This window comes from Notamacropus eugenii, chromosome 2 (genome assembly GCF_028372415.1).
Source record: "Notamacropus eugenii isolate mMacEug1 chromosome 2, mMacEug1.pri_v2, whole genome shotgun sequence".
Lineage (NCBI taxonomy): Eukaryota > Metazoa > Chordata > Mammalia > Diprotodontia > Macropodidae > Notamacropus > Notamacropus eugenii.
Genome location: NC_092873.1, coordinates 85,762,990 through 85,892,571, shown reverse-complemented (window position 1 = coordinate 85,892,571; position 129,582 = coordinate 85,762,990). Strand labels below are relative to the sequence as shown.

At 43.6% G+C, this 129,582-nt stretch overlaps 4 protein-coding genes and 1 long non-coding RNA gene across 19 annotated transcripts; 3 read left to right on the top strand and 2 right to left on the bottom strand.

Annotated features, from left to right (window-relative positions):
* The first annotated feature begins 7,962 nt into the window (after positions 1-7,962).
* Positions 7,963-22,975, top strand: FKBPL (FKBP prolyl isomerase like). 3 transcript variants are annotated; one of them, XM_072637590.1, is made up of 3 exons: positions 7,963-8,034; positions 21,287-21,417; positions 21,816-22,975. In XM_072637590.1, the coding sequence occupies exon 3, from the start codon at positions 21,883-21,885 to the stop codon at positions 22,945-22,947; it is 1,065 nt and encodes a 354-aa protein (XP_072493691.1). In that variant the 5' UTR covers positions 7,963-8,034; positions 21,287-21,417; positions 21,816-21,882; the 3' UTR covers positions 22,948-22,975. The 3 variants fall into 3 exon arrangements, with proteins under 3 accessions (XP_072493691.1, XP_072493687.1, XP_072493690.1); XM_072637586.1 differs by lacking the exon at positions 7,963-8,034 and having other exon boundaries at positions 21,384-21,485; XM_072637589.1 differs by lacking the exons at positions 7,963-8,034; positions 21,287-21,417 and adding an exon at positions 21,474-21,560.
* A 2,606-nt stretch (positions 22,976-25,581) lies between these two features.
* ATF6B (activating transcription factor 6 beta) lies at positions 25,582-35,515 on the top strand. 9 transcript variants are annotated; one of them, XM_072637583.1, is made up of 18 exons: positions 25,582-26,006; positions 26,191-26,270; positions 26,490-26,568; positions 27,254-27,345; positions 27,499-27,634; positions 29,288-29,373; positions 29,545-29,680; positions 29,762-29,893; positions 30,025-30,176; positions 30,983-31,168; positions 31,255-31,346; positions 32,361-32,537; positions 33,024-33,131; positions 33,456-33,543; positions 33,850-33,920; positions 34,016-34,127; positions 34,392-34,476; positions 34,863-35,515. In XM_072637583.1, the coding sequence occupies exons 3-18, from the start codon at positions 26,511-26,513 to the stop codon at positions 35,090-35,092; spliced, it is 1,941 nt and encodes a 646-aa protein (XP_072493684.1). In that variant the 5' UTR covers positions 25,582-26,006; positions 26,191-26,270; positions 26,490-26,510; the 3' UTR covers positions 35,093-35,515. The 9 variants fall into 9 exon arrangements, with proteins under 9 accessions (XP_072493684.1, XP_072493682.1, XP_072493681.1 ...); XM_072637581.1 differs by having other exon boundaries at positions 27,499-27,637; XM_072637580.1 differs by having other exon boundaries at positions 25,588-25,737; positions 30,046-30,176.
* Positions 35,516-40,933: 5,418 nt separating this feature from the next.
* Positions 40,934-110,231, top strand: TNXB (tenascin XB). 4 transcript variants are annotated; one of them, XM_072637568.1, is made up of 48 exons: positions 40,934-41,124; positions 46,398-46,802; positions 46,972-48,777; positions 50,109-50,224; positions 52,072-52,228; positions 52,449-52,712; positions 53,913-54,707; positions 56,051-56,140; positions 57,898-58,185; positions 58,649-58,933; positions 62,155-62,460; positions 63,204-63,479; positions 66,939-67,247; positions 68,658-68,984; positions 70,658-70,990; positions 71,615-71,938; positions 73,558-73,881; positions 75,393-75,710; positions 78,048-78,374; positions 79,018-79,344; positions 79,860-80,186; positions 80,689-81,000; positions 81,513-81,824; positions 82,310-82,636; positions 83,101-83,427; positions 86,383-86,709; positions 87,218-87,544; positions 88,020-88,331; positions 88,875-89,201; positions 89,685-90,011; positions 90,476-90,802; positions 91,267-91,593; positions 93,510-93,833; positions 94,244-94,531; positions 95,337-95,615; positions 103,756-104,076; positions 104,349-104,678; positions 105,149-105,271; positions 105,450-105,593; positions 105,966-106,085; positions 106,229-106,372; positions 106,535-106,665; positions 106,814-106,946; positions 107,139-107,290; positions 107,422-107,518; positions 107,949-108,110; positions 108,236-108,399; positions 108,712-110,231. In XM_072637568.1, exons 2-48 carry the CDS (start codon positions 46,406-46,408, stop codon positions 108,811-108,813), a joined length of 14,262 nt encoding a protein of 4,753 aa, XP_072493669.1. In that variant the 5' UTR covers positions 40,934-41,124; positions 46,398-46,405; the 3' UTR covers positions 108,814-110,231. The 4 variants fall into 4 exon arrangements, with proteins under 4 accessions (XP_072493669.1, XP_072493672.1, XP_072493670.1 ...); XM_072637571.1 differs by lacking the exon at positions 79,860-80,186; XM_072637569.1 differs by lacking the exon at positions 87,218-87,544.
* On the bottom strand, positions 110,221-114,405 carry CYP21A2 (cytochrome P450 family 21 subfamily A member 2). 2 transcript variants are annotated; one of them, XM_072637575.1, is made up of 10 exons: positions 114,180-114,405; positions 113,981-114,070; positions 113,605-113,756; positions 113,328-113,423; positions 113,053-113,154; positions 112,791-112,877; positions 111,360-111,563; positions 111,009-111,187; positions 110,807-110,910; positions 110,221-110,531 (listed from the first exon to the last, which is right to left on the bottom strand). In XM_072637575.1, exons 1-10 carry the CDS (start codon positions 114,376-114,378, stop codon positions 110,257-110,259), a joined length of 1,488 nt encoding a protein of 495 aa, XP_072493676.1. In that variant the 5' UTR covers positions 114,379-114,405; the 3' UTR covers positions 110,221-110,256. The 2 variants fall into 2 exon arrangements, with proteins under 2 accessions (XP_072493676.1, XP_072493677.1); XM_072637576.1 differs by having other exon boundaries at positions 111,360-111,554; positions 114,180-114,402.
* Positions 114,406-116,372: 1,967 nt separating this feature from the next.
* LOC140522308 (uncharacterized) lies at positions 116,373-126,989 on the bottom strand. The gene is made up of 3 exons (XR_011973275.1): positions 126,916-126,989; positions 118,532-118,594; positions 116,373-116,426 (listed from the first exon to the last, which is right to left on the bottom strand). It is a non-coding gene; the product is annotated as an uncharacterized lncRNA (long non-coding RNA).
* Positions 126,990-129,582: the final 2,593 nt, after the last annotated feature.

The following is a 129,582-nucleotide window of genomic DNA, read 5'->3' as shown; positions in this document are numbered from 1 at the left end:
TCTTTTTAGTTTGTTCCATTGATCTGTCTCTCTATCCTTTAATCAATACCAGGTAGTTTTAGTGACTGCTGCTTTATAATATAACTTGAAATCTGGAAGTGTTGCTCTTCCTTTGTCCCTGCTTCTTTTATTATTTCCTTTGATATTCTAAATCTTTTGTTATTCCAGATGAATTTATCATTTTATCAAGTTTTGTAAAATATCCTCTTGATGATTTGATTGGTATAGCATTAAAAGTATAAATCAATTTTTGTAGTGTCATTTTTTATCATGTTGGCTTGGCCTACCCATGAGTACTGTACATTCTTCCAACTATTTAAGTTGTTTTGTTTTTTTAAGAAAGATTTTGTGTTGTGGTAGGTCAATTCTCAGATGTTTTATGCATTTCGTACTTATTTGAAATGAGATTTTGCTTTCTATTATTGCTTCTTCTATTTTGTTATTATTATGTGGAAGGATTTTGAGGATTTATTTTGTAATCTGAAATGTAGCTGAAACCAATTTTCTCAATTAGAATTTTTGCTGATTCTCTAAGATTTTCTAAGAAACCATTATATCATTAGCAAACAGGAATAATTTTCTCTTTTCTTTATCTAACTTTATACATTTGAATTTCTTTCTCTTATCTTATTGCTGTTGCTAGCTACCAAAACTATATCAAATAGTAGGAGAGTTGGCATCCTTGCTTCACTCCCATATTTATTGGAAAATGTTGCATAACTTGCTTTTGGTTTTAGATTCTTTTTATGGTATTAAAAAAAGATCCCTCTATATCTATACTTTGTAGGGTTTTTAGCATAAAAGAATGCTGCACTCTGTCAAAGGCTTTTCCTGAATCTATTGAGATAATTATGTGGTTTTGGATGTTTTAGTTCTTAATATGACTAAGTATGCTTATTGTTTTCTTCATGTTGAACCATGTTTATATCTCCAGCACAAATCCCACTTGCTCATAATGAATGATTTCTTGGATCAATTACTGTAATCTCTTTGGTAGAATTTTGTCTAAAATTATTGAGTAAATGTTTATTAATGATATTGGCCTATAGTTTTTTTTCCCCTGTGTTTTATGTTTTTTTTGGTTTAGGTATTATGACCATATTTGTTTCATAAAAGAATTCTATTGTGAAGCTTTCTTTCTCCATTTGAGAATAATTTGTGAAGTGTGGTTTCTTTAAAAGTTGAACAGAATTCTCCTGTGAATCCATCAGGACCAGGAGTTGTTTGTTTTTGTTTTTGTTTCTTTGGTAGTTCCTTTACAGTTAGATCTAATTCTTTTTCTGAGATTGAATCATTTAAGATCTATATGTGGTCTTCTGATGTTTGAGTACTTTATATTTTTTAAGGTATTCCTCTATTTCTTTTGTGTTTTCAGTTTTGTTAGCATATAAGTGTGCATGAAATGTTCTGATTATTCTTTTTAATTTCTTCTGTTTGTGCTATGATTTTACTTTGTTCATTTGCTACCTTCTTTGATTTTCTGCTTTCTTCTTTTTAATCATATTAGTTCAGGATTTATCAATTTTATTAGTCTTTTTCAAGGAGCATATAGGTAGTACAAGAGATAGAGTCCATGGGGCTTGGAGTCAGGAAAACGCATCTTCTTGAGTTCAAATCTTGCCTCAGATACTTTATTAGTTGTGTGACTTTGGACAAAGTCTGCCTCAGTTTTCTCATCTGTAAAATGAGCTGGGAAAGAAAATGGTAAACTGCTCCACTGTCTTTGCCAGGAAAACCTCAAATGGATGGGGTCACAAAGAATTGGACGTGACTGAACAAAAAATCTTTTCAAAGAGTCAACTTTTAGTTTAATTTATCATTGCTATGGGGTTTTTTGTTTCAAACTTATCTATTTCCCCTCTAATTTCTGGCATCTCCTCCTTTGTGCTTATTTTAAGTTTATTTTTGAGTTTCTAATTTTTAAAAATGTATATTCAGTTAACTAATTCTCTCTTTTTCTATATTGTTAATGTATGTTTGTAAGGATGTGATTTTCTGCTTGAGGTCTGTTTTAGCTGTTTACCAGAAATTTTGATATGTAGCTTCATCATAACCATTTTCTTTTACATAGTTACTATTTCTATGATTTATCCTTTGACATATTCACTTTTCATTGTTAATTCACCTTTTGTTTATTGTCCATCAACCAAGTATTATTCTTATTGTATTATGGTCTATAAAGGATGTATTAACTATTTCTGACTTTTTACATTTGTTTGCTCTATCTCTGTGCCTTTAAAACGTGATCAGTTTTTGTAAAAGTTCCATTTGGTGCTGAGAAATACACAAATTTGTTTGCTGTCCCATTTAGAAGGTATCCCATTTAGAAGCCATTTAAATCTAGTTTCTCCAGCAATTTGTTCAGTTCCATAGTTTTCCTTTTGTTTATATGTTAGATTTATCCAAAACTGAGAGAAAGGAATATTGAAGTTTCCTGTCACTGTTATTCTTCTTGTAGCTCAGATAATATTTCCTTTATGAATTTGGAAACTAAGGCATTTGGAGCATATATATTTATTACTGATATTGGTATTTTATCTACAATTCCTTTCAGCATAATGTAGTTTCCATGTTTATCTCTAAAGAGCATGATTATAACTCCTGCTTTTTTGGATTAATCTGATGTATAGTAAATGTTTTCCCCAACTTCTCAGTTTTATTTTGTGTATGTCTTCGTTTTTCAAATGTATTTCTTACAAGCAACAGATTGTGGGGTTTTGTTTTCTTATGTAATCTGTCACTCTTTTTCATTTTATTGGATTGTTTAGTCCATTAACATTTAAAGTTATGATAGCTTGGTTTATATTTACTTCCATTTGTCTAAATTTTTCCGTGTTTTGACTGTTTCCCCCTCTTCTTTCATAAACATAGTACTATATTCCTTCAGTAACTTTACCTTAATCTTTTTCTTTAAGGTGGCCCTGTTCCCATTGGCTCTTTTCCCTTCACCTCTGATTCCTTCCTCTCATTTGCTATTCTTTTCCCTGTGGGATTTTGATTATTAATTCCTTTTTCTTTCCTGCTTTTATGTGGTTATATAATCCCCTCTTTTTTCCTCTCAGATAGTCAGATTCCCCTCCTTTTCTCCCTTTCAACTCGTTCTCTTCATTAATTTCTTTTTTCTCCCCCTTTCCAAAAAGGCTTTCTTTCACTGTCTTCATTATCCATCCTCTTTTTGTCTACTCTAGACTTTCATTCTCTGATTCATAACTCTTATAATTGTCTGATTTCTCTCTTTTTTCTGCATTCCTCATGTAGTCAAAGCTTCTAATATTCTAATTCTAGGCTTTCTCCTCTAGGTAGATTTTGCCCTCACCTTACAGAGCAAACTCTACCCAAGGTTTCCCCTTCTCCATTATACATCACACCCAGGATAATGCCAATTATTGCAGGTGTCAGAAAGGACACTGCTCCATGGTAGGGCTCCTCCTTCACCACATTTCTAATTATACGGCCTACCACTGATCTATATTATCAGACTTATAATCATATATCTTATATTATTATCCCTGGGTGTCTTGTTTTTCCTTTGCCCCAAAATTGCTCTTCCCTAGATCAGTGTTCTCCCTTTACAGACCATCTCCCTTTGCCTACAGAACCATTCATGAATATAATCTCCTCCCACCACCAAAGTTAAGGCCTCCTTTTTCCCCCACCCCAATTCTTTTCAATCTTTCCCTACCTCTCTTCCTCCATTCCCCAAGTCTCTTCTCTTTCTGAGACTGGAGAAATCATCTTCCCCTCATTGCTAGTCCTTGATTGACCTAAGCACATCACATGATCCTTTCTATCTCCCTACTTCCCTTCCCCTCTTTTTATGTACTCTCCCAGGTTATAATGTAATCCCACACAAAAAAACAAAACAATTCACTTGTAGACAGAGTATCACCAGGTTTGTCCTCTGCCTGCCTCTTCACTGTCACCTCTACCACATTTCCACCTTCACCCCTTGTCCCTTTTGTATACATTTAGAAAGAAGTCTTCTAGCGGTTTCTCTGCTGTCTCTGTTGCCATTGCTGTCCTTGGCTGTTCCATGTATTTAGTTCTCTTGCATTTCTGTTGATTAGGGTATTTAAGAAGCAAATTATCTCTTCAGTTCTAGTTTTCTTTCTAAAAATGTTTCAAATGCCTCTTTATTATTGAACATCCATCTTTTTTTTAATATAAGGTTAAGTTCAGATTTGCAGGGTAGATCACGCTGAGCTGCATCCTGAGTTCCACTGCTCTTTGGAACATAATATTCCATTCCCTCCCATGTTTTTTAGTGGGTATAGAATAGCCTTCTATTATCTTAATGTCCTTTTCTTTGTATTTGAAGATCTTTCTCCTGGTTGTTTGCAAAACTTGTTGTTTCTAAGTTGAATTGTTATATGTAACCACTATGTTTCTTGGAATTTGCAGTCTTAGGATTTTTTCTGGAGGTGATCTATAAATTCTTTCAATTAGTATTTCACTTTCTATGTTCAGAAGTTCTGGGGAATTCTCTTCTATTTCCTTCTTTATGGGTTAAGATTTTTTGGCCTGTCATCTTTTGGGAGACCTGTGATCCTTAGGTTGTCTCTATGCATCCTCTCTTCGAGATCAGTATGTTTTGCTTGCATAATGAGCATTTTTTTATGTTAATATTTTTTGCTTCTTTTCTTCTAGATTAATCCTCACTTCTGTGCATTTGTATTCCTAGTCTGTTTTTCTCTCTTTTGTTTCTTTGGTGAGCCTTGCCATTGCAGATTCCAGTTTTTCTATGCCGCCCATTTTATTTTTTTGATGAGCAGGACATAGATTCTGCTCTTATAATTCTTGTATTTCTTTTGAACCACTCAGAAACAGTGCGTTGTGGTTTGATTAGTCACCAGATTAATAAACATATATTAAGCACCTACTATGCACCAGGCAGGGTCAGTAAGGTGGCAAAGTGGATAGAGCACTGGGCCTGGAGTCAGGAAAACTCGTCTTCCTGAGTTCAAAATTTGGCCTCAGACACTTACTAACTGTGTGACCCTGGACAAGTCATTTGACCCTGTTTGCCTCACTTTCTTCATCTGTAAATAGAGCTGGAGAAGGAAATCACAAACCCCTCCAGCATTTCTTCCAAGAAATTTTTTTTTTCCCAAACGGGGTCATGAAGAATCAGACACAACTGAACAACAGCACGAGCCACCCACTAGGCTAAGATCTGGGAATATAAAAAGAGGCAAAAGATAGCTCCTGCTCCCAAGGAACTTAGAGTTTAATGAGGGAAACTACATGTAAATGCCCAATGCCCCAGTTTGTACAACTCTGTGAGAAGTACCTTGAGGAAAGCTAAAACTTAACAAGGGGCAAGTGTTGGTGGTGAAGTTCTCTGATGCCCAGTGAAAGAGGGGGAAAAACTAGATTAAAAAGACATTCAGAAAATGATGAATTTTAGTTTTGACCCTAATTTGTTGTGTAGCCTTAAGTCAAGTCAATTCCCTTCTCTAGATTTCAGTTTAGTTATCTATAAAAAGACTAGGCCAAAATAGGTGATATCATGGCCCTTTCCAGCCCCTTCTGATGTGCACTGACTCAACTATAATTATTTCCCAGGTTCTGGGACCACAGGGCCAGCAATTGCATCCATTGTGTCCAGGAGGCTCAGCTATACCAGGGCAAGAGCCCCTGATGTTCACTAGGCTGGAAGAGAGAGCAAGATCGAAGACAAAAAGAACGGAGAGATGGGGGGTGGAGGGAACAGAAGAAGTAAGTCTCCATGGCTTCCACTGTCTTCCTTTCATAGAGTCCACCCCCAACTTCCAACAGTTAGAGAAATTTGCATTCAGTAACCTCAACCTATTGAAACAATCCAGTTTATTATACAAGCATATCAGCAGAGTGGAAAAAATGGGTTAGCCCAGTCTCAGTGAAGCACTTTCTTCTCTGAAGGAAATTATCCAATTCCATTTATTTCTCACTGGCCTTCTCTGCAACCTCCCCTCCCCTCTTTCCTAAATACATCTTAAGGGCTCCTCCTTTCCTCCACCAAACACTGAGATGGTCTAATCCTATTTCTCAGCAAATGAACCCCCCAGTCAATAAATGGAACACTCCACCTTCCTCTGTTCCATTTTCTCAGGCAGACTGTGGGAAACAAATTCCAGAACTGAAAGCCACAGAAAACACCAAATGCACATAGAAAGAGGGAACAAAATTCCCAAGACACCCACAGAGATCTGTTCCTTCTGTTTAGGTTCAGTGTAAGATATGACACAGGATAAAATATATGAGAAGCTCCTGGAACAAGTGTAATCTCTGTTGATAGGGGAAATGGGAAGTGATCTGGAGCTGGTAGAAGAAGTTTAGAATGGGAAAGCAAGATAAGCTGTTGACTACTTCTAGCTTAAGGTTGATGTTGCATGCTTTCTAGGTGTACTCACACTAAGAAACAAAGCTCAAAAACCACCCCTCAAGCAACACTCATCAGGCTGCTCAGAGGTGGGTCAGGTCCTAAGTGAAGATATAGTAGACCCCCAAATCTGGAAGGACCCTAGAAGTCTGGACCACCTAGGCAGAAGGAAAGGGTGCAACTAGGAATGAAGGCAAAGGCAGGGCTTTCCTTCCATGCCCACAAAGTGAGATACACAATGAGGGACAAACCCTATTCCTTCTCCTAGTCAGGGAGTCAGATATCTTATCTACTTACCCAACTCTTCAAGCATAACATCAACACCCAATTCTATGACCTTGGGGAGGTAGTTGCATTAAACCACACATGAAATCGGACTAATTCTTCCCCCATCATTTTGCCCATTCTTTTGGATATACTCATGACTCCCTGTTGTCTAGCGGTCTGTCCCTCCAACCTCACCTTATGTTGGGTTGGCATCACATATGCAGAGTAGATCTTCTGTCCTGGGAGCCTCCATTCAGTTTCTGAGGGGAATTAGTGGAATAGGTCCTCTAAAATTTGAAGTAAAAAAGGAACAAAAGGACATGGGAATGGAAGGAGGAAAAAGAGTTCAGATCCCAGTCTCACTGGGAAACAGAGCATTGTAAACTCTTCTGTTAACTCTGCTTTTTCCCTCTTGTGTCCCAAAACCTTAAGGAGAAGGAGTTGGAGGAAAAGGAAAAATGAAAGGGGGAAGCCTAACCTTCCTGTAAGACTCAATCCTCTGCTAGGTTAGCATGTATTCTTTCTGACCCTCTCCCTTTTTCAGTCCATCAGTTTTTTACTCTGCCTTCCTCCTTCCTCTCTGTCTCTGCTCTAAGAAGCCCTAGGGACTTTCAGGTAGGTTCTGTGTCTCTTTTCTCTGACTTCTCTCTGAATTCTTGGTAATAGTCAGAGGGAAAAAAAGCCTCTAATCATGGGACCCAAAGGATAGGGGACTAAAAAGTAAAGTGGGAAGAGTAAAGATTAATTTAATTTAAAAAGATTTGTTGAGCATCTACAGTGTTCAGAGCCCTAAATTAAACATTTGGAGGATGAAATTGGTACAATCTCTATCTTCAGGGAGCTTCAAGCACACAAAATGAAAACAGCTACAAAGTGACAGATTAAGTACAAAATAGCACAGAGTCATGAGAGCTGAGGGAACACAGACTAAGGTAGAGATCCGATACAGTTAGGATTGAGAGGCAATGAGGTAAAAGCCAAAGAATTCTGGACTTGCAGTCCAGCTCTCAGCTCCCGTACTTGATTGCTGTATGACCATAGTCACTTAACCTTTATGAGCAAGTTTCTTCTTGGTAAAATGATAATACTTGTGCCACCTACCTTATAGAGTTACTGCACCTTTAAGGTTTGGGGTGTTTTGAAGGTTGTTTTTTTGTTCAGACCTATGATTGACATAGGGAGTTCTGGGTGGTAGCACTACACACATGTTCATCACCAGTGAAGATCTGCCTCAACTTCTTTTAGAATTGCCTGGGGGCACTGAATGCTAACTTGTTCAGATCACAGAGCCAACAGGTGGCAGTGATGAGGGCTGGAAGGGGGTGTGAGACTCCCACAAAGACCAGGGTACCAGGGGTGGGTAGTCTGGAGAGGAATTCATGGACTCAAGCATTGTTGAGGTCAAGGTAAAGATTTATTATGCTTTTCAGTGGGCAAAAGTTCTTAGGGAACCTGCAACCTTAGAGGGGTACAGGGAAAGTTTATATAGGATATTCTATAGTGAAACATGTGCCAAATATGCTAACTATGTGTTTTGGGGTGGGATTAGGGAGTGGTTAAAGAGTGGTCAGTTCTTAAAAGAACATGCCTTTTTGGTATCTACTACAAAGGTATTTTACCCAAAATTCATCAGGAAATAGCCCAAGGGGAGGTGTGGTTTTAGGTCTGAAACAGCACTAAGTCAACTAGCAGTCAGGGCCGATTCAGAAATATCAGGTTGCTCTCTTCAGTGTCTTGTTAAACAAGAAGAATGTAAGGGAGTATACATATATCTAAGCCTAGGATACATATGATTGATCAGAGAGTAATAAATGTCATTACGACCCAGTGCACATCCAGTTCAGCTTGTTCAGACTAACAAGTTATATAAGTGCAGCTGACTGCCATATCAGGAAAGGAGATAACAGTTGTTGCTGGGGCAGGCTGTGTCCTTGAGCTGGGGAGAAACTGCCTGGGATAGTATTTTGAGGCTAGGGAGAAATGTGATTTTTAAAGAGAAATGTGATTTTAGAATTGGGGCCCAAGCACATGCACCCAAGCACCCCATCAGTAGTGTAGGACTAGAGTCTCTAAGTTTTCCTGGCTCTAAGGCCAGCTCTTCATCTCCTATCTCCTACTGCCCCTAAATTTACTGCTAAGTAAATGTAAGTTGTTCCTGTACCTGGGGTGGGGGTGGGATTCCCTCACAAAGGGGTTTCCTAGAAAGCCAACTCAGGTTAGGGGAACTTGGTGAGGTAGTCCCTAGAAAACTATAGCTCACAAATACTGATGTGCTTATTAAGCCAACCAGAACAAAAGGAAGCTCAAAATAAAAAAAAAATTTAAACATCTTAGTAAAATGTAGGACATAGAAGACATAAAAGGTCCTTTATAGACAATAAACATTTAATAAAGTCTACAATATAAAAAAAAAAGAGACATAAGAGCTTGTAATCTAATGGGGGAAGCCAAAACAGGTACCCAACAAAGGGGCATGGTATAGAGAAGTCAGGGAGAAAAGTTCAAAGTAGGGCAGCCAGGTTAGAAACGAGATTTCTGAGCTGAGGTCTCTCCTTAAATGGAGGTTTGAAGTTCATGGCTCCACCCTTCAGGATCAAAGAAGCAGAAGAAGCTAATGATGAGAGATAGCATCAAGGCTGATGAGATTTCATAGGAGGATGATATTATAGCAACACACACACACACAGACACACACAGACACACACACAGACACAGACACACACACAGACACACACAGACACACACACAGACACACACACAGACACACACACAGACACACACACACAGACACACACACACAGTACACTTTCCAACAGGTTACTACACCATCCTCAGAGGAAGAAACATGAGTAGAACGCACACATTTAGCTAGAACAAATCACACCACTGATGTTATAGTCTGTAATGTCCTTGGGTACTGTTATTGGGCAAACTGCTTTCTCCATTGACTTGGGATTTTCTGCTGCTCTTTTTTTTGTGGTGCTATTTTCCTCTGACTGTCTTCACTGTTTCCCTCTGCTAGAGGTAGCTAGGTGGTGTCGTGGATAGAGTACCAACTCTGGAATTATGGAAAACCTGAGTTCAACTGTGACCTCAGCCACTTACTAGCAGTAGTCATTCAACCTCTACCTCAGTTTCCTCCACTGTACAATAGACTTAATAATAGCACCTACCTCCTCAAGTTATTATTATTGCAAAGAGGTAATATTTGTAATGTCCGGAAATAATAGGTGATTAATAAATGTTTGTTTCCTTTTTCTGAAGTTCAACTAGTCTTAGGAGGCTATGTCTGTGGGTTCTCTGCTGCCATCTGGTGGACTACAAGTGACTAGGCAGCCTCTTGTACTGAGCCTTTTCGTTTTTAACTTCTTTGCAAGGGATTTCATTGATTCAGGTCACTCCAATTAAGTGAAGCAGGAGACTTGTGGTATTTACTGGCACAATCTACTGGCAGGGTAATACTGAACTTTGTCAGAATACAAAGAAGTTTGTGGGCATGTTAATTAGGTACTAATTTGCATTTTACCTTAACCGCTTAGCCACTGCTGCACCCAGTTGTTCATCACATTAGACCTAGGACATCTGGACCTTTAGAACTGAGGGATAAAAGGAACTCATTTAGAGGACTCTTAAGTGGTGAGAAAGATCAATTAATTCCCCCAAACCTTAATTTACTGTTTCAGCTAAAATTTGATTTCTTCTTCATCTGGAGAAGATTTGCTTACTCCTTAACTTTATGACTACAAGGGCCACCTAAGAACGCTGGTCAGCAAGAGAAGCCTTGAGTCATTCTTTTTCTTCTGACATTGGAGTTCCTCAGTCTATCCTTTTATCTAAAATATGATCTCAAATTCCATTTAACTCCTTTCATATCCCTGGGTTGCTCACCAGAGACTTCTCTAGATAATCCTAGAAATTCTGCTGCAATGGAACTGAATAAAGCTGGGGTGGTAAAAATCCTTTCAATTCCTTCCCCCTTCCTCCCATAATGTCCCATAATGCCTCTAGTTGCTTTTTCATTCAACTCAGAACAAGACTGAAGAGGGTCAAATGAAGCTTAGGAAGCTAGTAATTTTTGCCCTACTTATTACCAGCTATCCAAATTCCCTACACCATCATTAAGAAAAGTTTACTGAAGGAGATAAGTTTTGAGTCAGAATGATCTCTCATTTCTACAATTTTTTTTAATGTCACTAATATATACACAAGAGCATTCTTAATGTCGGCATGAAAAGGGAACAGAAAGCTTTCCTTTTTAAAAAATAATATTTTATTTCTCCCCAGTAAAATTTTAACATTTTCTTTTTAAAGTTTTGAGTTCAAAATTCTATCGCTCTCTCTCCTCCCCTCCGATCTTGCTGAGGCAGTAAGCAATCAGATATAGGTTATGCGTGTGCAATCATGTAAAACTGTCAAATAGACTTTCACAAACAAGTTTTTATAATGACCTTATCTTTCTAGTTACATCATTGACTGAGAGGTGTAGAGAATGCCAGATCTCATCATACTTACTTTTTATTGATTATAAAAAAGCATTTTATTTGGTAATTTATTTGATAAAACAAAATCATTTGGTAAAATAAAATGCTGCCTTAAAGAGCTCACATGTTTCAAAATCATACAAGATTTCTTTAAATATATAACAACAGATAACTTTGACCTTCTGCTTATTTAATATCAAGCAAGGCATAAAACAGGGAGACATTTACCCCCCAGGGATGTCCATTTATCACTATCTTGGCAGATATTCATCATAGAGAGTAAAAATGATAAGGTTCTCTGATTTGCAGACAGCACTGTGCTGACAGCATCAAGCCTTGAACCACTATAGAGTTTCCTCAATGAGATTCATAATCACTCCAAAAAGTAGTCCATTATTAGACACTGCAAAGAGTTGGGCAAAAATTAAACAGTAGAAAAAGATCAGGCTAGAATGCCTTTGGGTCCAATATATTTCTATCACATATTTAGACATCACACCTTTGCAAATGAAAAAGCATTAAGTACTTACTATGTGCCAGGCATTTTGTATCAGAGATAATGATGTGAAGTTTTTTCTCCCAAATAGGTTTTTTTCCTTCCAATTTTAGTTACACTAAATTTGTTAATGCAAAATCATTTTTTAATTTCATATAATTATAATTGTCTATTCTATATTTGATCTCTCCTATCCTTTGTTTAGTTATACATTCTCTCCCGAAATCATAGATCTGAAAGGTATCTCTTTTCATTCTTCTCTAGCAGGGTTATGTGCATGTTTTTTAATGCGTTCATTTGATTAAGGTCACTTATCCACTTAGAGCTCATTTTGGTTTATGGAATATCTAAATGAAATTTCTGCCAAAGTGTTTTTAAGTTTTGCCAGCAGTTCTTATCAGATAGGGAGTTCTTTCCCCTGTGGTTTATGTTCTTCGGTTTACTGAACACTGGGTTACTCTCTTGGCTTCTGGGTCTTGCCTATCTAGTCTGTTCCTCTTTAAAAATTTTTCTGTTTCTTAAATAGCACGAAAGAATTTGGAGATCTCTGATGTATGACATAAATAACTTAAGGTCTCATATTGTTAAGATTCCCTTTATTCTTTTTTTTGTTATTTCCATTGAGATTCATAACAATTCCTTCAAATAAATTTTGTAATGAATTTTTTCAAGTTCTATAAAGTAACCCCTTGGTAGGGTGATTGGCATGGCATTAAAACTGTAAATTTCCTTTAAGCCATAGCATCATTCATAGTTTACTTGGTCAGACATATTATGTATATCTTTGCCTAAAAAAGAATTAATCTTTTCATACCCTTTAAAATCAGCAATACCACTAATCAGCATATACTCCCAAAGAGATCAAAGAAAGAGGGAAAAGAGCCATGGGTACAAAAAAAAAAATTATTGAAGCACTTTCAATTGCAACAAAAAACTGAAAAGAATAGGTCACCAATTAGGTAGTGGCTAAACAAATTATGGTATATAAATGTAACCGAATATTATTGTGCAGGGGGAAAATGACCAAAAAAAAAGGACAGATTCAGAAAAACCTGGGCCAGCTCATATAAACTATTCTGGAGTAAAGGAAATAGAACCATAGAAAATTTTTATGTAATGACCACAACATCATAAAGGAAGATAACTTTGAAAGACTTAATAACTCTGATCAATGTGCAGTTCCCATCGTCACATTCATTTTTTTCAGAGCAAGGAAACACTGTCTCCTCCGGGTTCTAAGGATGTACCTGAAAGGTTAAGGATATCTTTCTCTAATTTGAGCCCCCACTGGTGTACTTTCAACAAATCTATAAATTGACAATCATTTTAGTCAACTAGCCTCAAGTAGCTTTTAGAAAAATAATAAAATAAGAACTGTTGTTCTAATACACCACACCTCCTGACAAAAGTCTGTCACATATTGTCCCATAAGCATGTATAGAGTCCAGGGGAAAGTGGGGTCAAGGTTAAGAGAGTATATGGGGTAAAGGGGTAACTTACACTTCCAGATTACTGGAAGTACTTTTCTCTCATTTGTGGGGATACTCAAACAATTCCCCTTAGGTCTACTGTAATTTCTTTACCAGGATCTTTGTGGAGCTGTGAATCCATATCTAGACTGTCTTTGGCTTTTAATGTAAAAAAATTAGCCATCAGCTAATCTGGATATGCCACTAGGAAACATATGGAAAGATGAAAAAGTATAGACATATATATATGTAGATATATTGTGCATAATATATATATATATACATACATGTATACATATATTTGTAAAATAATTTCAGGGGGCAGAGTAAGGAAACACTAACAAATGAGGGAGATCGGGAAAGGCCTTTTATAAGGTGCTGGTTTTTCAAAAGACATTTGAAAGCAGCTAGATGAGGCAGAGGTAAAAAGAAAGAGACTCCTGACCCTCGGAAACAAAAATAGGAAACCGGCAACCTACCTATCTCTAAAAAATCTCGTGTTGGATTCTATTAATAATATACAGAAAGGAAGATGATTTATTTCATCTTATTTTATTTATTTATTTCCTGCTACTTTCCTGTTATAAAGGTTAAGTTTTCTTTGATACCTTCCTATTATTCAGTCATTTTTTAGTCATATCTGATTCTTTCTGACCCCATTTGGGATTTTTTTGGTAAAGATACTGGAGTGACCATTTCCTTCTCCAGCTCATTTTACAGATGAGAAAACTGAGGCAAACAACTGAGGGTTGAGTGACTTGCCCAGGGTCACATAGCTAGGAAGTGTTTGAGGTTAGATTTGAACTTAAGAAGAGGAATCTTTCTCATTCTAGAGCCAACACTCTAACTACTGCACCCACCTAAGTGCCATAACTACATGAAAACATCTCTATTGAACCAATCAATCAAAAGCTTTAGACTGAGTATGAAAAGTCCTTGACAAATCCAGAAGTCCTTAAATGTCATTGGATGAAGTGGATTTTCATAGGAAACATATTTGAATGGATTAAGGGTACTTGGTCAGACCTTTGTGGGATTTGCATAAAACTAACAAGCTAATTTGGAATTGGGCAGTTGAGCCTCTGGCAGCTTAGTGGTAGAAACTGATCCAGTCAAGATCCTTCAGAGGAGAGTCACTTGGAGGGGAAGAAAATATTTTTCTCATTGAATTCTGAGATTTTCTCAGTAAACCTCCATGTTGCTGCAAATAGAAATAATTTCACCTCCTCTTTGCCTACATTCACTCCCTAGATTTCATTTTTTTTTAATTGCTATAGCTAGCATTTCTACCACTGTATCAAATAAAAGTGGAAGCAATACCTTTGGGAAATGGAGGGAGGCTTTCAGTGACCCCAAGCTTCTCCCTAAAACAAAGACCCATATTGTGAGCAATAATATTTTTTTCATTGTATGGCTGTGAGTCATGGAATGCCACCATAGTCATGGGTGTTTTTGCATCAGTAAAGATTATGGAAGCTCCCAGAGAGGGAGACAGAATGAGTGACATAATGGAAAGCTGTATGACACTTCTGGTATGCAGAAAGCCATGCCAAAGAACGACAGAAAAGGGCATGATCGTTAGTCACTAGCCTCCAGGATGGGCTGCTTTCTTCTCTACTTCTTCTGCTGTTCACATTCAGGGCCAATTTAACCCTATGGGCAAACAGCAGCTGATTTTGAGAGTCAGAATTCTCAATTGCGATGCAACTCAAATCAACTAGCATTTATTGAGCTCCTACTGTGTACCAGGCACTGTGCTAAGCACTGGGGATACAAAGAAAGGTCAAAAAAAAAAAATAGCCAGCCTCTGTTTTCAAGGAGTTCAGAGTCTAATGTGGGGGACAAAATGCAAACAAGTAAGTGCCAATTTGATACAAACAGGATAAATTGGAGATAATCAAAAGGTTCATTAAGGAAGATTAGGAAAGGCTTCTTGTAGAAGGTGGGATTTTAACTGGGATTTGAAAGATGCCAGGAAAGCCAGGAGACACAGGGCATGGGGAAAAGCGAGCCAAAATGCATGGAGTCAGGAAATGGAGCATCTTGCACAAGAAACTGCAATGTTAATGGCACTGGATCTCAGAGTATATGGTGAGAGGCAAAAGAACGAAGTCTGGAAAGGTAGGAAGGGACCAGGTTATTGATGAGTTTTAAAGTCAAAATGTAACCCTGGGCAAGTCATTTAATCCTGTTTACCTCAATTTCCTCCTTTGGAGCCACTGGAATTGATTAGAGAGGTGACATGATCAGACTTACACTTTAGGAAGATCAATATGGGAAGGATAGACAGGAGAGAGACTTGAGGCAGGTAAACCAAAGAGTAGGCTATTTGAGTAGTTCAGTTAAATACTAAATAGTAACTATTTCTCTTTTGACCAGGAACCCTCCCAGTGTGATTTTTTTTTTAAAGGGGCCATCCTTTGAATAGCTACTTACAGAGGCCTATTCATTGAATGGGCATTATCTCACACAAAGTGAGAACCTGAAAAAGGGCAGGGCCTCCCACTGCATCCTGGGCCATCTCGAGTTGTCTTGATGATCGTCCTGATGGCTCTAGAGGAGAAAGTGAGGCTGGTGACCTTGCACAATTCTCCCTCACTCAAATAACTGCAAGTCACGTCATCATCTCCCTGATATAATGGTCCTTTCCAAGGACAAAGGACAAACACAACAATAATATGAAGTGATGAGAGCCTAAACTAGAGTGACAGCAAAATCAGAGGAAAGAAGGGGGTGTATATGATAAAAATTACAAAGGGATAAATAAAAGACCTTGACAACAGGCCTTTTCTCTCCAGGTGAGAGAAAATGAGGAATCAAGGATGTCATCTAGATTGTGAGCTTGGGTAACCAGAAAGGATGGTGGTACTCTTGACAGGAAAGATAGGAAGAGGGGAGAATTTGGAGGTGAGGGGGGAGATAATGCATTCAGTTTTAGACATGTTGACTTTAATTTGCCCAGGGTTACACATCTAATAAGTGTCTGAGTCTGGATTTGAACTCAGGACTCTAGTCCCATCACTCTCCCCACAGCACCACAGCACTGGGCTTCCATTTAACTACAATAGTAATTGTTTCTCTTTTACCCAGAAACCCTGAGGGTCTTCCTCTCCCAGTTTGATTTTTTTTTTTTTACTAAAGGAGTTATCCTTTGAGTAACTACTTAAAGAAGCCTATTCATTTAATGGATGTATGTTACTCAAAGTGAGAATGTGATAAGACCTTAGCCTGAAAGGGCCAGGGTGTCACATTGCATCCTGGGACATCTTCAGGTCATCCTGATGAATATCTGGCCACTGGACCCAGATGGCTCAGGAGGAGAAAATGAGACTGGTGACCTTGCACAGCCCTCCCTCACTCAAATCAAAGTCAACTGCAAGTCATATCATTTGGATGTCATGGTCCTCAAGAACAAAGGACAAGCACAACAACAACAACAACCACAACCTGTTGAGTTTAAGATGTCTATGGGACATCCAGCTCAAGATGTCAATAGGCAGTTGGAGATAGTAGATTACTGGTCTAAGAATCATCTGAATATAAATGATAATTGAATCAATGGAAGCTGATAGGATCACCAAGTGAATAGTATAGAGGGAAAAAAGAAGAGGGTCCAGGACAGACCTTTAGGGGACTGCCATGGTTAATGATGTGACCTTGATAAAGACCCAGTGAAAGAGACAAAGAAGGAGCAATCAGATAGGTAGGAGAAACAGGCCAGAACCCTCTTCCTGAAATAACAAGGGACCTTGAGGGAGAGACAGGGGACAATACATTCCAGGCGAGTCAAACCATCACTGAAGATAACTATGTGGTACCTGGAGTCAGAAAGAACAGATTTCAAACCTTGCCTCAAACCCGTATGACCCTAGACAAATCACTTAACCTCCATATGCCTCAGTTTCCTCGACTGTAAAATGGGGATCATAATAGCACTTACCTCACAGAGTTGTGATTGGGATCAAATAAGATAGTGTTTTCCAAACACCAGACCTGATTCCAGTCCGATCCCTACAGCTATCATTGAGGAAAGAAATAATTGTAGAGAAGGGATTCACCTTCCTCACCACCACCAGCACCAACTGTTGACCAGCAGCCACCAACAGGCAGATAAATACAGGAGTCTTAGAAATGGTAGCCTCCCCACCCCACCCCTAGACCACTGTTCATGCTTTTAGCCCAGCCATCCATCCATCATTATCATTTCATCAACTGTGAAAAATCTCCACCAACTCCCATCTCCAACTCCCAAACAACTGCCATCCATAGAACTGGCAAGTCAAGCTAGTAAAGTTGAAAGGTATGCTGAGAGAGAAGAACTAGGAGGCAGTATATGTCAAGCAAGTCAAACCACTACTACTACTTTGACCACCTCCTCCCCTCAGGCTCTGATGGAAACAGCTCAGGACCATTAACCACAAGATCCCTGAGAGTAGCAATACTCTCAATACCCTCAGCCATCATTCTGGGAAACAAACCCTGTGCAGATGCAGCCTGTCCACTACTCCTGCAAGGGCTGCAGCCACAGCTACTGAAGACCCAGGGAAGAAAGTTCTTCTCACTAAAGTCCTTGGCATTCTCAAATAGTTCAATATCAGAAGCGGAAATGATTTTATTAATGGAATGGACTTTAAAGAAGAAGCATTATCATCTACTTTACCTCTGAAACCTAAGGAATGGGGGACCTTACCATCTGACTTGCAACTGAAACTTTCCATATTCCATATGTTCCTCAAGAGCAGAGTTAGTCTTGGTTTTCTATTTGTATCTCCAGAGTTTAACAATGCACACAGTAAATACTTAATAAGTGCTTTATACATTTATTCAATGTCACAAGAACCTAGAGAGAAGAGAGGATCTAGAAGAGAGTGATCTACAGCGTCAAAGGCTACAGAAAGATAAAGAAGGATGAGGACTGAGAAAAGTCCATTAGATTTGACAATTAGAGATCATTCGTAACTTTGGAGAGAGTAGTTTCAGTTGAGCGATGAGGATGGAAGTCAGACTGCAGAGAGCTTAGAAGAGCCTTCCCAAGGAGGTTAGCCACAAAAGGGAGGAGAGATATTGGATGGTGGAGATGGATGGAAGAATGAGGCAGGAAAATGAATGCAATGAAAATGAAGGAAGAAAAAAGGAGGTGAGAGCTCCTGCTTTCAGATTGAAATCTAGGGAAATATGTGGGGAGGTGACTCATGTTGAGGCAGAGAGAAGGACTGGGGCATGAGGAGGAGAGAGGACCTTGAGTCTAGAAAATCTCAAATTATTGAAACCCTGTTGGTTTAAGAGCAAAGAAAATGGCAAAGATTAGTTTGCTCTCTCTACCTTCCTCTGGTACACTCTATAAGCAGAAACCAAGATCTCTCTCTGTCTCTGTCTCTGTCTCTCTGTCTCTCTGTCTCTCTCTCTCTCTCTCTCTCTCTCACACACACACACACACACACACACACACACACACACACACACACACTCTTTCCATGATTTATGGATGTGAGTGATTTGGGAATTTCCTTCAGCTAGCTCCCAAGAACTGGGAGGGCAAATAGGAATAGCTGGGTAGGATAGTAAGGAGATAGCTGGAGGCAAACAGCAACATATATGGAGACTCCATGTAGGAGTGTTTAACCTTCCCTTCTGACTATGTTCAATATTACATGGCCATAATATGTTGAAAATTCAAATTCTGAGTGTACGAGGGGTTATGACTATAAAAGAAAAAGTCCAGATACAGGGCAGGGGCAACTGTTTAGACAACTAGGTGCAGTAGTGTATAACGTACTAGACTTAGAGTTAGGAAGAGCTGAGTTCAAATCTAGCCTCAGACTCTTACTAGCTGTGTGACCCTGCTGGTCACTTAACCTCTCTGTGCCTCAATTTCCTTATCTATAAAATGGAGATAATATTTCACATAATTGTTGTGGGGATCAAATAAGATCACCCATAAAATATTTTGCAAACTTTAAAATGTATTTGCAGTTAATATAGTGCTGTTAATTTAAAGTATATCTGCACTTAATAAGCTGCTGATTTCATACTTTTTTTTAAAGTTTTGAGCAGTATTCCATATTATTCCCTTGCTAGGTTCTGAACCGACAGTATGGGTTTAAACTGTTCAGAACTACCTTAAAGAGTATGATAGATGCTTAATCAGTCGAGAAGTGGCCCAAGCATTTGCAGACTGAGAACACTAGTGGTCAGAGGGAATATTACAACCTACTAATTTGTCAGAGAGGAGCAAAGTGACTTCTAGCCTGGAAGTCTGAGAGTGCTGCCTGGTGGACAACTCAACCAATTAAGGAAAGAACCTGTGGTGATTTGGATAGCTGCCACTACTGTAGTATCCCAAATGTCACATGCACCTCATGTCATAATCTCAGAAGAAACGAAGCTGAGAAATACCTAGAAAGTAAAGGAAATGACTCATAGTGAACGTAATCAAAACCCATTGAGGAATTACACAGAAGCAGCCACGTAAAGGATGTTGCCTCAAAAATGTATGCTTAGAAAAATGTCAGCCCTCTTTCACTGTCATCAACCCAATGTCAAGAGATCTAGAGGAAAGTTGATAGCATGCTGGGTGGGCCTCCTGTTGCAGATATATGGGAGGACATTGACAAGGGTCACCCAGGCTAAGCAGGCATGGACTGGTTGTGATCAACATTGTTGGTGAGAATACAAATATCGATATGATCATAGACCACCAAAGTAATGATATTGTGAAAGGCATTCAGAAATAAGTTGGCAAGGGGGAGTATGTTATATTGCAAAGTAGAAAAATACTGGGTTTGGAGTCTGTCAACAAGTATTTATTATGCACCTACTATGTGCCAGGCACTGTGCTATGGGATTTAAAAAGGATACTTTTGATTATATCAAATTAAAAAGGCTTTACACAAATAAAACCAATACAGCCAAGATTAAAAGGGAAGTAGGAAACTGGGGAAAATTTTTATAGAAAATCTTTCTGATAAAAGCTTCATTTATCAAATATATAAAGAATTGAGCCAAATTTATAAGAATACAAGTCATTCCCTAATTGAAAAATCGTCAGAGAATATGAAGAGGAAGTTTTCAAAAGAAGAAATCAAAGCTACCTATAGTCATATGAAAAATCTAAATCACTAAATCACTATTGACCAGAGAAATGCAAATTAAAATAACTCTGAGGTACTACCTCACATCTATCAGATTAGTTAATAGGAAAGGAAAATGACAAATGTTGGAGGGGATATGGAAAAATAGGGACACTTCCTGGAGGTGAGAACTGATACAATCATTCTGGAGAGCAATTTGGAACTATGCCCAAAGGCAATAAAACTGTGCATACCCTTTGACCCAAATACAAGGGATGTATAAATGACAGGATTTGGCAACTGATTGGATATGGAGAGCGAGAAACAATAGTTGAGGATGACTTCTAGATTTTGAAACTAGATGACTGGGAGAATGGTGGTGCCCGGAACAGTAAAAGGAAAATTTGAAAAGAAGGGTCTGGGGAAAAAATAATGAGTCCAGTTTGAACATATAGTTTACAGGTTCAAAATATTCAATAGACAGCTGGAGATGTAAGATTGGAGATCAGAAGTGGACAAACAGGTTTTAGAATTATTAGCACAGAGGTGATAATTAAATTCTGGTTCTACAAGTACTATTTTATCAATGCAGACAAATCCCTTATCCTCTCTGGGCCTCAGTTTCCTCGTGTAAAATGGAGCTGTTCTAGGAGGTCTATAATCAATCAGTCAATCAATCGACATTTATTTAAACATTTGCTGTGTACCAGGGACTCTCTGTTCTAAAAGCCTGTGATAGCATGACTAGAGAATCTCTAGGTTCCCATTTGGCTCTAAACCCAATGATCAATGATTGGGGTTGGTAGGTCCCCACCAGGGTGAGGATTAGGCCTTATTGATCAGGAGGCTGTTCCTCCTTCAGTGTAGACACTGGGCCTACATGGGAAAAAATTAGGGGTCTGTCAGTCATTTAACTGGCATAAGTACTAGGCAGAGTGTGAGGGCCACCTGGGGATAATGGGGCCGAACTCTAGCGAGGCTGTTGTGCACGGCTGCGAGGCTCAGGACTGGGACACGGGGAACCCAAAGAACCCATGGTCTCAGTTAAGTAAAGGGTCGTTTCTGCCCCCATCCAGCTGTACAGCTATACAGACCACCTTCTAACTTTCGGGATTGACCTCCTGGCTCCTCCCCCTCCCTAGGCTTCCGTTCCAGTGCGATCGATCGCGGGGAGCTAAGTTGCTCCTGGTTGCCAAGGAAATGACGTAAGCGCACGATGATGTAACTACGGGAAGATTTACTGGTCTTGGATTGGTTACCAGGAGGCCACTAGGTGAGCAACCACGGGAGGGGGGGGAAAGGAACTGGCGATGTCAACAGTCCTCTACATCCCTCCTAAAGGTGTGATCGAAGGGAAAGTCCTTGATAGAGACTCTGGTTGGGTGGGGACGCCTAACTTTCCCAACTCTCTCCCAGGTTGTATCACCTTGGCTTTTCCTGCGACTTTTGACCCTTCCGGCACGCCGTTTCGCCGGTGGGCTACTGTCATTGTAGAGAATTCTGGGACTTGTAGTTCCAAGCTGTCCGAGGCAGGACCGGGAGCCTGGTTATTTCAGAGGAGCAGGAGCTAGTACAAGCAGGAGAGTTTGAGGAAAAGATGCCCATAGCCCAGAAGGAGGCATAAGAGCCCATTCTGAATTCATTCATGACTCTTTCTGGTTCTCTTTGTAGGTGCAGAGCGGAGACGGAGCTCCTAAGGAGTACTCTTCAGTCTCTCAATCTGGAATCCTTACCCAAGATGGAGAGGATGAGCCAGGGCTCGGTGAAGTTGTCCTCGGGCAATCTAATAGGAGAGAAGGACATCCCTCAACAGCAGGAAGTTCAGCAGGGGCTTGACAACCCCAGAGAAGACAGGCCCATGGGGCTGAATCCTGGAGCCCTGCCTGGTGAAGCCCTTTCTTCCGCAGTAGACTCAGACCCACAAATTCCTCAAACAGAGGATCCAGGGTTTGATAGAGTTCCTGCTGGAATGAGAGGAGACCCTTTGGAGCCTTACCGATCCACCAGTGAGACTGCTGAGCCACTCCAGTCTCCCATCCTCTGGCACTGCCCTGATGGCAGCTTTGTCAAGAGGATCATGGTCCAGGGCCAGGGCTTGGACAAACCTAAGGGGGGCTCCCAATGCCAGGTTCTAGTGTCTGGGCTTCCCCCTGGAGTGGGTCTGCCTGAAGGCTGGACAGAACTAACTGTGGGATCAGGGTCATGGAGAGACAGTCCCTGGGGAGAGGTATTGGAGAAATGCCTGGAAACCATGTGTTCAGGTGAACAGGCAGAGCTCTTACTCCCCGGTGGAGCTGAGCCCCCTGCCTTGATCACCCTGGCCTCCTTCACCCTGGGCAAGGACTCTTGGGAGTTAACAGTCAGGGAGAAAGAGGAGCTAGCTTCAGAGGAGCGGGCTAGGGGCACAGAACTGTTCAGAGCTGGGAACCCTGAGGCAGCTGCTAGGTGCTATGGCCGAGCTCTTCGGCTGCTGCTGACTCTTCCCCCACCTGGCCCTCCAGACCGAACCATTCTTCATGCCAATCTAGCTGCTTGCCAGCTGCAACTAGGGCAGCCCACCTTGGCAGCTCAGAGCTGTGATCGAGTACTAGAACGGGACCCAAGACATGTGAAAGCACTATACAGAAGGGGAGTGGCCCGGGCTGCCTTTGGAGAACTGGATGGAGCTGCTGCTGACCTACGGAGGGTGCTGGAGGTGGAACCAGGAAACCGGGCTGCCAGAGAGGAGTTGGGGAGGGTGGTAATCAGGGGGAGAGAACAGGATGCAGGGCTGGCTCGGGGTCTTCGAAAGATGTTTGGCTAATTAAAAATTAGAACTTAGAGAACAGAAATTATGTGATTTGTGATCTGTGCTGTTAAGGAGAAGTCTTTGGAGTACATGAATTTAGAGGAGAAAAGGCTTGCTAGGTTTCACTTCATATCCCATTCTCCTGTTTCCTGACCTGGAGAAATATTGTTTCTCCCCTTCAGTTTCCATTCCTTTTCTTCACTCTGTGTTCTGGCTTCATTTCCTCCATTCACAATCTCTAGCCTGTGATTGATCAGTTCAACAATATACTACTAATTTCTACTTGAATCATTGCCACTCCTGACTAGTTACTCCCTAGCCCTGTCTTATCACCTGTCTTATTCTACTCCCTAGTCACATATTCAATACTGAGATTGACCCTACTGCAAATTTATGTTATCTAATATGATCTCACCTGAACCCTCACTGCTCGACTGCAATCCTTTATTTTCCTTTAATTGTTCATCATACTTCTTACAGTGGCTATTCCACTATTTCTCATGTTCTCTATTCTAGACCAACACAAGTCTGACCATGCTATAGCCTTGCTTAAAATATCTTCAGTTGCTCCCTAGGCAGTCCCTAGGAGAAAGTAAAAACTCCTTAACTTAGCATTTAAATCCTTCTAGAATCTGGCTTCACTGACATTTCTGGACTTATTTTATATTACTCTACTTGAACTCTATATTTCAACACAACTGGCCTGTTAACTGGTTTGTGGACTCAACACGTCTTCTCTTGCCTGTGTCCCTTTACACAGGGTGTCCAGTTCTTATAACTCAAATGCGTTCTCTCTTTACCTCTTAGAATAACTAACTTCATGTAAGGATCATCCTAGGGACCATGTCTGACAGAAAATCTTTCCAGATTCTCTTTAATTGTTAGTCCTCTCTCCCACCTCAAATTATCTTTTAGTTCTTTATCAATGGACATGCAATAATGCTATGTTTCTTGTTTTGTTATCAATATCCACAAAGCCTTGCATATATTCAAGAGAATCTGTAATCTCATTGGTTTGGTATTCCCCTTCTCCCCCACACAGTGATGCAGATCACAACCATCCATAACTGATGAGCCACTCTTTTTCATGTCCTCCACGGTTTATCACAAGGTATCCATAAAATGTGATTTCTCTTAATGTGAAGAAGATGCCAGTAGAATATTCAAACTGTCCATCTATATTATTATCCCTTGCCCTGGCCACATGACCTGGCTACTTGTTTTTGCTTACATATTTATTTACTTGGTGACATCCTCTATTCCATTTCTTTGAAGTTCTTGACTTGCTATAAGCTCTAGCCTTTTTACACCCAACATGCATCTCTCCATTTCCCTTTGTGAAGGGTTCATTTAGAAGGTTTTAGACTATAAACTTGTCCGTGTATATAGCAGGTCCCTGAAAAGTGTTTGTAGAATTAAGTCAGATCACTACGAGCAATTCAGGAAGGGTCAAGATCAGACTGACCAGGGCGATGGAAAGCCTAAAGCCAGCAGAGGTGGGGAGAAAGCCTAGGGTTAGTAGAGGTGGGGCCATTAGTACATACAGAAGAAGCAATGTAGGGCTAAGAATACTTAGGGGGATACTGAGAGGATGAGCCATCTTCAAGTATCTGAAGAGTAGTCATGAGGAACAATTGGTTCCAGAGGGCAGAATTAAGGAGCAATAGGTGGAAGTTGTTGAGAGGTAGATTTTATTTCAACATAAGTAAATATTTTCAAAATTGGAGCTGTCCAAGTAACCACCAGCTGCTTTGAGAATTATCAGAAAATTGAGTTAGAAGGACATTGTTCAACCAAAGTGAGGGCTAGGAAAGTTAGGTCAGTTAACAAACATCTAATGTGTCAGGCATTTCAGAAAGTACGGATGCAAAGGCAAAAACTGTCCCTGTTCTCAAGAAGCTTACATCCTAGTGCAGACATGCACAACAAGCAGGGCTAATTAGAGAGAATCTCAGGGACAGTCGCTAGCGTCATGGGCACCCAGACAAGCTTCTTGCAGAAAGTGGGATTTTACCTGAGACTTAAAGGAGACTGGGTCACACTCTCCATATTACTGAAGATCTGCAAGCCAAGCTTGTGGACTCTTATTCGATTCTAATTGAAGTTATGGGTTGTATTTCTTTGCCCTTTGAGGTCCCTTCCAACTCTGAATTTTGCGAAGAAAGAAAAGAAAAGGAGGAGGAGAAATAGAGCTTTACATGCTATTTGTCAGAAGGAACCAAGAGGTCACATTAAAAAAAGGTAACTGAAGAGGAAACGGCCTCTGACTCCTGAAAATTACCATCATGAAGTCCACGCACGGCTCACCCGAAAGCACCGGTGACACCCACAGTCAAGATCTCTGACCTCTAAACCCCAAATCCCTTGCGATTTCCTCCATGTTCTCTAAGGCTACAGGGATATCAGGGGGAAGAGGACTACAGTTCCCAAGATGCCTCAGCTGAAATTCAAAATATTTGCTTCAAAGAGGTTCTTCGCCCTGAGGGATGCTACACATGCGCGATGGGCCAGTTAGTCTTTTCCTAATCATTTTTTTAATCTTGCTATTGCCCCGGAGACGCAGAAACTCCCTCCTATTGGCTCACCCAATAAGCATTGCAATATTTTATTGGTCAGATGGGCTTCCGGGGAGGAAAGGTTCATAATGGCATTATGATTGGTCTATATTGGGGAGAGGGCGGGGCCTCGAACCGGCTCCGGGTTGGGGGGGTGGGGGGAAAATGGCGGCGGAACTGCTGCTGCTCAGCGAAATCGCCGATCCGGCTCGTTTCTTTGCCGACAACCTGCTCAGCGCTGAGGACTGGGGTCCGCGGGGAAGGGGCTCGGGTGGTGGAGGAGGCTACGGCGTGCCGTTTCCATGAGGAATTTTGAGGAGGGGACCAGGGGCTAGTATGAGGAATACTATTAAGGAATCTACCATCCAGGGGAACATGGGTGGGGCGTGGTTTCTGGGCTGAACTATCTAAGAGCGGAGAAGGGGAGGTGTTTTCCCCCTGCGGGTTGTCCTCCTTGGTGGGGTGCCCGTCGTGGGAACCGTTGAGCTGTTCCACTGTACTTCTTTTCACGTGAAACGGGTGAGGAACCCCCCTCCCCCTCTCTCTGTTGGAAAGGTGCAGGGGCCTAGAGAAGGATTGTACCACTTTTACTACGGGGAGGGGTTGAGCTCTTTGGATTCTACCACGGTGGGAGTGGGGGGGGTGCTGTGGAGGATACCACTGAGGCTGGATGGGGTAATTGCTGTCATATCCACCCTTGCAGACCACACCCTCTATAACTGCCTTGATGAAGTAACTGAGGAGCAAGCTCAGCTCTTCAGATGTCTGGAGCAAGATGTCCCGGTAAATTTAAGAGCCATAAAATGTCCCTGCTGGAAGAGACCTGAGCAATCTGGTCCAGCCTCCTTATTTTACAGAGGGGAGGAGAAATAACTTGCCCCAGGTCATCACCCCTAGCCCTGCCTAACATCTCTGGGAGCTTACAGTTGCAGTCCTGGGGCAGATCTCATCTTGCTGGGGATTCTTCCTCTCTCTTACCTCTTCTTCTCATCTCTCACACAGTTTGATAGCGGCCCCCTGGACATGGGCATGGACATCACCTCCCCTGAGCCCCCATGGGATCCACTGTCCATCTTCCCAGGTGAAGAATACCTTGTGCTCCATCCTTATCTTGTTTAATTACGCTTGTACCATCACCTCCCAAACTTCTGAAGCTGCTTTCCAGCTGCTTCCAAATCTCATTTCTTCCCAAGATATCATCTTTGGGGGAGGTACCCTATCTTACTCCCAACAATTTTCCAGAAACCCTTATGTTTTCTTCTGTTTCTTCAGACACCTCTTTGTACCCCTTACCCTTAGGCTTCCAAGATCCTCCCTCTAAAGGCTCTTTCTTCTCCCCTCTACTTTTCCATTCTCCCAAAGACATTTTTAGCTCTCCTTTTATTTTTTTAACATAATTTTTATTGGTAAATGTTGACACCAACATTAGAAATGTCAGTAGGAAAATAAAATTTCAGTTTTTTTCTCTCATACAAAGATTCAATCTTATTGACTGTAGCAGTTAGTGAAATAGTCTTAATACAAAAGGGTAAGCTGATTTGAGTTACAACCGGCATACACAGTGTATGCACAAGGGTGGAAGAACCTTCTGAATGTGGACAGTTAATGGCACCAATGCTTTACATTCAACAAAACTGTTCTTTGGTGTTTCTTTTTTTTTTTAAATTAGACTTTATAACACCACAAGACCACAACTTAAACCACTAACTCTCCTTTTAGACCCTTGTATTTTACTTACCACCCTCCCACATACCCCTTACTTCCAGACCTACAGGTGAAGTCAGAACCTTCTTCCCCATGCTCCTCCTCTTCTCTCAGCTCCGAGTCATCACTTCTCTCCACAGAGCCCCTTGGCCAGGTGAGAGTTTCATTTCCTTTCTACTCTGGATGACAAATAGTCTTCTTAGTTTCATTCACACGTTATTTGTGAGCTTTTCATACATAGTATGAGAGCCTTCTTTCCCATCTCTTCTTCCTCCTGATTTACTCTCTTTCCTTCCACTTCCTGCAGGCCTCTGTGGGAGAAGAGGTACTTGGTGTGAAGATAGAATCTCCTAGCCCTCCACACTGCCTCTTGGGGAATGTTCTGAAACCTTCATTTGGAGCTATCCAGATTAGTTCGGGCCTCACCCCAGATGACCCCTCAGGTAGTCATTATTTTTTCTGCCCCCTCACTAGGCTTCCATTGTGTGATGGCAAGGAAGAAGTAGGGGATGGCAGACCACTGAAAAGGAGACCATCAGAGAAGGGAGATTAAGGTCTAGGGCTATGTCTGGGAAAACAAGACCAGAGAGATGGGATGTCCTAACCCTGTCTCCCTTCCCCAGTCCATATTCCAAACATTCAACCAGGTAATGAATCTCATCTTACTTTGCATTACTTCAGCCTTTACAGATTCCGCTTGTGTACTATTTTGCAAATGTTCTTAAGTGATCTGAATTGTCCCCTTCATGATTGATTATTCAGAACATATTCATGGAGGGCTTAATATGTGCCTTACACTGTGGAAAGTGCAAGATGTCTTTCCCTGACCCCAAAGAACTTTAAGGAAAGATCAAAATAGAGAAGTTATTAAGTGTTTGCTAAGTTCCAGGCTATAGATGCTGGGGATACAAATACAAACAAACAAGGTAGTTGCTACCCACAAGGAGCTTTTCTTCTAGAGAAGATGGAACAAGAAGGGGATCTGGAAAGTAGTGGGGAGTGTGGCATGGCATAATATTGATGTCTGAGTAAAACCCAACCTTGAGGTTAAGGGGGAGGAGGTGAAGTGACGGCCTTAGTTAGTGGCAGCAAGACTGGGGTAGGCAGGGAAGAAAATACGTTGAAGTAATATTACAGGATCTCATGATTCAGTATCAGATTCAGAGGGCAGGTGTAGTGCGGTAGGGAGTAGGAAGGAGGCCCTCTTATTGCAAGTACAGTTGCTAGGGAAAATGTCATTGGAAAAGATAGAATTTAGTCTAGATCCTGGAAAACTGAGAGAATATGGAACAGGTGGAGAATATTCTAGTTAGGGTAAGCAGTATTACTAAAGGAGCAAGGGTTTAAATGGACAGTGGAACAATGAGGCATTAGCCTGGCTTGGAATGTAAGGTTTGGGTTGTTAAGTAGCAGAAGACAGAGTTGGTTATAGCCTTAAATATGTTTATTGAGTTGAACTGAATTGTGAAGGGCCTAGATTGGCAGGATGAGATAATGTATGTGAAAGTGTTATATAGCCATAAAGTACTCTGTAAATACAGGCTGTTATTGTTATTACTCTTTCCTATAGGTAGTGGGAAACAGTGGGAAGATTTTGATCAGAGAAGAACTTGATAAAAGCAGTGTATGAGAGGAAGATTGTGGTAGTAGTGGTGGAATATTGAGTGGATTTTATTTTAAGAGTTGAGAAGGTAGGGTGGGGGGAAAGGACAAGAGGCTAAAAGCAGAAAAACCAGTTAGGTTATTACAGTATTCCAGGATTAGAGGTGATCGAGGACCTCAATTAGAATTACAGTAGTGGCAATGGAAAGGGACAACTATAAGATATTTTGAAGGTGCAATTGTCTCTCACTCACCCCGCATATCCAGTCAAGAGCTAAATCTTTATCTTTTCTATTTCCACAGTATCTTGTATGTACCCTTCCTTTTCTCTACTCACATAGCCATTATCCTAGTAGAGGCTCTCATCACGTCACACCTTGCAAGTCTCAGCCCATTCCAATCCATCGTTCACACAGCCACCAAAGTAATTTTCCTGAAGTGTAGGTCCAACCACGCCACCTATCCCCCCCAAACCTCTTTTTTCCACCTTGCAGATATACAGACCAAGACAGAGCCCATCTCACCTTCTTCCCCTCTTAGCTCAGAAGCCTCATTGCTCTCCACAGAATCCCCCAGTAAGGTAAGCTTCACTTCTTACTTTCTTCCCAACCCATTTACTACCCTCTCATCCTCTTATACCCAGATATAAGAAGTTTTTTCCCTAACCAGAATACCTCCTGATTGTTCCTCTCCTTCTCTCCTCTCCCCTACTCCTTTATCCATTTACACTTGCACTCTGCTTTCTCTGCAGCCCCTTGTAGAAGAGGAGGTGTTAGGGGTAAAGACAGAATCACCAGCCCCTCAACTCTGCCTTCTAGGGGATGTCCTGACTTCCCCATTTGGATCAGTCCAGATTAATGTGGGTCCAACCCCTGACGGTCCTTCAGGTAACGTCCATCTTACCTCCTGAGTTTTCTACTTTAAAGGGCCTGCCTTCCTGATAACTCTTCTTTTTGTCCCTTCCCCAGGAAAGGCACCACCCCACCGGAAGCCTCCACTGCAACCAAAGCCTGTTGTGGTGACAAATGTCCCACTGCCTCCCCGAAATTCACCTCCCAGTACCACAGTCTTGTTGCAGCCCCTCGGTCAACCCCCACCAGGTATGAAAGAATGGAGCCAGGGCAGAATCCAGGAAGACCACCACTTCTTGAACCCTTGAACTAGGAATGCTCAGAATAAAGTATAGGCTGCCTACCTTACTATACTCTCTATATTCCCTCTCTCCACTCAGTCCCATCTGGGCCTTCTGTAGTCCTTTTCCAGGGCCCTGTTCAAGTACAGCCACCTGTGGGAGAGGGTCCAGCTCCTCCCACACCCCGCTTGGAGAGGAAGAGCATTGTTCCAGCTCCCATGCCTGGGACTCCGTGTCCCCCAGAGGTGGATGTAAGTATTAAGGAGAAGTGAGGGTGGTAGATTAGGGAGAAAACCTATTGTAAGAAAAGGAAGTTGAAAAAGTTGGAGATGAGACATAGGATAAGGGAAGAGATAGGAGGTAAAAACAGGAGGCCAGTGGGAGAATAGGGCCAGAAAGGATGGAGTCCTGGCCTAGGGATGCAGGGACGGGAATGTAGGACATGTGCTGGGCAATGGTTCTGAGGAAGGGGAGAGACAGGGGCTGAAAGAAAGACCTATTCCAGCAGGGTTGAACTTTGTACCTTGAGGAGAGGATTCAGAAGAGAAATTTCGTATGCAACTGTAGAGCAAGAAAAGCTAGAGGTGCAATAAGAATTTTTCTTACTGGGGATTGTTGTCATTCAGTTGTTTTTAGTCATGTCCAACTCTTCATGACTCCATTTGAGGTTTTCTTGGCAAAGATACTGGAATGGTTTTGCATTTCCTTCTCCAGCATATTTTACAGATGATGAAACTGAGGCAAACAGGGTTAAGTGACTTGCCTCAGGTCACATAGGAAGTGTCTGAGGCCAGATTTGAACTGAGGAAGATGAGTCTTTCTGACTCCAAGCTAAGTACTCTCTCCACTGAGCCAGAACAAGGGGAAGTTATGGAAAATTCTTCCCTCAGAGGGGTTAGGAGAGGGAAGAGAGACTCCCCCTAGCTGCTAGGGTAAGGAAGCCAGAAAGCAAGTCAGTCAGAGGTCTTGGGAGGATCAGCTCACTGGACTTGGGAGCGGGGCTGAGGTCTGTGGGGAGGGAGCATCCCTGACTTCTTCACCTTCAACACACATCCAGGCAAAGCTGCTGAAGCGTCAGCAGCGGATGATCAAGAACCGTGAGTCAGCCTGTCAGTCTCGGCGAAAGAAGAAGGAATATCTGCAGGGGCTGGAGGCCCGGCTTCAAGTGGTCCTCGCAGACAACCAGCAGCTCCGCCGGGAGAACGCAGCTCTCCGCAGACGGCTGGAGGGGCTCCTGGCCGAGGTGAGGGCCCTGGGGCCCAGGATACCTGGCCACCAAGAGTAGCCTCATGGATGCTCACTCCACCCCCTTTATCTTCTCTCTTCTAGAACAGCGAACTAAAGTTTGGGTCTGGGAACAGGAAGGTCGTCTGTGTCATGGTCTTCCTCCTCTTCATTGCCTTCAACTTTGGGCCTGTGAGGTAAGGGCCCCATTTCCTCTTCACTTTGTGTTCCTTACACTTGAGCAAGGTGAAACAGGACTGAGGCTTCCCCTTCCCCTGCCTTGGGGCAGAGCCCATCCTGTCTTCCTTGGAGGTTTCTTTTGGCTGCCTTCTCATTCACCTTTCATGTACTCAGGAAGCTCCAGGGGTTCCCTTTTGCCTCTAAAATTTCACATAAATTCCTCAGTTTGGCATTCAAAGCCCTTCACAGTTGAGGTTCCACGGGCCTTTCTCATTCCACTATTTCCCTTTATATGCTCGGCTCCTCCCTCCTTCAAACAAATGGATTTGCCTTCTGATCGCACGTGGCATGCTCCATCTCTACCTCCATGCCTTTCTACTAGGTATGCCTCTACTCCTCCCCATGCCCAGGTCAGTTGTCCCTTCTTATCCCTGAATGGCTGTGTATATATCTTACATTGATTTATCTGTAGATAAATTTCCCCACAAAATGTAAGCTCCTTGAGGGCAGGGATTGTTTTCCTTTTTGTGTGTTTTTATTGTTGGCCTATAATATAGTACTTGACATATAAGTGTTTGATGATTGTTTTCTGAATTTAATTAAATTGGGTTTAATTAAATAAATAGGAGCATCAGGCATAGTTGTTGGTTCTTTCCTGCCCATGAGTGTTCGTCTTCTGTCCTTTACAAGTTTAATGATATAGATCATCATGACTCTCAGGTCTGCTACAGCCAGAGATGTAGAACAGGAGGGATTGAGAGCCCAGTGGGTTAGTGGATCCTTTCCCTAAATTCCAAGTCCCACATGGGACACGTAGGAGCTTGGATTCTAATCTGGGCTGTCACTTCCTAGTTTTGTGATTGTGGCCAATTAACTTCTGTGACTCTTAGTTTTGTCATGTGTCAGATATGGATAATAATATTTTCTCTCCTTACTCCACAGGCTTTCTGTAAGGAAAGCACTTGATAAATCTTCAGGTGCTATATAAATATATGTTATCATTAATATTATTGCTTTCTCATCTTCCCTAGCATCAATGAATCACCTCCACCTCCAGCCTCACCTCAGATGGGCAAGGAAGAGTCTTGGCCCCAGAGGCACCTCCTGGAGTTCTCAGAGCAAGGAGTAGTTCCTGGGGAGGACACCCAGGGGACACCACAGGGCCATAAAGACTCACAGCCCAGGCCCTCTGGCCAGTCACATTTCAAGTAAGATGAGAGCTCCTCACTGGCATGCCTGGAATACACTCCTTCCTCACCTCCACATCTTCAGTCTCTGCTTTTTTTCCCAATTCAGTTTAAGTACCATCTTCTGCATGAGACTTTTCCTGACCCCTCCTCCTTCCCATTAGTGCTTTCCTCTGAAAATTTACCTTGTATTTATTTCCTGTATTCTTATATAGTTCCATGTCACTCTTAAATGAATGTGAGCTCTTTGAAGGTACTGACTTTCATTCCCATTGTCTGGCATTGTGGCATATCTCGATCCTTAATAAGTATTTGTTGATTGAGTGAAGCCCTGTCTACTGAGCAAGGATGTACCCAAAGCTACTCCTCTCTCTTTGAGCATCAGTTTTGCCACCTTCTGCCTCTCTCCTTGTCCTAATTCTAGAAGCCTCTGATCCCCCATCTCTCTTGTTAGAGGCAGGATTGTGACAGTCTCTAACTGTGTGCCCCTGTCCTGCTCTACTTCAGGAACCTAACAACCTTTCCTAAGGGAGCCAAGGAGCTGTTGCTGAGAGACTTAGACCAGTTTTTCCTCTCCTCTGACTGCCGTCACTTCAACCGGACTGAGTCTCTCCGGTAAGGGGGAGGGGCAAAGGCCCTCTTGGGGTGTTCTCCTCATCTCTTTCTTTTCCCCCTGGCCTACACTGATGATAGGCTCCCCTCTACAGAGAGATCATGTGGCCATCCTCATCATTCCCAGACCTAAGTTCTTCATTGGCCTTTTCACAAGTTGACCCTTTGTTCAAGGCTTCTTTACTTTGTACGTGTGCATGTGTGGACTTTTTTTTGTGGTGAAGTGACAGGGAGGTGACATACTGGAGTGGGAGAACATCTCAGGGACTCTTATTCCAAGGGAGAGCCAGGGGATGGTGTTCAGTCTGTTCCCTGGCTCACTCCTAGGCTTGCAGATGAACTTAGTGGCTGGGTCCAGCGACACCAGAGTGGAAGAAAGAGAAGTCCTCAGCCCCGGAAGATCAGAGAAAAACAGGTAGGAGATGGATGTGTCAATGGAGGTTTTAGTGGGCCAAGCAGCAGTGGTTTAGAAAACCAGGTGGGGAGGGTCTAAGGATCCTGGAGGGCAGAGGGGAAGCAGGAGAAGTGGGAGTAGGGTTTGAATTATGAGGAAACTCTGGATGGTTAGGAATATCAGACTTAGTATGGAAAGGCCTAGGAATTTGAATTGGAGAGAGAGACGCTTGAGTATGGACAGGGCGGTAGCAGCTTCCAAGGGCTACCTTAGGGATGCTGCTCTCTCTCCACCCATCCCTGTATCCTTAAGTTCCTCTTTTTGCAGAAGTCTCACCATTGGAAGAAACCACCTCCAGCCTGGTCAGTCCCTCCCCGGCCCTCTGACCCCACTGAAAGGTGAGTGGGGGCTGCTTGTATCCTCTCGGATGGAATTTGAATAATGTGTTGGGATGTCCTCCTGTCATTCCCAGTCCTCTCTCCACCCTCACTAGGGACTCTGTGAGCCAGCTGCAGCTGTATCACCACCCCAGGCGTCCACAGCCCGAGTTCCTAGATGCCATCGACCGTCGGGAAGACACATTCTATGTTGTCTCCTTCCGAAGGGTGAGCCTCTCAGCCCTGCTGTAGTTGGTATTCACCAGCGGAGTGGGGAGCAAGGCCAGGGTGAGAGGGCTGAGTTCAGGCTCGTGCTCTGCATCGTCACAGTCAGGCTTCTGCTCACTCCACTGGTCTGACAGGGTCTCTGGGCAGAGGGACAGGGGAGGGAAGGACAGACAGGACAGACACCCCTTCCTTCGCTTGTTCCTTTCTCATTTGCTCTGCACGTAGTAGATAAAGTAAATGTCACGAGTGATTATCATTCTCTAGGATCACCTGCTGCTCCCAGCGATCAGCCACAACAAGACTTCTCGCCCAAAGATGTCCCTGGTGATGCCAGCCATGGCCCCCAACGGTAATTCTTCTTTCTTCTAGAGGTGGGGACAGGATAGGAATAGACTTCAAAATCAGAGTGCCTAATGGAGTATTCCTGGGGAAATGGGCAGCAGAGGTATCAGTGTTAGGCAGCCAGGAAAGCACAGAATCAGGTAATAACTGGGGTCGGAAGGAGCCTGGACCTGAGTGTTCCAGAAGCATCGCTCACCTCTTTTTTTCTCTTCGTTTCTTCCTCATGTAACCTTCATGGCTCAATACATGTGCCTTCTATTCTGTCCCATTTCTCTCTCCTCCGATGCTTGTCCTGTAGCCTGCTTTTTTCTTCTTTCTCGTTCTTGTTTGTTTCTTCCATTATTTGAATTCCGATCACTGAGAGCCTAACCTTCTCCCTTCCTCCTTCCATAGAGACCCTGTCAGGCCGGGGCAGCACAGGGGACTATGAGGTGATGATGCAGATTGAATGTGAGGTCATGGACACCAGGGTCATCCACATCAAGAGCTCCACAGTGCCCCCCTCCCTTCGAAAGCAGCCCCCCCCTCCTCCTGGCAATGCTTCGGGCAACCCCTTGCCTCCTCCAGCACCCAGCTCCTCTAGGCAAGCTCCTCACCAGCCCTTCTACCTCGGTCACCCCTAATAGCTCGAGCTTGCACTGACTTAAAGCTGAGAATGTGGTGGGGTTTGCCCTCTGTTTCTCTAATCTAGGGCTTGGCATGAATAAGGCACTTATTTGGGGGTGGGACTGTCCCCTCTACCTAGTTACCTTTTTTGTACAGAAGATTCAGCTCTTCTCAGTCCCTACTTCCTTCTTGGAGGAAGGGATAATGGGTAAGCTCCATTTTTTTGTGGGCTCCTAAACATATCCCTTATTCTGCTTTTTCTCCGGTGTTAGGGGTGGGCACGGGTGGGAGGAAACTCGTCCCCAGGTGGGACTAAGGTTTTTACATTTTGTGGGGAGGTTGGGGAAAAAAGGGAAGAGGGGATAATTGGAAGGCAATTAAAGTTTGTGTGTTCTCTTTTTTTATTATTAAATAAATGGCTCAGATGGAGTGGAGGAATAGTGCTTTGCTTTCTGAGTTTTCATTTGGGTTTTAGGGGGAAAGTGTATTCTGTGCTCCAAGGGGTGTAATCACAACCAGAGAGAAAACAGAAAGACAGCTGGATTTGGGGTGGAGTGGGTGTATCATCACAGACCTAATGTCATCACCTACCCCCTTCATTCCTCCCCCCTGCTGTGGACTATGTCTAGCTCTAACACAGGGTGTGGGGAAAGAAAGAGAGGGTGTCCTCAGAACTGACAGACTGATGGATGCACAGCCCTGGACTGTTTGTATAAACAGGATGAAATGGGGACTTCCCCATCCCTCGTGACCAGCAGTCATTAGACCCCTACACTGGGACAGGTCTTGCCTTCCTACAGTCACCAGCCTCCCACAGTCACCTTAGCTGTTCTGCCTAGACAAACATTTAAAAGAGGTCAGAGGGATCTATAGCTGGGAAGGAGGGGCCACTATAGGGTAGTGGGTGAGATTCAGAGTAGGGTGGGGTAGGCTTGTACTTCAACTCAGAGAGATTTGGAATCCTAGGAGTGGGGGGGCGGGGAGGAAGAGAGAGACCTGGATTGGATGGTACAAAATACATTGTCAGCCCTGATTTTGTGGGGAGAGGTTTGGGGTGGGGAGAAAGGGGAAGTTTGCCTGGGGGCAGTGCAGGGGTGTTGGGGGGGGGGGGGTCTCAATTGTTCCTGTGAACCACCCCTGGGACATGACCCTGCTAAATTATCCCTAGGTCAGAAAGAGCCTGTAAGCTGGGCTGGGCTGGAAGCTCATAAGACTGGACATGGGCCACCCCGGGACTGGAGCCCAGGTCTACAGGGGAGGGACAGGACCTCACGTGTCCAACCAGGCCCTGCCTCTGCGTCACCTCCCCCCCCCAAAAAAATACATGTTTGGGGTGAAAACAGATTGGGTAACCATGGCAACCTGGAACAGGGGCTCCCAGGAACTAGACCTTTTTTCCCTCAGAAAGGCCTCTCTGGCTTCTCATCCCTTTTCCCATAGTCCCCTTGCCCTTTTCCTTCCAAACACTTTTCCCCTTGTATTCCTTCTTTTTCCTTTTCCATTTCTTTTCCCTCTCTCCTTTTACTTCCCCTCTTTATTCCCTTCACTCTTCCTTTCCCTAATCCCATTCCCTTACTTCTGTCCTCTCACCTATCCATTTGTACCCATACCAGCTGATGACAGACTGGAGATGGCCTTGGAAAGGAGTGGTCAGGGTTGGGGTCTCTTAGAAAAGCTGTGGGGGAGGGAGAGGGGCACTTGGGGTGGACAAAAGTGTGGAGGGTTATGAGCATTAACCCACAATGAACATGGAACATGTTTCTTCATTTTCCTCCTGCTGTCCTCACTTCCTAGGGCAGGGCCCTACCAAGCCTCTGCCTCTCTCAGGCTGGGTGAAGAAGTAAGAGCACACCCTCACCTCCCTTCCCTCATCCTCTGATCCTTTCCCTTGTTAAGTTCCCTCACCCACATTCATGGCCTGCTCATCTCTCCTTCCAGCCCTCCTGCCTACCTTTAGTTCTTCTCACTTGAGAAGTCCACACCTTCCCTGCTTTTTCCTAATTTTCTGATTTCCTTCTTGCTCCTATCCTGCATTTTCCTCAGTTTCCTTTTCTCCTTCATTCCTTTTATGTTTCCTCTGTTCTTCCTACCAATTTTCCTTTCTCTGCTTCTCCCCTTTAACCCCCTAAATTTCTTGTTTCTCTTAGTGACTCCTGTTTCACCCTCTCTGTTTCTTTGTCCCCTATCCCCTGTTCTTTTCTGGTTCTTCTCCTTCACTTCTGTTCCGTCTCATTCCCCCAACCCACCCCTCCCCACTCCAATCCCCTGTCCCCTTCCCAGCTGTGGGGGCCAGGACTAAGGCGCCCAGTGTTTGTCTCATCGCTCTGCTATGGCTTCTGGATACACCACATCTGGATTCCGGGGCCCAGATGTGTGGTTGCCACAGCGACCCTGGCCCTCTGGTAAATATGAGCGCCCACCCTCTTCACAGCAAAGAAGAAAACAATTGTGTGACTTTCATTTGTCACGAAATTGAGATTCTCCCCCACACCCATTTCCTTAGATTAAGGAAGTCCTAAGGGTCCAAAATTCTCTCTCCCTGTCACTTTCTCCTCTTTTTTAGACTTTGACTCTGCCCCCCCACCCTTTCTTCCCTTAGTCTTTTTTTCTCTCTACTCCTTGCAGTTCCTTTAATTTATCCTACTGAATCTGTATATTAAACTGCTTTTTAAAAAGGTAAAATAAGGGTCAGATTCCTCATACCCCAGCCAGGCCCCTTTTCTGGGTGAGTCAAAAAAAGCCATTCCATTTACACTCATTTTATGTTTCTCTCATTGCTAATGAGGCTCATGTCAGTCCTTAGGTCTTTCACTTTCAATTTTGGTTCCTTATTTTTCTCTCAGTAGTCATCCTCTGGGAGATCTCACACCATTTCTCCTTCCTTTTGGAGGAATTTTTCCCTTTAATTTTTTTCCCTTTTGGCCTTTTCCCTCTTCCTTCTCCCTCTTGCACCTGTTCCTCTCTTTCCTTCCCGTCTTCTGTCCCTATGCTCTTTTCTCTCTCTAACATCTCTTCCCTTTTCTTATCTCTGCTTCTCTCTTCTGATTCTCCATACCAGTCAGTCTGACTTCCCTCTCCCTCTGTGGTTAGCAGAAACCTGGGGGAGGGAACGAATTGGTAGTAATGAAATCTCAGAGGTGGAGAACCTGGGACCAAAGCCCCCAAAGACATGCAACCCAGGGGGGATTTGAACTTGGTATTAAGGAAAGACTTCTTAACAATCACAGCTGTCCAAAAGTAGAAGGGGTGTCTCAGGAAATAGTGGGCTCTTTGCAAGAAAAGACTGCGTGACCACTTCACTGAGGTTACTGTAGAGAGATTTCTTGGGGGTCTTTTGTAAAAATGAAATTTCTTAGCTACATCCCCAACTTTGTTACTCTAGCAACCACATAGGAAGCTCCACTGAGCTTCCTACTCTGAAAGTACGCAGGTATTCAACCTCAGAGGCACTGCCTCTGTTCTCCAGCCTACCCCAAACCCTGCTATCCATTAGAAACTTAGTCATTCTTTCCCTACCTCTCAATCTTTAATTTCTCTCCCTCAATAAAATTCCTTTCTCTTCCCAGGTACTCTATCCCCCAAACTTATGATGTCCTTCCTAAATCCCTTCCTAGTCACTAGTATCTTTCATCTCATCTGTCTCAGGCATCATTTTCTTTTGATATATTCAGATCCCACTTTGACTGCCTCCTATCCCTATCCCTCCTGATTCCTGCTTCTGTCAACCAAGATTATGGTACTCCTAACCTGGTCTTTACCATGTATTGCTTCCAAACCTCAATCCACCTTCCTTGAGTTTTATTTTTTTGCTCAGAATAGTATAGGGGTGTAAAGTTGGAAGGGAAGTGCTGTCACCTTGCCCCCTGGCTCTGATAGTCGTCAGGCAGGAAAGAAGACGCTGAGGCTGGAACTGGCCAAAAGACTGACTTCGTCCTTCCTATCATAGCCAGGAAAAAATGATCCACACACATCCACACCCAGACACCAAGGCACACACACGGGGACACCCACGAGAGGGCTGGCACAAGCACATGTCCTTGAACACGGGAAGCTGGGTACAAGACTACAGCCACGTACTTGGAGGTACCCATGAATGTTCTGACCGGAACCCGTGGACAAACACGTTTGTATGTGTGGATTTGACCATATGGTCAGACACCTACACCCAGCTACACGTGTTCCAGAAACATGAACATATAAACTACACATGCATTGAGGTGTATTCATGCTATGCACAAATTGACATAAGAGTGTGTTAAGTCCTATGTGATATCTAAGAGAAAGAGAAAACAGCATTAGCACAGATACTTGTTCCCCACCACACCCCAATCTGTAATAAGAAAAGATCCCCATTGCTAATCCCTCTGGGGCTATGGAAACCTTTGAGCATCACCTAGAGCTAGCCTTGAACCACTGGTAAAATGGTGCCAAAGAAACACCACAAGGTCTGGAGAGACAGGTTCTGACCTCTGACTATGTGAGCAGCCTTCTCACATAACAGCTTTCTTAAGATCTGGGTGTTCTGCTCCCTAACCCCTGACTTTCACATCTTTCCCCACAATTCCTATGTCAGGACTTGGAGTCCAAAGACCTGAATTCAAATCCTGCATCAGACACACTACACTAGCTGTGTAACTCTGGTGAAGTCATTTAACCTGTGTCTCAGTTTCCCCACCTATAAAATGGGGATTGTAGCACCTACATCTCAAGGTTGTGAGAATGAATGAGTTAACGTCTGTAAATAATTCACAAACTTTATAGCATATGTGTGTGTGTGTGTGTGTGTATTTACACTAGCTCTTATTATTTTCCTTGGGTACCTAGACACTGTGTTCCCCAACCTCATTGCTGTCCATTTTTTCCATCCATAATTCATGCTGCCCTAATCTGCCCCCAGTTTCTGGCTCTGTCCCTAAGCCTTCGTGACCTAGTCATTCTCCCCCTACCATTTCTTAGTCGCTAGATATCCTGGCTTTTGTCCCAGGATTTGCTCAGTGCATATGCCCCAGCTACCATTTCTCTAGGGCATCTAAAATGAGGAGGGAAAGTTAACAAAGTATTATGGGTTTCAGGATAGGAGGTGGAAAGGACAAAGGGGAAAGACAGTTTGGAAAGAAATGAAAGTCAAAAATGGGAGGAGGGGGGACAGGGGAAGGAGAAGAGGGATCATGAGGTGGAAAGAGGAAAATAGAGATGTGGGAATGGAATTGTAGGTCAGGGGGAATGTGTGTGTGTGTGTGTGTCTTTAGGGGTGTAGTCAGCCAAATGGAGAAAACCTTGAACAGGTATAGAATGATAAATAAGAAGATGAAAGAGAGGGGCAGATTTGTAGTAAGAGAGGTGAGGAGAGGCTAGAGTGAAAGGGAGAGAAGGAAGTAACAAGGAAGGGAAGAACGTAAGGAAGAGAAAAGAAGGATAGAGGTCTAATGTGATGTGATGAGAAATTCCACTTGGAAGGAAAGAAATTATGGGACAATGAAGAAGATGCCAAAAAAAGAAAAGAGTTGGGGAGAGGAAGTGAGAAACTGGGCTTGAGAAAAGGGGAATAATAAGTTTTTGTTTAATTGAATTGAATGACAGTGGGGAGAGTGAGAATAAAGGATAGCATGACAATATAAGTATTGGGGGCCAGCAAAGACTGAGGAGAGGGGGAGGACTTAGGGAAGACCTCAACGCGGGGCTGAAAGATAAGGGGTTCGCCAGAGCAGAGGGGAGACAAAAGAGAAGAGGCTAGGGAGGGGCCAGCTGAAGGAGGGGATGAGGAGAAAGGGGGAGGGAAGACCTGCCCTATCTCCTCTCCCCTCCCTGACCTAATGTTGTTCATCCTCTTCTCCTCCCCCTACTTGCTGCCAGGCTCCCTCCTTCTTTCTGTCGCTGCCGAGACAGACGGACGCAGCTTAGGGAGCCTCTGCTCCAAGGGAAGAGTGACGTGTCTACAGAGGAGCCCTAAACTCCTGCTGCACTTCCCTCAGCCTCCTTCAGGACGGAGAGCAGGGCAGGTGCAAAGGCTCAAGAAAGCAGCCTTCAGTCACCCTCCCTGCTCCCCCAGGTAGGCGAGGGACATCATTGCAGAGAGGTGCAACTGGGGGAGGAGAAAGAAAAGGGAATTGGGGTGCTCCCTTGATCATTGTACCATAGTGATTTAAGAGAATCTCCTATAACAAACACTTTCAGTTGGAAGTGGAGGGAATAGGAGCAAAAATTAGCAAATAGGATACCTGGGTTCTTGTTAGAGGTTTGGACTTTTGGGAGACAGGGAAAATCTAAGGGGGTGGTACTGGGGGGAGAATGCTTGAGAACTGAGAAGGAATCAGAGAAGGGAACAGGGATCTGGATTCTGGGATGGAGGTGGGAGAATGGCAGGGAATTAAGGGATAGAACACCTGGCTCCCTGAAGCTGGTAAGGTTGGGAATAGTGATGAGTCAGAGGTTGGATCCACTGAATGGCTGGATTTCTGAACTAAATAGCAAGAGCTGTGGGATGGATAGGGTTGGTGCCTGGGTTTCAGGCAGGTAGCTGGTGGTAGCTGAGACCAGATGCCTAAGTTTGGGGAGAGATGGAAAAATTGGATCTGTGGAACTTGGGTGGGGAGTTCTGATTTCTCATGGGGAAACTGAGTTGGGGAAGATCCAGGAATTGGTCAGGGAGTGGGGGAGGGGGGGGAGCAGGCTGGATCCCCGAGTTCTTTGGGATGGGAGTGGGGACTCTGGGTAGAGGGGACGCCAAAATCTTGCTCTTGACCCAGAACTCCAAACTCATGACTCACGCTTCAGTGGGGCTGGGACCAAGTCTGAGTGAGATGCCCTCAGGGTGAAGGGGATCCTCGGTCTTCCTTTCATTCCCTTTCCAGGGTTCTCTTCAGCTCCTGTCTGTCTGAGGCTCTCCCTTCCCGCTCCGCCCCACTCCCTCACCAACCCCCCTATTTTCACCCCCCCCCCCATGGCCAGCTCCGGGTGGGGCGGGCGGGCCCCCTTATCTTGCCTGGAAAGAATTTAATGGCTAGAAAACAGCTGGAAGTGGAACTAAGAGGAACTGGGAAGCAACTCGGAAATGCTGCAGCTGCTTTGGCCAAAGTGTCCAGCACTCCCCATTCACCCCCCTTCCTCTCTTGGCCCCACCCCCTGCTTCCCGGATCCTGCAGCCTCACCCTAGCTTCCCCAGTCCTGATTTCCCCTGATTTCCCTTCCTTTCCCACTCCAAGTCCCACTTTCTTTAGCAAGTCAAGACCCTTGTATTTCCATCTTATTCTCCACTCTCAAATTCTACCTCAAATCCCCTCACTCTGCTTCCACTGAGAATCTTCCTTTTACCCTCTCTCTATTCTGGAAAAGAAGTGTTGATCCCCCCCCAACTTTCTCCTCCAATAAACCTCTTGCTCCTGTCTTTGGGACTGAGGCATTTCACTCTTTCACTCCAGACTTGATCCCTGATCTAAGCCCTGGCTATTCTGGGATGCTAGGGGTTGCATGTTCTAGTTCCCATGAGTCTCTTGCCTTATCTTCCTTCTGCTACTGGGAACTAGACATACCTAGTGGTCTCTTCCAGTCTTTAGTGGGATTGGGAAGGAGAGAGAAAGAGAGACATGGAGAGACAGATAGAGACAGACACTGGTTTTTGATGGGGTTGCACTAGGAATGGCCTTGATTTGAGGCTCTCTCCACCCCTCTTGGGAGCTGCTGTCCCTGATGAGCAAAGTGTCAGAATTGGCCATGAATTGTAAATACCGGGGAAGCTGAGTCACAGCTTGGGCAGATGGGTTTCCTTTGCTGGGCCCCTCCAACAAAGAGAAGGAGATAAAGGAAGGGGATGTCACTCCTCCTCAACATATACCCAGTATAAGAGGGATGCCCCAGAACTACTGCAGAAGAAATTTATATGAGGAAAGGTCAAAATAAATGATCCAGGAATACTCTTAATTCATGGTCTACCCAGATACTGAAAAAGGACAGAATTCCCCCAGTGATTTGGGATTATATTGGATCTCTGGTAAGCCAGAAGTAGGGAGTGAGGGGGATTGCTCCCCAACCCTCAAAGCTTTGGCAATAGGGTCCAACAAGGTCAATAGCAGAGGGCACTATTTTTAGCCCCATTTAACAATCCTGCCTTTCTTTCCAGTGGTTGACACTTTATCAAGAGCATCAGCTGTGGTAGAGAGCATATGCCAAATCCCCAAGACCTCCATGGATATGTGAAAAGACTGAGTACCAGACTAGGTTGAGGAAGAAATTCTTTTCTTGATCTTGGGGTAGTCAAGAGGTGGTCAAATTAAGGGGTTAGAAACTAAGACAAAAATGTTGATGGTATCTTGAATGACCCTGAGAGTTTCTAGGAATAAACATGTATTAGTCCCATTGTACTCTGCCCTGGTGAGTGCACATCTGGAGTAGTGTTCAGTTCAGGGAAAGATGTAGGCTAAATATTCTCAGTTCTTTCAACATATCCTCACATGACATAAACTCAATGTCTTCCAACATCCTGGTTGCTCTCCTCTGGACCTTGAGTTCGCATGATGAGGATTAGTTGAAAGAACAAGGCATGTTTAGCCTGGGAAAAAGGAGACAAGGGAGACATGATAACTGATTTCAAGTATTTGAAGTATTCAAGTATTTGACAGTCTCATTGGCTGTCATTGCCAACAACTCTATTAACTTTCCAACTCTAAAGTTCTGTGATTCTGTATGTTTGAATCTGCTTTCTACTATAGATGCCTGTCAAGAAGGGCTCTAGGAGGTCAGGGAGTGCTTTTTGCCAAAATAATTTCCTCTGTTCCTGAGCACCATATTACACTGTAGTAGCTGTTTGACCATGTTTTTCGAACTGATAAAGAAAGAGACATTTTTGAAGAGATGTTTCTCTCTTGGATACCTCTCTTTAGACAAAGGGATGAGGAGTCCTTCTCTGCCCTCTTGAGCCTGTCATCAATCTCACCAAGGGAGACTTTGTGTGCAAGCCTGTGTACCACACTCAACTTTCTCTCTTCTTTTTAAAAATTTATTTATTTTTAGCTTACAACATTCAGTTTCACAAGCTTTTGAGTTCCAAATTTTCTCCCCTTCCCTCCCCTCACTCCTCCCCAAGACTGAAAGCAATATAGGCTCTACATATATATTCACATTAAACATATTTTCACATTAGTCATGTTGCGAAGAATTATAACCAATGTAATGAACTACGAAAAAGAAGAAACAAAACAAAAGAGAGAGAGAAATAGCATGCTTTGATCTACATTCAGACTCCATAGTCTGGAGTCCATTCTCTGGATGTGGACACCATTTTCCATCATAAACTTTTCGGAATTGTCTTAGAACCTTTCATTTCTGAGAAGAGTCAATTCCATCAAAGTTAGTCAGGGTACAATGTGGCTGTAACTGTGTACAATGTTCTCCTGGTTTTGCTTCCCTCACTCAGCATCAGTTCATATAAGTCTTTCCAGGTTTTTCCAAAATCTGCCTGCTCATCATTTCTTATAGAACAATAGTATTCCATTACATTCATATACCACAACTTGTTCAGCCATTTCCCAATTGATGAACATCCCCTCAATTTCCAATTCTTGGTCATCACAAAGAGAGCTGCTAAAAATATTTTTGTACATGACTCACCTTTTCTTAAGGAACAAATGTTAGAAAGTGTAAATGGTCCTTTGCTGCTGCTTACAGGCGACCCCAGACTTTCCCTCCCTTACTGCTCTAGTCCCCTCATTGCTTCAGCTGTGTGTATCTGAGGTCACAAGGTACCCTGACCTTTTTCCCTGTATGACCTTTCTCTATCTCTCCCCAATACTTCTCTATGTCAACCTAGAAAAAGTCTGGCCCAGCACCTAGCCCTATATCTTCCTCTGTCCCCCAGTTCCTTGGTTTCTGCCTTCACTCTTTTGGTCATTATTGTCCTCTGCCCCCCCCCTTGGGGGCAGCCTGGTGGTACAGTGGTTAGAGCACCAGTGCAAGAGTTAGGAGGACCTGAGTTCAAATCTCACCTCAGACACTTGACACTCACTAGCTGTGTGACCTTGGGCAAGTCACTTAACCCCAATTGCCTCATCCTGGGTCATCTCCAGTCATCCTGATGAATATCTGGTCAGTGGATTCAGATGACTCTGGAGGAGAAGTGAGGCTGGTGACCTGCACAGCCCTCCCTCACTCAAAACAGAGTCAGGTGCAAGTCATGTCATTATTTCTCTGATGGCATGGTCTTCTTTGGCAACAAAGGACAAACACACATTATTCCCCATAAACTATTCTTGTTTTCAGTTATAGTGCTACCCAACACCTAAGCAAGCTCCCTCCCCTTCTCACATCCTTTGTTTAGTCCTAAATCTTAGCCCTAGCCTTCTTCTTCCTTGGCCCTACAGCCCCTTTCTGCCCTTTACCCTAGGTCACTAATATTGGTGCTATATTTATTCAGCTCCTTGACCCATTATGTCAATGCTCATTGATGGTCTTATCTCATTCATTTCTACCCAGTCCTCTAACCCTGTTTTGATTTTATTTTTAATCCTAGCTCTAACCCACTTTAAAGCTTAAACTCTTGCATGTAGCTTCTTATTTGTTCCTGTCCCAGGCTGTGCCCTAACCCAAAACCTGACCTTGTTCTTCACCCTCTCTCCAGTTAATAATTCTGCTTCTCTTGTCTTGCCCTGTCCTTGGTCCTAACCAAGATGCTGGGCTCAAGTATAGTCTTGGCTCTGTTTTTAGCCTTGACATTTTCCCTACCCTTACCCTAGTCATTCACCTTGTCTCTTTAAGTGTTTGTATCTGTTTATAACTTCTTCCTTGTCTTTAACCTTGGACATTGCCATTAATTTTGGCCCCAACTCTACTTTAGTACCTACTCTAAGCCATGATCCTAAGTGGTCCCCAGCCTTTTCCTTGTCCTAGCCCTAACCACATCTCTACATATTTCACTGGCTTTGCTCCTGGAAGCAAGGGAAGGGAATAATCATTAATTAAATGCCTACTATGTGCCAGGAACTTGAGTGCCAATCCTCTTCCTTCCCTTATCCCTAGCTAACTTTGTTTTGTCTCTGCCTAAACCTAGCCCTGGCCATGTCCCTAATACTGATATTAGTTTCATTTCTAATTCTGATCCTGGTTGTAACTCCAAACCAACTTTGTAAATTTGTCATTTGCCTGGCCGTTCAGTCAATATATTTAGCCTTTAAGCAGACTAAATTCTATTCATATGGCTCAGGTGTTTGGTTCATTTTTTTTTTTTTTTGGTTTGCTTCTGATGGGGAAAGGTAATAGTAATGTCCAGTCTGAGTTGGGTCTATATTGGTTCTTTTGCAAAGCCACTCTAACAACTTGCCTTCTTTCCCATAGGCCCCTGAATGATATCCACCAGAGACCCCTTGGTCCCCAGCCTTGTCCTTTTGGTGCTGCTGGGGGTAGCACAGGCTGGACCCTTCCCTCCACGTTCCAATGGGACAACCTCACGACTCCCACCCCGTCCAGGCGGGCGGACAGCAGGTCCTGGAGGTGGAGGATCATCCCCTAAGCTCTATGAACATACAGTGGAAGGAGGTGAAAAGCAGGTGGTATTCACACACAGAATCAACCTACCTTCTTCAGCCAACTGTGGCTGCCCCCCAGGTGCTGAACCCCCTGCCCCTGCCTCGGAGGTGCAGGCCTTGAGAGTGAAGGTTGAAGCCCTAGAAGAGCTGGTGAAGGGTCTTAAGGAACAATGCCATGGGGGGTGCTGCCCTGCTGCTGCCCAGGCTGGAACTGGTAAGTGACCCCAGTGGGTGTTGTGTGAGGAGAGCAGGGCAAACCAGTGAGAGGAGGGACATTTGGAGAAGAAACTGTCCAGATGGGAGAAGTCTCAGAGGGAACAACATAATCTGGAGAAGAAAGACCACATGTGATGTTTTTCTTCCATGCCTTCCCATCTTTACAGGGCAGACAGATGTGCGGAGCCTATGTAGCCGTCATGGTGTGTTTGACCTCGGCCGTTGTGCCTGTTCTTGTGAACCTGGCTGGACTGGTCCCACCTGCTCAGATCCGACAGGCGTTTCAACTTGCCCTGATGATTGCAACGACCAGGGTCGCTGTGTGGAGGGCCGTTGTGTCTGCTTTGAAGGCTACACTGGACCATCTTGCAGTTGGCCCACCTGCCCAGGAGACTGCCGGGGCCGGGGCCGGTGTGTCCAGGGTGTATGTGTGTGTAGGGCTGGCTTCACTGGTGAAGACTGTGGGACCCGGGTCTGCCCCAAGGGCTGTAGCAAAAGGGGCCAATGTAAGGATGGGAAATGCATGTGTGACTCGGGCTACAGTGGAGAGGACTGTGGGGTGAGAAGTTGCCCCCAGGACTGCAATCAAAGAGGCAGGTGTGAGGATGGAAAGTGTGTGTGTGACCCAGGGTACAGTGGAGAGGACTGTGGAGTGAAGAGTTGTCCCCGAGGTTGCAACCAGAGGGGCAGATGTGAGAATGGGCGATGTGTGTGTGACCCAGGATACAGTGGAGAGGACTGTGGAGGTCGGAGCTGCCCCTGGGACTGCGGTGATGGTGGGCGCTGTGTGAGTGGGCGCTGCGTATGCTGGCCAGGATACTCTGGTGAGGACTGTAGTAGCCGGACTTGCCCCCGTGACTGCCATGGCCGGGGTCATTGTGAGGATGGTGAATGCATTTGTGAACCTGGGTACAGCGGAGATGACTGTGGGGTACGGAGCTGTCCCCAGAACTGCAACCAACGTGGGCACTGTGAGGATGGGCGCTGTGTATGTTGGCCAGGCTACACCGGTGATGACTGTGGGAGCCGAGCCTGCCCTCGGGACTGCCGAGGCCGAGGTCGCTGTGAGAACGGGGCATGTGTCTGCAATGCTGGATTCAGTGGTGTAGACTGTGGAGTTCGGAGCTGCCCCGGGGACTGCCTGGGCCGGGGCCGTTGTGAGAATGGCCGTTGCTTGTGCTGGCCTGGCTACACGGGCAAGAACTGTGGAACCCGAACCTGCCCAGGGGACTGTCGGGGCAGGGGCAGATGCCAGGACGGGCGCTGTGTCTGTGAACCTGGCTACACAGGTGACGACTGCGGGATCCGTCGGTGCCCAGGTGACTGCCGAGGCAGAGGGCGATGTGAGGATGGCGTGTGTGTATGTGACAGGGATTATACTGGGGAAGACTGTGGGCAAAGGAGCTGCCCTGGAGACTGCCGGGGCCGGGGTCAGTGCCAGGACGGGTTCTGTGTTTGTGACACCGGCTACACCGGAGAGGACTGCGGAACAAGAAGCTGTCCCCAGGACTGCAACCACCAAGGGGTCTGCCACGATGGAGTGTGCGACTGCTGGGAGGGCTTCACAGGAGAAGCCTGCAACCTGCGGACCTGCCCAGGGAACTGCAACCTTCGGGGTCGCTGTGAAAATGGCCGCTGCGTGTGCGCCCCTGGCTACACTGGCCCCTCCTGCAGTACTCGCACCTGTCCTGGCGACTGCCGAGGCAGAGGCCGGTGCGTCCAAGGAGTCTGTGTGTGTCAAGAAGGCTACAGCGGGGAAGACTGTGGCCAGGAGGGGCCCCTGCCGGGAAGCTGCTTTGGGGGCTGTGGACCTCGGGAGCTCTGCCGAGCTGGCCAGTGTGTGTGTGTTGAGGGCTTCGAAGGTCCAGACTGCGCCACTAGGACGTGTCCCGGAGCCTGCCGGGGTCGTGGGTCGTGCCAGGAAGGGAGCTGCGTGTGCCACGAGGGCTATGCCGGAGAGGACTGTGGGGAGGGTGAGTCCAGGGGTCCCAAAGGCTAAGGGCTAAAAGAGGGGAGAGGAGGAGGAGGAGGAGGAGAAGGAGGGCAGATCTAGATCCTCAGAAGAAAGGGCAGCTAATGGGGGGACGCCAGGGTTGTGGAACCCTGCTTGAGAGGACCTGGGAAGGATTCACACCCCAAAATGCCAAAAACCTTATAAGAACCTGCGTATTGGAGGGAAGAAAGATATGAGACGGCGGGATGAAAAGAGCCCATGGAGAAAGTAGGAAGCCAGGCAATGAAAAGGGCTGAAAATCTGGAGCTGGCTGATTCTGCTCTCCTAGGAGCCTACCTTATAGAATCTATTCTCCTTTTATCCCGTGTCATCTTACTTTTCATATTATCATTATTATAACTGGCATTTATATATCACTTTAAAGTATGCAAGATGCTTTACATACATTATCTCACTGGATCCTCACAGTAACCCTGTGAGGTACCACAGGTATTATCGTCCCCATTTTAAAGATGAGAAAACTGAGGCTCAGACAGGCTGAGCAACTTGCTCAAAGCCACCTTGCTGTTAAATGCCAGGAACAAGATTCAATCCCAGGTCTTTCCTGACTTCCATGCTTAGCTAGGCAGCAAAGTGAATTAGAGAGCCCTGGATCTGGAATCGGGAAGACCTGAGTTCTACCTCATGCCTACCTCAGACAATTACCTGTGTGAACCATTGGCAAGTCATTTAACCTCTGCCTGCCTCAGTTTCATTAACCGTAAAATGGGGAAAATAATATCTCCTGCTTCCCCAGGGTTATTGTGAGGATAAAATGAGATATCTGTAAAGTGCTTTAAAACCCTAAATGTGTCACATAAATGCTAGCTATTGTTATTTTTGCTATTCTCCCTGCCCTAGTGCTTCAAAATCATGTGGAGTCACTTCAGAGAGATTAAGGAGATGGCATAGGGTCCTGGCACTGTGAAGTGCTTCAGTTTGAGTGGGTCCGTAGTTCCTAGGCAGGGACTGAGCAGCAAGGCTCTCATCCACACTCATTCACAATTAGGAGGGAGGGATCAGGACACTTGCATTCCTGGAAAAAAGTAGGAGCTGGGCTTGGGACAGCTGGAGATTGGAGAATAGGTCCCTTGGGTCCTCCTCTGAAATGAGCCACTTATTTTATCCTTGCCCTAGAAGCATGGACAGACATTTTTTTTCTCCTTAGATTCAGGGTCTAACACCATGCTCCCACTCTCCCTGCCACATACACTTCAATGCAGGTCATGGATTCCACAGGGATGAGAAGGGTTCTAAGGAGAAGGGATCTAGGGTGAATAATGGTGAATTGTCTCCTATTTTTCCAAGCAGAGATACCTCCAATTACGGGAATGAGGATGCATTTGTTGGAAGAAACAACAGTTCGGACTGAGTGGACTAGGGCTTCAGGACCTGTGGATGCCTATGAAATCCGATTCACCCCTACAGTAAGAGGAACATAAGGCCCATGGGTTTGGGAATAGATGGGAGAGGGAAGGAAGTCACATTCAGAGAAGATATGAGCTCTTTTAAAGGATTACCATTATTTGGTCCCATGCCCTTAGAACTCTGTTTCTAAGTATGGCAACCAACAGGCAAACAAATTCCATTCTTTTCCACCTAGATTTTATTTCTAGTAGTTAGAGAATCCTAGAGTTTAGACTTGGAAGGATTCTTGGTAATTATCTCACTCACAGTAAAAAAAATCCCCTCAACAGAATCCTGATGATGATTTATCATCTGGATGAATACTCCTAGTAACAGGGTGTAACCTCTTGAGGCTACTCATTCCATTGTTAGAATAGGAAGGGGAAGGACATAAACATGTGCCAGGGACTGCATTAAGCACTATTTAATTGTCACATTTGATCCTTACAACCACTCTGGGAGGTAGGTGCTATTATTATCCCCATTTTACAATTGAGGAAACTGAGGCAGAGGTTAAATGACTTGCTGGGGATGGGGGGGGTGTCACACAACTCGTATTTGAGATTCAATTTGAACTTCAGTCTTTCTGACCTCAAGTCCAATGATTTATCCTGTGTTCCACCTAACTGCCTCATTCATCTTTCATCTGAGATAAAATATTTGTCTTTTTTACATCTACCCACTGTTCATAACTGTGCCCTTACTCTGTCTTATACCTTGATTCTGTCAGCTCTGGGATAGTACTGGCTATCCCATCAAGTTTTGTATCTTTAGGATAGCAGATAAGCTGGCCATCTGTTTTTACCCAAGTCACTGACAAAAAAACTGAAGGTGACAGTCCACTAAAGATATCCTTCCAGGCTGACATTCCTTGTGTATGACTACTCTACCAGCTATGGATATTCCATATTTCAATCATCTAGCCTGTATGTTACTATCTTATTCACAGGGATATCATGGGTGACTTCAACAAGTGTTTTCCTGATGTCCAGTTGAATCATATCAATGTCATTCAGTTTCTTTTGAGTGTCTACTATATGTAAGGCACTGTACTGTATCCTGGGGGTGCAAGGGGAACCAAATGTAATTCCTACCCCTGAAGAGCTTACATCTCTAGATAAAGAAATAGGTATACAAGAAAAAATACATAACAGTATGAGTGATTCTGTAGTATATGAGAAATGGTATAGAAATTTAGAGGAGATAGACTTCTGTTTCCTTCTTTGTAAGGTGCCAGCTTTGAAACTACACCTTCCAGGGTGTGATCACTGTGGGCTAAGGCAGCACTTGAATAGGGCCTTGAAATACCATATTCTACAGTGGTGGGATTAATAGCCCCACTTTACTTAGGTTATTTTTTTAATCCTCACATCTCCCTTGAGGCAGATGTTATCTCTGCTTTGCTGAAGGGGAAATCTCAGAAAGGTTAAGCAACTTTCCCAAGGTCACACAATTAATAAGATTCTGAAATAGGATTGAAACCCAAGTCTCCCTGACTGTCAAGTTCAATGCTTTACCCATTCTGTCATGCTGCCTTCTTACCCACTACTTCTTGGGACTCTTAGGGTGGCAGATATTATTGGGGGATGTCCTTAGAATCAGGGCAGAGTGCCATGGAACAGGAAACTGAACTGATTCTTCTCCCACCAGCCACTTTCCTCTTTCTGATTTCTTTAAAAATTGAAACCAAAACCCCCAACTCTGCTTTCCAGTAAACATCATGCCCAATTTTGCCTGATCCTCATTCTACCTTCTATAGTTAAGAGGAATTGAGATTTGAGCCATTAGGAAAAGCAGGGATGACTTTGGGTAGTAGGATAAAGGTGTTCCCCACCTTGACCCTGTGCTGACCCTCTCTTTCCCACAGACAGAGGGATTAGGCCGCCCATTCTCTGCTCGGGTCCCCAGCTCGACTTTAGCCTATGACCAGAGGGGACTGTCCCCAGGCCAGGAGTACCAGGTCACCGTCCGTGCCCTACGAGGTTCTAGCTGGGGACCTCCTACCTCCCAGACCATCACCACCAGTGAGAGCTGGGGGCTTGGGGTGGGGGAGATGGAAATGAAATGGGGAGGGAACAACTGGGGAGCATGCCAGTCAAGAAGGAAGTGGGAATGGTGGCGTGGAGGGAAGGTGCAGGATGACTGAATTCTTGAAAGTTGGGGTCTGAGGGAACTTAGAGCCTCTCTGCTGCCAAATTCCTGACCCCTCCCCCCCTTCCTCCATTCTCTCATGGGACCCTCTAGTGATCGATGGCCCCCAGGATCTTCGGGTCACGGCTGTGACTCCCACTACTATGGAGCTAAGCTGGTTACGTCCCCAAGCTGAAGTGGACCGCTTTGTGGTGTCCTATGTCAGTGCTGGCAACCAGCGGGTACACCTGGATGTGGCACCTGAGGAGGATAGAACGCTGCTGACTGAGCTAATGCCTGGTGTGGAGTATGTGGTGACCGTCACTGCTGAAAGGGGCCGAGCTGTCAGCTATCCAGCCTCTGTCAGGGCCAACACAGGTACCATCTGGCCAAGTGAATGTGAAAGGGTCAAGGGAGAGAGGGAATCACAGGGTTTTCTTTATTTAGATCATAGTATCATACCTTTAGAGACCATAAGTCCAGTTAGATTTTATAGATGAGGAAACTGTGGCCCAGAGAAAGACTGACTTTCCCAAGGGTCACACAGTGAGTGTCTGAGGAAGGATTTGAACATGACTTCAAGTCCAGCACAACTAAGCCACATTGCCTTTCCACTCCCTTTTCCCTGCCTAGTCTCTTTCAGATTCCATTAAGCAATCAAACTTCATGCATTTATTAAGCACTTATGTGCCATCCCCTTTCTTGAGCACTAGAGCTACAAAGACATTTATGAAAGAGCCCCTGCTCTCAAAAAGCCATATTCTTTCCAGTCCCAGGGCTAGGAATTACGGGCTCATTTGTACAGCAAGCTAAGAGAGAGAGCAGAGGTGACAAGGGGCATGTTAATTACACTTCAAGAAAAATTGACTTCTGGTGAAGTCTCTAGGGAGACCCTGGAGCAGAAGTGAGAATGTCTGGGGAAACACCTGCTCTAGGTAGACTGGTTTAGGTTAGTCCTTTTGAGAGGTGGGGAAAGAAAGGTCCAGCAAAACCCTAGGTTTTGTAGGAGATGACTTTGAAACAGAGGTTTGAATTTGAATGGGGTAGGGGCTGGAATCAGGTCAGTCAGAACTGGAAGTCTGTGATAGGTTAGCTTTAAGAGAGGGGGTTAGGGAACAGATTGGTGGGGGAGGTAATATGGCCAGCACTGGGGACATGGTACCTCTTAACAGATCCCTGGATCTTCTTTCTTTTTCTTCCCCTTTGGCAGGTGGGAAGCCCACCTTATTGTGGCTCTCAACTTCTTCTTCCTTTGAAATCTCTTCCTAATCTGTTTTCACTCACCCCCTCTCCCTGCTCCAGACTCAAGGATCTATCCACTGACTTCTTTTCTTTCTAGGGGGTCATCAGATTTGGGGGCTTGGTAGGTGGGAATGAAAAGGGCTCTGGGGACAATAACATTTCTTTCTTTCCTTTATTATTTCAGGTGGGACACGGGCTGAGGGAGGACAGGCCTCTCAACTCTAATGACAAGAGTTGAGAAGGGAGGGACTTGAGAGATTATTGGTTGGGAGACCTGGGGGGTGGGGGCAACCCACTGATTCATTCTTTCCCCCCTCCTTTTTTGCCCCCTGGCAGCACCAGCCCACCACAATTACCAGGACACCCGTCCCCCAGCCCCGCCCCCTCGGCCCCCAGCCCCTCGATCTCCACCCCGATCCCAACCCCGACCAGGTCCCCGACCCGACCTGGACCCCCGGCCACCTCGGCCTATGGAAGAGGAAGATCCAAAGCCCAGGGAGGTGCCCTTGGGGCTGCCCCCACCACGGTTCTTGCGGAACCTCACATCAAAGCTAGGTCCTTCCTGGGCTTCCGTGCAGGATGTGGAGCGATACCTCCGGGCCTCTGGCTACCCCCTCCGTGGCAACCAGACCTACACCTCAGTGGCCCGCTCCATCTATACCTATCTGCAACGCCGGGCTATGGGTCTCCCTGCACCCCCATCATCACTGTCCCACAAGCCCCGAACCTCTGGCAACCTGGACCCAGATACCAGGAAACCGAACTCTGCCAGAATCATCCATGGCCATAACCCCGAAGGTGTGGACCAGGTGGAAGGGAAGCACTACCCCCTCCTCCCCTCATTACTTCCTGGCCCTTCCCCTCGACACCCCAAACCTGAAGTACTGGGCACCTCAGCTGATGGGGCCTTGCTGGTCTCCCTGGATGGTCTTCGTGGCCAGTTTGAGCAGGTGGTGCTGCGCTGGCAGCCCCTCTCTCCTATGGAAGGGCCCAGTGGGGAACTCGCAGTACCAGGGGCAACACGCACCGCCCGCTTGCCTGGCCTGAGACCTAGTACTACCTACCATGTGGAGGTCCATGGGGTCCAGGATGGGCAGGCCTCCAAGTCCTACGCCTTCATCACCACTACAGGTAGTGTGTGTTGTCTGCCTTGGGGACCTCCCCTTCCATTCACATATCTTGCCTTTTCAACCCAGAAATTGCTTACCCAGCAGTGCAGATCTTTCTCCTCTCACTGTAAAACGCCTACACGCCCAGGAAATGCACCGTCCCTGTCCAAGTTTGCCGGTTGCCCCTCAATTCATTCCCTTCTTCCTTCTCCTTACTCCTGCATCACACCAGGTTCAGCGATACCAGCATCTCCCTACAATAAAAATATCCTCCCCCCAAACCAGGCCCAGCCACAGGCCTGGGGTGAAAAAAAAAACAAGTTAAAGGCAATTTCATGTGCTTGAGATGGCCGCCAATTTTCATTCAAGTACTGGAGCACCCCTATCTGATTTTCAGGGTAGTGTGGGAAGCAGACTGTGAGAACAGGAAGGTTGTTGTACACATACCCAGGGAGGATAAGCCAAGGAAGGGGGAGTCTTTCAGGTCCATTTGTTGGTTGTTACTTGTCTGCAAGATTGGTCTGGACCAAAAGAGGGAAAATCAAGGCCACTGGAAGAGACTAGCCTTGATTGGGTGGCATTGAAATTACTGTTTTTTCTTCATCTGCCTATCCCAGGCTGGCTGGTCGGCCCTCCTCTCATCTTTCTCTCCAACAGACAATACCTGGGGCCTGGAGGAGGGAGCTGTGGCACCTATGAGCAGTAGGGTGGAAATCTTCTTTCCTCACAGGGCACAGATGTCACCTAGTCCTGGATGGAACATTTCCCACCACCCCCTTCTTGCTCTCCTTCTCTCCTTCATCCTCCGCTAACACCACCATCTCCTCCTTTCTTCCAGGCTTCTCACTGCAGCACTAATGGAGGCCAGGATCCCCCCTACGCACAGTTGGGAGGGGTCTGAGGGAATATGGGACCAGAAGGGCCAGATTCCACAGGGCACCTGGGAGTGGGGTGGGTAGGATGACTTCTTGGTCCTCTGGGAAGACAAGAGGGAAATGGGAGCCTTTTATGGGGGACATGAAGGATGCACAAGAGCCTCTTAGGAGAATGGGGGATACCATTTATTCTACAAGTATGTATTGAGCACCTACTATGGTGGTATTCTCACCTCTTGGGACTCTGGAGGACCTGGACATCTCTGTGGGAACAAAGAGGAGGTAGGGGAATGTGGGTTGTAATGTAAGGAAACCAGGGAGCAGGCACAAATCTCTGGATAAATAAGAGCTTTTCAGAGGAGGACAACTTAGAGGGGGCATGATGCTCAAGACAATGAAGGCCAGAGGTCTGAGGTGCAGTTTCTAGTGTTTACTCTCTTATCATCTCTTTCTCTCTCTCTCTCCCCTTTTCTTCACTAACCCTCCTCAGGCCCCTTTGGTGCCACAGATGAGCCTCCTATAGGGCTGACCCCACCGCCCACGACCCAGGGGGCTCGGGCGCCTATCCTGCAGCTCCCAGGTGAGTTGGTAGAATTTGTGGTGATAGGCACAGATGGAACAGGTGAGCTCCATGTCCTGGAGAGCCCAGCCGAATACCTTTGCCCAATCCTTGCTTCATCTGCTGGTGCCTGAATGGCCCAGGCCCCACAAGAAGCAGCTGCTTGGGAAAGTTCAGCAGGGCCAATGGCCAGTTTCACCCCTGTGGGGTCCTCCCTGAAGGAGAGTCCACTGCTCTTCTCACTTACCAAGGCATTCTAGGTACAACTTGCCCAGATAGCCAAGAAGTGGGACTGTAGCTCAGACAGTCTCAGAGGAGGGGTGGACCAGGGAGCAAGGCGACAGAAAGAAGAGGCACAATAGGGCTGGTGTCAAGAGAGAGAAATGAGAGAGTCAGAGATAGTACATAAAAAGTGAGAGCTGGATGATGATCTAAAGGACAAAAAGAAGGAAGAAGATGGTAATGGGTATATAGGAAAGAGTCCTGGTTGAGGAGTCAGAGGACCAGAGTTCAAATTCTGATTTTCTTACTTCCTTGAGTAAATGGTGGTGTTAGACTAGAAGATCTTAAAGATCCATTCGAGTTCTAAATCCTCTGACTGAGGGATTGGAGAGGCTAAAAAATAATGAGAGAGAGAAGACAGAGGGATAGGGAGAGCAGAACTGAAGGACAGAAGACAGGAAGAATTGGGCAGACTAAACAACAGAGGAGAAAATAAGCTGAAAGGCAGAGAATGGGAAAGAAAAAGATGAAGGTGAATAAACCCCATAAGGAGGGAGGGGAAAACAAGCACTGAGGAGACAGGAAAGAAAGGCTAAGTGACAAAGAGGCTGATGAGAGGAAAAAGGGGTGGAAATTTGGAGATTCATGACTCCAGGTTGCAGGCCTCATGCTTTTAAGTTCCTTCCCCTATTTCCTTTCTAATACTCTCCCCCTGATGTGATCCTGCCCCCAAGAAACTCTTGCAAGGAGTGGGAAAGGAGAGGCCCCTGTGGGGCTCAGACCCCAATGATGCCCTCCACTTTACTCCCTCCAACCTTTCCCCATATCCCCCACTACCTCTACACTAGGGCTCCCAGCATTGGGTGAGCTTCGGGCAGTGGAAGTAGCCCCAAGAGAGCTGGGCCTGCAGTGGACAGCACCATGTGGTCATTTCAATGAGTTCCTGCTGAGGGAGGAGCCCTTTCATGGGTGGGGAGGGACCCCCCAGGAGGTGATGGTGCCAGGGGACCTGAGAGTAGCCAGTCCGTCAGGGCCCACACTCCCTACACAGTCATGCTCTATGGGGTGCAGGGTAGCCTGCTCTGCCCACCCCTCTGGGCCAACCTTACCACATGTTTCTTTTGGGGGAATTGGATAGGGAAAGAATCAAAAGGGAGGGACTTTAAACCTATTACTGATGGTAATACCCAAAGGAAATACTGTAGAAAGGTGGTGAAACTAATAGAGGAAAGGGATGATGAGTAGAAATGGAGAAGGGTATTAAAACCTTCTCAAGAAAATAAACCACTAATTTCTCCCCTTATTACCCAATAGAAGGGATCACGGGATCCCCAAAAGAGAGAAAATCAATAAACAGATTCCCAGGACGATGGAAAATAAGAAACTGGGGAAAGAAAGAAGTGGAGAATATGAGGGAGGGGTCTTTGCTAGAGCACAGGGACCTCTTAGGTCAGAAGGCCCGTCCAGGTCAGGAGGGAGCTGTCCAGGAGAGATGAGAGAGGCAAGAGAGAAAAGGAAGGGAAACTCATATTACCTATTATAATTTATCCCCACAGCTAATGAGTCTAAGAAACTTTCTGTCCCACCTCGACTTGGAGAGCTTCAGGCTCTAGGTATGTCCCCAAACTTCGTCATCCTCCATTGGACTGTTCCTGAAGGCCAATTTGACTCCTTTTTGGTCCAGTATCAAGACAAGAATGGACAGCCCCAGGCGGTGCCAGTGGAAGGTCTCCAGCATGATGTCACCATCTCCTCTCTAGATCCTGGCCACAAGTACAAATTCAACCTTTATGGGCTTGTGGGTGAAAATCAACATGGCCCCCTCACTGCTGAGGCTAAGACACGTGAGTGTGAATGACTGGGCTCCTTTCTTCTGGCCGCCCCCAAACTCCAAACACCTTCCCATTCTACCTCTTTTATCTTGTTCCTCCTTCTTTCAGATAACCTTCCAGTCACTTCACATCTACTGAGCATACATCCACTGCAGTGGCATACATAGGGTTATGTGGGAGGGTTGGCTGCCATAGACCTTAAAGTTACAGGGCTCCTTCCCCATTGTCTATTCTGTTAGGGCTGAGGAAATGAGAGTTTATGGGGGAAGGGGTGGAAGGAGTGCCACAAGGATACTTTTCTATAAAGAAATGATCCCAGACAGGAAGGGGACTTGTTGCAGTAGAAGGAAGGACAAGATACTTTATTCCCTTCTTGGGAATATGTCTGGGATGTGTTTGGGAGTTGGGAAGAGACTTTTTCCTTTTTCCCTGTGACCTATACCTTATTCCTTCTTTCTTTGTCTCCTTTTCTCAGCTTCTTTCCCTCACTCAGGGACTCTGCCTCGCCTTGGGGAGTTGTGGGTAACAGACCCCACCTCTAATTCCCTTCACCTCTCTTGGACTGTCCCTGAGGGACAGTTTGATTCCTTCCTGATCCAGTACAAGGACAGGGATGGGCAGATGCAAATGGTTCCTGTGGAGGGGCCTGAGAGGTCCATCACTATCTCCCCACTGAATCCCAGCCGGAGGTACAAATTCATCTTGTATGGACTCATCGGCAAGAAGCGCCATGGTCCCCTCTCTGCTGAGGGTACTACAGGTAAGCAGAAGCAAGGATGTAACTTGAAACCCTTGTAGATCCCCAGCTCTTAAATTTTCCTTTCCAAGGAATCTCTTCAAGTTTTTGATACCTTGGCCTCACTCTCCAGATTTCAGGCTATCTATGTTTTCCATCTGTAGTGCTAGATGGTATCTCTGTCTGTTAGCTGCTCACCCTGTGAGCACAGGTCACACATAGCTGATCATAACAGGTGGGTCAGGCACTAAGTAAGTGGTATTTCCTAGACATCTTTCTATACTCAGGTAATAATTTTTTCCTCCTCAATTCTTGGAACCTCAAGCTCAATCTCACTTTTTGTCTTGCTCTGTCCCAGCCCCCAAAATGATAGACCAGGAAACTCTGCCTTCCACAACTTCAGACCCTGAGTCCCCTGGGGAACCTTACCTTGGAGAATTGAAGTGACAGATGTGACTTTAGCTTCCCTTAGCCTCTTCTGGACAACCTTCCAGGATCCCTTTAACTCCTTTGTGGTTTAATATAAAGATAGGGATGGGAAACCCCAGGTAGTGCCTTTTGGAGGAGACCAGAATGAAGTCACTATCTCTGACTTAGAGCCCAACAGGAAATATAAAATGAAGTTCTATAGGCTCCATGGCAGACCTTGTGTAGCCCTCTTTCTGTGGTTGCCATCCAAGGTAAGTAAGAGTAGGTAAGACTTCTTCTCTCTAGAGACCCCTTATCTCCTTTGAATCTGGCTCCTTTTCCCCTACTCTGTCCTTGCTCCTAGTCCAAACAAGCTCTACAGACCCCACGAGATTCTTAAGTCTTATTCTGTTTCTGTACTTTTTCTCATTTGTGCTTTCTCTGCTTGGACATCAACAAATTCTCTACCCCTTTCTGGCTTCCTCTCTTCTTCTTTCCATTATATTCAGGACTCCTTAACCAAGTCATCTCCTTCTACATTCTAGCTTTAATCTCTCATCTTTACTTCTCAGCAAAGAAAACTTCTCACTTCCCCCATATTTGTAGGAGTTGACTCCCTTCAAATCTGCCCAAGCCATTCCTCCTTAACTTTTCCCCATTATATCCTCATCTTTCTTCCATTTTCTTTTGTGTATTCCCAGTCAATCCATTGACTCCTCTGTTTCTCCTGGATTCTCTATCCACCTGCCATAATTAAAACCCCAGTTCAAGTCCTGGTTGCCTCTTCATGTCTGGTTTCTATTGCTTTCTCCCCAGTCTGCAATTCCTCCTTCCCTTTTCCATATTCCCCTCTCTTCAACTACCCCCTCACACTGTCTTGTTGGTTTGTCCAAAGGATCCAAGAAAGGTCATGCAATTGTATTTCCCTGAATGTTTTCTAAGATGGATGAGACCATCCCTTTGTCTTGACTTCTAGCCAGTTTGGGTTGAGTTTAAGGTAGTATGGATGGACTGGAGGGAGAGGAAAAGACTATCTTTAGAAAGCCTTATCAGACTCTGAACATGCTTGTTATTTTAATTTCAAAATTCTTTCCAAATTCCTCAACCTCATCCTTCCCTCAGTATATTTTGCCTACTTTAGTTGCTTATGGAGTTTTTTTGCTCCTGTCCTATATTTCCTCCCTCATCTCTCCTTGCCCTTTATCTTTCCCTTTCTCTAGAATTGCCTTTCCTCTTTTTTAAACTTTTCATAACTCCTGTCCTCCTTGTCTTCTCCCAAAACATCTCTTTTCCACTAACTTCTCTCCTCTTGTTCTGGCTCAGCTTCTCCTTGTTTGCCTCTTATAGAGTCTGGAGGATGACTTTCTCCCACATGCACTATAGCATCTCCCCTCTTCCCATAACTTCTCAGGGCAACAATTCCACAAAGGTAGAAATCCTACCATATGGATTATGTGTAAGGAACAGGGCCAGCTTTAGCAACAGATAGGTAAATATTTGAGGAGAGAGGGAAGGTCCCCTGCCTCACATAACTCCCACTCTGGAGTCTGAAATTCTACTTTTAGCAAATCATTGTTTTACATCTTTTATAATTTAATACCTGTATAGACAGTTGCATTTTAAGTCCCATAGAAAGAGTGATTTTTTTCAGGCTTTTTCTTTTGATTGGAGGGAAGTAGAGCAACTTGGGCTGTAATTCACTTATTTGACCTCACAGTTACCCTTCCTGCCATTTCTGCTACTGGATTTAGCTCCTAGGTATGTCCTGAATTCCTCAAGATATAGTGGAAACACCAGTGGATTTGGAGTCAGAAGACCTGGGTTTGGAGTTTAGTTCTTTTACTTGTATCTGTGTGACCTTGAGCAAGTCACTTGAGTTGAATAGGACCTTAGAGTCATCTAGTCCACCCCCTTCATTTTACCAAAGATACCAGTGAAGCAGAGAAAGGTGAAAAGTCCAAGATTACATAGGTAGTAAGTAAGAGGGCCTTGATTTTTCCCTTGGGTTTCAGATCATCCTAGATGAATGATCTCATTGTTCCCTTTACCCTCTCCTAGAGGTCTGTATGGCTCTGGGCCCTTGGAAGTCTTATCCTTGAGCCAGTTTTCTTTGTCTTATTTCTATTACCTGAAGTATATTCTCTAACTAATTATTAAGACTGGTCCTACTTATTGTTTTAAACTAGCCTATGGGCCTTAGTCTCACTAGCAGTCATGTGGACTGCTTCATGGTGGACACCATCTTTCCATCATTCCCCTCTGGAGTCTGTCTCAATTGCTCTCATTAATTTTTTTCAATGGTAATAAATTAACCTTTCTCCCCAATCCCACTTAGGACTAGGAGAGACTTCCAGGTATGTCTGGTTCCCAATAGCAGAAGCAAGATAAAGAAAGAGACTTGTGGGAACTAGAACATGCAACCCCTGGCATTCCAGAATAGCCAGGGCTTAGATTAGGGATCAAGTCAAGCATGAAAGAGTGAAATGCCTTGGTCCCAAAGATAGGAGCAAGAGGTTTATTGGAGGAGAAGGCTGGGGGGGATCAAGACTCCTTTTCCAGAAGAGAAATGGGGTAAAAGGAAGATTCTCAGTGGAAGGAGAGTGAGGGAGTTTGAGGTAGAATTTGAGAGTGGAGAATAAAATGGAGATGACTTGTCCTGAGCCCAATGACTGATCAAACCTTTTTCTGGCTCTATCTAGTATTCTGGTTTCTCTTGACTCAGGTGTCCTGCCCATATGATGGAGTTTATAATTTTATAATTATTTTAAAGATTTGGTTTAAAAACATCAACATAATTTCCACTAAAGGAAAAGAAATAGCTTCTATCTCTATTTCAGCTCCACAATGGGAAGAGGACACTCCACCAGCCACTGAGAGCCCCAAGCCTCGCCTGGGGGAGCTGACTGTGACAGATGTGACTCACAATTCCCTGCATCTCCTCTGGACCATCCATGAGGGGAGGTTTGACTCATTTGTGGTCCAGTACAAAGACAAGGATGGACAGACCCAAGTGGTACCTGTTGAGGTTGGCCAGAATGAAGTTACCATCTCTGACCTGCAGCCCTCCCGGAAATACAAGATGAATCTCTATGGACTTCGAGGCAAACAAAGGGTGGGCCCCATTTCTGCGATTGCTACAACAGGTAAATAGTAGCCCAGACACATTCTTACACCCCCAGTCCCATTCACCCCCATTCTTATTTCCTAATCCTCACCATCTCCCCCTCACAGCTATCTTTTTAGTTGTCTTTTTCTCTTTAGTCCTCTGTCCACCTCTGTCCCAGGGTCTGGATCAAAGCCGAGAATTCCTTGTCCTTCAGGAAAAGTAAACCGATCATTCCTAAAGTCATCTCATCCTGCCAGCCGTCTCCAGGCAGAATGGCTCCTCCTTCAGAGTAGACAGAGAGAAGCCTCCCTTTTCCCAAATCAGAAGTTCCTTCTCCCATCTAACCTAAATCCTGCCTAAAGCCAACTTGGTACATTTCCTGGTGATTGAACGCATCTGGTTCTTGCATTCCTCCTTGTGATCTTGTGAGGCTTGGAAGTATTTAAGACACCCCCTGTTTTTGCCCTTTCTTTTGGGGTCAAATAATCCATGTTCTTTTAATCTCTTTAAAGACATATCCAACCTCTATTTTTCTCTGTCTTCTGGCCTTCTTCCAGGTTCTTCTTGTCTTCCAAACTGGCCTCCACTGCTGTTTCATGTCTTCCTCTTGGCTTTCCTGTTTCTGAGAGCTGCTCTTTTCTCTCTCAAGCCAACTCACCATTCCCACCTCCCACCCCATCTTAGGAAAATTTAATTTGCTCTTCAGTAAGAGACGAGTAGTGATTTTTTTTTACCCTCCATTCAGGGTGTAACCATTCTCTCTTTCTTTCCTTGTTCCAGACCCATTATCTGTAGAGCCTCATCTGGGAGAGGTGACAGTAACAGATGTGACCCGAGACTCCCTGCGTCTCTCCTGGACTGTCACTGAGGGCAAGTTTGACTCCTTTGAGGTTCAGTACAAGGACAGGAATGGGCAGCCACAGGTGGTATCCACAGAGGGCATTCAGGATGAGGTTACTATATCTGGTTTAGAGCACTCCCGGAAGTACAAGTTCCTTCTCTTTGGCATCAAAGATGGCAAACGCCATGGGCCCATCTCTGTGGAAGCAAAGACTGGTGAGTAGGAGAAATTGGCTGTCATCTATGCTGCTTCACTACCCTTCCTCCTTCTTTCTGCATTCACTCTCTTTTCATTTCTGTGATTGCTACAATACCTGTCACCTCTTCCTTTCCTCTACTTTTTCTTCTAAGGTAATGGTTCTCAAACACTGGGGTCTCAGGATTCCTTTAGACTCTTAAAAATTATTTACATCCTCAAAATTTTTTGCTTATGTGGATTATATCTTCCAATACTTACTTCATTTTATTTAAAGTTAAATTTTTAAATATTTATTAATTCATTAAAAATAACAACAAATCCATTTCATGTTAACATAAATAGCATTTTATAGAATAGGATAGGATAGTAGTATGATGTAGTATAATTATAATATGCTATACTATTGTATAATTGTAGTATAATATTGTATAATTAGTATAGTATAGTCAATATAGTAAATTACAGTATATTATAGTAAAATAGAGTGTAGTATATAATATAATGTCGTTGTATTTATTATTCAGTCATTTTCCATCACGTCCAACTCTTTGTGACCCCATTTGGGATTCTCTTGGCAAAGCTACTGGAGTGATTTGCCATTTCCTTCTCCAGTTCATTTTACAGATAAAGAAACTGAGGCAAACAGGGTTACGTGACTCACCCAAGGTCACACAGCTAGTAACTGAGGCTGGATTTGAACTCAGGAAGATGAGTCTTCCTCACTCCTGGGCTGGCACTCTATCCACTGTGCCACCTAGCTGCCCATGACATAATGTAGTACTGTATAATTAGTGTAGTATGATATACTATTATATATAATATAGAATATACATGTATAAAATATAGGATATTATAATAGATATAGGACAATACAACATAGTATAATTAATGCAGTATAGTAAGTATATTATAGTATTGTATAATTAGCATGGAAAATATGATAAAGTATACTATAATAAATAATGTATGGTATAATATAGTATAATTACTATAGCTAATATAGTATAACATAATTAATATAGTATTGTATAATTAGCATAGTAAATATAAAATAATATAGTGTAATGTAAAATATCTGTTGTTGTCGGTCTGTCATGTCTGACTGACTCTTCATGACCTTATCTGGGATTTTCTTGGTAAAGATACCGGAGTTGTTTACAATTTCCTTCTCCAGTGGATTAAGGCACAGAGTTTAAGTGACTTGCTCAGGGTCACTAAGCTGACACTTACTTACTTAGTATCTAAGGTCTATTTAAACTCAGGTCTTCCTGATTTCAAGCCCAGCACTTTATCTACTGTGCCACCTATAATACAGTATAGCTAAGTATAGCATAGCAGAGTATTGTATCATTAGTATAGTATAGTAAATATAGTATAATATCATATAATTAATATAGTATAGTAAATCTCGTGTAGTATAGTACAGTATATAATACAGCGCTGTATAGTTAATATAGTACAGAATAAGCCAGGACAGTAGGGATCAGTATCGTGCAGAAGAGGGTTACCCTTCTCTGGCATGGGAACTGCCTCCCCCACCCCTTTCTGGAAGGTGAGCACCTTATACAGTCTCTTGGAGTAAGGGCAGCCCTGGAGGCTATAGAGGAAGACTCTGCCTCTGCTGAAGCTGGGGGTCTTTGGTAGAGCTGTCAGGATCCCCCCCGCGCTTCCCATGCCTTCCCCTTTCCTTTCTCTCTTAGCTGTCTGTCAGTCCCATCTCTAGCTACTCAGAGGCCACCGGAGCGCTCCCGCCCCCCCAACGCTTCCTCCACCCCCACACATCTCCATGCTTCCCTCCTCCTCCCTCCCACAGGGCTTTGGAAACTGGGAACCAGAAGAATTAGAGGGCTTGCTGCCCAGGCCAGCCCAGGCCAGATGTCTCCCCTTTCCTGGGGCTCCGGCCAGTCCCTCCCCTGCCCCTGGGGGCTCTCAATCGCCAGAAAAAACTCAACAACAACAATGCCGTCAGCGCCCTCGGTATCCAGGGAGGCAGCCTGCCAGCTCTTTCCCAGGCCCCAAGACTCTCCTCCTAACAGACACCTGATCAGTTTCCCTGTTTGCCACTTCCTTCCCACCACCTCCGCAAATTAATTCCCTATGCATCCTATCTCTAGGTGCAGCTGCGCCCCCAGCTGGTCTGTACTGGGGGTCTCAGGTTCTCAGGGTCCAAGTAGGCAAGGAATAGAACGGTGGCCAGCTGTAAGATCAACTCTTGTCTCCTGTACCCAGCCAGTGTCCGCTCACTGGTGTCAGGGACTCATTGTCCTGTCTTTCAGCCCTCCTCCGAACCCTCAGTATAGGAAAGGGGAGAGCCCTGGCAAAGGAAAATGGGGAGGGAGGAAAGAGACAAAGAGATCTGGGGTGGAAAAGAAGGAGCTAACCAGCCCACCCCCCCATCCCTTACTGACCTACTAAGGAACTGGGCTCTCAAAGGTGGGATTTAACATCTGGATACAAGAACCTACTGAGTGGGAGAGAAGTAAGACACCAAAGGGAAGCTGGAGAATCTTTGTCCAGCTAATAACTTTCAGAGTAGGTAACAACTTCATCTGTCTGCATGGGAGAGGGCTTTTGTGCCAACTAGGTGGCACAACGGTTAGACTACAAGGCCTGGAATCAGGAATACTTGCATTCAAATCCTGACTCAGACACTACCCGTATGACCCTGAGCAACTTACTCTGTTTGCCTTAGTTTCCTCATCTCTAAAATGGGCATAATAATATCACCTGCTTCTCAGGGTTATTATGAGGATAAGATGAGACAATTTTGTGAAGCACTATATACATGCTAGCTACTAATATTGTTACGGTTTAGAGGTAGGAGGGAGGCGGGATACGATAGCCAGCTAGTCTGTATTTCTAACACAGGACAAGAAATGAATGGGATGGAGATCGTTTGGGAAGTAATAGGGAGTTCTGCATCAGCTATCAAAAATTATTCCTGCCTAGGTGACAGGACCCATCGTGAACTACCCACTCTTCTTTTGGGCTATCCTTGAGTCTTCCCCTTTATGGTCCAGTATAAAGACAGGGATATATAGGATAGGATAGGATAGGATAGGATCTGTAGTATTAGTATAGTATAGTATTACATAGTATAATATAGTATTGTATGGTTTATATTAATGTCCAACATGGATGGTTAGTCACTATTCCCAATCTGGGACCTGGATGCAAGTACAGGGCTTTAGGCTCCTTGGAAAGAAATATTGTGACCCTTTCCTTTCTGCTGGTACCACTACTGAGTGGGAGCACGTGAGCTCTCATTTTACCTACCTGTATGATTTAGGAAAACCCGGGCTTTCCTCTTTCCCAATTGCTCTTTCTCTTAGCCCCTTGACTAGGAGACTTCCACCAAAGCCCTCAGCCCTAACCCAGGCAATGTGTTGGGCTCCCGCCCCTACATCTCCTGTTCTCTGAAGTCACCCAGCCTCCTGGAGACAACTCAACTTCCTCTCTTTCTCTCTCATTCTCAGACAGCCCTAAAGCTTCAGGCATCAAAGTTACTCCACGTCCGCTGAAGCCTCGATTAGGGGAGAAACTGACAGCAGTGGCTGTGGCCAATGCTGCCGTGCACTTATCATGGACTGTCCAGCAGGGATCCTTTGACTCCTTTGTGGTTCAATACAAAGACAAAGATGGGCAGCCTCAGATGGTGCCTGTGGAAGGAGAGCAGAATGAAGTTGTGATTTCTGGCCTGGAGCCGAATCGCAAATACAAGATGCTTCTCTATGGACTCTACTCGGGGAAGCAGCTGGGCCCCCTCTCAACTGTTGTTATGACAGGTGACCGTGAGTTGTTAAGGCTGCTAGCACTTGCTAATCCCTTTTTTCTGGCACAAGAGCCTATGAACCCTCCTGTCACTCCTTGTTAGTTCCTCAATTCAGTGCATACGGGTCTAGCTTCAACATACGAGAGGGGGAACAAAGATAAATAGGACATGGTCTCTGGCTTTTTCATGAGGCTTCTAGCAAAACAGGCAATGTCAGACATGCACGCCTATAACCAAGCATAAAATAGGATATCCGAAGTGTGAAAGAAATGAACTGAACTAGGTGTTCTGAAAATTCATGGGACAGAAAGGTCACTTCCGGTTGTGGGTTTCAAGGGATGGGGTATTGATGGATGAGGAAGCATTTGAACAGGATTTTGAAGATGAACAGAATTTCAAAGAGTAAAAACAAGGAAATGCATTTGGGACATTGAAAACAGTGTGATCAAAGACTCAGGATGTTTTCAGAGGATAACAAATGATCCTGTTTGGCATGAGTGTGGAGTGAGGAGATAACTTGGAAAAGTAGTTTTGATCAAGATTCCAGAGGGCCTTGAATGCCAGGCTAGGGAATTTGGACTTGAGTTTCTCTTCTTGCATATTGAATTCTGTGACTTCCCTGCTTCTGTCTAGAGAAGCAGTGAGGGGTTGGGTGGAGGGGAAGCCCTTGACCAAGAGTTCAGAGGAATCTCATTAGGATCATAGATTTAGAGCCAGAAGGGCCTTTACCTCATATATCTAATAAAACCCTCCCCTTTCCCTCTTCCCATTTTACTGAGGAAGAAACTGAGGCCTAGAGTTCATGCATGTAAAAAGTGATTAAGGCAAGATTTGAGTCCAGGTCCTCTGACTTCAAAGCCACCTGTTGTATTGAATCCCATTTCTACCACTTAGCTGTGTGTTCTTTGAGCCAAATCACTTATCCTGCCCTGACTTAATAAGGAAGTTGAATTAAATTATCTCTAAAATTTCCTTTTGTCCTTTAGAGATGTTCTTTCCCCTAGGATGTCAGGTAGCATTTTGTCTTATAACTCTCAGATGTACTTAACATGCAATGTTATATATCTAATCTATGTTGGTCTTATATACCTACTAGATGATAAATACCTTGAGGACTGGAACCATGTCTTATCTAAACTGTATATCTCCTTAGCTCCTAGTAGGATACTTTGAAAAATTAGGCCTTAAACAAATATTTGTTACATTGTGCTGTTGTGTTGTGCTATAGATACCTGATAAACAAATCCCTGGAATTTCTCCACTAAATAGTGAGTCCCTTATCTGTCATCAGTCTTCCAAGTGAATGAGGGGAGTTGTCATAGGGCTAGATTCAGTTTCTTTGCAAACAGTGACCAAGTTCAAAAAAGGAACAGACCCATCTTTTCTGTCTAATGCAATCCTCTCATTCCTATATCTGTCCTAGGACCACGAGGGGAAGAAACTTCAGTCCCCACATCTCCAACCACTGATATCTCACAGTTACCTGCTAAACCCCACCTGGGAGAGCTAATGGTGACAGATGCTACTTCAGATTCTTTGCATCTCTCTTGGACCATTCCAGAGGGCCAGTTTGAATCCTTTGTGATCCAGTACAAGAATGGGGATGGACAGACTAACGTCGTACATGTTGAAGGTGACCAGAACACGGCCGTCATCTCTGGCCTGGAGCCAGATCACAAATACAAAATGAATCTCTATGGTCTGCATGATGGACAACATGTGGGTCCCAGCTCCATTGTCGGTGTAACTGGTGAGTAAAAGCAAACAGATCCTGAGAGGTGATGTCTGACCCAGACTAGGTCTTCCTTTCTTTGTCACTGACCTTGTGTCTTACTTCATTTAGCCCCTTGGGATCCAGTTTCCAGTTCTCTCCCAAGAACTCCAATTGATCTTTGAGGAGTTTGGGCTTCCGCTGCACTTCCAATTCCTAAATATTAGGTTCAGCTGGAGATCCTTAGATACTGCCAGTCGATCAATAGAACGTATCAAAATACAACACAGAGTGTCCCTAAATCACATGCTGTGACTGATTCTAGAGTCCAATGCTCTAATGACGGGTTAGAAAAATTCCGTTTTAGTAGGTGTTTTTACAATAGCATTTGATCTCCAAGGGAGCCAAGGAACTCTCAAAATTCCCACAGAGAGAAACAGACTTGTGAGGCACCAGCATGTAACGATCTCTGTGTATGAGCACACAGGATGAAAGGTTCCTTATTTCTTTATCCTTTGCTCTTGAGAGAGACAATCCCTTGGCTCATTCAGGATTCATGGAACAGAGTTGCAGAGATGAAACTGAGTCTCCCATTCTGCCATGTGTCTGATGAAGGCACAGTTTTCTGATGCTTGAAGTTGTCTGGCATGATGGTGTGGGGCTGTGAACAACTGAACAAATTTGAGCCCCCCTTGATTAAGTTCAGAACTCGGACTATGAGATGACATGAAACATTGCTCAGAACTATTTAGAAAGAGGAAATATACACCTTCACCCCGACCCTGCATTTAGAATTTCCTATCTCTGTCAAATGACCCTTTTCATGTAGCAGACATGGGTAATCAAGGTTTTGTGGCTACAGAGTTTGTGAGGCACACTCAGAATGAAAGGGAAATTTGTTGAATTTTTCCATGGGGAATCCTTTATCAAGCCATTTTCCAAAACTCCTCTTAACTCTCCTCTCTTTGCTTTCTGATGCAGGCAGGGGTGGAAGTGGGAGTGGGGGGTCTAAACTATATTTAACCATAGATCATGAAAAGGTAATAAAAAAAGGTGAGGGGTGTGTGTGTGTATGTGTGTGTGTGTATGTGTGTGTTTGGGGTCCAGCTGTGGACCCCAAAGTATGAACAAGAAAATTGGGGTAGCATTGGGAAAGGGGGCAGTCTCTCTTTGGCCCACTGATGCACTAGGCTTTGAGGGAGCTGATGGTCTAGTCCTAGGGGCCTTCTCCTACTGCCATAACTGCTTTCTGCTCCTCTCCTGGCTGCTTCTACAACCCTGGTCACCCCCGTTGATCTCATTTACCTCAGATAAAGGCTTGAGCCACAGATCAGCTGGCAGTCCAAGACACTAGCTCCTACAGTATGCCACATTCACCCATGTGACAGGTGGAAGAGACATATAGTCCAATCACAGTAACTCTGGTCTCCCTGCTTCTTGAATTGTCATAGGAAGTCTCTCTCAAGGGTAAAGGAAGAGGAAATAAGGAATCAATTTCATCACATTCCAGTATCTCACAATTCTGTTTTCTCCTATGAGAACTTGGGGGTCCCTTGGCTCCCACAGAAATGAGATTCTATTGCAGAAATGCTCACTTCATCATATAGTCCTTAGAGACAGTAAAATAAATATTTTACTCTCATATGAGGAACATGAAGTTTCTAGAGATAATTCCATCCTCAAACTTGTCTTTATGTGTTTCCTTCTCTCAGCACTATATGAGGGAGTGAAGGAGGTTCCAGCTCCTACAGTACCCACCACTGAGGCCCCTGAACCCCCAGAGAAGCCCCACCTAGGTGAGCTGACAGTGACAGGGGCCACCCCAGACTCCTTGAAGCTCTCTTGGACCAACTCCCAGGGAAAGTTTGATGCCTTCTCAATCCAGTACAAGGATAGGAATGGGCGACCCCAGGCCGTGCGTGTTGAGGGCAACCAGAATGAGGTCACTGTCTCTGACCTGGAGCCTGACCACAGATACAAGATGAATCTCTATGGTTTCCATGATGGACAACGTATAGGTCCAGTGTCTGTCATTGGCGTAACAGGTGAGTTAAGGTCAATAGAATAGACTCAGAATAACATTTACTGTCTTTCCTGTTGGGCATTAACTATTTTTTCAACTCTGATTAGGTCCAAGCCCTCATTAGTTGTTGTGTCCAGTATATGCTGTGTCTATATTCCCCATGCCCACAGAAAACAAGTCAATCAATCAGTCAGTAAGCATTTATTAAGCACCTATTATGTGCTAGGCACTTTTTCCTTTGGGGCTAAACACCAAGTTCAAAGCAAGTTGGATTGTAGGTTGATCCAGCACTAGACATGAGTGCAGGCAAGGGTGCTGGGGAAGAAACGCCAGAATCTTGAATTTTTCACTGCTGAACACAATAAATGTGTAGAGGAGCTGTTTATGCCAGGAATTTTGAATGTGCCCTCCCTAGCCAGAAGGTGGCAGAGACCAACTAAGCCACACTCCTCTAAGAGTAACCTAAAGCCTTTTCAAATCATCAACCCTAACTGTTTTTAAAATCCAATGATATGCTTCCCCATTTTGGAGTTCTCAATATTTCTAACACCTATATCAGTATGCCTAAACAAAAGAGGGGGTCACCAGGGTAAGCCACCCCTTTCTCTCAAAGTCATTCTCAGTTTCTCTCTGATCTCTTTATCAGCCCCTGAGGAGGAGACCCCAACTCACACAGCCTCAACCACTGAGTCCCCTGAGCCCCCTTTTAAACCTCGCCTGGGAGAATTGACAGTGATAGATTCAACTCCAGATTCCCTGCGCCTCTCTTGGAGTGTCCCAGAGGGACAGTTTGACTTCTTCGTTATCCAGTACAAGAATGGGGATGGACAACCTAAAACGAAACGTGTCAGAGGTGACCAGAATGAGGTCACTATCTCCGGCCTGGAGCCTGATTACAAGTACAAGATGAATCTCTATGGTCTCCATAACAGGCAGCGCATAGGCCCCGTCTCTGTTATTGGCATAACAGGTGAGTAAAGAGTAAGGAGAGTGGATCCTTGGGTGTGGATCTGGACCAGGCTCTGCAGGTTAGGGCCAACCTGAGGCTTTCTCCTCAGCAGTCATTATCCCTGTGTCTCTGCTTCTCCTTCCACTAAGTTTCCTGTGTTTTGGGGCCACAGATTCATTTTCTGAGAACTGAGATTCCTTGAATCTGCTTGGATCTGAAGGGAGGATGACATCCTGACTTGAGGCAGGAAGGAAAGGCTGTTTCTCAAAGAGATTATGAGAGGGTCAATGTGGAATTGTGGATGCTTAGTGTCAAGTGTCGCCTTCTACAGTTCACACAAGTGAACTACAGCCATGTTCATTCATAATATATCAGGCATCAGACAACAACTAAAGATCCCTGGAACTTCAATAGGCATAATATGTAATTGGTTCTCCATGAATTGAATCCATAAGTCAGAAGTTCCATGTTCTAGAGGCATATATGCATCTTTAAATTTAAAAAAATTGTAAATGCAATTATTTACAATATTTATTGTAAATAAAATACCTTATTATTAAAAATTATTTTTTTCTACATTGCTGGCAATACCTCCCTACCCAATAAAGCCTTCTCCTATAAAAAAGAATTATAGTTAAGCAAAAAATACTAACATATTAACACATCTGACAGCCTATGCCTCAATCTTCACCTGTAGCCCACCACCTCCCTACTAAGAAAAAGTAAGTATCATCAGTCAGGGGTAGGTAAGTGGCACACTGGGTGGAGTGTTAGACATGGAGTCAGAAAGCTTTTTCTTATTGTTGAACTGTTTGCAGTCATGTCTGGCTCTGAATGACCCTATTTGACATTTTCTTTGTAAAGATACTGGAATGGTTTGCCATTTCCTTCTCCAGCTCATTTTACGGATGATTAGACTAAGGCAAACAGAGTTAAGTGACTTGCCCAGGGTCACACAACTAGTAAGAGTCTGAAGCTGAATTTGATCTCAGGACTCCAGACCTCTTGCCCTATCCACTGTGCTGCCTTGGACAAGTCACCAAACCTCTGCTTCCCCCAGTTTCCTCATCTGTAAAATGGGGATAATAATAATGCTTTTTTCCCAGGGTTGCTGTGAGGATAAAATGAGATAATATTTATAAAGTGCTTTACTAGCGTTAGAGCACGATATATGCTTGCTAGCTGTTATTATCAGCACTCTGGAATCAATATTGTTCATTGTTTTCATGACTGAGTTTTTATATTTTCAACATGTTTTCCTTAACATTATTGTGATCGTTATGTGTGTTGTCTCTTGGTTCTGATAACTTCATTCAATCCATGTAAATTCTTGCAGTCTTTCCAAATTTCTCTGAATTCCTTTCATCCTTTATTTCCTGTGGTGCAGTAGATTACATTCATTTATCACAGTCTGTTCAGTGTGTGTGTGTGTGTGTGTGTGTGTGTGTGTGTATGTATGTATTTGTATTCTTAAGCAGGGAGTATCTACTGGTTGTAGGATCCAAAATGTCACACTAAGTGTGTTGATGTCAATATATCCTCTTAGCATGAGAAATCCCAAGATCCCCTCTCAAGCAGAAATGATGACTGGGGGTGTTTAAGGTACATTCACATTGCTTGTATCTCTTTTTTTATGTCAGCCCCAGAAAGAGATGAGGAAATGACTCCAACTCCTACAGTCCTAAGCACTGAACCCCCTCCTAAGCCCCGCCTGGGAGAGCTGATTGTGATAGATGCCACCTCAGATTCCTTGGACCTCTCCTGGACTGTCCCTGAGGGTCAATTTGATTCCTTTGTGCTCCAATTTGAGAATAGAGATGGACAGCCCAAAGTAGTAAATATTGGAGGACAAGAGGATACAGTCATCATCTCTGGCTTGGAGCCTGATCACACGTACAAGATGAATCTTTATGGTTTTCATGATGGACACCGTGTGGGCCCAATCTCTACTACTGGTGTAACAGGTCAGCGTTGGGGTAGGGGTGCATGCAGGGTGGGGAAAGTAAAGGAGGGGGAAGGGAAAAGCACCCAGGGTCGGAATACTCAGGGTGAGAATCAGTTTCCCTCCCCCTGGTGTTTGATGCTACTTCTCTGTTCATTCTAGGACCATGGTTTTTCTCATTTATTTATTTTTGTTGAGGCATGACATTCTGAAAGTCTTCTGGTGCAAGAGATATTGCGAAAGTAGAAATGAGAGGATTTAGCAACTAATTGCTTGAGTGGAGTGAGGAAGTATTAGGAGTCAAGGATAACTCTAAGGTTGTCATTCTTAGTGGAAGGATGGTGGTAGCTTTGACAGAAATAAGGGAGTTTGGGTTTGAGGAAAACAATGAGTTTAGTTTTGGACACATAGAGCATTAACTCTTTATGAGACATCTAGTTTGAAATACCTGATAGGTAGTCAGAGATATGTAGCTACAGTTCAGAAGATTCTGTATATAGAGTTGGGAGTCAGCTGCATAGGAATGATAATTAAAGTTATGGGAGTTAATGACGTCCCCAAGTAAAAAATAATAGAAGAGGATCTAGAACACAGTCTTCTGTACGTGCATACTTGGGGCAGATGATACAGAAAATGAATCAGTTAGTAGAAATCAAGAAGGACCAGTCAGGCAAGTAGGAAACCAAAAGAAAGCAGGGTCACAAAAACCTGGATAGGAGAGTCTCTAGGGGGAGAGGATGGTCAACCATGTCAATCGCTGCAGGGAAGTTTAGAAAGATGAGGACTGAGAAAGGGCCATTGTATTCATCAAGAGATCATTTGGGGAAAGAACAGTTTCAGCTGAGTGATGAGTGAGGAAAGTAGACTACAAAGAGCTGGGGAGGGAGGGAGAGGAGAGGAAATGAAGCTTTTTCCAGGAGTTTTTGAAGCAGAGCAGAGAGTTATATATCGGATGGGATGGTAGCTCAGGGGAATGATGTAATTTATTGAGGTGTTTTTGTTCAGTGCTTTTCTTTGCTTTTTTTTTTTTTAGAATGGAGATTTGTCCACGTTTGTAGGCAGTGAGGAAGGAACTAATACGCAGAGAGAGGTGGAAAATTGGGTAGGGGAGAATGATTGTGAGGACCATGTGCTGAAGAAAATAGGAGAAAATGGGATGGAAAGCACATGACTTGGTTGAGAAGAGTCACCACTTTATCAGAAACAGGAGAATGAGGAATGATGTCAAGGGGTTTTGAGATTTAGAGAAAGGGAGAAGAGGGAGTCATTGTGAATGGTCTCGATTGTTTCATTAAAGTATGAGGCAAGGACCTGAGCTAAGAGGGGAAGGGGAGAAGGGTGGCATGGAAGGCTTGGGCAGAGCAGCCTCCAGGAGGAATGGGATAGGAAATCAAGAAGGAATTAAATGACTATCATATTGAGGTGAAGGTCTGGTTGGGATTATATAACATGCATTTGTAAAGGACAAATTTATATTAAAATTTATAGTTCCCACACTTTAGCTTCCCTTCTCTCTGTCTTTCCCTTCTGCAGCTCCACGAGATGCTGCCCCCGCAGTACCAGCCACAGAGGCTCCTGAGCCCCCAGAGAAGCCTGAACTTGGGGAGCTGACAGTGACAGAGGCCACCCCAGACTCCCTGAAGCTCTCCTGGACCATCTCCCAGGGAGAGTTTGATTACTTCACAATCCAATACAAAGACACAGATGGGAGACCCCAAATCAGGCGTGTTGAGGGAGACCAGAATGAGATCACTTTCTTTGGCCTAGAACCTGAGCATAGATATAAGATGAATCTCTATGGTTTCCATGATGGACAGCGTGTGGGCCCAGTCTCTGTCATTGGTCTAACAGGTGAGTGAATGGTATTGGATCATCTCAGAATGAGAATTTGTTTACTTCATGTTGGTGATTGACTTAATGTCTAGGTGTCTCTTGAAATTGTGATGTCCAGTATGTTTGTCAACTCTTCCCATGATCCCTGTTCCCATTTTATTTCATTCTACCTATATAACAAGCAGTATAAATTCTCTAGAGCTGAGTATCTGGATCAGATTACTGGAGAGCTGGAGGCTTCACTGCTGTGATGTTGGCTTTCCTGGATTCTCTCTGTCCCATTAAGCTGCTCATCCTGGGATGTCTAAGCTTGCTCAGTTATTCAGAACATACGTTGAGACACTGGCCAGGCATCACTCCCTACAATCCAATGTAAAAGCTTCCCTAGATTACATCCCATGACTGACTGGCATCCAAACTCACACCTGGGATGTACAGTGATTAGAGCTTTTTAAAAGGAATCAGGAAGGCCTGGGTTCAAATCTGGCATCAGTCACTTACTAGCTGCATGACCTTGGATGAATCTTTTACCCTCTGTCTGCCTTCTTCCTGACAGTACTGTTGTGAGGTTCAAATGAGATATCATTTGTATAGCACTTTGCAAACCTTAAACCATGATATAAATGCTATTTACATAGCATTTTATTTACATACCTATTATTATTGTAGAATGTGTTGGCAGTCTTCTAATCTCATCCTTACCTGAAACAGCCCTCTCCTCTATGTCATCCCTAACAAGTAATCACCTGCCTTCCCCATGAAAACTCATGTTTGGAATTTAGAATTCATTCTCTCCCAAGGCCATCCTTTCTATTTTTATACAGCTCTGGTTAAGAAGTTATTTTGCTTTTCACAATTTCCACATATTTCTCCCACTTTTGCCCTTAGGTTCCACATGCGTGAAAACCCTTCAGGCACTTATGGAAGCAATTATGTTCCTCCTACATCTTCTGTTTTTCAGGATAAATATTCCCAGCTTTTTGACCCCTATCTATCATTATATGGCTTTCCTCTCACCATTCTGGTCAAAGAACTTTGAAAATCTTCTATTTTGTCACTCACTTTGCTAAACCATGGTGCTTTAGAATTGAACACTATCCTCTAACTATGGTCTGAGAGTACAATGTTCTGCTTGCTGGACCCTACCCTTCTTCTAATGTTGTCTTAGCTATGAATTAACTTTATGGCCAATTATATCCCATTGTTAATTTATATCAAGTTTGTGGTCCACCAAAACAACCAAATCTTTTTTATATGCATTGTTCTTGTCTAACCATTCCTCCATCCTGTCTTTGTTCAATTTTTTTAAAAAATAAAAACGTATAACTTTATCTTTGTTAAATTTCATCTTGTTAGCCTGAAATCTTTGGATCATGAATGTATCATTTAATGTGTGAGCTAAGCTTCCCAGCTTTGCATTACCTACAAGTTTGATGATCATGTCAACTACTTCATCATCCAAATCACTGATGTAAATGTTGAACAGAACAAGGCCAAGGGGAAGTCTTTCAATCACTCTCCTGGAGACCTCATTCAGGTTGATCTTACTGTTCTTTGGGCCTGGTCATTCATAAAGCTCTAAATCCTCCGTTATTGAGATCCTGTCTTTCTACTTTGCCCTTGATATCATGAAAGACCTTTGTCAAATGCCTTTCTAAAATTCAGGCATGCCACACCTATGATCTAACAATCTAAAAACCTGATGAAAAATGAAACAAAGTTGGTTTAGTATAACCTCTTCTTTGCTTCCCTTTCTCAGTGTTCCTAAACTATCCCTTTAGGATGACATTCGATAAATTTTTCAGGAATCAGCCAAGTTCACTGGCCTTCTTTTCTTTGTTCCAAATTGGTACATTTGCTTACCTACAGTGCTTCAGACTTGTTGAGTTCTCTTGTAATCATTCCCATATCACTAGCAAGAACTCATCAATCACATTAACCTAGTTCTTTTGATTCAGGAGGATATCACAACCCGATGGGATGATTCATTGAGAGAAGTCAGATGTTCTCTTAACATTTTGTCACTTTTCCTGAATTTCAGTTACCTTGTAACCATTGTTGGTCTGTCCTTCTCAGCCCAGAGACCATTTTCCTTGAAAAATAAACAGAAACAAAATAGATCCAGTATTTCTACTCTCATTCTTCACTATCATTACTTTATCAGTCCCCAAAAGCAGCTATCACATGTGGATCTTCCTTTGGCCTCAAATATGCTAGGAAGGAAATCAATCAATTCCTGCTACTTTCTTCAGACACATGAGAATTACACCCTGCTCATAGGAGGGACAGAAGAAACTAGTGATGAACCCCCTTACTAAGGCTGACTTACCCTTTTTCCATGTCTCTGCTTCACAGCTCCACATGAGGAAGAGACCCCTGCTCCCACCGTGCCAGCTACTGAGCCCCCTGAGCCCCCAGAGAAGCCTGAACTTGAGGAACTGACAGTGACAGAGGCCACCCCAGACTCCCTGAAGCTCTCCTGGACCATCTCCCAGGGAGAATTTGATTACTTCACAGTCCAGTACAAAGACACAGATGGGAGACCCCAAATAGTACGTGTTCAGGGAGACCAGAATGAGGTCGTTATCTCTGAGCTGGAGCCTGACCACAGATACAAGATGAACCTCTATGGTTACCATGATGGGCAGCGTGTGGGGCCAGTCTCTATCACTGGCAAAACTGGTAAGTGAGGGACAATAGAATCATCAAGGATGAGGCTCAGAATGATGACTTCTTTGTCTCCCAATGAGTTGTCCTCCAGCCTCTATGTCCTGGTCCCTTAAAACCACCATGACCAGTTGGATTCCTCACTTAAAAGGTCAAAATCCATAGATCCTCTAGCACTCAGTGGAAAATGAAAGCAGATCATGGGAGAACCAGAACCTTCACTGGTCACACCTTTGCTCAGAGCTGTCTTCTTGTGACCACCCTCAGCTCCATCTTGACAGTTCTAGGTGTTCATGTGTCTTAGACACTGCTTTTGATCATACAGGACTCCTCAGGATCCAATGTAAAGATTTTAATTAAGGCTATTCAGTGACTTACTGTAGACCATAAAATCGAGACATGAGATAGAGAAATTCCTTTTGATTTCTGCAGAGATTAAATCCTTGAAAGAAGAACAGGGTGGAGGGTCACTATTTGTGTTTGTCTTTCATTCTTGAAGAGGACCATGACATCAAGATGATGACATGATTTGCAGTTGACTTTGATTTGAGTGAGGGAGGGCTGTGCAAGGTCACCAGCCTCACTTTCTTCTCCTCAGGGTTACTATTAATGAAATCCCCAAATCCAATTTGTCTTCCTTGTGTGTTTCTCCTCACAGTTCCATATGAAGAAGAGACCCCTGTTCCCACAGTGCCAGCTACTGAGCCTCCTGAGCCCCCAGAGAAGCCTGAACTTGAGGAACTGACAGTGACAGAGGCCACCCCAGACTCCCTGAAGCTCTTCTGGACCATCTCCCAGGGAGAATTTGATTACTTCACAATCCAGTACAAAGACACAGATGGGAGACCCCAGATAGTACGTGTTGAAGGAGACCAGAATGAGGTCACTATCTCTGAGCTGGAGCCTGACCACAGATACAAGATGAATCTCTATGGTTACCATGATGGACAGCGTGTGGGGCCAGTCTCTGTCACTGGCAAAACTGGTAAGTGAGGGACAATAGAGTCATCAAGGATGAGACTCAGAATGATGACCTCTGTTTCTCTCATTGGGTTGGCCTCCTCTGTCTATGTTCTGGGCCCTTGAAACTGTTTCATGAGACCAGTTTGATTCTTCACCTAAGGGGTCAAACTCCACAGATTCTCTAGCACTTAATGGAAAATGAAAGCAGATCATGGGAGAACCAGAACCATCACTGTTCTCTGCTTTGCTCAGGCCTATCTTCTTGTGACCACCCTCAGTTCCATCTTGGGAGCTCTGGATGTTCATGTGTCTCAGACATTGTTTATGATCATTCAGGACTCCTCAGGGTCCAATGTAAAGATTTTAATTAAGACTATTCTGTGACTTGACTGTAGACCACAAAATCTAGACATGAGAAGGAGAAATTCCTTTCAACTTCTGTAGACAGTAAATCCTTGAAATTAGAACTGGGTGGAGGGTCATTATTAATGAAATTCAGAAGACTAATTTATCTTCACATTGTGTTTCTCCTCACAGTTCCATATGAAGAAGAGACCCCTGTTCCTACAGTGCCAGCTACTGAGGCCCCTGAGCCCCTAGAGAAGCCTGAACTTGGGGAACTGACAGTGACAGGGGTCACCCCAGACTCCCTGAAGCTCTCCTGGACCATCTCCCAGGGAGAATTTGATTACTTCACAATCCAATACAAAAACACAGATGGGAGACCCCAGATTATTCGTGTTGAGAGAGACCAGAATGAGGTCACTATCTCTGAGCTGGAGCCTGACCGCAGATACAAGATGAACCTCTATGGTTTCCATAATGGACAGCGTGTGGGCCCAGTCTCTGTCATTGGCAAAACTGGTAAGTGAGAGACAATAGAGTCATCAAGACAGTGAGACCCTATTTCCTTCCCATTGGTCTGTATCTGTAAGTCCTTTGAAATATGACCAATATACCTATCACCTCTTCCTACATCCCTTGTCTCTTGCCACAATTCCCATTTTTCCTCTTCCTACATATTTAATGAGCGTGACATGTGCTCTGGAGCTGAGTGGAAAAAGGACCAGATCACTAGGTTGACATGTCTACTCTACTGACTTCTCTGGTCCATTATCTTCTACATCTTATGGAAATCTTAACATGCTCAGTTATTCAGAATGCATTTTGAGACACTGGTCAAGCATGACTCACCATGTTCCAATGGAAAGGGTGCCATAGAGTACATCCTATGAATTAAATGAAGGCATTCCTTATACTCCTGGAACACACTTGAGGAACAAAGATGCCCTGCTCACAAGGGACAGAGGAAGGTGAACCCCTTCTTATGACTGACTTACCCTTTCTCCATGTCTCCCCTTCCCAGCTCCACATGAGGAAGAGACCCCTGCTACTGAGGCTCCTGAGCCCCCAGAGAAGCCTGAACTTGGAGAGCTGACAGTAACAGAGGCCACCCCAGACTCCCTGAAGCTCTCCTGGACCATCTCCCAGGGAGAATTTGATTACTTCACAATCCAGTACAAAGACACAGATGGGAGACCCCAGATTATACGTGTTGAGGGAGACCAGAATGAGGTCACTATCTCTGAACTGGAGCCTGATCACAGATACAAGATGAACCTCTATGGTTTCCATAATGGACAGCGTGTGGGCCCAGTCTCTGTCATTGGCAAAACTGGTAAGTGAGGGACAATAGAGTCATCAAGGATGAGATTCCAGTGAGACTCTATTTCCTTCCCATTGGTCTGTCTCTGTAAGTCCTTTGAAATATGGCCAATATACCTATCACCTCTTCCTTACACCCCTTGTCTCTTGCCACAATTCCCATTTTTCCTCTTCCTACCTATTTAATGAGCATGACAAGTACTCTGGAGCTGAATGGGAAAAGTACCAGATCACTAGACTGACTTGTCTACTCTACTGACTTCTCTGGTCCATTATCTTCTACATCTTATGGAAGTCTGAACATGCTCAGTTATTCAGAATGCATGTTGAGACACTGATCAAGCATGACTCACCACGTTCCAATGGAAAGGCTGCCGTAGAGTACATCCTAAGAATTAAATGAAGGCATTCCTTACACTCCTGGAACACACTTGAGGAACAAAGATGCCCTGCTCACAAGGGACAGAGGAAGGTGAACCCCTTCTTATGACTGACTTACCCTTTCTCCATGTCTCCCCTTCCCAGCCCCACATGAGGAAGAGACCCCTGCTACTGAGGCTCCTGAGCCCCCAGAGAAGCCTGAACTTGGAGAGCTGACAGTGACAGAGGCCACCCCAGACTCCCTGAAGCTCTCCTGGACCATCTCCCAGGGAGAATTTGATTACTTCACAATCCAGTACAAAGACACAGATGGGAGACCCCAGATTATACGTGTTGAGGGAGACCAGAATGAGGTCACTATCTCTGAGCTGGAGCCTGACAACAGATACAAGATGAACCTCTATGGTTTCCATAATGGACAGCGTGTGGGCCCAGTCTCTGTCACTGGCAAAACTGGTAAGTGAGGGACAATAGAGTCATCAAGGATGAGGCTGAGAATGATGACCTCTATGTGTCCCATTGGGTTGGCCTCCTGTCTCTGTGTCCTGGACCCTTGAAACTACTGTGACCAGTTTGATTCCTCAAATCCTCTAGCATTCAATGAAAAATGAAAACATGCTGAGAGAACCAGAACCTTCACTGTTCCCTCCTTCGCAGGGCCTATCTTCTTTTGACCACCCTCAGATCCACCTTGGGAGCTCTGGATGTTCATGTCTCAGACACTGCTTTTGATCATACAGGACTCCTCAGGGTCCAATGTAAAGATTTCAGTTAAGGCTATTCAGTGTATGACTGTAGACCACAAAATCTAGACATAAGATGGGAGAGATTCCTTTCAACTTCTACAGACAGTAAATCCTTGCAATTAGAACTGGGTGGAGGGTCATTATTAGTGAAATTCAGAAGTCTAATTTATCTTCTTATTGTGTTTCTCCTCACAGTCCCACATGAGGAAGAGACCCCTGCTCCCACAATGCCAGCTACTGAGGCTCCTGAGCCCCCAGAGAAGCCTGAACTTGGGGAGCTGACAGTGACAGATGCCACTCCAGACTCCTTGAAGCTCTCCTGGACCATCTCCCAGGGAGAGTTTGATTACTTCACAATCCAGTACAAAGACACAAATGGGAGACCCCAGATTGTGCGTGTTGGGGGAGACCAGAATGAGGTCACTATCTCTGAGCTGGAACCTGACCACAGATACAAGATGAATCTCTATGGTTACCATGATGGACAGCGTGTAGGGCCAGTCTCTGTCACTGGCAAAACTGGTAAGGATGAGGCTGAAAATGATGACCTCTTTGTGTCCCATTGGGTTGGCCCCCTGTCTCTGTGTCCTGGATCCTTGAAACTACTGTGACCAGTTTGATTCCTCAAATCCTCTAGCACTCAGTGAAAAATGAAAGCAGATGCTGAGAGAATCAGAACCTTCACTGTTCACTCCTTTGCAGGGCCTATCTTCTTTTGACCACCCTCAGATCCACCTTGGGAGCTCTGGATGTTCATGTCTCAGACACTGCTTTTGATCACACAGGACTCCTCAGGGTCCAATGTAAAGATTTCAGTTAAGGCTATTCAGTGAATGACTGTAGACCACAAAATCTAGACATAAGATGGGAGAGATTCCTTTCAACTTCTACAGAGAGTAAATCCTTGCAATTAGAACTGGGTGGAGGGTCATTATTAGTGAAATTCAGAAGTCTAATTTATCTTCTTATTGTGTTTCTCCTCACAGTCCCACATGAGGAAGAGACCCCTGCTCCCACAATGCCAGCTACTGAGGCTCCTGAGCCCCCAGAGAAGCCTGAACTTGGGGAGCTGACAGTGACAGATGCCACTCCAGACTCCTTGAAGCTCTCCTGGACCATCTCCCAGGGAGAGTTTGATTACTTCACAATCCAGTACAAAGACTCTGATGGGAGACCTCAGATTGTGCGTGTTGGGGGAGACCAGAAAGAGGTCACTATCTCTGAGCTGGAACCTGACCACAGATACAAGATGAATCTCTATGGTTACCATGATGGACAGCGTGTAGGGCCAGTCTCTGTCACTAGCAAAACTGGTAAGTGAGGGACAATAGAAAATTAAGAGTGAGGCTCAGAATGATGACCTTGTCTCCCATTGGGTGAGCCTCCTATCTCTGTGTCCTGGATCCTTGAAACTACTGTGATTCTTCTCACTAAGATGTCAGACTTTACCAATTCTCTGGCACTTAGCAAAAAAATGAAAACAGGTTGTAGAAGAGCCAGAGCCTCCGCTGTTCTCTCCTTTGCTGAGACCTGTCTACTTGTGACTGCTCTCAGTTCCATCCTGGGAGTACTGGATAGTTACATTGTCACTTAATCAATCAATAAGCATTTATCAAGCACATGCTGTCCCCAGCACTGTTCTAAGTTCTGAGGATACTAAGAAAGACAAAATAATTAGTTCTCAGGAAGCTCACAATCTCATGGGGAATACATGGAAATAACTAGGTACAAATAAGCTACCTAGACCAGATATATAATAGATAAGTAACTGAGGGAAAGTACTAGAATTAAGGGGGAATTAAGGAAGGCTTCATATAGTAGCTAGGATTTAACCTGGGACTTGAAGGAAGCCAAGAGGCAGAGATGAAATGGGAGAGAATTCCAGGTATGAGGTGAAGCCATTGAAAATGCCCAAAGTTGGGAGATGAATTATCTTTTAAGGGGAGCACCAAGGACACCAGTGTCACTGGGTTGCAGAGTACTAAGCAGAGGGGAGGCGTAGGATGTAAAAAATCTGGAAACATCACAAAGGACTCTGTTAGAGAGGACTTTGAAGGCCAAACAGAAAGATTTATATTTGATCCTGGAGGTGATAGGCAGCCAACAGAGTTGATTGTGGTGGGGAAGAGGGGACGGGGCAGGGTAAGGGTGGGGGGGTGATGTACTGGTTAATTATTAATAATTGAGAGAACAATCTAAGTAATATAATTCATTAGCAAAAGAGGCATAATAAATGGGTTAGTGGACTCCTTAGTCAGTTTTCATCATCATTATCATTATTAATTCAGCAGAAAGACATAATCCGACTTGAGCTTTAGGGAGGTCACTTTGACAGCTGAGTGGAGAATGAACTATAGTGAGAGAGGCTTGAGGCAGGGAGACCAAGCAGTGGCTGTTACAATAGTGTAGACAAAATGATGAGGATGTGTATGAGGATGGGGGCAGTGTCAGAAGAGAAGGGGGTATCTAGTAGAGATATTATGAAGGCAAAAATCAACAGGCCTTGCCAATTGATTGGCTATGGGAGGTGGGAGGGAAATAATATGTTTATATTATAATATAGTGTTATTTATATATAATAACATATGTTATATGCTATATAATTATATAACAATTATACATAATTGTGCGAATAGTTAACAAATAATAATAATTAATAAATTTGTAAGTTAAAGACCCCTAGGTTTTGAGTCTAGGTGATTGAGAAGATGATTATAGTAATATGGAAGTTAGGAAGAGGGGAAGGTTTGGGGGAAAATGTATTATGCAGAGTTTAGCTTTGGATCTATTGAGTTTAAGATGTCCATGGGTCAGTCAGTTCCTAATGTCTAATAGGTGATGCAAAACTGGAAGTCAGGAGAAAGTTTAGGGGTGATAGGTAGATCTGAGAGTCCTCTACATAGAAATAATATTGAGTCCATCGGAGCTGATGAGATCACCAAGTGAAATAATATACAGGGAGAAGAGAAGAGGGCTCAGGACAGTTTTGAGGGGGATATCTCCCCCAAGGTCAGTGGGTATGACCTGGAGGAAATTCTGGGAAGGAGGACTAAGAGAGACCCACCAGATGATTAGGAAGGGAACAAAGATGTGAAAACCTAGAGAGGAGAGAGCATCACAAAGAAGAGGATGATCACCAGGGTCAAAGGCTACAGAGGGCTCAAGAAGGATGAGGATTTAGAAAAGGCCATTAGATTTGAAAATTAAGAGATAGTAATTTTGGGAGAGCAGTTTCAGTTGAATAAGGAGTTAGGAAGAGTGTAGAGAGTTACATATAGAGTGAGAGGAAAGGAAGTTGAGGCACCTATTGAAGATGGCCTTCTTAAGGAGTTTAGCCACCAAAAAAATCAGAAAGATATGAGATGATAATGAAGATGGATGGATCAAATGAAAGTTTTTTTGAGGGTGGGGAAGATATGGACAAGTTTGTAGACAGTAAGGAAGCAGCCGGTAGACAAGGAGGGACTGAAGATATGTGAGAGACTGGCAGTGATAGGGAATGTAGTTTCCTGGAGAAGCTGGGATGGAATGAGATCACCTGTACAAGCAAAATGGTTCTCTTTGGTAATGAAAATGACTACCTCTTCATGTAAAATGGGATGAAGGTTGAGATACTGTCAGAAGGAATATGGAAGATGTGATTTGAGGAGGAAGGAAGATGAGGAAGGTTTTGGTAAATAGCCTCCATTTTTTTCCCCAGCACAATAAGATGCAAAGTTCTCAGCTGAAAAAGTTGGGAAAGGAGGTATGGGAGGTATGAGAAGGGGATCACTATGGTGAGGGGGATACTGAGTCAATTACTTTTAATTAAATGGGAATCCTCAGATTCCCATGTAAAGATTATAATTAATGTCATGCTGTGACTGGTGATAAAACCCCAAATTTTAAGAATGAGATGATACTATTAATAATAATCATATTTGTATAGCACTTTAATGTTTCTAAAGTTCCTTACATCTGATATCTCATTTGATCTTCACAGTAGCCCTGGGGGATAGGTACTATAAGTCATTTCCATTTCACAGATGAGGTCACTGAAACTTAGAGACATTAGGTGAATTGCCCAGGATGACACAGCTTAATGTCTGAGGCAATGTTTGACCTCAAGTCTTTGCAATTTTAACTCCAACATTCTGTCTACTTCAAAACCAAACTGACGTGTATAGACTAGAGCAGCTCCTTTTCACTTCTGGATGAGGAGCAGGAGGTCACTGCCAGTGAAATCCTCAATTCCCCAATTTATTTTCTTTTTGGGTTCCTCCTTACAGCCCGACATGAGGAAGAGATACCTGCTCCCACAATGTCAGCTACTGAGGCTCCTGAGCCCCCAGAGAAGCCTGAACTTGGGGAGCTAACAGTAACAGAGGCCACCCCAGACTTCCTGAAGCTCTCCTGGACCATCTCCCAGGGAGAGTTTGATTACTTCACAATCCAGTACAAAGACACAGATGGGAGACCCCAGATAGTACGTGTTGGGGGAGACCAGAACGAGGTCTCTATCTCTGAGCTGGAGCCTGACCACAAATACAAGATGAATCTCTACGGTTACCATGATGGGCAGCGTGTGGGGCCAGTCTCTGTCACTGGCAAAACTGGTAAGTGAGGGGCAATAGAGTCATCAAGGATGAGATCCAGAATGATGACCTCTTTGTCTCCCATTGGGCTGGCCTCCTGTCTCTATGTCTTTGGCCCTTGAAACTACCGTGACCAGTTTGATTCCTCACTTAAGGGGTCAAACTCCCCAGATTCTCTGGCACTCAGTGGAAAATGAAAACAGATCATGGCAGAATGAGAACATTCACTGTTCACTCCTTTTTCAGGCCTATCTTCTTGTGAACACCCTCAGCTCCATCTTGGGAGTTCTAGGTGTTCTCATGTGTCTTAGACACTGCTTTTGATCATGCAGGAGTCCTCAGGGCCCAATGTAAAGATTTTAATTAAGGCTGTTCTATATCTGACTGGACACCACACAATCTAGACATGAGGTGAAGAAATTCCTTTTGACTTCTGCAAAGATTAAATCCTTGAAAAAAGAATGAGGTGGAGGGCCACTATTAATGAAATCCCCAAATCTAATTTATCTTACTGTGTTTCTTCTCACAGCCCCACATGAGGAAGAGACTCCTATTCCTACAGTGCCAGCTACTGAGGCTCCTGAGCCCCCAGAGAAGCCTGAACTTGGAGAGCTGACAGTGACAGGGGCCACCCCAGACTCCCTGAAGCTCTCCTGGACCATCTCCCAGGGAGAATTTGATTACTTCACAATCCAGTACAAAGACACAGATGGGAGACCCCAGATAGTACGTGTTGAAGGAGACCAGAATGAGGTCACTATCTCTGAGCTGGAGCCTGACCACAGATACAAGATGAATCTCTATGGTTACCATGATGGACAGCGTATAGGCCCAGTCTCTGTCACCGGCAAAACTGGTGAGGATGAGGCTCAGAATGATGACCTCTCTGTCTCCCACTGGGTCAGCCTCCTGTCTCTGTGTTCTGGTCCCTTGAAACTACCATGACCAATTTGATTCCTCACATAAGGGGTCAAACTCCACAGATCCTTTAGCACTCAGTGGAAAATGAAAACAGATCATGGCAGAACAAGAACCTTCACTGATCACTCCTTTGTTCAGACCTATCTTCTTATGAACACCCTTAGCTCCATCTTGGAAGTTCTAGGTGTTCATGTGTCTTAGACACTGCTTTTGATCATACAGGAGTCCTCAGGGCCCAATGTAAAGATTTTAACTAAGGCTAGTCTGGGAATGACTGAAGACCACAAAATCCAGACATGAGATGGAGAAATTCCTTTTGCCCTCTGTAGAGAGTAAATCCTTGAAACAAGAATTGTCACTATTAATGAAATCACCAAATCCAATCTTTCCTATTGTGTTTCTTCTCACAGCTGCATATGAGGAAGAGACCCCTGCTACTGAGGCTCCTGAGCCCCCAGAGAAGCCTGAACTTGGGGAGCTGACAGTGACAGAGGCCACCCCAGACTCCCTGAAGCTCTTCTGGACCATCTCCCAGGGAGAGTTTGATTACTTCACAATCCAGTACAAAGACACAGATGGGAGACCCCAAATAGTACGTGTTGAAGGAGACCAGAATGAGGTCACTATCTCTGAGCTGGAGCCTGACCACAGATACAAGATGAATCTCTATGGTTACCATGATGGGCAGCGTGTGGGGCCAGTCTCTGTCACTGGCAAAACTGGTAAGTGAGGGACAATAGAGTCATCAAGGATGAAACCCAGTCTCTGTCACTGGCAAAAGTGGTAAGGATGAGGCTCAGAATGATGACCTCTTTGTGTCCCATTGGGTTGGCCTCCTGTCTCTATGTCTTTGGCCCTTGAAACTACCATGACCAATTTGATTCCTCACTTAAGGGGTCAAACTCCCCAGATTCTCTGGCACTCAGTGGAAAATGAAGGCAGATCATGGCAGAATGAGAACCTTCACTATTCACTCCTTTGCAGGCCTATCTTCTTGTGAACACCCTCAGCTCCATCTTGGGAGTTCTAGGTGTTCTTGTATCTCAGACACTGCTTTTGATCATGCAGGAGTCCTCAGGGTCCAATGTAAAGATTTTAACTAAGGCTATTCTGGGAATGACTATAGACCACAAAATCGAGACATGACATGGAGAAATTCCTTGTGCCTTCTGTAGACAGTAAATCCTTGAAAAAAGAATGGGGTGGAGGGCCACTATTAATGAAATCCCCAAATCTAATTTATCTTACTGTGCTTCTTCTCACAGCCCCACATGAGGAAGAGACCCCTATTCCTACAGTGCCAGCTACTGAGGCTCCTGAGCCCCCAGAGAAGCCTGAACTTGGGGAGCTGACAGTGACAGATGCCACTCCAGACTCCTTGAAGCTCTTCTGGACCATCTCCCAGGGAGAGTTTGATTACTTCACAATCCAGTACAAAGACACAAATGGGAGACCCCAGATAGTACGTGTTCAGGAAGACCAGAATGAGGTCACTATCTCTGAGCTGGAACCTGACCACAGATACAAAATGAATCTCTATGGTTACCATGATGGGCGGCGTGTGGGGCCAGTCTCTGTCACTGGCAAAACTGGTAAGGATGAGGCTCAGAATGATGACCTCTTTGTCTCCCATTGGGTTGGCCTCCTGTCTCTGTGTCCTTAGCCTTTGAAACTACCATGACCAATTTGATTCCTCACCTAAGGGATCAAACTCCCCAGATTCTCTATCACTTAATGGAAAATGAAAGCCAATCATGGCAGAACAAGAAACTTCACTGTTCACTCCTTTTTCAGGCCTATCTTCTTGTGAACACCCTCAGCTCCATCTTGGGAGTTCTAGGTGTTCATGTATCTTAGACACTGCTTTTGATCATGCAGGACTCCTTAGGGTCCAATGTAAAGATTTTAACTAAGGCTATTCTGGGAATGACTATAGACCACAAAATCGAGACATGACATGGAGAAATTCCTTGTGCCTTCTGTAGACAGTAAATCCTTGAAAAAAGAATGGGGTGGAGGGCCACTATTGATGAAATCCCCAAATCTAATTTATCTTACTGTGCTTCTTCTCACAGCCCCACATGAGGAAGAGACCCCTATTCCTACAGTGCCAGCTACTGAGGCTCCTGAGCCCCCAGAGAAGCCTGAACTTGGAGAGCTGACAGTGACAGGGGCCACCCCAGACTCCCTGAAGCTCTCCTGGACCATCTCCCAGGGAGAGTTTGATTACTTCACAATCCAGTACAAAGACACAAATGGGAGACCCCAGATAGTACGTGTTCAGGAAGACCAGAATGAGGTCACTATCTCTGAGCTGGAACCTGACCACAGATACAAGATGAACCTCTATGGTTTCTATAATGGACAGCGTGTGGGGCCAGTCTCTGTCACTGGCAAAACTGGTAAGGATAAGGCTGAAAATGATGACCTCTTTGTGTCCCATTGGGTTGGCCCCCTGTCTCTGTGTCCTGGATCCTTGAAACTACTGTGACCAGTTTGATTCCTCAAATCCTCTAGCACTCAGTGAAAAATGAAAGCAGATGCTGAGAGAATCAGAACCTTCACTGTTCACTCCTTTGCAGGGCCTATCTTCTTTTGACTACCCTCAGATCCACCTTGGGAGCTCTGGATGTTCATGTCTCAGACACTGCTTTTGATCACACAGGACTCCTCAGGGTCCAATGTAAAGATTTCAGTTAAGGCTATTCAGTGAATGACTGTAGACCACAAAATCTAGACATAAGATGGGAGAGATTCCTTTCAACTTCTACAGACAGTAAATCCTTGCAATTAGAACTGGGTGGAGGGTCATTATTAGTGAAATTCAGAAGTCTAATTTATCTTCTTATTGTGTTTCTCCTCACAGTCCCACATGAGGAAGAGACCCCTGCTCCCACAATGCCAGCTACTGAGGCTCCTGAGCCCCCAGAGAAGCCTGAACTTGGGGAGCTGACAGTGACAGATGCCACTCCAGACTCCTTGAAGCTCTCCTGGACCATCTCCCAGGGAGAGTTTGATTACTTCACAATCCAGTACAAAGACACAGATGGGAGACCCCAGATTGTGCGTGTTGGGGGAGACCAGAATGAGGTCACTATCTCTGAGCTGGAACCTGACCACAGATACAAGATGAATCTCTATGGTTACCATGATGGACAGCGTGTAGGGCCAGTCTCTGTCACTGGCAAAACTGGTAAGGATGAGGCTGAAAATGATGACCTCTTTGTGTCCCATTGGGTTGGCCCCCTGTCTCTGTGTCCTGGATCCTTGAAACTACTGTGACCAGTTTGATTCCTCAAATCCTCTAGCACTCAGTGAAAAATGAAAGCAGATGCTGAGAGAATCAGAACCTTCACTGTTCACTCCTTCGCAGGGCCTATCTTCTTTTGACCACCCTCAAATCCACCTTGGGAGCTCTGGATGTTCATGCCTCAGACACTGCTTTTGATCACACAGGACTCCTCAGGGTCCAATGTAAAGGTTTCAGTTAAGGCTATTCAGTGTATGACTGTAGACCACAAAATCTAGACATAAGATGGGAGAGATTCCTTTCAACTTCTACAGACAGTAAATCCTCGCAATTAGAACTGGGTGGAGGGTCATTATTAGTGAAATTCAGAAGTCTAATTTATCTTCTTATTGTGTTTCTCCTCACAGTCCCACATGAGGAAGAGACCCCTGCTCCCACAATGCCAGCTACTGAGGCTCCTGAGCCCCCAGAGAAGCCTGAACTTGGGGAGCTGACAGTGACAGATGCCACTCCAGACTCCTTGAAGCTCTCCTGGACCATCTCCCAGGGAGAGTTTGATTACTTCACAATCCAGTACAAAGACACAGATGGGAGACCCCAGATTGTGCGTGTTGGGGGAGACCAGAATGAGGTCACTATCTCTGAGCTGGAGCCTGACCACAGATACAAGATGAATCTCTATGGTTACCATGATGGACAGCGTGTAGGGCCAGTCTCTGCCACTGGCAAAACTGGTAAGTGAGGGACAATAGATCATCAAGGATGAGACTCCAGTGAGAATTCATTTCCTTTCCATTGGTCTGTCTCTGTAAGTCCTTTGAAACATGGCCAGTGTACCTATGATGTCTTCCCACATCCCTTGTCTCTTGCCACAATTCCCATTTTGCCTCTTCCTACCTATTTAATGAGCATGGCAAGTGCTCTGGAGCTGAGTGGGATGGGGATTGTTTCCCTCCTCTTGCTGGTTGACTCTGACTCTATGTTCATTCTACTTCTGCCCTATATCTCTTCCTTTTGTTCATATTTCAACCAGTTCCCTGGACTCCATAGTTCTTACAGTTGCTATGCAGAACTGATTATTGCTATCTGATCTGATATTAGCTGTCTCAACCATTCACCTTCTCAGCCTCATAGTTCTGGGCTTATTCAGTTGGTTGAAATGTTTCTGACACTTATCAGGTGTCTCCGAAATTGTCCTGTAAATGCTTTTCTCCCTCTAATCTAACAAACTAGCCTTTCTATAAGTAGATAAGGGGAAGTTATTTCTCCCTACTAGTTAATTCTCCTACTCAATTTCCTGAGCAAATAACTAGGAATTACTCCATCCCTGAACCCCCCTCACCTTTCTTTGTGTCTTCCCGCTCAACTGCAGATGAAGTAGTAGATGAGACTCCAATCCCCATGATCCCAGCTACAGAGCCTCCAGAACCCACCAAAGAGCTACTCTTGGGGCAGCTGACAGTGATAGATACTAGCCTGACTTCTCTTCAACTCTGCTGAACTGTCACCCAGGGAGATTTTGACTTCTTTACAATTTAGTGCAAGGACAGGGATGGTCAATCCCAGATAGTTCGCCTTGAGGGTAACAAGAATGAAGTCGCAATTTGTGACTTGGAACCCAACCATAAATATAAGATGAATTTCTAAGGTTTCCATGATGGACAGCCTGTGAGCTCTGTTTCCACCATAGGTACAATAGGTAAATGATCAAGGTTGGTCCCCCAGGGGTGACTTATAGTCAGATTATTTTCCATTTGCAATGACCCCCATTCTAATATAAATCTCTCTCTAACAAGATTTCCCTGCTATATATATAGCTAATAGATCTATTTCAAAAAGTAGTCCATTCTGATTCCATTAAGAAAGGGCTCTTTGAAAAAAAAAAAAAAGGACTCCTTGGTATTCATTGGCTTAGAATTTGATTAGAGAGGGAAGCACTTATGTGGCATGGATGATTTCAAGGTGATGGCTTTGGGGTAGGGGAGAGAACCCAAGCCTCAAGCCCAAAAGACCTTGGATTTGGTTGGACTAGAATTCTGTCTCTGCCACTGACTCACTTTTTGACTGTGAACCAATCACTTCAGCTCTAACACATGTCTCCTCATATGTTTTTGCTGCCTACTTTACAGAGTGGTTGTGAAGCTCCAGGGGTTTTATGTGAAAGGGCTTTGTAAGCCATAAACACTGTATGAATGTCGAGTCTTATTAGTAACAGGTTGTGGGTGGGAAGCAAAAGATGTATACAATATCTGGTTAGCCAGAATACTCCATTTCCTAGCCACTTTATTGCATTTGCCAGGAGCTATGAAAAGTATTATAACCACAGTTTATTATTTTTATAAGTGTATTTTATAGAAGCATAGATTTAGAGTTAGAAGAAAATTTGCATAAAATCTAATCCAATGCCTTCATTTTAGTGTTGAGGACATGACCTAGAGAGGGCAAGCCTAAGAAAATCCTTGATCAGTGGCCAAAGTGAGATGTGAACCCGGGTCCTCTCTACTCCAAATCTAGCACATTTTCCACTATACCATAGAGTATTGTTCTATGGAGTCATTACCTCCTTATGCTCTTTGAAGAGGAACAATTCACTTGGGAAACCCATATTTACGCTTCTAAGCCCAGTTCATCTCTGCCTTCTTTGTCCCAGTCCCAGAAGAGGAGACTCCAACCTCCGCAGTCTTAACCACTGAGTCCTCCAAAGAAATTGCTGAGCCCCAGCTGGGAGAGCTGACAGTGACGGAGATTACGTCAGATTCTCTGCACCTGACCTGGACTGTCACTGAGGGCCAGTTTGATTCTTTCATGGTGCAATATGAGAATGGTGATGGACAATCTAAGGTGGTTCACACTGAGAGCAACGAGAATGAGATCATGCTCTCTGGCCTGGACCCTAATCACGAGTACGAGTTGAATCTTTTTGGCTTTCATAAAGATCTTCGTGTGGGACCAGTCTCCACCTTTGCTGTGACAGGTGAGAAGGGACACCAACAAGGCTATCTAGGGGCAAGGAGCGTAGACCTGCTTTCCTTCCAACTTGAGGCTAACCCAAACCCATAGAAACAGCTATGCCCACACTTTCCATCACTTCCTCCTTCTGAGACCCCTGAGTGGATCCTTTGGGGCTGCACATGGTTAAGAACTGATTCTTTGAAAATTGGTTGCTTGGCTGACCTGGTTGGTGGGTGCTGTATGTTCCTCTTTCCTGCCTTTCCTGATAGCCTAATAATGTTCTACACTGAGTTCCCAAGGAAATTCATGCAAGAGTTTCTCCAGGGTTCACTTAAGTTCCTTCCTCTAGAACCTGGAGCCATCTCTCCCACCCCAACTCCTGGACACTCTCCTCTCCAGCCTGGTTCAGCTGGTCTCTGTTCTCTGACTTAGCTCCTGAAGCCACTGAGCCCCCAGCAGAGCCCTACCTAGGAGAGCTGACTGTGACTGACATAAGCCAGGACTCCCTGCACCTCACCTGGAATGTCCTTCAAGGTCCCTTTGACTCCTTTGTGATCCAGTACAAAGATAGGGGTGGCCAGCCTCAGGTGGTTCCAGTAGCAGGTGATCAGAGTGGGGTCACTCTCTCAGGCCTGGAGCCCTCCCGGAAATATAAGTTCCTGCTTTTTGGACTTCACAACAGGAAACGCAGTGCCCCTGTCTCTGCAGAAGCCAAGACCCGTGAGTACACGATGGAAATCTGCATTTTGCAGGCTTTTTTTTCCATATCCCTCTCTCCCATATTAGGAGCCTGGAGCCTTGGACTGTTTTTCATTCCCAGGCTCTTTCACCCTCTGTTGGGTGTGATTAGTGTGTTCTTTCCTCCATTATCAGAGCAGGAAAACTCATGAGGCCTTTGTTACTCCAGGACCCTGAATCCCACCTTTGCAATGCCCAGACCCTGCCTCCTTCCCAGCTCCTGATGCAATGTGAAGTCACACCAAGGACACTCAGGAGAGAAATCCCAGTGTCATTACCTACTAACTCGTGTGACCATATGTCATTTAAACCTCTCCTAGACTCAGTTTCCCCTGTGCATAAAAATAGGAATAATAATACTACCTACTTCACAGAGTTGTTGAAACTCTGTAGAAATGTGGGCTGTTGCTACTACTACCTGATCATTTCTCCTTCATTCTCTCTTACAACCCTCACCCCTAGTATCAAATCCTACCTCCCTTTCTATGGACTGGATTTTTTCTATCCCTGTAGGTTTCTATAGTGATAGAAAGTGTAGTTCTTACACTTTGGGACTCTGTTCTTCTAGGACTCATGGTCTCCTACCTCAGAGAGCCCAGCTAGCTTACCCTTAAGGGAGCTGCTCAGGACCAGAGTTCCCTTCTCTCTCTACCCCTCCCACTGTTTCCCTCTACTTTTGCTTTTTTCTTTTACTAATTTGTTACTTACTGATTTGTTTTCTCTCTTTTCTCTCCCCTTTCCTCCTCCTATCTCCCTCTCTCTTTTCTCATTTCTGTCCCTCTTACAGTCCCAGCAGTAAAGCCATCTCCCCTCTTAGGGGAGATGAAAGTGACAGACCCAACCCCAGACTCTTTGCACCTCTCCTGGACCATCCTTCAAGGCCCCTTTGACTCCTTTGTGGTCCAGTACAAGGACAAGGATGGACAGCCCCGGGTGGTACCTGTAGGAAAAGACCAGAGAGAGATCATCATCTCCAACTTAGAACCCAACCGAAAGTACAAGTTCCTGCTCTATGGACTCTTTGGCAAGAAACGACTTGGCCCTGTCTCTGCAGATGGCACCACAGGTGAGTAGGACCCTCGAGAGAACATATTTCTCCTCCCTCTCTTCTAAACAGTATTGTCCCCAAGTTTTCCCCCCAAAAGTTCCTTCTTCTGAACCCTCCCTTCAAAAAGACCTCATAGCCTCTACTTTATAATTAATTTTACTTCCTTACTAGTCAGAAAGTTCTAGCTCTGTTTGAAATCTGTTGTTTTGGGATTTTTTCCTGCTCTATAATATTCTGTTATCAATTTGGAGGCCATCCTAGCTTGGTCTTCTCTCCTCTAGGCTGATTGCGGTGGCAGCTGTGTAAATATCTAGGTCCACTTGTAGAGTCAAACTGCTTTGATCACCTTTTCTTCCTTTTCATGGCCTCTACTCCTTTCTTAGCCAACATCTCTTCACTTTTGTTTAGGTTTTCTTTCCTTTCTAAATCACTTAAAAATGAGAGGTATTACTGAGAAGCACCATAGTCTAATAGATAGAGTGACAAAGTAGTTGGAATAACAAGGACCTAGTTCAAATCTCCCACCTTCACAGCTCTGTAATCCCAGGAAAGTCACTAAACTTCTCTGAGCCTTAATTTTCTCATCTATAAAATGGGAATAATGTCTATAGTATCTGCCTCATAGGGTTCTTGTGAGACTTAAATGCTATATTATTTGAGGAGTTCTTTGCAAACTTTCAAGTGTCATATAAATGCCATCACCACTACCAGGAACATTTTTTTTCAAGAAAGCACAGCCTCCTGGTTTCTCCCCATCAGCCTCATCCCTCAAACAAGTGGGAATATGAACTTTGTCTCAAAGTACTGAATTAATGAGTTATTTATTTCATTATTTCTTACTTAATGTTTATTGAATTGCATGATACTTGTGTCTTAGAGAACAGAAATACCACAGTCACATAGATACCCAAGTAGCAAATCCAGTGCTCTTTTGATTACACAATTCAGAGAGTGCTAACAACACTTGCAGTCTTTTAGTGCTGTAAAAAACAACAAAACAGCACCTAATTTATTTGCCAACAAATACCCTGCAAATGACTTGCTGGTGATAGCAAATATTTAACGGAGGGGAAAAGTGTATAAAAGCTGATATTAACAGATTTTCTTATAACAAGGTATAGAGTTTAAAGGAGTTGCTGAGTTTTCCAACAATTTCACAAAGAGTAAAGTTTCTTCATCACATTAAAGGCCTTGGCCATGGGATGAAGGGCATAGATTAGTGATTTGCTGCAAGAATCATTCATACTCTTTGGGTCAGGTATATATGTGTGTATGTATATACATCTGTGTGTATACATGCACACATATATATGTATATACATATATGTGCACATGTGTTATATGAATGTGTGTATACACACATGTATGCATATCTATAAACCATCCAGAAGTTTAAGAGAGATAGTCAAAGCTTGTAGCAGTTATGGAATGGGGTAGTGACCTAGGTTGTTAACCACTCCTATTTTCTCCCTTTTCTCCCTACTACTGACTCATTACCTAGTTGGATTTCCCAGTACAAATGCTCTTTCTATGCTGTGGGAAGCTGTCTTAAAGGATCTAGAATTCACTCTCTCTCTCTCTCTCACTCTCTCTCTCTCGCTCTCTCTCTCTCAGCTCTAAACCCCCAGCCAGAGATAGCTGGCAAAATACCTCCATGCTAGATCTCACTACTCTGGGGCTATTCCCCCTTCAATTACCTCCTCCCCATTGCATTTCCAATAAGTACACATATACTAAAAAAAGGCCTATAGTTAACACTGTTTGTTGGGATAAAGTAAATGTTTAATACAAAGAAAAGTAAATAGACTTTCCCAGAAGGAACAGCTTCCATGAAGGATCCACAGGGAAGAAAAGGGATGGCCTTGGAGTCTGTAGTCTGATGGTTTTTCATCAGCACAACTCCACCCTGATACCCCTCATATGAAATCTGCTCAAGCAACCTCACTTCCAGAGACCTTCCCTCTTCTTTTGTGGAAACTCCTTCAGGGTTTCTCATGGCCTCCCCTCTGTCAGCCTCAAGTATCTTCAGAAACTGGCTTTCTCTTTGATTCTCTCACAGATTCACTGAGCTAACTTTTACAGGTCACCTGAATTCATGGCCTGTAATTTTTCAGCCTATGAAGTTGTTTCCATTCCAGTTTATTCAGGGATTTCTTCACAGCCTATAAAGGTATCACCTAATGTGGACACATTTTACAGTTACTTTAATACCTTATTAATTATCTGGCCTCTTTTCAGTAATGAGGTCTGTGAAAGACTAATTTCTTATAATTAATTTACATAGGATACTACCAGATGTTGGGCCAGTGTGATCTGGTCCTGTCTTTCCCTGCTCCCCACCCCCTACCACCTCCCAGAATCACAGAACTTAGGGGGAACTTCAATGATCCTCAAGTCCAGCTCCCACACAAAGTGAGCCCTCTATGTCTAATATCCTACAAACAATCACCTAATTTGAAGATTTCCAAAGAAGGAGAACCAAGTCTTTCTCAAGACAGCCCATTCCATTTTTGGAGAACACTAATTGTTAAGATTTTTTTCCTGACATTCAGCCTCCTGAAACTTCTGTACATTACTGCTGGTTTTGTCCTAGTGAGCCTAATGGAATCCCTCTCCATGATAGCCCTTCAAATACTTAAACATAATCATTATCTTCCCCTTTCCACCTTCCTAACCTGTCTTCCCTTCTTCAGGCTAGACATGCCCAGTTCCTTCAAGTGGACTAAGGACCCTTCACCATCCTGGTAGTCTGCTCACTCTCTAGGTTATCAATGTTCTTATTAAACAGAGGTATCCAGAAATAAACATAGGACTCCAGAAGAGGGCAGAGTACAGTGGCTATCACCCCACCCCCTTCCTGGAAGCTGTGCTTCTCTTAATGCACTCCAAAATTCCATTTGCTTTTTTGGCTGCCACACCACACTACTGACTCATATTGAGCTCATAGTTCACCAAAACCCACAGACATTTTTTCAGAACAACTGCTGTCTGATCATACTCTCCCCCCCGCCCCATTTTATACTTATGAAGTTGATTTTTTGTACCTAAATGCCAGACTTTACATTTATCCCTATTGGATTTCATCTTGTTAGATTGAGCCCAATGTTCTACGCTAAAAGATATTTTTAGATCCTTCTTGTTTCAGAGCAAAATCTGTCCTCATTATGTGGGAGGGAAAATTTCAAACAGGGAATTGTCTCTCACAGGAAAAACTTCTAAGTTTTCACTTTTCTCTGTCCAAGTTCTACTGGATTTTTCCAGGATCCTGAAGCTGAGATGACTATTTTTTGCCAATAGACCTGGCCATTTAGAACACTCCAGTCCCCCTGGATATCCTAACCTAGTTATAGACAAATTCCTTTTCCATTCATTCAGGAAGCATTTATCGAGCACCTGCTATGTGCCAACCTCTGTGCTAGGTACTCAGGATACAAAGAGAAAAACAAAACAGTCCCTTTCCACAAGGAGTTTACATTCAGGGTGGGAATAGGACACAACATTTATCTAGGCAAGTCAGTTCATATGTTTATAAAGTACACAGAAGATAATCTCTGGGGTTGGAGAAAGACATCAACTTGGGGGAATGAGCTTAGTTAGCCTGGAGTGAAACTCAGAGTAAGAGGTGAGGTGAGAAAGAAGGGCATTTTGGACATGACAAACAACAGTGTGTCCTTTTTGTTAGCTGAAAACAGGCTTCAGGTTTTTTGGGTTTTTTTTTTTTTTTTAAAGAATTTTTTCTGGGAAATAATGGGGGAAATAAATCAAGAATACAGAACAAAAAACCTTGAAATGATGAATTTTCAGAACAAACTTCAAACCCTAACTTTATGTAAGTCTGACAATTAATTGACTTGGCTGGCACAACAGATGGGATGCAAGTCATTTCACAATCTGTTTTCTTGTCTCTTTTCCAGTTGTGCTCCCCCTGTTGTCTCTTCTGGGCTGTACTTGGCATTACTAACCTTGCTAGTATTTAATTGGTTGGGCTAAAGTCTTATCACAAGCAGCAAGTTGCTTTCTGCTGTTTTATGTGTGCTGACACGAACCCTTTGTTCCATCTCTGGTTTTGATTTTGGTAATGACAGATGCACCTGCCTTCTACTCTGCAGCTGTCTTAACCCCTGTAAGGATTCTCTAGTCTATTCCCATTGATTCTTTCTCTGTGTTTAGAGCATCTTGCTAAACTAGCAACTGCTTTCTCCAGCCCCCTTGGATGTCCCTATGACTTCAGTCCCCAGGAAGTCTTACCCTCTCCTTGGACTTATTTCTCTCTGTCTAGTTCAAACTGCTTGAAGTTAGTTCTACCCTTTGGTGAAACCGGGCTTCTCAGCTACCATCTGGACCTAGATAACTTAACAACCATGTGGCCTTGATGATGGAATCCATCATTTTCTCTTGGAGCCTGTCACTTTCATGTCATGCCCTGGAATGGCCAAGTCTTACCTCCTATATTAAATATGCTTCCTGTTTGTGCCTTCTGTGTTCCCATTTCCTGTATGAGGAGTACCCTGGCTCCCAAACTATTTGCAGAACAGAGACTCTCCATAGATCCTGAGCCCAGTGAGTGAGCAAACCTTCCCTGGCACAGGTCGCCAGCATCTCTGTTCTCCTCCCCAGATCCACTCTGATGATTCATTTCATTGCCTTTCCCCAGATGGGAACAGTTTTTCTACAATTTAGTCACTCTAGTACTACAAAGTCAAAATGACTTTACACACGTACTAACAAAAACAAATAATTTACGCCAACAATAAGAGGAAAGATGTCACCTCAATCCAATCCAATCCAACCAGCCTTTTTCAAGAGCCCAGTCTCAAATGTTCTAGCATTTGTTCTCCATGTACATCCCTTCTCCATAAAGGAAGGCAATCCCAGGTGCTTCCATGCTTACTTCAAGTAACCCAGGTCTTGTGCCCATAATTTTTCCCTTTAGGTCTCTCTCTTAATATCCCCCTAGCACTGTGAGGCCAGGGGGCCCCAGACTTGATCAAGCAAGAGAGAGTCAATTCTCTAATTGCCTCTCCTTTTCTCCTTCTTTTCCACTTTAGCCCCACCTATTACGCCTCATTTCCCACTCTCTCCACTTAACTTGGCCTCTCAACCCCAGGAACAATTAGGGAGGGAGGGATAAAGGAAAACTTGACCTCATAAAAAGAATATGGAAAAAGTTGATGTTACTATTCCAGTGACTCAGACACCCCGGAGGCAAAGGGGCTCGGGGGGCAGGGGTGTGGGCAAAAATTTGGGTCACTGACCTTCTCACCCTACTTCCAGGACTGTGAGTCATACTAGCCAGAGAAGGGCAGGGACAGGGAGCCAAACTAGGAGTTAGACTGTCCATAAGCTGGGATTTAGGATGTCAGAATTTTCTACCTAAGTCCCTTATTACTTTTCTAAAGGTCTCAGAGACATGTCCACCCCATTCCATCCTACCCTACTCTCAGTTTCCTACCACTCCATTATAAGCTCCCTCCTCAAACCCAGCCTGTATTCTCTCCACGTCTGTCCCTTTGTTCTGTCCACTCCACTTACCTTGAGCCTCCTTCCCATATTCACTGTGGCTATGAGGGCTGACTTACTGGCTTTTGGAAGTAGGTATAGATGATGTTATGTACCACGTAGAGCAGGTCAAGAGAACATAAGAAACATAGGGGATGAGGATTTAAGGATAGGAGGGGGTGTTACTTTGAGTCATGAAAAGAGATTAGCTCAACTCCCTCTTCCCTCCCCAAACTTTATATTTGGGGGCATCTCCAGGGCAACCAATATATATATACATATATGTATATGTATATGTATATATATCCTTCTCATTATGTACTCCCTTCATAATTCTGGCCCTTTCCTGATCAGAAGTCTTGCCAAGACAATGCCTCAAGGTCAAACTGAGGTGAAGGAGGGATCTCCTCTCCTCTCCCTACCTCCTTTCTACTAAATTACTAGTTTGGCTTGACTCATATGTGACTTATTCATTAATTAAGCAACTAGCCAAAAATAAGTGGTAACAGTGGTAGTAAAAGGAGCCAGGGAGAAAAAGATGGGGAGCTCTGCCCATCTTGGGGCACAGGGGGAATATGAGTCTAGGCTCTGAGATGGGCAGCCTCAGGTATTGCCTGTAGTTGCAAATGACAACAAGGTCACTGTGTTTGGCCTGGAGCCCAACACGCTATATGGTCTCCATGATGGAAAGCATGTTGGCTCCATCTCTGCCAGGGTGTGCCAGGTAAGTAGGGATAGAGGAGCTATATAATTCTTTTCTTCATCTCTCTCTCCTGGGAGACATCAAGATCTCTTTTGTGCTGAGGGCAATGCAGAAGGTGGCATAGGTTGGGGTAAGGAGGATGACCTCGCTAGCATTCCAGCTAGACAATAGACACTTGCTAAGCATTTGCTGTTGTGTGCAGAACACTATACGAAGAACTGAGATGTGACTGAGTGATGGGGAATTCCTAGAGTGGCAAGAGATATATGGTCTTTGCCCTTAAGGACCTTTCAGTCTAGTTGGATAGGTAAAATAGTTATCCATGAAAAAATTTCAAGAACAATTACAAACAACATTTTGCAAAAGAACTACATCAATAAACAAGGGTCTGTGTGTTATACAAAATAATATGCAGAGTCTTGAAGTTCTAAAGAGTTCTAGCTCCTAAAAGGATTCCATCTCATTTCCAGAGTAGCTGTGAAAAAATGCACTTTGGAATACTATTTGATTTCTTTTTTCTTTTGTTGTTTTCTTTTGTTTCTTCTTTCTCGTGGTTCCTCCCATTGGTTCTAATTATAACATGACTAATGTGAAAATTTAAAAAGAAAAATGCACTCTGTAACACTTAAAACAACATCTAAATGAGAGTTATGACTAAGCATGGATCTCAGGTGGTCATTTCCATTGTTACCAGCTCTTACTCTGCCTGACCATTTTTCCAACTATCCCACTTCCACCTACTCTTCTCCAAGTCCTGAGCCCTACCCACTGAGCCACCAGGTAGCCTGGGGTAGGTGTCAAAAAATCCCCTTTCTCCTTAGTTCAGCTGAGACATTGTTGGAGTTTTCAGGAAGAAACTTTAACTATCAGCCAACCAACCAGCGTTTATTTAATACTGATTACTTTGCTAAGTATTGGGAGATTCAAAAACAAAAAACATTGAGACAGTCTTTTTCCTCAAGAAGCTTACATTCTAACGTGGGAGTGGAAGCACATATATACATATGAACATATACAGAATGTCTAAAATGATATAAAATAGTTTGGGGAGGAGGTGATGTTCTAGCAGTTGGGGGGAAGGAGGAGGTAATATAGGGAAAACGACCAGGGAAGCTTTCATGAAGAAGGTGGTTGTTGAGCTGATTTTTCAAGGAAATTTGGTATTCCAAGAGCCAAAGGTTTTCTCAGTTAACTATTTCCTACTCCTAATTTCATTGTTTTCGTTTGTGCAAAAACTTTTCAATATCATATCATCAAAATTGTCCATTTTTTGTCCTGTGATCCTTTCTGTCCCTTATGTGGTCATAGATTCTTCTCCAGTCCATTATTTTAAAAGGTTATTTCTGTTCTTTCCCTGCTCCTTTAATTCATAAATAAATTATGAATTATAAATGAATCCTAAAGGATGACTTTTTCTATCTACATTGTATATTAATTATGGAACTTGCCTTAGAATGTGGCTTGAGATGTTTGTGTAAGGCTATTTTCTGCTGAGCTTCTCAGTTTTCTCAGCAGGGAGTCTTTATCCCACTAGCTGGAGTCTTTAAGTTTATTTAATTCTATACTTTTGGTTTATTTTCTTCCACATGTTATGTATATAATCTATTCCACTGATTGACTTCTTACCAGCACCAAATCATTTTAATGATTATAGCTTTGTAGTACAGTTTGAGATCTGACAGTGCTATGCCTCCTTCCCACTCTTTTTCAGTATTTCCTTTGATCATTATTCTTGACCATTTGCTTGTCTAGAATGGATTTTTGTTAGTTTTTTCCTAGCTCTATAAAGTTATCTTTTGGTAATTTGATTGGGAAATAAATTTGTTTAGGTATTATTTGCATTTTTATTTTATTGGCACAGCCTAATCATAAGCAATGAATGTTTCTCAAATTATTTAGGATTCAGTGTTTTGTAGTTCGACTAAGTCTCTTTCTATATTTCTTTCCTTGATGCAGCTCAAGAAGAAGAGACTGCAACTGTGGTACCAGCTACTGAAGCCCCTGAACCCCCTTCAGGACCCCGCCTAGGAATATTGGAAGTGACTGATGTTGCCCCAGATTCCTTGGGTCTCTCCTGGACAGTCCTGCAGGGGCCTTTTAACTCCTTTGTGATCCAGTATAAAGATAAAGATGGGAAGTCCCAGGCAGTGCTCGTGAGGGGAGACCAGAAAAAGATCACTATCTCTGACCTGGAGCCCAACTGGAAGTACACATTCCTCCTCTATGGGCTCTATGATGGGAAACGTCTGGGCCCCATCTCTACAGAAGGCACTACAGGTGACCACTCCTACTTACAACAGAGTTCTAGGCCAAAGAATCCAATTTCCATCTTGTGGTATCCCTCCTACCTCCACTCATCCCTTGGCTCTATGAAAGGGAAGGTTGAGGCATATTGGAAATATTTACACAAAAGTCCTAAGTGTGGAGGGAGAGAGCATTACCAAAAAAGGGGCAATTCCTCATGAGAATGAAAGTTAAGCTAAAAGCGTTATCCAATACCAAACTGAAGTCTGATGGCCTCTTCCCCTCCCTTCTGATCTCTGCTCTAGGGCTGGCCCCAGCTCCACCTGGGGATACTGGGGGCCGCCTGTCCCAACTGTCTGTATCAGACGTGACAACAAGTTCCTTCCGGCTGAATTGGGAGGCCCCACCTGGAGCCTTTGACTCATTTCTACTTCGCTATGGGGTCCCTGAAATGAAGCCTTCAGAGCCACTGTACCCCCCTCTGCTTCAACGGCAGCTGACGGTTCCTGGGATCCAACGTTCAGCAGTTCTTCGAGACTTAAGACCTGGAACCCTCTATGCCGTAACACTTTATGGCCTTCGTGGCCCTCGCAAGGCTGATAGCCTCCAGGGCACTGCTAGAACACTCAGTCCAGGTACTACATGTCATGGCCCATGGCCTCTGGGTACTACCCCTAACTTTAGCTCAGGCTATACACGTTGCCCCAAGAAGAAGAGGGTTAGTCAAGAAGATAGGTAGGTGGTGGGTGAATAGCAAGGCATTCTGTCAAGGATGGGTAACCACTTTCTTTTTCTCTCAAAAAGGGATGGTAATTTTGGAGAGCAAAAGACACGTCATGGCATAAATGAGAGTGTCTCGAATCTTTAAAGAGGGCTATCATTTTCCATTTCCAGGGCCCTGAAATAGAAAAAGAAGGGTGGAATACATCATATAGAAAGAAATAGCCAATAAGAAATAGAGGACAATAGAGATGAGAGAGAAGATCCTGGCAAAATCGCCCTTTCTTGAGCTGGAAAGGGGTCCCAATCCTATCCAATCCAATAAATATTAAGTGCCTACTGTGTGCCAGCCATGGGACTGTAACTGCTTTCCCTACTGATTTAGTGCTAGAAAGCCCCCGAGACCTCAAGTTCAGTGAAATCCAAGAGAACTCAGCCAAGGTCAGCTGGACTCCACCCCCGAACCGAGTGGATGGTTTCAAAATCTCCTACCAGCTAGCAGATGGAGGTAATCTGCCAGCTTATCTACCTTGTCTCCATCTTGACTTCACCTCATTTTCCTTCATCCTCTACTACCTCTCCCTGAACCTGTTTTCCCTCATTTTCTGTTGTCTTCCTTCCCTACATCCCTAATCCTTTGAAGCCTCTACATGAGTTTATCTCATCCCCTTCCCTTGTATTTCCAGGGGAGCCACAAAGTATACAAGTGGACGGTCATACCTGGCACCAGCACCTAGTGGGTCTGACCCCTGGAACCCGATATGAAGTGACTGTGGTATCTGTTCGTGGCTTTGAGGAAAGTGAGCCCCTCACTGGCTTCCTCACAACTGGTAAGACAGTCATGGGGAGGACAGGGAAAAGAGGAGGGGACAAAAGGCAGAGAGAGGAGAGATAGGTAGATAGGAGAACAGACAGGAAAAAGTGAGAAATATGGAGGGAGATGAAGAAAGTAGGAGAGCTGTGAGTGCATGGGAGATGGGGAAAATTGTGAAATGGATAAAAAAAGAGGAAGAGATCAAAGGATGAGAATGATAATAGGTTCAAGCTGGGAACTCTCAGGGAAATGGGCAGAGATGGAGGTAAGAGGAGAGAACTGAAGGGGAAGAGAATGATGGGATTAGACAGATAGGTTCAGTAGAGGTGAAAGGGAGACAGAACATAGGAACCAGCTCTGTAGCTCCATCCATCTTCCTCCATCACAGTCCCTGATGGCCCCACCCAGCTTCGAGCATTGAATGTCACTGATGATTCAGCCTTGCTGCACTGGAGTCCCCCTCAGGCCCCTGTGGAAAGATATGCTCTTCGGGTCACAGCCCCAGAGGGTGAGTTGAAGAAAGTCAGTGTGGGATACTGAAGCTTTTGAATGCCTAGATCTCTGAGGGGGAAAGACATGATTGGAGAGCATGGGGCAGGACATCTGGGGATCAAAGGGAAGCAGTAGTTAATTCTGTCTTCTCATCTCTAGTTCCACCTGTGATGGCCTCAGTTCCAGGAAGTGCTGTAGACTTCCCCCTGCATAATCTTCAGCCCCGGAAAAACTACACTGCAACCCTTAGAGGATTCCGGGGCCCTAACATCACCTCCCCTGGCAGCATCACCTTCACCACTGGTATCATGGGGCCTGGGAACCAGAAAGGGGGAGATGAGAGGGAGGAAAAGGTTCTAAAGTGATATGTTTTGTAGAGAAATGGAGGGTTAAAGACCATAGAAAGACACTGCTTTATCTCATGGGTTTAACAAGAGGAAAATGAGCTTTATCTTCCTTTCCCAGGACTGGATGCCCCACGTGACTTGAAGGCCAAAGAGATTACCCCCCGCTCTGCCTTACTCACCTGGACTGAACCTGAGTCCCCACTGAGTGGCTATTTGCTTAGCTATGATACTCCTGGAGGGCAGACTCAGGTATACCCCAGCAGCTCCCTCCACCCAGCCCAAACTCTTATGCCCACATTTGTTTCTGTCTGTCTTTCTCTGCTTCTTCTGACTTTCTCCTTCTGTGAACATCCCTTTCATTCCCTGCTCACTGATCCCTCCTCTCCCTCTGCTGTAGGAGATTCTGCTACCAGGAGGGGTCACATCTCACCAGCTGTCTGGCCTTTTCCCTTCTACTTTGTATAATGCTCGGATCCAGGCTGTCCGGGGGGAAAGTCTCACACCACCTGTGCCAACCACCTTTACAACTGGTACCTAGGGCTAGATACTGAGAGAGGAACCAAAGAGACAAAAGGGTGGGATGGTTGACAACAGTCCCCAAGAGGAAATAGAGGGAAAGGGGTGAAAGTAAGCCCTGGGGTGGAGCAACCTATGACCGGTCCTGAGTCTTGAGTTCCAGCTAGATCAGCCTCTTATTTAATCCCTGCCCCCTTTCACCCTAGGGGGACTGAGGATCCCATTCCCCCGGGATTGTGGAGAAGAGATGCAAAATGGGATAAGTAACTCCCGTACGACCACCATCTTCCTCAATGGAAACCGTGAGCGGCCACTAGAAGTTTACTGTGACATGGAGACAGATGGGGGAGGCTGGTTGGTGAGTTGAGGAACATGGGCAGGGGTGAACTCCTGAGACGATAGTCCCTTTGCCTAAGAAGTAAAAGGTTTTCCTGTCCCCAGTCCCTTATATAAATGTTAGCTATTATCATTCTTATCCCATTCCATTAGGTGTTCCAGCGCAGGATGGATGGACGCACAGACTTCTGGAGAGACTGGGCAGAATATGCCCGTGGATTTGGAGACATCTCTGGGGAGTTTTGGCTGGGTCAGTGTCTGGTCTGAGAGGAAGAACTAAGGTTTAAGGCTGAGAGAATGGAAGCCTTGGTCTCTCAAAAGGGATGAATGTGCTTTCTTTATTGTTCTTGGGTTTGGGGTTTTTTGGTTTTGTTTTTTTGGTCTGTGTTTTCCTTTGCAATACGGCTAATATGGAAATGTTTTATATGACTGCACACATATAATCTGCATCAAATTGTTTGTGTTTCAAGAAAGGGGAAGAGAGAATTTGGAACTCAAAATTTTAAAAGATGAATATAAAAATTTTGTTTTCATGTAATTCAGAAAAAATTAAATAAAAATTAATTGTAAAAAAAAAAAAAGGAGAGGGGATGAGGAGAGACAAGTTAGGGACAGAGACAGGTATGGAATCTTGGAGCTAAGAGACTGGATGTCTTACTGGATGTGCCTTCCCACCCTAGGGAATGAGGCCCTACATAGCCTGACCCAAGCTGGTGATTACTCCATGAGAGTGGATCTCCGTACCAGTAACGAGTCTGCCTTTGCCGAATATGACTTCTTTACCGTGGATTCAGCTGCAAAGTACTACCGTCTCCACCTAGAGGGATACCATGGAACTGCAGGTAAGATATCCAGTCAGGGTGGGGCAGCTCAATGGAAGTCCAGTCATCATCACATAAAGTTTACAAAGAAGTAGACTCTTTACCCTCCTCCTATACTCTGTTTCTCACACCCCTCTCCCCTTCAGGAGACTCCATGAGTTATCACAGTGGCAGTATCTTCTCCACAAGGGACAGAGACCCCAACAATTTGCATATTCCTTGTGCTGTCTCCTATCGGGGTGGCTGGTGGTATCGCAACTGCCACTATGCCAACCTCAATGGACTCTATGGAAGCATCATTGACCATCAGGTGAGATGGAGTAGTATGAGGAGAGAGGGCCTTTGGGAGGCGAGTTGTCAAGCCTGGGATGGAGAGGAAGGTAGGGAAGGTGAGAGTACCATTGAGTCATGATAAGCCAAGGTTCTCTTGTGTTGGGGGCAATGGCACTGAAGAAGTCTAGGGTCTTGGGAGTAATTGCCAGGGATCCATGGGCTCTCATACCTTTGAGTGCAAGAGACACTTTGAGCCCACTGAGCTAGAGTCAGGAGTCAGGATCAGCATGAAATAGAGAACTAGGGATACCAGATGATCATGTTGTGATTTCCATCTGCCCTCTTCTAGGGTGTGAGCTGGCATTCCTGGAAGGGCTTTGAGGTCTCCATCCCCTTCACAGAGATGAAGCTGAGGCCACGAAGTTATAACCTATCTTCCCAGAGGGCTTGATTCCTCATCTCCGGCCCTCTGATTCTGAGAGACAAAAAGGAAGGCTCCCTGCCCCAGAAGCCTCCCAGACTGTCCAGTTGCTGCCCCCCACTGGCTTATTTCAGAGAAGAGCCAGGGTCCTTATTTTTATAATACCCCCTCCTTTTCCCCAAAGAGCCAGAGTTATTCTTTGGATTTGTAGAAAATAACTGAAGAGGGGGATGGATGCGGTCCTTCTAGTCACATTACTTTCTACATTTAGTAACAGTTGCCCTTGAGTGATTAGTGACCGTCACACTCTGGGACAAAGAAATAGGCCACTTCCATAAAACTTTCAAATCTAAGTGATTATAGAAGAATATTCTTTATAGTCAACAGAAGTCTAAGGTCTGGTGGAGATGATGTTTTGAGGCCTCAAGGTAATCTCAAATCAGCAGGTGGGTGAGGGGATGGAAGTGAAGGGGAACAAGTTCATCAGAGAGCTAGTGGAGAAGGGGTAGAAGGAATCCTCTAGTAGGCAGAAGATCAGAGATGGCTTCCCCTGGCTATCCAGGCAGTACAGAGAGGCCTGCTGTGTCAACTCAGCTATGGGGGATGGGGAGGCAGAAACAGTTCAAAACTCCACTTAGGATGGCTGACAAGGATCCCCTTTTAATATAAAAAGGCCCTATTTCTGATGATGCATGCTAGAAATGTTTCCAGGTTTGTTTTTTAAATTCATAGACAGTGATTGGTTGAATGAAAGGCTTTGTATGGAGATGAGGAAGAGGGTCAGTCTAATTCAGTTTATGATGTGAAATCTGTTCTACACAAGAGCTGGGGTTATATAAAAATTGGGTCGAACTCAGCTATGTCTCAGTTTTGGAAACCAGGAGAGATCTTCCTGAGAACTTAGGGATTTAAGAGAAAAGCATGAAATTGAGCAGGTAAGGATTTTCCCCTTTCGTTAAAGTCCCCTAAGGAATTGCCTTGCCTCTAAGTAACTTAAGCCCAGGGTTACTTACAGGAGGGAAGAGGAAGGAGAGAAGAGAGAGATCCATCTTTACCTCACTTTTAAGGAATTACAGTTTTCCCCTTTATATCCCACATATGAATGATGATGTAAAGGGGTGGGGGCTGGATTTTCACATTAAGGTGAAAAAGGCCTCAATATACCCATATAGCTACCTATGTGCCCTAGCAGATACCAGCTCTTTGGTTCAGGGACAAAGATTGGCACCTGCATTTATAAAAAGCCTCAGTAGCAAACACATCCTTAGATACACTTCTAACCTTCCCTTTCTCTACCCCAAAACAAAACAAAGTGCTCCCGGATCCCAGAAAAAAAAATGTATTCCAGCCAATTGCAAAGCACCTTGGGGGGTGGGGGGAGGGAGGAGGGAAGGGCTGGAAGGGCTGTGTACAAAGTCAATAAAGAAGAAACAGTGGTTCAAGGCCTACATTTGGGCACTTTATTGGTGCACTCTATAGTGGAGAGCCAGAGGTTGTCACTCCAGCCCCAGCCTCCCGGGGCAGCAGCCGCACCTTAAAATCTGGGATCTTTGTATTGACCCCAAAGATAGGCTTCAGAGAAGGCAGATTGTGGCTGCCCTCAACTTCGGGCAGAAACGTGAAAACCTGGAGCAGATGAGCCAGGATCAGGAAGACCTCTAAGCGAGCCAGGGACTCCCCCAGGCACATCCTGGCCCCACAGCTGAACGGGATCCCCTGGGGGCTCAGTTCTGGCTCCAGGAAACGATCTAGGAGAAGAAAGGTCATTTAGAGATGGAGGTGAACCTGACTCACTGCGTTAAGCCTCTGGCCCCTCTATTCTACAGCTGCTAGGACCCGAGTAACTGGCCTTGCAGACCCCATCCCATTCCTTATCCCACCCTCTGAAAGACAGCTCCACCGAATGACCCGTAGTGGCTCTCCTCTTCCTCTTAGGCTTTAGCCTTGACCCCACCCTTCACCCCTAATTCAGATCCCAGCTCTCTGCCTGTACAGCCCCACTCCCACCCTTGGGCCCCTGTACCAGGCCGGAAGTCATAAGGCTGCGCCCAAACGCTGTCATCATGGTGAGCACCATAGATGTTGGGGATAACAATGGCGTTCTTAGGGATGTCAAAGCCACATAAGCTGAGGAAGGACAAAAGAGGGACACCTCTGATACAGATAAAGCATCCTTTTCCACCCCTCCCCATGAACCCCCAGCATAAACAGAGGGACTTCATTACGTGCTGGACTGCTTGGTGCAATGTGGGATGGCCAAGGGGGCTGCAGGTCTCAGCCGGAGCACCTCTGCAATAGTAGCATTGAGCAGAGGGAACCGAGCTCTGTCTCCGTAGTTGGGAGGACTTCCTGAAAACCCTGGCCCCAGCTCTTGATCTAGTTCTTCATGCAACCGCCTCTGTATCTGAAAGAGGGAGGGGAGCTCTTGAGTTCTTTTCTTATTGGGCTCACTCCTAACCCCCATCTCCCCTGAGGCCTCCCATCTTTGGAGTCTAGCTATAGCCCCAGTACCTCCCCAGTTGGTATCTTCCATCTCCCTCCCTAGCCTTTGACAGCCCAATCCTCTGGGGCCACACCTCTGGGTGGTGAAGCAGGAAGGCCACGGCCCAGGTGATGGTGGCTGCTGTGGTCTCTGTGCCACCAATGAATAAGTCCACCAAGGTCATGTGCACATGTCCCTCTGAAAGCTGACCTGGTCCCTCTCCTTGCTCCCTTAGTTTTTGTAGCATGTAATCAGTCAAATCCCGAGTCTGTCCTTCCACCATTGTCTCCTGGGGAAACTCAAAGAGAGAGAGAAGGTCATTTTGGGGAGGGTATAAGGGTGAAGGTGATGGGCAAAAACTTCCTTGGCGAAGGTGGATGACTAGGGTACAATGTGACTACCACTCTCTACAAAGGAGTTTTGATTTCATCCCTCTTCTCTGGGAGCCTAATGGTTCTTAAATTCTCTCTTTTTGTGGAGTCAAGTCCCAGCTCTTCCACTAACTAGCTAACTAGCTTCATGACAATGGGGGAGCAACTCCTCTGCTCACCCGTTCAGCTGTCATCACCAAAAAATTATCTCCCCACTTCCTTAGTCCTCTATTACACAAATCACTCACCCAGGTACAAAAGAGGCTTTTCACTATAGAGTTTATTAGCAGTTTAGGGAAAAGACAGTATGGTACAATGGGAAAAGAATTGCTCTGGCATCTGTTCGGGTTCAAATCCCAATTCGGAAATAACCTGTGTGACTTTGGATAAGTTATTTAATTTCCAAAGGCCTCAGTTTCCTCAGCTGTAAAATGAGAGGATTAAAACAACTAGCTTTATCATCTAGCTCTATCATCTATCAACCATAGAGCTCTAGTTCTATGATATTAAAGGTATATTCAAATATATACCTTAAAGGCTGCTACATAAAGATTGAATTACAGAGCCCAGGGATACTATTCTAGGACCCCTACCCTAAAATAGCTATGTTAGGAGCCTTATACCTTGGCTTTCTATGGTGTCAGTAATTTTGTCTCTGGGAGGATCATAGTATTATTTCAGATTGAAAGGGGCCAATCACCTAATCCAGCTCCTACAGATGAGAAAATTGCATGTAGCCCAGGGAGGTGGTGACTTCCCAAGGGCACTTGGTCTATAGCAGATCTAGGGCCTAGCCATTGTCCCATTTTGCACCAAGGTTCCCCTCTTTATTCCCCAAAACCAAGCTCCTCTAGCTCCTCCTTCCAATTTTAGGAGAAGAATTTCCTGGCCCTGTTTTGCGTCTGTGCTCTTGGCAACATTAGCATGTCTCCTGCTCTCCCAGAATTCATGCCCCAATCACCTCCCAGGACTTTATTCAATAAACATATAATGGCTACATACAATTCTCTACAAAATGCTAAATGGGACATTTCTTCATAAACTCAGTTCAAGATGTGTTTTGTGGGGAGAAGAGTGAATAGAAACCTGCCTGTGAATCACCGAGGGGAAGAATTTATGCCAACCAGCAACCTTGTAGAACATAATTCCTTTACCTTGTGCCTTCTCAACTGCTTCTGTACAATCCTGTCCCGTTTCTCTACCATCTGCTTCAGCCTTCTGAGACCTGGGTTGGGGAAAAACTGGAGAGAGGAAGTAGTTGTACCCTCCTTCTCTTCCTCCCTCTTCACCCCTGGGAAGGAAGTTAGTGCAGCCCTTCTAAGACCTAGATATTTTATCCTTCTGCCCAAGACATCCCTCTCAGCCCCTTCTCTCTCCCTCTATCAGGTGCTGGGGTCTGTATTCCAGAAACCTTACCCTGAGAAAGGGTAGGAAGTCCAAAATCTGCACTTGCCAAGAATCCCAGGCTAGCAACAATTCCTCAACATTGGTTTTAATTTCCTGAACGAGAGACTCACTCTGTCAAAAAGGGAGGAGAATTCCTTTGTTCAGATGCCTTCTGATCCCTCCTGGGGGATCAGGGTGGTGGCAAAGACAAGTCAAAGGGAGAATGAGATTGAGAAGGGACAGAATTGGGAAGAGAGGATTAAGGGGAAATGACCAAAGGAAGAAAACAAGGCTGAATCACTAACCTTTTCTCCAAAACTGAGGAAGCAGATGATGCTACAAGTGAACATTAAAAGCTCCTCAGATATGTTCACAGGAGATCCAGAGCAGGCAAGGAACCTCTGTGGGATGAAGGAGAATGAAGAGGGTTAGAGGAGATGCTGTTACTATTGCCACAAGCAGAGGGGTTACATGGGAAAAATACAATCTCAATCAGTTATAGATGGAGATGGAGATGGAGATACAGAAAGAGGGCAGCATGAAGTCCTAGAACTCAGCCTAAGAAGGTAGTAGTTTTATTACCTTACACAAATCCTGTACCATCTGCTGCATAAGAGACTCCATGCTATTCTGGACATTCAGAAGAGCAGAACGGGCCAGCTTCCTGTGGGCCTTCCAGAGTGGTGTGTAATCCCCAAGAGAGAGATCCTTTCCACTTTTGTTTGCCAGTTGGACTGGGGAGATGGAGAGGGCCAAACTGAAAAACACTGGAATCTAGAAATAGATAATCCAAAGGCCAAGCTTTCTGCTTCCAATAGCCCCTCCTTCCTTGGAAATTAATATAAGCTGCTAGTTCTTAGCTCTATCACTTTTTCCCCAAACTGGGATTCCCTTAATAACCTTACACATTTTCCCCAGCCCTTATTACAAGAAAGAGTACAATAGTCCTTTCCCTCACTAGGAAATGTTTGGGGTCTCCCTGAAAAATTCATCCATTTCTTGATGAGGGCCTCCTCAATTGCCTTCTTGGAGTTCAGGACCACCACATCTAAAGGAGAGGAAAGAACAGTTTCAGAAACAAGTTTCTTGGGTTCCAGGGAGACCTGTACAGTTGTCTGTACAGTTGTTGAGCAAGACAGAGAAGATCCTCTTCTTACCTTGTAACCCAAGGTGAAACCGATAGAGTGGCCCATACTTCTGTGCAAGGCTCAGCAAATGGCTTGGGAGATCAGCTTGAATGAGGTGGAGAAAACCAGGGACTAGAGGTGGGAAATGATGGGGTGAGACAGTCAGCTGCATCCATAGCCGCCCTAGGGCAGCTAATAGGACCAGCAATATTACCACAAAAACCAGCATGGCACAGGAAGACAAAGAAGAGAGGCAGGCAACAGACCAAATATAACCTCCACTGGACTTTCTCCCTCCTCCCTTGGACATCACTCATCCTCTTGGCCTTGAAGTGTCTTTGGGATGAGCTTCTTCCTGCCTTCCTCTTCAATATCTTTCTCCCCTTCCTGTACTTCATTGTCAAACAATTCTCCAGCAACCGCAATAACGAATCTCACTTCTCTAACGTTAGAGAGCCATCTATCAATTAAGAATAGAACACAGGATCCTTGAACCTGGCTTTCTAGTTTGCAACTCAGCTCAGCTTGCATCATCTCAGACAGGGTACAAGCAGAGAAATGGACACCCCTACGCTTTCCATAATGTCCCTCCTCTACTTTCTCTGCCTGCTTCTAGACCTCTCCAGTGAGGCAGAGATGTTCTTGCACAGACTTATCCTCAAGTGGAATAATCAATAAAAAACTATATATTTTGCTGATCCTTCAAATGGGGATAATCATAGGAATCCTGTCTAGCTCCTGTGATTGTCTTGAGAAATAATAGATATGAAAGGGTTCTTTGAAAGAAGTGAAAATGCAGAAATCACAATACAAAGAAAATGAACATTAGATAATTAGAATGACCAAGCATGGTCCCATAGAAGGATTAAGAAATTTCACCTCCTTCTCTTCTCTGCAGAAATGGGAGATTATAGTGTGGAATATTACTATACAGATGTGGTTGCAGTGTTGGTTGATTTGACTAAACTGCTTTTTTCTGTTTCCATTTTGTTCTTTATTCTAAGAGAGGGTCCAAACATGATGCAAAGAGGAAGGAGAAAGAAAGAAAGAGAGAGAGTGAGACAGAGAGGGAGGGAGAGAGAGAGGGAGGGAGAAGGAAAGAAGGAAGGAAGAAGAAAGGAAAGAAGGAAGGAAGAAAAAGAAAGGAAACAAAGGAAGGAAGGAGGAAAGAAAGAAGGAAGGAAGGAAGATTAACTCACAGAATACACAGATTCACACACCCCCAGAATGACAACACTGCAAGGGGTCTTAGAAACCATGAAGTCCAACCCCCTCACTTAACTGAATGTCAGCTATACTTTCTTTTTAGTTCAGGCATTTTCTAGAATCTACCCTTCTCCCTACTATACATCACAGTTTTTGTTTTATACATTCCTTACACAAACACAAATAATTAAATATAATTCCTACCTACAATAAAGAGAGGGCCACCTGGTCACCCCTCAAACTTGCTAAAGGGTAGAAATAAAAATAACACAACAATTTGAAGATTTATGGCTCTCTCAGTAACCTTGTAAGATAGGCTGGACAGATATTATTAGCTCAGTTTTCCAGATAAGGAACCTAAGATTCAGTGAGATTAAGTAGGGTCTCTTGTGTAGGGGTCACTCAACTAGTGATAAAACTAGGACTAGAATTCAGACCTCCCACTGTCAAGGCCAAAACCAGTCTTCTGTCAGAGTTCTTCTGCTTAAGAGAATTCTGGATTCTCAGGCTCATAGCTCCCACTCAAATAGTCAGAAAGCTTCCTCTCTGACAGTATGCTATATATTGTCACCACTTCCCCAGGTTTAAAGAATGAACAATCTTATTTACAGATTAATGAAAACAAACAGAATTCTCCTTAGAAGCTGCGGGTAATTAAGTCTTTTTCTCTTCCTGGGGAAAAAAAAAAGGCATTACCAGGAGAAGCATGCATATTGTTCCTTGCCTATCCATCTTCTAGGCGTTTTAGGAAGTAACCTCTGACATTATCCAGCTGAAATAACAGAGAATAAAAGGAGAATGTGTGGGTATACCCTTGTGCCCCATAGAATTAGGGATGGAGTCAGATCTAGGGAATCTGGTTCATGTAGATCTCTGGCAGACTTCTTAAGTGTGAGACTTGGGGCTATGGTGACTGCTACAAAAGAAAGTTTCAGAAAAACAAAAACACCCTAGTTGGGAGGTAGTTTTTGAACTATAAATAAGAGTATTCTTCCCTAAAGGCTAGTATTAAGACACCTCCTTGAGAAATGAACTCAGTGGATTTTCTGGTCTTCTGATCAAAACCATCTCCTTTTATGACGTCAAAAAGAAAAAAAAATGGCAAATCTAAGAAAAAGACTGACAATTGAAAAAGGAGAATAAAAGTAGTCTTAAAAGCAACTCCAATGGTCATCCTTGACCCTACCACTACTTACAAATATACCAACCCCATGTTTAAGAATTCAGAAATCCCTTCATCTAACCATAATCTATTGACTTTTCACTTCTCTTGGCTGCCTTCCCTTACAAAACCATTCTCTATGTCCATACTGTGATCCTTGGACCCCTCAGTTCTCTCTCAGGTCTTCATCCCTGCATCAGCTTCTTCTCTTTGCCCCATCTTTAATCTTTGATGAACCAATTCAATTCTACATTGTCTTTTCTCTTGAATCTTTAACCCCCTTATAAATTGGCTGCCTATGCCCTGCCAAGCCTCAGTCTTGTCTCACTCCCACCTTTAGGGGATTCCACCTTTGCTTTGACATATACACTGCTCAACAAAGTAGAGACCATAATACACCCATTCAGAATGGGTCTACTACAAACTGATGTTACACAACTTCAACTGGGCCCTCATTGCTGCTAGGCAATCCTACTATACCTTCCTTATCAATGCATCATCTCTCTCTCCACTGTGGCTCTTCCAAACCTTTTCATCTCTCCTCTAACTTCCTTTGGCTTCCCCTCCCCACTCTTAGCTGAGAATCTTGCCTCATCTTTTACAGAAAAAAAATGAGGCTGTTAACCATGAGGTCCCTCTTCACCCTTCTTCCTCATTTCTTATTGCTCAGATCCTTCTTTTACCACTGTCTTCTCCTTCACCTCTGTCACACATAATGAGGTGACCTTACTCCTTACCAAGGCTAACCCCTCTACCTGCTCAAACAAATGTCATTCCATACTATTTCCTTCAACAAAATGTCCCCTCTGTCATCCCCACTCTTTCACTTACTGTCAGTTTCTCTCTCTTTACTGGCTCATTCTCTATTGGCTACAAACATGTCCATGTCTCCCCCATTCTGAAAAAATCCTCAACATTTTTCCAGCTCTGCTAACTCTCACTCTATATTTCTTCTGCCCTTTGTAATTTAAAAGGCCTTTTTCTCTCCTCTCACTCTTTCTTAACCCCTTATAATGTGACTTCTTACCTAATCAATCATTCTATCTGCTCTTTTACCAATGATCTTAGCTGCCAAATCCAATGGTCTTTTCTCAATCTTCATTCTCCATGACCTCTCTGCAACTTTCAACACTGCTGATCTTCTTCTCCTTGATACTCTTTTCTGTCTGGATTTTTGAGATATCATTCTCTCTTTCTTCTTTTCACAAAAATCTGACCACTTCTCAATCTTTTATGGGGGGTCCTCATTCAGATCATGCCCTCTAACTGTAGGTGTCTCTCAGGGTTCCACCCTGGGCCTTCGTCTTCCCCCACCTTTACTACTTCATTTGATCATCTCATCAGCTCCCATAGATGTAACTGACATCTCTATGCTGACGGTTCTCAAATCTACCTATCCTGCCCCAACCTTCCTACTGACCTCCAATCTCACATCTACAACTGCCTTTCAGAATCTTAAACTAGATGGTGGTCCAATATCTTAAACGAAACAGATCCAAAACAAAACTCGTTACCTTTCCCCCTAAACCCTCTCCCTGCTCACTTTCCCTATTACTATAGAGGACAACACCATTCTCCCATCCTTCTGACTCACAACCTAGAAATCATCCTGGATTCCTCATTTTCTCTCATCTCACACACACCCTCATATCCAAGTTGTTGCTAAGGTCTGTTGATTTTACCTTTGCAACATCTCTCAATGTGCCCCCTTCTTTCATCTGACACTTCCATCACTCCAGTTCGGGTCCCTCACCCCCTCACACCTTGTGATAGCCTGCTGGTGGGTCTGCCTGCTTCAAATCTCTCCCTACTCTAATCTAGCCTCCATTTAGCCAACAGTGGTTTTTCTAAAATTCAGGCCTGCCCATGTCACTCTCCCTACTCAGTAAACTCAAGTGATTCCCTATCACCTCCAGAATCAAATACAAAATCCTCTGGCATTCAAAGCTCTTCCTAACCTAGGCCTCACCCCCCACTTTTCTATTCTTCTTACACTTTACTCCCCAACACATACTCTGATCCAGTGACACTGGAAGTCAGTGATTGGGCTGCATCTTGAAGGAAGTGAGGGATTCCACTAAAGAAAATAAATGAAGGCAAATAATTACAGTTAGAAATACGTAGCAAAACTATATTTTGGGAAACTTAGTGTACTTTGAGAAAGATAATTTTAGAAAATTTGCGAAAGACAAATCTAACCAAAAAAAGATAAATAAGAAATAAGTTAAGGACTTGCATAGAATTTTACAACTGTTAGGTGTGATAGAGCATCAACAATTACTTAATGGAAATAGAAAGGAATGTAGATCATCTCATTTGTGCATAGTACCAACTATGTGTAAACAAATGTAGAAAAGCAAAAACTAAACACATGCTTTCCTGACCACAGTACAATAAAATTATAGTCAATAAAGGGCATCTAAGGAATAAATTCATACTTAAAGAGGAGTACAAAATTTAACCTGAGTGAATATGTGGATCAAAGAATAAATCTCTGAAACAATCGATAATTTCATTAAAGAAAAGGACAACAGAAAACACACTAAAACTTTTCAGATGCAGCCAAACAGTCCTAAAGAGGAAATTTTATCTCTCCATACACTTTTATCAGCAAAAGAAAAAAATATTACTAAATAGGACATTCAACTAAAAACAGTAGAAAAACAACAAATCACAAAACCTCAAACTAAACACCAAAATAGAAAATACTAAACATCAAAAGAAAGATTAATGAAATTAAAAGAAAAAGCTGATTAAATTGACAAGTAAAACAAAAATCTAATTTTAAAATAATATAATATAAATACTTTTACTTCATTTATTTAAAGAGAGGAAAACCAAGTTTTCAGTATCAAAATTTTTTAAGGAACACTCTAGGACAGTGATTGATTAAAAGGGATAGTGAATATAAAACCATAATTTTTTAATCTTCCTTTCAAGATGCAGAAATGTAGTATCTATATGTGACAGGCAACACAGTAGATAAGAGTACTGGACTTGAAGTCCAGATAATCTGAGTCCAAATCCTGTCTTGGAAACTAATTATGAGATCCTGAGCAAATCATTTAATTTCTCTTAGTTTCAGTTTCTTCATCTGTACAATGGAGAAAACAAAAAAGCCCCTACCTCACAGTGCTTTTGTAAGTAAGATAACCTATGTAAAGTGCTTTGCATACCTCAGCTATGTAAAACTTAGCTAGAATGGTGCAGCTGCTTTCCCTGCAGAGTCCTTGGAAGAGAATTAGCTTCTTTCAGCGAGATTTTTGGGGACCCCTTCAGGTATCTCTTTTCAGAATCATGATGGTAAAGCTCAAACTGCTTCTGGACTCTAACACCCCGCAAATACAGTCTTGCCAAATACCTTCATCACTTTCTTTGGGGCATTATCCACAACTACCTATCTATCTAACTCCAGATCAATAGGCAGCTCAACCAGGAAGAGGTGTCAGTCAACCACATCCTAATTTGAAGCAGTGTCTTCAAGGAAAATGGAAAATACATTCCTATATCTTCTCCTATGTCTTATCAAAGTCAAGTGCAAGTCATGTCATCATTTATCTGATGGTATGGTCTTCTTCAGCAATGAAGGACGAACATGGTACATTCCTTACGTCTTTCTCAACAAAAATATTTTTTGGATCAAGTGAGATAATATTTTTAAAGCACTTACCACAGTCCCTGGCACATGGTAAGTTCTTAATAAATGCCTGTTCTTTTTCCCATAAACCCTGAGAATGATTTTTTTTTAATGAAAAGAAAGATAACAACTCTATCTCTGGTGATAGCTCCCACAATATTAACAGTCATGAGAAAAGGAAATGTCACAAGTATTTTCTTATGGTTCTTATTAGTGAATAAATCAACCTGATCTTATCAAGATTTGTCGTAACAACTATCCTCTGTCTCCTAACCCTGCAGTTTAAACCCATGTGACAGCAAGAACAGAATTGCTCACTTTGGACACGTGCTGGTTGAGGTCTAGGTTCCTGGGCTCCCTCAATGTCTCTGGACTTTGAAGCATTTTTTCCACTGATTCTGGACTAAGATAATGCTGTTGTGTTAACTTTAAAGTGATACTGGATCAAAAAAAAAAAAACTGCTGCCATGACCCAGATACCAAAAACTTTTTGAAAGCTTTGGAGTTAACTAAATAGCGGAGACCACTAAATGATGTCAAGGAGAAGCTCATGGACATAGAATCTCCAGTTTGCAGGCACGTTCAAAGAGGGGCTACTGACGTCTATTTCCTGAAGGCTAGGCTAGCTAAACTAACCTTTGACATTTTTGCGATGCTGAGGAGTGTTTAATGTCATTGTGTGTGTGTGTGTGTGTGTGTGTGTGTGTGTGTGTGTGTGTGTGTGTTTGAAAAGCTCAAAATAAGCAAGATCATGTATTGAGGGAAGAAGGCAGTGGGGAGAGGGGTAGGGATCAAATCTGTAGAAAATAAGAAGCTACCAAGAAAAAAAAACAATACTTCATTTGGGCTAAGATGAGCATTATTATAATTCTGGAAACAGAAAATCTCAGCAATTTACGGGTAAAAGGCAAAAGAGTGACAGGCAGTAAATTGCCTGTGTAGGCAGAGTAATAATTCTGTCTCCCAACAGAAAACTTTTGCCTTCCAAATTGATCATTGCCAGGGGAAATAGCTTTAAAGTATGTTCTGGAAAGATGATAGAGATTTTGCTTTAGGTGGTGGCAACTTTCCCTGAAGAATTTACTTATAAATAATAGCCTAGGGTCTAGAAGAGGAAAAACTTCCTATAGGAAGCTAGTATAGATACGTATATACATCCTCTAGCAAGCCATGTATGTTTACCTTCACAGAGAAAGGATGGTAGGTTCAGTCGCAAATAACATAAATTGCAAGCTTGTCCATATATACATTGTGAAAAACAATACAAAAAGCAGACCAGACTTTATGGAATGCAATGCAGTTTTCATTTAGCTGGCATGAACAAAGGGAACAATTCCGATTCTGCATCCCTGTTAATTAAGCTCCCTCACTGGATATACTTTATATTCCTATCATTTTAATGAAGATAACAAGGAAGCCACATAATATATTTAATTTTCCATGCAATGCTTGAAGTCATTAGGATTATGGAGGGACACTGTCACTTCTCCCATTAGAGGTAGCTGGTGGCACAAGGGATAGAACTCTGGGACTGAAGTCAGAATGTCTGGGTTCAAATATGACCTCAGACACTTAAAAGCCGTGTGACCCTGGGCAAGTTACTTAACCTCTACCTGCTTCTATTTCCTCAACTGTAAAATGAGGATAATAATAGAGTCTACCTCTCAAGGTTGTTATGAGAATCAAATGTGATAATATTTGTATATACATGTACATTTATACTTAGCGTAGCATATGCTAGGTATTTAATAGATGCTTATTCTCTTCCCTTATTAGAATGTAAGTACTTGATCATTCTTTAATCCCTTCCAATTGTTCAAATATATTTACTCTTCTAAGTTTCCCTTGATTCTTGTATTTAAATTTCAAAGTTTCTACTCAGTCCTGATGCTTTCATCATGAATGCTTGAAAGTCTTTATTCCAGGAGGGGTAATAGGTAGAGATCTGCTTTCAGAGTCAAGAAGACCTAGGTTTAGTTCCTATCTCTGACACATACTGTCTGTAAGATGCTCAGGAAGTCATTTAATTTCAGTGCTCTAGAAAAACTCTCTAAGATTGTAAATTGAAAGTTGAAGCATTGGTAGCAGGCCTAACCCTTATCCCTATGCTTAGAATCACTCTCAGTATTATAGGGTAAGTTATTCTTGGTTGTAAATTTTTAACTTTTGCCTTTTCAAATATCATATTCCAAGATCTCTTTCCCTCATAGTAGTAGATGCCAGGTCTTGTATGACCCTAACTATATTTCCATGGCACTTGAATTCTGTCTTTCTGGATACTTGTAGTATTTTTTTCTTCTATTTGGAAGTTCTACATCTTGGCTGTGACATTTTTGGGGTTTCTTTCAGGAAGTGACTGGCTGGTTCTACTTTCACTTTTTTCTCTGCTTAGAAGAAATCAGGAAAGTATTCATTTATGAAAACCATGGTATCCAGATACTTTTCTGGTTGGTCATGGTTTTCAGGGAATCCAATAATTTGTCAATTATCTCTCCTTAACCTATTTTCTAGATCAGTTATTTTCAATGGTTGATAATTTTTATTATTTTCTATTTTTCAGTCTTTTTATTTTGAGCTAATATTTCTCATTTCATGGAGAAACTGAGTTCTGTTTAATTCATTCTAATTTTTAAGGAGTCCAGTACTTGGATAATATTTTTTTACCTTCTCTTCTAAGCTTTTTATTCTCCTTGCAATTTTTTTGTTGTTTCAGAGCAGTCACTTAATTTTGTTTTCTCTCGCTTCATTTTTTCCAAGAGTTTTTATAGTCCTTTTAGTCAAGCTAAAGTTTTTGTGTTTTTTTCTCATCGGCAGAGGCTTTGCTTATAGTTGTTGTGGGGTTACTTTTTTGTTCAGATAACTATTATTCTGAGTTTTTCTCCTTAGCAACTTTTGACCCACCATGTTTCTTCACAGAGTTCAATGTTTTCTTTTGTTCACTCACATCTCTGGACTTAAGTTCATGATTGGGATTTGCATCAAGGCCAGGTTTCTCTCCCCCACACCCCCACCTTCATTCTTGAATGGGGTCATTGGTCCGGTTTGATACTGACCTTGACTTCCTGGATTCCTACTACTAGCTTCACTTCCCCTCTTGAGCCTGGACTTAGAGTTCTGGCAGGGTTCAGTGTCCCAGTTGGAGCTCTTTGGCTAGAAGTCCCCAATTCAGGCACTGTCATGGGCTACTGACCCTCAGAGTTTTCCCTGTCAGGGTACTGCCTCTTTTATGCATCTATGGTGGTGCAGTGGATAGAGCACCAGTGCAGAAGTCAGGAGGACCTGAGATCAAATCTCACCTCAGACACTTGACACTCGCTAGCTGTGTGACTTTGAGCAAAGTCACTTAACCCCAGTTGCCTCATCCTGGGTCATCTCCAGTCATCCTGATGAATATCTGGTCACTGGATTCAGGTGGCTCTGGAGAAGTGAGGCTGGTGACCTGCACAGCCCTCCCTCACTCAAAACCAAGTCAAGTGTAAGTCATGTCATTATTTCTCTGATGGCATGGTCTTCTTCCACAATGAAGGATGAACACATACATGTGCTTAAAGAAAGAGTGAAGTAGGTAACAGGAAGAGCTGGAAGATTAAACAATGATTGTGCTTTTCTGTTTTAGACAAGTGTACCAGAAAGATTAAAAAAAGAAGTTAGAGACTTGAATTGAATATGATAAAAAAAATAGATATGACAATTTGGCAGTTGTTGACTGGATATATTAATGAGTATGCCAATTTTTCAGCCTTGCACAATAACTTCACAAAAATTGACCATGGGCTATGGCATTAAGAAAACAAATGGCAAAAAACTAAATTATTAAACACATCATTTATGTTGTTCAGTTGTTTTTTCAGTTGTGTCTAACTCTTTGTGATTCCCTTTGGGGTTTTATTTCAAGAATACTAGGTTGGCTTACCATTTCTTTCACCTGCTCATTTTATAGATGAGGAACTGAGGCAAACAAGTTAAGTGAATTGCTCAGAGTCACACAGCTAGTAAGTGTGTGATTATAATTTGAACTCAAGTCTTCCTCATTTCAGGTCCAATGCTTTATCTACTCTACCACCTAGCTGCCCAGATGATCTTTATGGACTATGATAAAATAAAAATGTAATTGATAGGGGAAATATGAACAAAAATTTCCAACTTAGGTACTAAATAATGTATCCTAAAGAATGAATAGATAAAATAATAACAAAATTCATTTGAAAGACTAAAAGTTACAGAAAATCAAAGGAATTAATGAAAAAAAAATTAAAGGAAGGAGATGGAGTGGTACCAGATCTTATGTTGTATTATAAGGTGGTAATTATCAAAACTATCCGGTACTGGCTAAGAAATAGAAAGATAGAGCAGAGTAATTATACCACACATAATAGTAAATTATTATCATGTTACAATTTATATTATAATCTAATAGAGAGAAATTTAAAATAAATAAAATATAATTATAGTGTTATAATAATAAAACTTGTGTTTGACAAATGTAAGGATGCAAGCTTTTGGGATAAGAAGTCACCATTTGGTAAAAATTGTTGGGAAAACTGGAAAGCAATCAAGCAGAAACTAGGTATAGGTCGATACACCCAGATAAGGTTCAAAATAGATACATGACTTAGATGTAAAGGAAGATGCCATAGATCAATTAGAGGAATATGGAACATATTACCTGACAGATTTATGGATAAGAGAAGAATTATGAATAGACAAAAGAAAGAGAGTATTGTGAGATATAAAATGGATAATTTTGATTACATTAGCTGTAAAAGGTTTCGTACAAATAAAACAAATGTAGCCAAGATTAGGAGGAAAGGAGAAAACTGGGAGAAAAAAAACTTTTCATACAGTTTTTCAGATGATCTCATATCTCAAATATACAGAGAACTTTGTCAAATTTATAAGACTATGGGTCATTTCCCAATTGATAAATGGTCAAAGGATATGAATAGGCAGTTTATAGATTAAGAAATCAAAGCTATATATAGTATTATGAAAAAATACTGTAAGTCATTATTGATTTCTTATTGTTGCTTAGTTGTTTCAGTTATGCCTGATTCTGTGACCCCATTTGGGGTTTTCTTAGCAAAGATACTGGAGTGGTTTGCCATTTCATTCTCCAGCTCATTTTACAGATGAGGAAACTGAGACAAACAGGGCTAAGTGACTTGCCCAGGATCACATAGCTAGTAAGTGTCTGAGGTCAGATTTGAACTTAGGTTTTCCTGACTCTGGGCCCAGCACTCTAATCACTGTGTCACCTAACTGTCCTTCATTATTGATTAGAGAAATGCAAATTTTAAAAAAACTTCTAAATATCCTCTCTCACCTCTCAGTTTGGCTAAAATGACAGAAAGGGAAAATGACAAGTACTGGAGGGGATGTGGAAAAATTAGGACATTAATACACTGTTGGTGAAACTGTGAATTGGTCCAATCATTTTAGAGAGCAATTTGGAATTATGCCCAAAGACCTTTATATGTGTGTGTGTGTATACATATATATGTGTATATATATACATATATATATATATATGTCCTTTGACTTAGCAATACCTTCACTAGTTCTGTGTCTCAAGGTGATCAGACAAAAAGGAAAAGAACCTATATGTTATAAAATATTTATAGCAGCTCTCTTTGTGGTGGCAAAGAACTGGAAATTGTGGGAATGCCCATCAATTAGGGAATGGCTAAACAAGTTGTGGTATATGATTGTGATGGAATATTACTATATTGTAAGTAATGATGAGCAGGTTTGTTTTAGAAAAACGTGACTGACAAATAGAAATGTGTATAGTATATTCTTACAAATATGTGTATGTGTGTATATGTATATAAATATATAGTATATGTATATATATTCATGTTTAATTGTAGCCTTCTCTAGGGTGGGGGAGGGAGATAGAAAAAAGTAAATTAAAAGTGCACATCAGAAAACAAAAGAATACTTAGAAAGAAGCTCAGAAACATTGACACTGAAAACAAAGTGTTGGTTGGTTGTTGTCCTTCGTCTTCGAAGAGGACCAAAATGACATCACCATGAAAAAGTGAAATTTCAGTGGGTCCAACTGTGGCTGATCAGACCAATACGAGCTCGGAACGCTCTACCACAGGTTGGGCACAGATAGTACGTGTGAATAGTTGGAGTGGATACTCCAAATTGGCTCATCCTACGTTTACTTTGTGCTGTCTCAATTCTGCTTTGCTCAAAGAGCACAGTACCCTTTCTGATTTGGGCACACCATGCTGAGTGTTCCTGTGCCAGTGTCTCCCATGTTGCACAGTCAAATCCAAAGGTCTTGAGAGTGTCCTTGTATCATTTCTTCTGGCCACCACGTGATCACCTGCCCCATGAGAGTTCTCCATAAAAAAGTCTTTTTGGCAAGCATACATTTTGCATTCAAACAATGTGGCCAGCCCATTAGAGTTGCACTCTCTGAAGCATATTTTGAATACTCGGCAGTTCAACTTGAGCAAGGACCTCAGTGTCTGGTACCTTATCCTGCCAGGTGATCCTCAGAATCTTCCTAAGACAGCTCAAATGGAAGCAATTCCGTTTCCTGGCATGGCGCTGGTAGACTGTCCATGTTTCACAAGCATATAACAATTAGGTCAGCACAACTGCTCTGTAGACCTTCAGTTTGATAGTCAGTCTAATACCTCTTCTCTCCCAAACTTTCTTTGGAGTCTCCCAAACACTGAGCTAGCTCTGGCAATGCGTGCATCAATCTCATTGTCAATGTGTACATCTCTGGAAAGTATACTTACCAAGGTAAGTGAACTTATCCATGGTATTCAAAACTTCTCCATTTGTGGTAACTGATGGTTCCACGTATGGATGGTGTGGTAGTGGCTGATGGAGCAGCTGTGTTTTTTTGGTGTTAATTATTAGACCAGAATTAGCATAGGCAGCAGAAAATTGATCCATACTTTGTTGCATCTCAGCTTCAGAGGCTGCATTGAGTGCACAATCATCTGTAAACAGAAAATCATTAACCAACACTCCCTCCAATTTGGTCTTGGCTTGTAGCCTTTTCAAATTGAAGAACTATATAGCTTTAAAAAAAAAAAGTAAACAGTTTGAAATTGAAATTTATTGTTTTATACTGAATCCTCTATATTTTGTTATATACGTGGAAATGTCATTTTTTCTTTTCTCATTTTATATTTAGATTTAAAATGAATAAAATGTTTTTAAAAACATGAAAAGACTTGCATGAAATAATAAAGAGTAACATAAGCAGAACCAAGAGAACAATGCATACAATAACAGTTCAAAGAATAAGCAGGAATGACTAAACTATTCTGAGTATTATAAATATTCAAATCAGCTACCAAAAACCTATTAAGGAAGCTACTATCCTCCTCCAGAGAAAGAACTGATAAATAGATGGATGCATAGTATAGTTATGTATCTGTGTGTATATGTGTGCATATGCACATGTGTATGTGTGTGTGAAATGGTAGCTTTCTCCAGTGTTGGGTGGTAAGGGAGGGAAGAAGAAAATTCAGAATTCAAAAGGTAACAAAAAAATTCAATTTAAAAAAGAAAATATTTTTTTAAATGAATGGATCAAAGAATTATAGAATTTCAGATTGGAAGGAAGTTCCATGACCATCTGGCCCAATACATACCTCAAAAGAAACCCCCACAATAATACACCTGATAAGTGATCTTCTAGTCTCTGTTAGATGCCCTTTAATGAGGGGAACCCATTATCCCTTAAGAAAGTTCATTCCAATTTTAGACAGTTCTATTTGTTAAGAGAGTGGTTAGGTGGCATGGTGGATAAAGCTTCTTACCTGGAGTCAGGAAGACTCATCTTTCTAAGTTCAAATCCAGCCTCAGACACTTCCTAGCTATGTGAATCTGGTCAAGTCATGTAACCTTGTTTGCCTCAGTTTCCTCATCTGAAAGAAATAGCAAACCATTCCAGTATCTTTGCCAAGAAAACTGTAATGAAGAGTCAGACACATCTGAAAAAGATGACTGAACAACAACAATTTGTTGAGAAGCCTTTCTTGATATCATACATATGTTTGCCTCTTTACAAGGTCCTCCCATTTTCCTTGGTTCTACTCTGTGGGTACAAAAAGAACAATGACATAAACTCAAGATGCTTCACCATTCTGGTTGTCCTAATTTATCAACTCATAGAAACAATGAATAATTATGTTAAAGAAACTAACAAAGAGACATGTCAAAATCTGTGGGATGCAACTGAAACCATTTTTAGGACACTACGTTTCTAAACACTCATGACAACAACCAAAAAAGAAAAAAGAGATTATAAAGTGAGATTGATTTTTAAAAACCTAAAAAATTAATAAATTTATAATCCTCAAAGTAAAGATAATCAAAATGAAAAATCAAAGGAGAAATAAATAAAACGGAAAACAAAAGACAAGTGGTTTGGTAAATTGGATTGAGCTTTTAAAAATTAATAAACTACATATTTAATTTCAGAAAAGAGAAGTGAGACTGACAAAGAAAGACAGAGCAAACTTGGTCCATTTGAATTTATCAGTGGAGTGTCAGCCCTGATTACAAATAATTCTAGCCTGTTCAAGATATTAGCAGGATGCTGTAAAGGACAAACAGGAACCCAATACCTGCACACTTTGACTTAATTCACTTTGCAAAGAGGTTTACAGCAGAAAAAAGACAAGTAGTGACAATAGACAACAAAACACACTGGCTCTTTAACTTCAGTCATAGATTTCCAGAAGTTTCGCAATGGAATAGTCTCTGTTCCCAAGAATGGAGGTAATGGCTAAGACTGTAAGAGAACACAAGTATTCTTATTGCATGAGTGGAGTGCGGCAAGGAGCAACTCACTGGATTCTGTTCACTGACACCTGTTCATTCTGGGAATAATCAGGAAAAATATCTTTGTGAGAGATGACTTCAGAGACCTTCTCAAGATTGTCTTCAGTGGTCTTGAAGAGGGTACTATCAATGGCATCATGAAGGTCGGGTTGTACATATGCATCACCAAAAGTAGTAGTAAAAAAGAATGAAAAGATAACATATGTATATAGACTTCCAGACTTCGAACCAGAGAGCCAAAATGGACCACTACACCATGCCAAGAGTTCAAGATACCCTAATAAATAGTAGGCAACCAGTGATTCTCAGAGTTGGGCTTATGGAGTGGTTACTACCAGATTCCTATGGCAGAGGAAGACAAGAAGATTGCTTTCATCTGCCCAGCTGGATTTTGCCAAGTTATGTCCCAAGACATTTAAGGGGTACCTGCTATTGAGAGGACTGATGGGAAATAATGGAAGACAAACTATCTGTTGATATACCTTTGTGACATTGTCTTTGGAAAGACCCTAGAAAAATATGAGAAAAGGCTGATAAAAGTTTTGGCTCAGCTAACGAAAAATGATCTGAAGTGAAGAGATACTTGAAGGTAAAAGACTACTTAG

Coding starts and splice junctions, on each gene's coding strand:
- FKBPL (XM_072637590.1), top strand. CDS start 21,883: ATGGAGAGGATGAGCCAGGGCTCGGTGAAGTTGTCCTCGGGCAATCTA.
- ATF6B (XM_072637577.1), top strand. CDS start 25,653: ATGGCGGCGGAACTGCTGCTGCTCAGCGAAATCGCCGATCCGGCTCGT. Junction 29,681..29,761: donor AACCCCTGACGGTCCTTCAG/GTAACGTCCATC, acceptor TCCCTTCCCCAG/GAAAGGCACCACCCCACCGG. Junction 29,894..30,024: donor CCTCGGTCAACCCCCACCAG/GTATGAAAGAAT, acceptor CTCTCCACTCAG/TCCCATCTGGGCCTTCTGTA.
- TNXB (XM_072637568.1), top strand. CDS start 46,406: ATGATATCCACCAGAGACCCCTTGGTCCCCAGCCTTGTCCTTTTGGTG. Junction 71,939..73,557: donor CTCTGTTATTGGCATAACAG/GTGAGTAAAGAG, acceptor TTTTTATGTCAG/CCCCAGAAAGAGATGAGGAA. Junction 95,616..103,755: donor CTCTGCAGATGGCACCACAG/GTGAGTAGGACC, acceptor TCCTTGATGCAG/CTCAAGAAGAAGAGACTGCA.
- CYP21A2 (XM_072637575.1), bottom strand. CDS start 114,378: ATGCTGGTTTTTGTGGTAATATTGCTGGTCCTATTAGCTGCCCTAGGG. Junction 111,564..112,790: donor AGCAGTTGAGAAGGCACAAG/GTAAAGGAATTA, acceptor TCTCTCTTTGAG/TTTCCCCAGGAGACAATGGT. Junction 111,188..111,359: donor TCCTGCTTCACCACCCAGAG/GTGTGGCCCCAG, acceptor TCCCTCTTTCAG/ATACAGAGGCGGTTGCATGA.